Below are 144,179 nucleotides of genomic sequence, written 5' to 3'. Positions count from 1 at the left end.
GAGGAGGACGTAGCCCTGCCAAGAGCCTCTGGATGGCGGAGTCGGCCGGGGCATGAAACAACAGACTGCCATCAAATGGGAGATCAATGAGGCTCTCCCGAATATTTTCGGGGAAGACGCCGTCCCGAAGCCAAGCATGGCGACTGAGAGCGACTGAGGAAGCCATGGCCTGGCCAAGCGCCTCAGACGTCCAAAGAAGAGCGGAGAATAAACTCCGCAAGCTCCCGGCCATCCAATGCATGGTGCCGCAAATCCACCTGAGCAGACTCCTGGGACGCTACAGACCCCAGAGACTCAGCCGAGTCCCACAAACAGGAGGAGGCCCTAGCCAGCACACACAAGGTGTTAAGGGCCCGCAGGTTGAGGTGAAAATGTTGCATCCTTAAGTGTCCAGCAAGCGGGCCTCTCTGGACGGCGGAGCCAACAGGGGAGGAAGGAAGGGAAAAGCAGTCCGCAGAAGGGGACTGGCAGCCGAGGGGTGAATGGACAGGCACGCCGGGTCAAGCGGCGTCGGAAGGTGCCGATGCAGAAGATGCGGAGGCACCGGGTCCCCGGAGGCAGGATGCCTCCAAGCCCCCCCGTCAAGGCAGAAAGAAGCGAAACTTCAAAGGGAAGCAAGATTTCCCTCCCACCAGAGCTCTGGTGGAGGGCCTCCAACAGATAGTCCACCGGGTCACCCATGCGTAGGATGCCCACAGCCATGGACACCACGTGAGCGAAGGCCGCACCTGCATCCGTAGGTGAGCAGCTCCTCTGTGGGCGACGGCTGCAAACTAAGGCAGCCGTTCCCGAGGCCAAGCGGGGCAGGCAAGGGCCAGACCTGGAAGTCTGGAGGAGCCGAAGGAGGGACCTGCCGCTCTTCCGATGAACACCCCTGTCCCAGGAAGGGGAGCCACCCTTCGATGCAGGTGAAAGGACACCACACTGCGACCAGACTCTGGGGAGGACGATACCAATATGCAGCCTGCCTGCGGAGAAGGAGCGTCCGAAGACGAATCCGCGGTACGACCCCTGCGCAGAGTCCTAGTGTCCGATGCTTGAGGCAGGCCACCGGCGCCATCCAGCGTCGCCGGGCAAGGGACCACCAAGTCACCCGGCACCGGAGTGGGCACCGGAGTAGAGCTGGAGCCGCACCGGCCCAGGAGAGGCGCGGCGCCGGCCCGACCCCCACCGAGGCAACCACCTGCGTCGGGTAACAGGATGGGCCCGGGGAGGCGCCCGAAGCCATCCGCGGCGCAGGAGAGGGATGAGGGGTCCGCCCTCGACCCGGAGCGGGACGAGAAGAGGCCACCGACCCCTGTGGCTCCGCACGGTCCAGCTGCTGCCGGCGCCGTAGCGGCCTCACCTCGGCCTTAGACAGGATCACCCTTCCAAGGGACCGAGGGGGGCTCGGGGATGCGACCCGAGCCCTGGCGACCTCCCGCGACACCACAGGGACCCCCGCGGGGGTTTGCGGCGAGGCAGAGACCATGTCCTAAAGGAGGTGCCCCAGAGAAGCCGCACACCAACAGCACCACATCCTCCAAGCCTGAATCCGACCCAGTCGCTGCCGGAGCTACCGGCGGCCCCAGCGCAAGGCGAGGGATCCGTTGACGCCCCAAGAGGGGAAGGAGGAGGAGACGCCAGCGAAGCCTTCAAAGCCGCCGCGTAAGTCTCCATCTGGACTCTCGATGACCCAACACCGGGAAACAGTGGATTGGACAACCCGCGGAGAGTCCACACCCCCGGTAGGCCAGAAACCAGCCCCCGGGGACGAACTGCGACACTTCCCCACCGGGGAGCGACGCTCACATGACATTGGAGAAAGGCGAGGACTACCACGGCCGGGCCTGAAGCCGTCCGCCTAAGCAGACTTCGGCCCGTTGACGGAGATCCCCAGCAAATGCAGGAGGTCAGCCGTATTCTGAAGGTGGTTGGCAACTGCCTGGGGCGAGCTCGCCTTCAACAACCAGAGGTAAGGGAAGACTGACACCCCCCCGACCTGCACAGGTGAGCCGCGACCACCGCCATCACCTTCGTGAACACCCGAGGGGCGCTGGTAAGGCCGAAGGGGAGCACGGCAAACTGAAAATGCTCCTGGCCTACCGTAAACCAGAGCAGAAAGGTGAAGTGGTTGCTTCAGGTTTAAGATTTCAGCTGTTCCGGAGGCCTCGGAGTGTTCACCTTTGGAGTTTCTTCAAAACAGGTCTGCTGTCCACAGGAGGTCTTGGAGTCTTCTTTTGAAGGCAGGCAGTCCTCCCAAGTTTCTGGAGTCAACAGCAGCAGGACGAGTCAACTTTGGCGTCGTTTGACTAGGGATGCAGGACAGCAGGGTTAGTACCTGGTCTGCTGCGGCTTCGCTTTCATCTTTTGCAACTCTTCTGTGTCCTCTCGTCTTAGGTCATCAGGATCTGCCTCTCTGGTGCCAGGGGCTCCCCTAAATACTACATTTAGGGGCCTTTGGGGAGTGTAAGGTAGTAGCCAATCGGCTACTGACCCTTGGGGCCACTGCACCCTCTATGTCACCACTTCTTTTGGGAAGTGGTCATAACCCTGCCCCATAATTCTTTACATATGCCATCAAAAGATGGCTACTTCTGAAACATCATGTCCACCTCATAGGCCAACTTAGGGGTGGTACAAGCCTGGATGTGGCACACTTACCTGACTAGCTAATATTCCCATCTGTCCAGGTGACAAGGGAGCTCTTGATGAAGGGGTGGCGTGTTGCTTTTTCCTCCTGTGAGGGGAGAGAGATTCACATTCCAAAAGGTGACCGCTTCTTTGAAGCTCGCCGGCCCAAGGAGGCTAATCAGCAGGTCATCCTGTGGGAGGGGATGTCACACCCTCTTCGCAAATATGCTTTTGTTCTGGGTCTCCTGAGAGCTAAGGCTTTCACCCTAGGAGGCCAGAACAGCATCTCGGGTGGCAGGCTGGCAGAAACTAGTCAGCAAGCACACCAGATACTGGTAGATTTTCAGAGGGCACCTCATAGGTGCCGTCCGGGTGCCTGTATTGATTAACCCAACACTGGCATCAGTGTGGGTTTACCAATATGGAGATGTTTGATACCAAGCATCCCTATTGTCAGTGAAGCCATTATGTAGCTGGGGAACTAGTTTTCACAAGTGTCCAGCACATGTCTTAAAATGGCTTCCCTAGTCACTTGTACTGGCAGTAATAGGACTTATCAGCACCGGGGCATATCTGCTCATGCAGTTATGCCCTCACATGTACTATTTAGCACACTGCCATAGGGCTGTCAGGCTTGTTGTAGGGGTGACTTAAAAATATTACATACAGTGTTAGGGACATAGCTCACAAGGATGTGTGACAGGTCGTGTTTTCACTTTTGTCTGCACCAAGACACGCAATTGCAGTCTTGCATGTGCTTGGGGAGGGGTTTACTTAGGGTTGCACGATTCATGCTGCTTCCCTTAGGGACCCTCCTCAGTAACTCAGGCCTTAGGTACCAGGCTATTTACTACACCTACAAAGATCCAATCTAGCCTACACGTCTATTAGATTGCACCTTGCAGCCATAGCAGCTTATCTACAAAACATACAACATCTATCACACTTTAGAGTACCTGCCATAAAAGCCTTCATGGAAAGCCTCAAAAGAATAAATCCCCCAGAGTGCTACCCTCGCCTGTGTGGAACCTAAACATCGTTCTCACCAGACTAATGGGACCGCCCTTTGAACCTCTACACAAATGTGAACTTCAATTCCTAACATGGAAAACTGCCTTTCTTGTAGCCATCACTTCCCTCAGAAGGGTCAGTGAGATACAAGCCCTCACCATTCAAGAACCTTTTCTGCAAATGCACCTTAACAAGGTTGTTCTCCGTACTAATACAAAATTCCTCCCTAAAGTCATTTCTCCCTTTCACCTAAACCAATCTGTGGAACTACCCATATTCTTCTCGCAATCACAGACCGTTTCAGAAAGAGCTCTCCACACATTAGATGTCAAACGAGCCTTACTCTACTACATCGAGAGAACACAACCCTTTCGCAAGACCAAACAACTGTTAGTTTTCTTCTCACCACCACATAAAGGCAACCCCATCTCCAAATCTGGGATAGCTAGGTGGATTGTCAAATTCATTCAGATTTGCTACCACAAAGCAAAACAAACGCTATCTGTTCCCCCTAAAGCCCACTCTACACGCAAGATAGGGACTTCCATGGCATTCTTAGGGAACATCCCCTTAGATGATATCTGCAAAGCAGCTACATGGTCAACACCGCACACTTTCACTAAACACTACTGTGTAGATGTGCAAACAAAGCAACAGGCTAGTGTGGGCCAGGCTGTACTCAAAACATTGTTTAAAGCCACTGCAACAGATACTGGTGGTCGCCGCTAAGGATGGGTACTGCTATATAATCTATGCACAGTGTGTAATCTGCAGCTCATATGCCTCGAACGGCAAATGCTACTTACCAGTATGCATCTGCTCTTGGCATGTAGAGCTGCAGATCTACACCCGGCTACCTTTATCTGTTCCAGTTTATCTTATTTAGATACAACACACATGGGCATCTTCACTGTTTATTACTACGCTCCATCATTTCCCTGCTTGCGAAAAACAATCTGAGGATGGAGCCGAAGCCCATGCGCAATACGATCCAAAGGAGGAGTCACATACCTCGTGACTTCCAAAGACTATCCAAGAGGAAAAACAACTGCAAACATCCGGGCCCAACACCAGATGGCGATCTATGCACAGTGTGTAATCTGCAGCTCATGCCTCGAACAGTTTTAGTTATCTTTTGTTACTTTCAGCTTTGCAGGAAAAAGCAACATTTCAATCCGCCTCCTCTCAATCTCACTGCCTTATTGGACTACCCTGCCATGCTGAACCCAGCGCACCTCGTCAGGGTAGGTCTGGATCAGTAGACCTTCATATTGCGCTGTCCTGCTTAATCTAACCCACTTAATAATAAAAATATTTATAAAAAAAAAAATTTTAAAAAAAGAATGGTATCCTCATAATGATAGTGCAAGAAGCAAGCAACTATAGATCGCAGAGGGGAGCCCTGCTTTGGTGGTGCCAGCATTCTATGCACAATTTCCACAAAACATTTTGAGAGCTTCTCATGTTTAATAGTGGTCAGTATCCAGTTCTCTGAGACAATTGCGACTGACCGACTATTTGCTCTCTCCAGTACGCCTATGAAGCATGGATCATTGCACCTACACCTTTCCCCTTCATTCTCTGCTCTCTCCTCCAGGGTGGGTGTTTCCTGAAGTTTAATTATGGCAGCACTCTGTTCAGAGACATCTGTTGAGTCTACACATTCTCCTCTGTTGACTCGGTACGGTCTGTTTCCTATGATCTGCACTTATTCACATCATTTCCACAGAAACAGTGATTACCTTGTGTCATTGGTTCCTGCCTGTGCTTGGGCCTTGCATAGTAGTGTATTCAACTTGCCTTTCTAGTTTTGTCTTTTACCGTCTTTGCAGTTCTCCTGCTATTCAGCAGCGTTGGTGGTGAAGTCTAGCCTCTCTAGTGGTTCAGTGTCCAGGTTACCTCACTGCAACTTAAGGCTTCACAGAGTACGTCTTGCCAAAGTTTTCTCTTCAACAGCTAGGTGGTTAGGCGCAATATGACTGTCATTCCCCCATGCTTCTAGTTGCCATGCCATGATTGTCATACTGTGCAGATCTCTCTGTGGGCCTTAGCCCTGATTGCTCCTCCTATTTGGCACCCCTCCATTGGAAGGTAGTTTTAAATATTTCTGCTATAGCTCTCAAGCTAGGAGGTCTACGTTCTCAGTCTGTTCACAGTGCACTAATCAAATCAGCACTTTGTTTCCTGCCAAAGTGGCAACACCTTCAAGGTACTATACTTCAGAGGTCCGGGTATCTCACTGTTGTACAGCAAACTGGGGTACTGTCAATCCCCAGACCATTGTCAGGTAGTCCGTGTATCCACTCAGTGCATGCCTGTTCTAAATCCTCTCACACTGTTGCTTGAGGGGAGAATTAGCAAAGGCCTGCACCCAGCGCAGCTTTAGTTCTCCAATCCTATAGGAGAGCAGCCAAGCTATCTTCAGACAACCCGGTCCCCTCGTAGCTGGCATCTCGGCCTCTACTGGCTCTGGCTTCCCACATCTTGCTATGCGGGGTCCAGTGTTCCACTTTTAATGATTGTCCCAGCCTCTTAGGGGCAGTCACAACACCAGTGCCACAGTCTCATTCAGGATGCTTTGGCCTCTTTTGCAAGCAGTCCCTCTTTACACTCAACAGCGGGATTCAAATCTGTATAATCTGTGCTGTGTGTAGACTACAACACTGGTATTTAATCCCTTGTATAAGCCACTACGCTTATGCAATAAAAAATATATTAGAAATGCATAAATTGAATTCAGAAAAAAACAAAGCGCCAGAGAAGCAAATTTCATCTGCAATACATTTATTCTAAATGTTACTCAAATCACAATTTTATACATTTGATACTAGGTTGCGTAAAAGGAGAAGGAAAGGGAAATTAGGACGTGCTCGTGTGGGGCAGGTGAAAGTGCGGATCAAGAATTAGGATTAAACAATTCAAATAATTCTAACAATGGACTGGTAAAGAAGACCAGTGTCGAGAGACCTGTCCATTATATAACATGTTTTTACAAAAATGCATACAAATCAACCATGTATCAATGCATCTTCAGACTGTAGGATGGGGTAACATGTACAGGCCTCGTGTGGGTAGAGAGCGTCAACGTTTCGACTCGGCTAACGCAAGGAGGGTATTTTAGGACCTCTGCTGCAAGTCTTCTTCAGGACGGGGTAAGGCAACCTAGTCCTGGTGCCATGCTGGCATCGCAGGTGTGTCGAAGATCCAAGATGGGCCGGTGACCTCCGTTACAGGACCTTGCTCTGGTAGAAGGGAATAACAGGAGCCCAAACGTGGCTTCCTAACCCCTAGGCGTGGTAACATCCAATTACCTCAATGATAAGGGCCCCAAGGTTGGCCCCGATTCAATAAAATGATTAAATCATGATTCCTTAGTAAGGAAATGTCCGTGCACCTCGCAGTGGTGCTTCCGTTAGAGCCTCTGCTCGGCCTCTAACGGAAGCACCACTGCGAGGTGCACGGACATTTCCTTACTAAGGAATTGTGATTATCATTTATTGACCATTCTTTTCATTCCCGCATTGTGTCCAGGTGGCGATTTTTGGGGGTACCCCATTATCTATAATGGTTACACTCAACAGCAGCACCCCTGACTGAACAATCAGCACTATGTGTGCTTCTGTAGGGCTGTGGTTGGGGAGATTGGTAGGGGTTAAAGGGGGAGACTGTCTCCTCAACTGCCCGTCTCTCTCCTCAGCCTTGTGGCACACAGTAGCTGCCATCTTGGGCTCAGCAACAAAGGATCTACTGGCACCCAGAGGGTTTTTAAGTTTTTCGGTTCTTCTAGGCTTCTTTCCTAAAAAAAAAGAAGGCCACAAACCAATGCTCTATTCTATTTTCCTATCTTCAATGAGCATTATTTTGCCAACATGGTAGAAAGATACCCATGAACAATTTTCAGCTTCATTGAAAAAACATAATCTCCTCTCTGATGTGCAAACAAGATTTTGCCCAGGTAGGACCATAGAATTTGCGCTAACTGCAACACAGTATACTCTAATGGGAGATAGGCACTCCTGTTAATGTATCTTTACGCTGCCTTTGACACAGTCTAGCATCCCACTCTTCCCTGGATTTAAATAGATAAGGTGCAGAGGGAGCATCTTTTATCTGCTTCCAGACTAACCTCCCTTCTATCAAGCCCTGCTTTGCGCTAGCTTTGACCATTTTATCTACCGGAGTCACCAACACCCTACTTTTCCTTGAACAGAGGCTTCAGACCTATAACCAGTACTGACCTCCTTCGAAGTCAACTGCTACAACTAGGTAAATGACAAAGAAAATACACTAAAACCTCAAAGCCTACTGAGCTCATCATTTGTCCGAACAAGCAATGCCTTCTAGCTATGAACACTGGATGCAAAAATAATCTCTAAGTGAACACATGCCAAACTGTCACTCCAAGTAAGAATGTGTCTGCTGCTGATCTAATCGCACTTCGTCAGCCACCCCTGCAGACATTTGCAGTTCTCTTTAATACCTGTACCAGGTTGGAGAGATTCCCCACATGCTGCACCCACTGGGACTTCAGATTCCATTGCAGAGCCCACATATGCCAACAGGCATGTTTTAACAGCAGGATGGCATGAGATCTAGCAGCCTCAGAATCAGTCTCAGTGAAATCCAGGATGCAGTCTGAAACATCTGAATCATAGCCTGAATATCCTGGACTTGAAGTTTCGGAGGATGGGCCCAAATCTGCACAGTATCAAGAAAGCTCAGATGAAAGGGTGTATCTGAGAGATAGTTAGATGTGACTTTTCTACATTTATAGTGAACCTGAACAAATTGGGGCGAGCCTGCCTCCAACAGCCAGTCAGCTAAGTATGGGGTAGACTGGAACCCCTGACCTCCGCAGATGTGCTGCAACCACAACCATCACCATGGTGAATACCAGAGGAGCGCTGTTAAGGCCAAAGGGGAGCACAGCCGACCAATAATACTTGTGACCCACACGTAACACCTGTGGGCACGCAGGACTGGGATATGGATGCAGGCATCCTGCAAGTCCAACTCTTCCATCCATTCTGCAGGATTGAGGACAGACATAACCTGAGCCAGATTGAGTATCTTGAGTTTTTCCTTTTTCAGGAAGTAATTGAAAGGGCGGAGGGCTCGGTCCTTTTTTGGCATCAGAAAGTAGCGGAAATAGCAACCACAATCTACTTCTGATGCCAGAACCTGCTCAATGGCTCCTTTGGTCAATGGCCAGAGTTCGCACTTCCCGTCGCAAGGGCGAAATGTGGCACTCTGTCTGAAAATTTGGGGGACGCATTACAAAGGTGGAGGAGTCAGGGTAGGGCATAACACTGCTAGACAATCTGAAGCACATTTATCCGATGTGCTCTCCTGCAATCAGAAGAGGTGGCGCTGAATCCCGCCACCCATCGGGTGTCTATGATGATGAGAGCATACTAAATGGGCTTTGAGGCTGAGGCTGCCAGGTGGGGGATTAGGCTAATATCCTTGAAACGTTCAAGCGGCAAACCCGCCTTGTCACCAAAAAGATGAGTCCCGTCAAAGGGCATGTCCCTAAGGGATGCCTGGACATACCTGAAAATTCAGTAGTTCTCAGCCAAGCGTGACGTCGAAGTGTCACTGTGAAAGCAATGGCTCTGCCCAGTGAGTTTGTCGTATCCAATCTTGTGAGAAAGTGGCTCTGTATATACTGTTCCCTAATAGGTACAGGGTGTACAGAGTCCACAGTCCCCCAGAGGCTGATAGAGGTCAAAGTTAGGTATGACCTTACTCTCAAAAGTGGTAGCTTGGTCGAGCAGTAAGGCAGTACCAGAGGACAGTGTAAAGCATTTATTGTACACACTCAGTCAGCAAATGGTTTCACACACTCAATAACTGAACTCTAGGCCAATGGTTTATATATATAAAATGTATGCTTGTTTTATTTTTAGAACCACAAAGGGGGTAAAAATATACTTTCTCAGAATGAGAGGTTGAATATAAATACTTTTGTCTTAAGCAATAAATTTGTGTAAACAGTCACAGTTGGTTGCAATAAACAATCCTATTTCCTAAACATAACAATGCATTGAGCTCAATGGTAAATTCAGGTTATTTGTAATAAATTACTTTTCAGATTACTTTTGGAATTCCAGGTCTGGCTCCTAGAACCAGCCTTGGGTCAGTATTCAGAATCAAGCGATGAAAGTCGACTTAATAACTAATGATTTTTAAATAATATTTAGCTATTTCAAAAGTTAGCACTTAGAAAATATTTCAAAGAAAACATTCAATGGATCTCTATGGCAAGAAATTCAAATTGCAGGTAGAGTACTTTATCGTTACTTTAGTAATCCAGGACTGGGTACCTAGACCCAGGACTGGGGTCCTTATCAAAAACAGGTAAGTAATTTCGTTTGCAGAAATGGTACGATTTTAAAAGAATATTTCAAATTTGCAAAAATAGACACTTAGAAGAAATTTCACAGAAAAGCAGATAATGGTTTCCTATGGGAGAAAAATGAGTTAGAGGTAAGTATAGTTGTGAACACTTTTCAGGGTCAGGGCTGGGCACCAAGATCCAGCACTGGGAGCTCACCTAAGAGCAGGTGAGTAAATTCGTTTTTGTCACTTGCCTGATTTTTGCAGTTTTGAAAAGTTCACACTTAGAAGATTTTTGAAGAAAAAGCCAGTCAATGTTACCCTATGAGGAAAATGAAGTTAGCGGTTTATGGGTAAGTACTCGACTGGCAGAGTTGAAATTCCGGGCATGGACTCGGGGGTCCCCCAGTGTCAGGTAGGTACAGTTGGTTCACCCTCAGCGGTTCCAGGACGGCCGGGTGCAGAGAGAGTTAGGCCCAATGTTATCCTATGAGGGATAGGGGGGCCTTGGTTGGTGGCTGCTGTCTGGCAAGCCACGCGGCTGTGGGAGCTGGGCTCCTGGTCACTTACTCAGGGCAAGTGGGGAAGTAGGTTAGTGTAGAGAGGGCACTGCCAGGGCCACTCGGGCGGCTGGGTGCAGGGTGCTTTTGAGCCTTCGGGCGCTCAATGGAAATCAATGGGAATGTTCCGGTTTGGAAAAAGGCTGCAGGCTCGGGGACGAGGATGTTTCAGGTGCCACCACCACTTCAAGAGGTAAGTTGGGTAGTTGTAGGTTAGGTGGGTACCCCGGGATTGGGCACAGGGGGCCGCAGGGCGCCGGGTGCAGGGGTGCCTTTTGACGTCGGGAATCTTACCCTCTGGTTGATCGCGGTTGGGGTGGCACTTGGTTCTGAGGCTGCAGGCTTCTTCCGGGATGTCGAGGGGGGTCCTTGGGTGCCGGACTCGGAGTCACAGTCGCCGTGGGGTCGTCCTCAGGGTCTTTGTCCACTCCGGCACTGGCCAGGCTTGGCTGGTGCAGAGTGTGTTGGGTCCGCGGTTCCGGGCTGCTGCCAGGGGTTAAAATAGGTTTCTTGAGTAGAGCCTCTACTCATGGGAGTCCCAGGGGCTTAGAGCCAAAAGGTAGCCAGGTCCTCCGGGGTTGGTGAGGTTGCTGGCCACGAGAGATGCCGCGCTGGTGCAGGTTCGAGAGTCGACAGGCCGGTAGGGCTGGGGCCTAAGCAGTTGGTGTCTTCTTCTCTTTTTAGCAGCTGCAGGGCAGGTCTTTGTTCTTCTTGCTCTTCTTGTATTTTCTATCTGGAATCTAAGGAAGGAAGGTTCAGGGGGCCCCTAAATACTAGATTTAGGGGCGTTACAGGTAGGTGAAGGCCAGGGACCAATGGGTCCTTGTCCTGGGGTGGGTACACCCCCTATCCTGCCTCTCTCCTGTGGGAGGGGGGCAGTAGCCTAATCCTGATAGGGTAGGGCCTCCCATCTTCAAGATGGCGAGAGCCCGGAGATATGCTTCACCTCGCCTCCCCCACCTGAGGGGTGGGGTGGGCAGGCTGGCACATCCCCTGTCCTTGTATGGGGTTTCCGGCCAAGCTTCCCGCCAGAGTGGGGGGTTGCAGTGGCCTGGGGAAACTCCAAATGGCGGCCTGCCTTTGAAGCTTCCCTTTGCTCATCCTGGGGGAGGAGATTTCTCACCTCACCCAGGATGTGCATTGTTGCAGGCCCGGGAGAGCAGGGGCTCTCCCACCCAGGGGTCCAGCAATGTGTCTGCTGTGTGGCAGCCTGGGCAGCCTCAGAGCAGACGTGGATTGTAAGTTAGCTGTAAGGGGGCATCTCTAAGATGCCCTCTGGGGTGCTTAGTACATTAAATCCTACACTGGCATCAGTGTGGGTTCAATGTGCTGAGAAGTTTGATACCAAACTTCCCAGGCTTCAGTGTTGCCAATATGGTGCTGTGGAGCTCGTGTTTGACAAGCTCTCAGCACCATGTACTCTTAAATGACAGCACTGCACTTACAGTGCCCAGGAATGGACCCGGGTACTGTAGGGGCACAGGGCTCCTGCTCCTGTGCCCACACCATAGGCGTAATGCACCCAGCTAGAGGGGTGGCTGACATATGCCTTGGCAGTGTAGGTGATGGGCATGGTACACAGTGATGTGTGCCATGTCGACTCTTTGTTTTGTCCTGCACCCAGACACTCAGCCTGCAAGGGCAGTGTGTGTGTAAGGGTACAGGGCCTCTGAGGGTGGCACAATGAGTGCTGCAGCCCTTAGAGGCCTTCCCTGGCCACAAGGCCCTGGGTACCTAGGGTACCATTTACTAGGGGCTAACATGTGGCTAGGGTTTGCCAATTTGGAGTTTGTGTGGTTTAAGGAAGGAACATAGGCCCTGGGCACCTGATTGGCAGGAACCCAGGGTACACTCAATCGAAGTACATTCAGCAATTTAGCAAAAAGTGGGGGCATACCATGCAAGAAAGATGGCACTTTCTCACACAACCCCCCCCCCCCCAAACGAAAGGTGATGAGACTAACCTTGTCCTATGGAGTTTTCATTATCTAAGTGTAAGAACCTGGAAAGTCCATCTGCATTGGCATGGGCAGTCCCTGGTCTGTGTTCCACTTCAAAGTCCATTCCCTGTAGGGAGATGGACCACCTCAGTAGTTTTGGATTTTCCCCTTTCATTTGCATTAGCCATCTGAGAGGTCTGTGGTCAGTTTGAACTAGGAAGTGAGTGCCAAACAAGTATGGCCTCAGCTTCTTCAGGGACCAAACCACAGCAAAGGCCTCCCTCTCAATGGCACTCCAACGCTGCTCTCTAGGGAGTAGTCTTCTGCTTATAAAAGCAACAGGTTGGTCTTGGCCTTCATCATTGGTCTGGGATAGGACCGCTCCTATCCCTAGCTCAGAGGCATCAGTCTGCACTATGAACTGCTTGGCATAATCTGGAGCTTTTAGAATTGGTGCTGAGCACATTGCTTCTTTTAGGGTGTCAAAAGCCTTTTGACAACTAACTGTCCAGTTAACTTTCTTGGGCATTTTCTTGGAGGTGAGTTCTGTGAGGGGGGTCACAATGGACCCATACCCCTTCACAAACCTCCTGTAGTACCCAGTCAAGCCAAGGAATGCCCTGACTTGGGTCTGGGTTGTTGGAGCTATCCAGTCCATGATGGGCTGGATTTTGGGTTGTAAGGGCTGTACCTGGCCTCCACCTACAAGGTGGCCCAAGTACACCACAGTGCCCTGCCCTATCTGGCATTTGGATGCCTTGATAGTGAGACCTGCACTCTGCAGAGCCTCTAAAACCTTCCCAAGGTGGATCAGGTGATCCTGCCAGGTGGAGCTAAAGACAGCAATATCATCAAGATAAGCTGCACTAAAGGACTCCAACCCAGCCAGGACATGGTTCACCAACCTCTGGAAGGTGGCAGGGGCATTCTTTAACCCAAAGGGCATCACAGTAAACTGGTAATGCCCATCAGGGGTGGAGAATGCGGTCTTTTCTTTTGCTCCTGGGGCCATGCCAATCTGCCAGTACCCTGCAGTTAAGTCAAAGGTACTGAGAAATTTGGCAGCCCCCAATTTGTCTATCAGTTTATCTGCTCTTGGGATAGGGTGAGCATCTGTCTTAGTGACAGAGTTGAGCCCTCTATAGTCCACACAGAACCTCATCTCTCTCTTTTCACCCTGTTGATGAGGTTTGGGGACCAGAACCACTGGGCTAGCCCAGGGGCTCTCTGAAGGCTCAATGACCCCTAACTCCAGCATCTTGCTGACCTCAGCTTTGATGCTTTCCTTGACTTGATCTGACTGTCGATAGATTTTGTTCTTGACAGGTGCACTGTCACCAGTGTCCACATCATGGGTACACCAGCTTGTCAGACCAGGGGTCAGGGAAAAGAGGCTAGCATATTGTTGCAAGACTTGCTTGCAGTCAGTCTGCTGTTGGGCAGAGAGGGCGTCTGAAAAAAATCACACCATCTACTGTCCCATCTTTTGGGCTGTAGGATAGGAGGTCAGGGAGTGGCTCACTCTCTGCTTCCTGTTCTTCATCAGTCACCATCAGCATGGTGATGTCATCCCTATCATTGTAGAGTTTAAGGCGGTTCACATGGATGACCCTTTTGGGTGTCCTGCTAGTGCCCAGGTCAACTAGATAGGTGACCTCACTCTTTCTCTCTAGGATAGGGTAAGGGCCACTCCATTTGTCTTGGAGAGCCCTTGGTGCCACTGGCTCCAAAACCCACACCTGTTGCCCTGGTTGAAATTCAACCAGTGCAGCTTTTTGGTCATACCAGTGCTTCTGGAGCTCCTGGCTGGCCTCAAGGTTCTTGGATGCCTTTTCCATATACTCAGCCATTCTGGACCTTAGGCCAAGCACATAGTCCACTATGTCCTGTTTGGGTTCTTGAAGAGGCCTCTCCCAGCCCTCTTTTACAAGACACAGTGGTCCCCTTACAGGATGACCAAACAGAAGTTCAAAGGGTGAGAAACCTACTCCCTTCTGTGGCACTTCCCTGTAAGCGAAAAGCAAGCATGGTAACAGGACATCCCACCTCCTTTTGAGTTTCTCAGGGAGTCCCATGATCATACCTTTCCATGTCTTGTTGAACCTCTCAACAAGGCCATTGGTTTGTGGGTGGTAGGGTGTAGTAAACTTGTACTGCACTCCACACTCTTTCCACATGTGTGTTAGGTAAGCAGACATGAAGTTGGAACCTCTGTCTGAAACCACCTCCTTAGGAAAACCCACCCTGGTGAAGACACCCAGGAGGGCCTTGGATACTGCAGGAGCTGTAGTAGTCCTAAGTGGAATTGCTTCAGGGTACCTAGTAGCATGATCCACTACTACTAGAATGAATTTGTTCCCTGAGGCTGTGGGAGGTTCAAGTGGACCCACAATGTCCACACCTACCCTTTCAAAGGGGACCCCCACCACTGGTAGTGGAATGAGGGGGGCCTTTGGGTGGCCACCTGTCTTGCCACTGGCCTGACAGGTAACACAGGAGCTGACAAACTCCTTCACCTTTTGGTGCATCTGGGGCCAGTAAAAGTGACTCACTAACCTTTCCCAAGTTTTGGATTGCCCCAGATGTCCAGCTAGGGGGATGTCATGAGCCAAAGTTAGGAGGAACTCCCTGTACTTCTGTGGCACTACCACCCTCCTGGTGGCTCCAGGAGTGGGGTCTCTTGCCTCAGCATACAGTAATCCCTCTTCCCAATAAGCTCTGTGGGTACCACTGACATCTCCCCTGGCTTCTGAAGCAGCTTGTTGTCTCAGGCTTTCAAGAGTGGGACAGTCTCGCTGACCCTGGCACAGCTCTTCCCTAGAGGGTCCCCCTGGGCCCAAGAGTTCAACCTGGTAAGGGTCAAGCTCCATGGACTCAGTTCCCTCAGGGGTATCTACATCCTCTCCAGGGGGAGAGGGGTTCTGAGTGTTTGGCTGTACAGAAGCTGGTCCCCCAGTCTTCTTGCCCTTCCTCTTGGTTGGTTGGGCCATTATTCCAGGCTCCAAACCTACTTTTTCACCCTTCCTCTTGCTCTGTGCTCTGGTTTGCACACACACCAATTCAGGGATGCCCAGCATGGCTGCATGGGCCTTTAACTCAACCTCAGCCCAGGCTGAGGTTTCCAGATCATTTCCAAGCAGGCATGCAGCTGGCAACTTTGGAGAGACCACTACCTGTTTCAGGCCAGTAACCCCCCCCCCCCCCCCCCCAGCCTAATGTTACCATGGCCATGGGATGACTAGTGGTGACACTGTCAGCGTTGACTGGGTAAGACTTCCCAATCAAGTATTGCTCAGGGGAAACCAGTGTGTCTTTCACCATAGTGACACTGGCACCTGTATCCCTCAGAGCTTCTACCCTAGTTCCATTTACCCAGGGGTACTGTAAGTATTTCTTCAAGTTGGGGGGCCACACAGCCACAGTGGCAAACTCCACTTCTCCCAAGGAGACTAAACTTGCTTCAGTGTGTTCCCAGATTTGCTCAGGGTACACCTCTGATCCCATTTGTATACTTGCTGCCCCAGGAGTGGCTGTACTGGGTGCCTTAGGGGCTTTGTTTTGGGGGCAGGATACAGTTAGGTGTCCCTGCTTCTTACAGGTATTACACCAGGCCTTTAAGGGATCAAAGTTCTTCCCCCTATATGGTTGGGGCACATAGGGAGTAGTTTGGGTCCCACCCACCTGAACAGGTTTTTGGGGCCCTTTGGAAGACTCAGACTTTTTATCTTGGGGATTCTCACCACCTTTCCCCTGGGGAGGTTTTGTGACCACCTTCTTTTGGTCACCCCCAGTGGTTGTCTTGGTCACCCTAGTCTTGAACCAGTGGTCCGCCTTCTTTCCCAATTCTTGGGGAGAAATTAGACCTAGGTCTACCAAATGCTGATGCAACTTTTCATTTGTGCAGTTACTCAAAATATGTTCCTTCATGAATAAATTGTACAATCCAGTAAAATCCTGCACACCATGTCCAGCTAACCAACCATCCAGTGTCTTCACTGAGAAATCTACAAAATCAATCCAGGACTGGGTCTGGGTTTTGTGAGCCCCCCTGAATCTAATTCTATACTCCTCAGTGGTGAATCCAAATCCCTCAATCAGAGCTTTCTTCATGAGGTCATAGGATCCTGCTTCTGGCCCAGAGAGAGTCAGAAGCCTGTCCCTGCAGTTACCAGAGAACAGTTCCCACAGGAGTGCCCCCCAGAGAGGTTTCTTTACTTTCCTGATATCACAAGCCCTCTCAAAGGCTGTGAACCATTTGGTGATATCATCACCTTCCTCAAATTTAGGGACAATCCCTTTGGGGATTTTAGGGTCAGAAGTTTCCTCCCTATCCTTGTTTTTATTATTGCTGCCACCATTGATGGGTGCTAAACCCATCTCTCTCCTTTCCTTTTCTAGAGCCAGGAGTCTGGACTCTAGATCTATTCTTTTGGCCAGCCTCACAAGGCTGTCCTCTTCACTGGGGGGTCCCCCAGTGTTGTCTCTGGGACCAGAGCCACCTGTGTGGTCTCTAGGTGCCCAGATGCTATGTCTTGAGTTGGAGGGTATGGGTGCCATCTCCTCCCTAGGGAATAGTATGGGGAGGTTGCTGTCCACCTCCCCTGTTTCCCTTTTCCTCATCTGACTGGCCATCACCATGTTCAGATGGGTGGTCTTTAGCATACTCGGCCAGGAGCTCCTGGAGCCCTTGTTTGGTTGGATGCTGACCCATTTGTAAATTTTTGAGTTTACATAAGGACCTCAATTCCTTGAAAGACAAGTGTAAGTAAGGTGTGAGGTCGAGCTCCTCCACCAGGTCCATGTTGTTATTATCACTAATAGCTGGGTTTGTTTGAGACATTCTAACCTGACAGTTCTAACCCTCTACCCTGACTATAGTGACTTATTTTTCTAAAATTCTAATGGGACTTAAGCAAGGCCCTAGCAAGACTTTTAGCAATTTTGGAAAAACCAATCAGAATTCTAAAGGCAATTTTTAAGAGTTCTGTCGTGTGATCAGATGGTAACCAAGTAGTCCAACAAATGCAAGTTTGTATCCCACCGCTGATCCACCAATGTGAGAAAGTGCCTCTGTATATACTGTTCCCTAATAGGTACAGGGTGTACAGAGTCCACAGTCCCCCAGAGGCTGATAGAGGTCAAAGTAAGGTATGACCTTACTCTCAAAAGTGGTAGCTTGGTCGAGCAGTAAGGCAGTACCAGAGGACAGTGTAAAGCATTTATTGTACACAATCAGTCAGCAAATGGTTTCACACACTCAATAACTGAACTCTAGGCCAATGGTTTATATATATAAAATATATGCTTGTTTTATTTTTAGAACCACAAAGGGGGTAAAAATATACTTTCTCAGAATGAGAGGTTGAATATAAATACTTTTGTCTTAAGCAATAAATTTGTGTAAACAGTCACAGTTGGTTGCAATAAACAATCCTATTTCCTAAACATAACAATGCATTGAGCTCAATGGTAAATTCAGGTTATTTGTAATAAATTACTTTTCAGATTACTTTTGGAATTCCAGGTCTGGCTCCTAGAACCAGCCTTGGGTCAGTATTCAGAATCAAGTGATGAAAGTCGACTTAATAACTAATGATTTTTAAATAATATTTAGCTATTTCAAAAGTTAGCACTTAGAAAATATTTCAAAGAAAACATTCAATGGATCTCTATGGCAAGAAATTCAAATTGCAGGTAGAGTACTTTATAGTTACTTTAGTAATCCAGGACTGGGTACCTAGACCCAGGACTGGGGTCCTTATCAAAAACAGGTAAGTAATTTCGTTTGCAGAAATGGTACGATTTTAAAAGAATATTTCAAATTTGCAAAAATAGACACTTAGAAGAAATTTCACAGAAAAGCAGACAATGGTTTCCTATGGGAGAAAAATGAGTTAGAGGTAAGTATAGTTGTGAACACTTTTCAGGGTCAGGGCTGGGCACCAAGATCCAGCACTGGGAGCTCACCTAAGAGCAGGTGAGTAAATTCGTTTTTGTCACTTGGCTGATTTTTGGTGAATTTTTGCAGTTTTGAAAAGTTCACACTTAGAAGATTTTTGAAGAAAAAGCCAGTCAATGTTACCCTATGAGGAACATGAAGTTAGCGGTTTAAGGGTAAGTACTCGACTGGCAGAGTTGAAATTCCGGGCATGGACTCAGGGGTCCCCCAGTGTCAGGTAGGTACAGTTGGTTCACCCTCAGCGGTTCCAGGACGGCCGGGTGCAGAGAGAGTTAGGCCCAATGTTATCCTATGAGGGATAGGGGGGCCTTGGTTGGTGGCTGCTGTCTGGCAAGCCACGCGGCTGTGGGAGCTGGGCTCCTGGTCACTTACTCAGGGCAAGTGGGGAAGTAGGTTAGTGTAGAGAGGGCACTGCCAGGGCCACTCGGGCGGCTGGGTGCAGGGTGCTTTTGAGCCTTCGGGCGCTCAATGGAAATCAATGGGAAAGTTCCGGTTTGGAAAAAGGCTGCAGGCTCGGGGACGAGGATGTTTCAGGTGCCACCACCACTTCGAGAGGTAAGTTGGGTAGTTGTAGGTTAGGTGGGTACCCCGGGATTGTGCACAGGGGGCCGCAGGGCACCGGGTGCAGGGGTGCCTTTTGACGTCGGGAATCTTACCCTCTTGTTGATCGCGGTTGGGGTGGCACTTGGTTCTGAGGCTGCAGGCTTCTTCCGGGATGTCGAGGGGGGTCCTTGGGTGCCGGACTCGGGGTCACAGTCGCCGTGGGGTCGTCCTCAGGGTCTTTGTCCACTCCGGCACTGGCCAGGCTTGGCTGGGGTTTCCGGCCAAGCTTCCCGCCAGAGTGGGGGGTTGCAGTGGCCTGGGGAAACTCCAAATGGCGGCCTGCCTTTGAAGCTTCCCTTTGCTCATCCTGGGGGAGGAGATTTCTCACCTCACCCAGGATGTGCATTGTTGCAGGCCCGGGAGAGCAGGGGCTCTCCCACCCAGGGGTCCAGCAACGTGTCTGCTGTGTGGCAGCCATGGCAGCCTCAGAGCAGACGTGGATTGTAAGTTAGCTGTAAGGGGGCATCTCTAAGATGCCCTCTGGGGTGCTTAGTACATTAAATCCTACACTGGCATCAGTGTGGGTTCAATGTGCTGAGAAGTTTGATACCAAACTTCCCAGGCTTCAGTGTTGCCAATATGGTGCTGTGGAGCTCGTGTTTGACAAGCTCTCAGCACCATGTACTCTTAAATGACAGCACTGCACTTACAGTGCCCAGGAATGGACCCGGGTACTGTAGGGGCACAGGGCTCCTGCTCCTGTGCCCACACCATAGGCGTAATGCACCCAGCTAGAGGGGTGGCTGACATATGCCTTGGCAGTGTAGGTGATGGGCATGGTACACAGTGATGTGTGCCATGTCGACTCTTTGTTTTGTCCTGCACCCAGACACTCAGCCTGCAAGGGCAGTGTGTGTGTAAGGGTACAGGGCCTCTGAGGGTGGCACAATGAGTGCTGCAGCCCTTAGAGGCCTTCCCTGGCCACAAGGCCCTGGGTACCTAGGGTACCATTTACTAGGGGCTGACATGTGGCTAGGGTTTGCCAATTTGGAGTTTGTGTGGTTTAAGGAAGGAACATAGGCCCTGGGCACCTGATTGGCAGGAACCCAGGGTACACTCAATCGAAGTACATTCAGCAATTTAGCAAAAAGTGGGGGCATACCATGCAAGAAAGATGGCACTTTCTCACAAATCTGCATCGGATTGTGAACCAGGGGCAGCACTTGCACAACGGTATCCAGTAAAGTATGGAAAGAGTGACCCAATAAGCACGGGGGTGTTCAGTGACCACGGTGCAAGGCTGCGGCAGTTTGCATGGCCTTGGTGAGGGGTCCCTAAGGGACCTGCTTCAGTCCCAATGCCCTAGGTACACCAGGGGTACCATTTGCTAGCGACTTCAAGGGGGGGGGGGGGGGGGGGGGGGCGGGGTGAAGTTGTGCCAAACGTGGTACAGTTTTAGGGAAAGGACACGTGTACTTAGAACCTGGACAGCAAGGATCCAGTACTCTACAGTCAAAGTAGAATCAAAAGCGAGGAGAGAGGGACAAAAATCCACCTTCCTACAGTTGTAATACATTCAAAAGGTTCACATTAGTGACTAATTCAAGCTGTTCCATGAACAGGTTAGTATGCTGTTGAATGTGCTCGTCAGTAGAGACAGGAAAGGTAGCCTCAAAGTGCTGGGACAGTAAGGCTCCAAGATCAGACGTCAGTTTGATGAAAAACTATATAACTATAGTCCCCACTCACCTACTCAAAATGAGTTAGCTGCTAGTTAAGGACAGGCTGCTATCCTCTACTTGGGACATTACCCCATTAACTTCAATAGTAAGAGTGCAGATAAAATCCTGGCAAACAGGCTCCTACTGCTACTATTACAGAGGATTTTGCCTACCACTAATGTATTCCTGGACACTCCCCCACCAACACTGCATCAAGAAATCAGAACAATAAAATCTGTCCTTGCCACACTGGATGCTGAGAAGGCATTCTATTCTGTGGAAAAGCCTTTCTTCTTTAAGTTCCAGGTTGATTGAGTTGGACTAGTGATTTCTTTCAGCAGTTAAGCTTTTGTTATCAGACCCCACCACTAGGGTGAAGACAACGGAATGGTTACTTACCTGTAGTAGTAGTTTGTCAGCTTGAAGAATTTTCTGGATTCACATGCTTTGCATTATTCCGCTACCTAGTGGTTGGGTCTGGAATCTTCTCCGTGTATAGTAGTCCTTTGTTGCTTTTCTGTTTGGTTGTTGGGCATTGACGGACCCCACCATTTGGTGCTTGTTCCACCCTCCTCTGACATCTGGAGCCCTCCAGGAAAGTCCCCACTGTTAGCCGCTGTGAGAACGTGACTTTTTAGCATGGGTAGCCCTCCACCTTTTGCCTGGTTTTGATGTGGTTTCAAATGTAGTGCACAGGGTCCCTGCCAACCAGGTCCCCTATGCCAGTGCACCTTCCCTGAAAACAAATCCCTAATTGGCACTTCAGCCGTCTAAGTCCCTAGTAAATGATACTCTGAGCATCTAGGACCTGGGAGCCGAAGAGGGTCCCCTGGGACCCCACCCCCCACCCTCATTGAGACCATGCTACTGCACTTGCAGCTTGCATGCCGCTGTGAGGGAGAAAATGACTAAGTCGACATGGCACCCTGCCTGTGTGCTATGCCAACTCATACTGCCTGAAGGCATAGGTAAGTCATCCCTCTAGCAGGCATTACAGCCCTAAGGCAGGGCGTTTTATATCACAGGTGAGGGTATATCTGCATGAGCAAATCTACCCCTACAATATTGGGGTCCATTTCCAATATTGTTAGTGCCAGTAAAGACAGTACATGGGCTGGAAACTCGACAACTCTCGTTCCACAGCACCACAATGGCTTCACCCAACACAAGAATGTTTGGTAGCAAGCTACTTCTTTCAATAAATCCACACTGATGGCAGTGTGGGATTTATTGTACTATACACCTAAAGGGCACCTCAGAGGTGCCCCCTGAAACCCTGGTGTGGTCTGGCTGGCTGTAGGCAGCCAGCCACCACCAGACATGTTTCTGGACCCCTGGGTAGAGAGCCCATACTCTCTCTCGGACCAGAAAGAATGCACATCCTGGGCAGAGGTGGCATGCCCAGTGCTCAATTTGAGCCAGTGCTTTCTGCTGCTCAGCACTGGCACCTAATCCTCAGCACCGGTGCTTATAGCACCAGTTAAGGGACACACTTATTTAGAAGGCACATGATTTTCCCCAGACTCAAAGGATGTTGAGCCACGCCGAGACTCAAACCGGGTTCTCCAGCTCTGAAATCGGCAGCTCTACCCATTATGCCAAGTCCTCTACAAGTTAATAAGTGTGGGGGCTGTAGTCAGGAGACCGTTTGAACCAGGCCATTTTTTCCAGTCAGCACTGCCTCCTGAGGAGAGCCTGGGTACTTTTCATTTTACAAATTAACCACTGGTCATGCCTCCTCCCCCAGGATGGGCCAGTGCTCAAGGAGGAGAGCTTCAAAGGCCTGCCGCCTTAGTAATGAGATCCCCAGCCTCTGCTTCTAGCAGCAGATGGCAGCCCCCGGTTTACACTCCCTCTTTAGGTGGGAAAATGTAGAATAGGAGGTCTGCTAACTCCACCCCTAAGGTGGGGGAGGCGAGGTAAAGCACATCTTTCCATCCCCGCCATCTTGAAGATGGGGAGACCCCTCATATCAGTGCTAGGTCTATGCCCCCCTCCAACAGGAGGGAGGCATAATACAGGGTGTAGTCACTCCAGGTAAGGTGCCCATTGGCCTTACTTGCTACTCCCCTAGAACACCCCCTAAAACTAGTATTTAGATGGCTCCCCAGACCTGGAAACTCCATCTGCAACAACCTAAGCAAGAATACGACCCTGCAGAAGACTGAAGACAACTGCCTTGACCCCAGCCCTACCAGCCTGTCTCCAGATTCTGCAAACCTGCAACCTCAACCTGTCTTGCAGCCAGTGACCTCTGAAATCCTGGGAGGACTGCGGTCTTAAAGACTCCAATCTCCTGTCGACAGAGGACCTGTCCAGAAGAAACCTGTTCCAAGGACTCCAGACCCAGGAGGATCCGCGTTTCCTGCCCCCTCTGCACTAACACCAAGGGCCTGAGTGGCTCACCTGTGCAGTGAAGTCTCCCAAGCAATCCAGGCCTAGTGTCCAGCATTGGCGGACAGCTTCTGACTTCCATGACTGCACCTCCAGTGTGAATCCAGAGGCTCCCCCTCGACCATGACCGGCTCAGGTAAGAAGACTCAGACGTCGAAAGGCACCCCTGCACCAGAAGCCCTTAGGCCTTGGTGAGCTGAACAGACATTGCCCAAACGGCCCCCTACACCTCTACTGTTGGTCTTCCTCCTGCAACCTCCTGTGCCACGCCTGCAGCCTCCTTGCAGAAAGAATAATCCCCATTGAAAAGCATTGGGCGCCACATGTTGAAATTGTACCCTGCACCCGGCCGCTGGTGGTGAATGCTTGGTAATTTGTGCCCCCCCTCAATGCGCTTGACCTATGCCCCAAAGCTTGGCCCCTGCAACCGATCTACTTCCCTGCAAACAGTGTCGCTCCAGGAACCCCCAGTCTTCATGAAATGCAATGGGCCGAACTCAGATTTTGACCTCTGCACCTGGCCGCCCCTGTGCCGCTGGTGGTGCAGTTTTGGTATTCACCTGACCCATGCCCCTTGCTGACTTTAGGCTCCGAAGACTAAGATTGTAAGTGCAGTACTTACCTGTTTAACTGCAATATTGTTTTCCCCATAGGACAACATTGCACTGTGTTGAAAAATGTCTGTCGATATTTCAAAGTGAAAAGTATTTGCAATTAAAAACGAACCTACCTTATATTGGTCTTAAAATAAAATACAAAGTATAATTTTCTAAAATTGGTCTGGATTTAATTCTTGAGTCGGGTGTCCATTATTGATCACTTGTGCAATAAATATCTTACACTCCTCTGTGTTGGGCTTAAGCATGCTCGCTCACACTACCAATAATGAGGCACTTTGGGTTTTACATTGAGCCCTGTACACTTTTACGGAACCCCTGGACTCTGAGCATGGTATTGCCACCTAGTGGCAATATCATATTCAGAGCCAGCTTCCTACAGTCGCCATCTTCTGATACTTTTTTCCGCTGTTCGTTTTTTTTTCGTCTTGATTTTCTGCGAGGAAGACTCAAATCCTCACCATAGCAAAGTAAGGGAGTTTTTTTCTAAGAGGTTATACCGAATTACAGCGAAAAGCATCGAAGTGAAACTTGCATTGAGGAAAAAGCAAATAGGCTAAGAGGGGGCTCCATTAGGATGAAGACTAGAAGTAATATCAGAATTTGTGCTATCCAGTGGACCTAGATTGGGCAGACCACTTTTGCCTCTGTGCCTAGCATTCCTACTTTGCCCTGTAGCCCCACCTTATCAATGTATATGTCAGTCCACTAGCTAAGTTACTCTTTGCCACAGATATTCTTTATGGACACTAAAGACACAGCTACTAGTACATCTGGATGATTTATTATCCAGCTCCAATTTCCGAAATGCTATGAGATCTACTTGTGAATTGATTGGGAGCAACTGAACTGAATTGTGAAAATAAACAGATACTCATTGCAAAGGGAAAATCCAATCTGTGGGTTGACACTATCAGCCCTCAAAAATGGGCCCTCGCCTGCTCCCGTAAAAATGGTTAAACATTTGGGTGCCAAGAGTGACTGCAATCTTCCCTCTACCAAGCAGATATCATTCCTGATCTCTGTGCACATGTACCACTTAAAATGTCTGAGAACATCCTATTTTTCACAATATTGATAAAAGGGAAGAAAATGCAGACACTTTACTTAGGACTTCCAGAATACCTCTTGCAAAGACATAGGGTAATTCGGGATATTAAGGACATTCTCATTAAAGGGCAAGCAGACATCCAGGCTACAACAGTTATCAACTCACTTCAATCAAACCCATTTACTAACAAGCTCCAAACCACTTACAATTTCTAGTGGTCATCTACCAGAAAATTAATAAAGGTCTACAATTATTACCCCTTTGTGAGACCATTTTTACACTGCCTACGGTTTTCCCAAAGCCTTTGCATTATAGCACAACAACATTTTAAATATACTGCCATGTTGTATTCTGACGTTGTACATTGCACATTTGCCATGTATGTTCTAGAAAGTGCGGCCTCGTTTGGAAGTGTCATACTCCACAGTTGCAAGTCTTCAAGGTCTTCTCAAATTATTCCCACAAGAAGAGCTAGGCTCCTGCTCTTTAGCCCTTATCTTGTGTTTCCACTTGCCTCATTATGGAAAATGTATAAAAATGTGAAATAGAATTGAACTTAGTATTGTATGTTTAAATTGCTGTGATAGACGCGCTCTGGTCCATTGATTTGTTAAATCACACATACAATATTTTTGCTGCCTGCTGTATTCATTTATTAAACATATATTAAAACTTCATAGGGCCTAACGGGTACCATAGAACCTGGTGCGTTGGCCAGGAAGCGTCTTAACTTCAACAAAAAAAAAAAAAGACATGCGCTGGACCAGACTCCAAAACAACCACCCCCAGTACCAATGAAAGAAAGCAATTTATTGCTTTGCTTCACTGTATGTGATGTGTGAAGGTGCACCAATGTGTCATTTGGGTAGGAGACCACAGGGTTATTGGCTGGTTTTGTAGGTAGGAAATTGGAAGAGTAAGAAAAAGATGGTGTGTGTAAATAATGGTACAGAGCAAGTGAGCTTTAGAGTACAGTGCTGATACGAAAAATATAGGCAGGAGTGCCAGGACAAAGTACAGATGAAGAATGAAAGTGTGCAAGAAAGAGGCTCTTTAATTCAGTCACACTGGCTCTTTTTGTAACCCGGTAGGGCAACTAACAGGATACTAGCCCAAAGTAAGTGGATTTGAGAGTGAAAAATACCTCCCCCAACAAATGAGACCAGTTAGAAGAAATTTACTGAGGGATCAGCCACATGCTTCTTACCCTACTTTCCACTTTCTCCCCACCATCCGTTCCTGGGATGAACTGCTGCACAAGGCCAGCCGACACCTTGCTTTGTGTGTATGAGTGAAAGACCTAATGGGGGAAAGAAAATCTAAGCTTAATGAACCCCCGTCAAAATGGACTTTCCAAATAACACTAGTACTGTAAAGGTATGTGCAGAGTTCTAAATCAGAGGGTTGGACTTACTAATGGTGATAGGAAGAAATCCTTTCCAGAGACTAGTACCTTTGACATGGAATGTTGGAGTAATTTGTAAATGACAATGAAGGATCCCAAAAATAAAATATATGCAGAACAATTGCCAGCGTTTAGAAAATTTGTATGAGGAAGCAAACAAGTATTAACATGCACCCTAAGTCCTTGGTGAAAAGGAGACTAAAAAAACTTGAATACCAAGTAAGCCATTTGTGGGTGCACAGTTCGGGCTTGTGATCCTACAACCCACTTCTTCCACAGTTATTTCCCTAGATCATAGAACCACTGGATAGAGCGAGGACGACACATGGAAGGATTTTCTGGATGTTTAAAGATTTCCTATGCCTGGCAATGGGGGTGCACTAGTGAATGTGCCAGGAAAGGCAGCAGAAACACAAAGCGGTAAGCACAAGCGTGTACTGCAATGCAAGCAACTGATAGTAGGATTTCAGATGGAAGTGCAAGGCTAGCAAAACGAGATACAGATTCCACAACTATAGACTGGTGCAGACCTAGCTTTGAAACACTCCCGCCTGGGAATAGGGATCCACCCAGAGCGTTGTCCCATTACCACCTGAGAAAATTTAAGAGGGATCACTGAAAACTAGACTAGAAGCCGGGTCCTAAACGTAATGGAAGACTCTACTTTCCTCTAGAAATTCAGATGCAAGTCCCTCTTTACCAGACATTAACACTTCCCCAGACTACCTCGGCTCTAGGGGGAGAATTATTGTTCATGTTCCATGGACCACTTTTGATTTGAGAAGCACTAAGAAGCAATTTTACTGATATTTGAGAAATCCCATGCAGTTCCATGAATTGCAAAGTGCATTCAAGGCATGCAAGCCCAACTGGGCTACGGACAATCAATTGTAGTGTTTGGTTGTTACAAGTGAAGTAAAGGACGAATGATTAAAAAAAAGATGGGGCTGAGGCAGGACCCTAGAAAGGATGGGTCCCCGAATGCAGCAAAGGACACTTTATTGAATACACTTGCAGATGTGTGCTCAGTGAAAAGAATGGACAAAGAACAAATGTTACTTACCTGTAAACTGTGGTTCTCCAGTATTGGTGTCTTTCATAGAATCACATGCTTGAATATTCCCCATCGTCGAAGTGGGAGTCCCACGGTACATAAAAAGCAATAAGCCTCATGTATATAGATACATAAATATATAAGAATAAAATACATATATAAACAAACATCATATAGTTTAAAATAACATACCGAGTCAAAAGTACCATAGGATAACATGGACACATAGGAAAGCATTGAAAAAGGAATCACTTTACTGACATATCCATGTCGTTTTTATAGTCCAAACTCCAGCCAATCAGCCACAAGCACCCTCTAGAACCTTCTCCTCAGAGACTCAGGCCCTCAGATTTTCGTAGCACAATAGTGACAAAAGAGTCTAATGAGGAGAAGAGAGCCTCTGAGGGGAGGAGGGTGGGTCTCATGTTAATCTATGAAAGACACCAATACTAGAGAACCACAGTTTACAGGTAAGTAACATTTGTTCTTCTCCAGTATTGGGGTGTCTTTCATAGATTCACATGCTTGAATAGACTAGTGAGCAGTACTCTGCAGCCTGAAGAGGCAGTATCAAAGTTGCATGAAATACAATGACATTGTATGATAGAATCACAAAACTGACAACCCAAGGAGGAGGGAAGTAACAGAGGCTCACCTTATTTGAAGAGATTGCGAACAACTGCTTGGCCCACTGCTGTATCGGCTTTGTTGATTGCATCCAGGCAGTAGTGCCTCGTGAAAGTGTGCCTGCTGGACCACGTAGCTGCCCGGCAGATCTGATGAATGGGCACACGAGCGAATAAGGCAGTGGAGGAGAACATCGCCCTTGTAGAATGCGCCCTCACTCCGGAAGGAAGAGGCTTGCCAGCCTTCTGATGGCAGAAAGTTATCGCTGAAGAAATCCAACGTGCAATTGTTGGTTTGGTAACAGAATGTCCCTTACAGGTTCGCCCATAGGCAACGAACAGTTGGTCAGATTGACGAAAGGGTGCCGTTCTGCTGATATAAAACTTGAGGCACCTCTTTAAGTCCAAAGAATGCAGACTCTGTTCCGCTGCAGATTGCGGATGAGGAAAAAAGGTTTTTGAAATCACAGGTTCATTAAGATGAAAGTCGGACGGCACCTTTGGCATGAAAGCTGGGTTAGTTCGAAGGATAACAGTCCGATTTAAATTGGAGAAAATGAGGCTGGATTGTGAAGGCGTGAATGTCACTTACTCGACGAGAGGAAGTCAGAGCAAGCAGGAGGGCAACCTTCCATGTCAAGAATTTAAAATCTGCTGAATGGATTGGCTCAAAGGGCGCCTTCATAAGTTGCGCCAATACGATGTTAAGACGCCATGTGGGCGGAGGACGCCTAATGGGTGGGAACATCCGGAACAATCCCTTAAAGAATTGCTGAATCACTCTAGATGAAGAGAGAGAGGAAGAGCCGTCCTGGCGAAAACGAGAAATTGCCGCCAAAAAGACTTTGAGTGGAATGAGACAGTCCTGACTGTGCCAACTGCAAAAAGAAAGGCAGAATCTGTGCCGGAGAAGCGTGCACTGGGTGGATGTTAGCAGACAAACACCAATGACAGAAACGTTTCAACTTTAGTTTGTAGGTCTTCACCGTGGAAGGCGCCCGCGCCCTGGCAAGAACCTCTCTGCAGGCAGGCGATATATTCAAGTGAGCAAATTCAAGGTGCTCAGGTTGCAGGCCGACAATTTGAGCGAACTGGGATTCGAATGGCAGATCCGACCGTTGTTCATTGTTAGAAGGTCAAGCCGGGGGCGAAGAAGGATGGGCTCGCATTGTGAGAGGAGTAACTCCGAGAACCATGCCTGCCGAGGCCACCGGGGAACAATCAGGAGAATGTGACATGGTTGTCTCCACATTTTCCACAACACTCGAGGTACCAGAGGGATTGGCGGAAAAGCGTAGGCAAATATCTTGCACCAGTCCATCGAAAGGGCATTCCCGCACAACCCGCTGTGGGGAAGCCAACTTGCGTAAGACTGGCATCTGCTGTTCTGTGGAGTTGCAAAGAGATCCAGGCCCGGGTGACCCCAGAGGCTGAAGACAAAGTCCAGAGTCGGCTGATGCAACTCCCACTCGTGGGTCGATGACGCGGACCGGCTGAGAGAATCCGCCAGAATGTTGGAAATGCCTGGTAGGTGGACTGCTGTGAGCATGATCTGATGGAGTATGGCCCAATCCCAAATCTTCTGAGCCAGCTGGGAAAGCAGCAGAGACTTGGTACCGCCCTGCTTGTTTAGATAGTGCATGCTGGTGGTGTTGTCCGTTTGAATGAGCACTGATACCCCTTGAAGCAGAAGTCTCGAACGATTTGAGTGCAAGGAAGATCGCCATCAGTTCTAGCCTGTTGATGTGCCAAGAACGTTGGGACAGGTTCCATTTGCCTTTGATGGACAATTCTTGAAGGTGACCGCCCCACCCTTCCAGGGAGGCATCCGTGGTAAGGACGAGTTCTGGAGCGTTTGCTAAGAAAGAAGTGCCGGCTGCAATTTTGCGAGTTTGCGTCCACCAGCACAGAGCTTGTGCCATGCAAGCGGTTACGAAGATCCGGTCCTTGAATGAACCGGAGACCTGACGCCACTGCTGGTCTAGTTCTTCCTGAATTGGACGACTCTTCAGTCTGCAATGCGGGATCAAAGAAATGCAGGAGGACGCAATCCGCAGAAAGGACTTCCAAGATGCGGACTGAAACGGACCGTTTTAATCTGATGTGAGCTGCGAGATCCGTTTGCCGGTCGTCGGAAACAAAAGCCATGGCCATGGAGGTATTGAGAGTAGCGCCCAGGAAAGTTCTGTGACGAGCTGGCGTGAACTGAGATTTTTGTATGTTGACTGACAGTCCCAGAGAGTGGAACAGAGTCCGACAAAACTGAGTGTCTAAGGATGCCCGATGGTAAGAGACTTGATGAGACAATCGTCCAAATATGGGAAGATTTGAATGCCTCGCAATCGCAGATAGGCCACCACCGGGGCGAGGACCTTCGTAAAGACCCAGAGGGCGGAGCGGAGCCCAAAGGGAAGGACTCTGAATTGAAAGTCTCTGGCCTACACGGAAGCGCAGCAGGTATTTCCCGTGGCGTGGTAGAATCGGCACATGGAAATAGGCATCCTGAAGATTGATTGGTCGACATGAAGTCGTCCTGAGAGAGGAGCTGAAGAATTTCCCTCAGTGTAAGCATGCGGAAAGTCTGATCCTTTAGAAACTTGTTCAGAGCCCTCAGGTCGAGGATAGGGCGCCACTCTCCAGACTTCTTTAGCACGAGGAAAAAACGGGAATATTAACCCAGCCCCTTCTGAGTCTTTGGAACCACTTCGATGGCCCCTTTTTTGAGCAGAAATTTGATCGGTTGGAAAAGCTCCTGGAGATGAGCAGGAGGAGGACCGGTTGGGGGGTGTTCTGAGGGAATTTGACGAATTCTAGAGCATGGCCTTTTGAAACAATGTCCAACACCCAACGGTCTGAAGTTATTAGTGACCAATTTGAAAAGAATTTTGAGATTCGTCCTCCAACTCGGAAAGGGGGGGGCCTTGAGAGGAGGGGGGGGTGTAAGCAAAGAAAGTCATTGTTTTTTGGAAGTGTTTCCTCGATAATTAGACTTTCCCCTGTAGGACTTGTTAGTCTGTTGTCGATAAGACTGTGGGTCCCGGGAGGAAAAACGCCGATTTCCCTGACTGTATGAGCTGTATTGTGTTGTTGAGCTGTATTGTGTTGATCCGCCACGAAAGGAGGAGGTGGTGCTGCGTCCGCGAGCACCCCGAAAAGGCTGTCTTTTAAACTGCAGCGTGCCAAGGGAACAAGCTGTTTGTGTCCTTTATTGTTTGGAGCGCCTCATCCACATGCTGGCCAAACAATGACTCCCCATCAAAGGGAATGTCAAGGATCTTCGCCTGGACTTCCTGACGAAAAGAAGTAGAACGAAGCCAACCCTGCCTCCTTAAAACAGCTGCCCCAGCTAGCTGGCGAAAACCAGTTGAGGCGATATCCACAGAGCAATCGATGATCTCTGAAGATGCTCTTTCTCCCTCCTGAAGAATTTTGAGAGCGTCCGCTCTAGAGGGTTCTGGGAGAAGGTTGATGAAAACCGCCATGTCGGACCACATTTGGCGGTCGTAGCGACCCAAAATGGCCAGGGAATTCACTGCCCTGACAGTTGTCGAGGCCATGGTTGAAAATGTTATCCCAATGGCATCCAAGCAACGCCCATCACGGTCAGGTGGAGAGGTAAGCGGTGACGAGGGATTCTTTGAGCGACGTTGTGCCGCCTAGGTGATCACGGAATCCGGCTTTGGCTGGGATACCAGGCAAGCGGGAGAAGAGTCCGTAGCCTTATATTTCTTCTCCAACCGCGGGGGAACTGCCGGAATTGAATTTGGTGTTTTCATCAATTTTATGCCCTCATTCAAAATGAAGTCAACTATGGGCACGGCCCAAACCTGTTTCTACGGCTGAGTTTTAAAATCATATAGAAAACAATTCTCTCTCACGACCATTGGGAGACGAAATCGCTCTGCCGCCCTTTCCATCAACTGATGGGAAACCTGTAATATCAACAGGAGGAGAATTCACTGGTGACCTCGGAGGCTGAGAAGGCGAATTGATCTGGTAATCGTCCCAATCAGCCATAGTGTCATCGTCCAGGAGTTAGTCTTCTGTATCCGGAAGGACGTCCGCGTCACCCTCAGCAGGAGGTACTAGTAAAGGAGCGGATGGTGTTGGTTTCGCCGGCGGCTGAGGAGGAACTGGAGTGTGCGGAGGCGCTTCTCGTGGTGAGCCGTGGGAAGAAGATGGGAAACGGCGATTGTAATCCTCTAGCATAAATTGGAGATTAGAAATGAAGGAAAATGGCAACTGTGCCATCGGAATCTGCGCAGGAGGTTCCTCCTCTTCCTCCTGATAGAAATGGTCCTCCTGGTCCTCATCGTCAAAATCTTGGACATTTTATGAAAAGTTCCAATGGACTGCGAGCAGTTCGGAATGTGGTATGAATGTCATCATCCGAGGCAGAATCATCCTCATTGCCAGAGGGAAACAGTTGTGGCGGTGGTTGAGTGGCCGGTGGCACTGTAATGGATTCCAAAACAGCGCGACGACGCTGTAGAATTTAATCGTTGACAGGAGTAGGTCTTGGCGTAGAAACAGGCACCAATGGAAGAGATGCAAAATTTGGCGTCGACGAAAGCCACCGCCGTCGACGAAGCCACCGCCGTCGACGAAGCCACCGCCGTCGACGAAGCCACCGCCGTCGACGAAGCCACCGCCGTCGACGAAGCCTTAGTCACCGACGACTAGGGGGATCTCTTTCTTGATCGTCGATGAAGATTTAGACGTAGACGGGAAAGCCACAGGTTTCTTCGTCGAAGATATCGGAATAGTCGACGAGACAGCTTTCAAGGAGACACAAACCGTCTACGAAGATAGCGTTGACGAAGCAGTCGTCCACAGAATAGGGAACCTGCTGGAAACAGTCGTCACCGCCGTCCACGATGTTGTAGAAGCAGCAGATTTCGTGGACTGAGTGACCGTCGACAGTCTGGCTCGTTTATGAGTGGATACATGCGCTGGGAGAGCCACAGACGCCAGAGAGTGAGATCTTGGGGGCGTGGGCGTAGCAGCAGAGTGTATTGGCACCTTAGTAACCGCCAAAAGGTGAAGCTTTCTCTTTTTAAGAAAGGGGGAGGGCAAGTCCTGCACACTGCTACGCTTAAAAGAGGCTCCAGTGCGTGTAGAAGCCACACTTTCGGCGTCAGAGAGAGGATTATCTGTGACCTTCAACTTCTGTAGCCACAGTAGGAGGCAACCCTCTCTATCCTTTAGAGTCTTCTGTGAAAAAGTCCTGCAAATTTTACGGTTGCCTACCTGATGGTCAGGGTAGAGGCAGTATATTCACTTTGTGAGGGTCCTCTGAATAGAGCCTCAGCTTCCCACAAGAAGCACAAGGACGGAAAAAGAGACTTCTTACTTGAAGCCATCAGGAAAAGTTGAAGAAATCCAAAACTAGAAAAAAAATTGAGCAGAGCTCAGGGAGACTCCCTTCACACGACGTGCGGTAGAAAATCTGAGGGCCTGAGCCTCTGAGGAGAAGGTTCTAGAGGGTGCTTGCGCCTGATTGGCTGGAGGTTGGACTATAAAAACGACATGGATATGTCAGTAAAGTGATTCCTTTTTCAATGCTTTCCTATGTGTCAATGTTAGCCTATGGTACTTTTGACTCGGTATGTTATTTTAAACTAGGATGTTTATTTATACATGTATTTTATACTTCTATATTTATGTATGTATCTACATGAGGCCTATTGCTTTTTATGTACCGTGGGACTCCCACTTGGACGACGGGGAATATTCAAGCATGTAAATCTATGAAAGACACCCCAATACTGGAGAATCATATATATATATATATATATATATATATATATATATATATATATAGTGAATCACCAGCAGATTACTTGAGAAAAACTTAAAGATGTGTTGGAAAGATATTTGAGCTTAGTCGTCTAACAGAGGTGGGTCAGGAAGCTGTTACGTGCTGCTTCTGTGCAGGGACTGTCACGGAATGCGTTGAGTCAACTGATGACTATCTGTATTACACGGTAAATAAAAAGCTGGTGAATTAGTGACTGTGGCTAACAATTGTTTGGTGACGCTGGAACACAAGAAGCTGCTGAATCCAAGTTGATGCCTTTAAAATGTGCAAAATATGCAACAAAACACGAAGTGGAAGAGCTAAGGCACTCCTCAATGAGAGGAACAAGGATGACGACTAAATGGAGACATGGGAAGGAGGACCTAAAAAAGGCCTGGGAGTTGTTTTTGTGGACAGCTTGGATATTAGAAAAGAGATTGCCCTAAATTGTTTTCAAATGTACCCCGGTTTATCCATCCCAACTGAATTTACCCAGATCACACAGAATCTGTACCCTGAATATTAGGGCAGCATGATAGATGCCAACTTTACCTTAAATACTTTGAATCCTTAGAAAGGTCCTTGTGTTAATTGTATGATAAATTGAAAAGCCACTACCGGTCTCACGGATACGAATGCTTGTCGATTTTGACGTAAAAAAAAAAAATATATGGATTTTCTTCACTATCTCTTGAGCTTGTCCGTAGACAGCCAGTTCTTCAAATCAAGTTCAACACCACTTTTCCAATCCAGTTACTAGAACTCTAAGTCCCATCACATTCATGCATTTCTTCTAAACATATTTTTCTTGCAAAATTGTTGGGTTGTGATATTTGAAAGTAAATTGAACTGAACTGTTTCCTGCACTCCAGGTGGAGTTTACCTCAATGTATCACAGAGGTCCTTGCTTTCTTGTGCGAGACGGTCAATCTTGCAGATAACTTTGAAGGTGTTCGAAGATGTTCCTCAATTACTTAAAGCCTTCAAATTTATGGTCCACAGTTGTCAATGATATGTTAAATCCTTTCTATTGAGACTGTAAAAATAGAGAAATTCTATGAAGTAGTTACTCCATATTCCACAATGACGGGATCGACCAAACTCACCAGAAGGCTGCAGACCATTCAGAACTTAGCAGCCAGAATCACTCTCAACCTCCCACACTGGACTTTAATCACTACCCATCTGAGAGAGCTACACTGGTCCCCATTCACAAATGAGCACAACTCAAATTACCCACACTTTCAAGGCATTATATAACACTGGCCCAACATACCTCAACATCTGCTTTCACAAACCTTCCAGACACCTCCACTCATCTTGACTCCTACTTGTACACGTCCCACGCATATAAAGACAGATCTGGTGGTCAAGCCTTCTCCTACGTCACTCCTAAAGCATTGAATGACCTGCAGCTACACAGAAGAGCCTCCTCCTCACTTCTAGATTTCCAGAAGAAGCCGAAGACCTGACTTTGCGAATAGTCCCACTAGGGTCTAGCTTTCAGCTAGGCTCACCGCACGCTAGGTGGAGCATGAGCGGAATGGCTGTCCTTGCGTGAGGCTCCCGCAGCCTGGCACTGTTATCCTGCCAGTAATCCTGCACTGATGGCAATCATCAGCAAATAACCAGAGATCTGATGAGTTTGAGAGCGGAGGACCCCGCGACGCTGGTTTAATGCTGGTCCGTTGTGGCGTGCGGACATAAGAGCCGTGAGCAGCAAATCCCGTTCTGCAACATCGAGCGGTCCGGTACTGTTGCTGAGCCTGGACGCTCACACAAGTGCCGGGGATCCCACGAGGTACTTGGGCCGAAACTTCGGAGAGACGGCGCATAGACACGGTGAGTTTCTCTGCGCTCCTCTGGGCACCAGAAATGAGTGTGAAGCTGGCAGCAAGACGCAAGAGCTGCTATACCAGAGCACAGCAGACCCCTGGGCATTTGTGTGCGGCGAAGTTACACTTTGTAAAAGCCGTGCGGATGGCGGGCCGGCCATAAGCGGCGCCACCATTTTGCCGATCTTCTGAAACCTCGGTTGTTGTAACAGCAGCGTGAGGTCAGTGCCCCTTTACGGGAGGGATATAAGCGGCAAACAAAGACTAGCACCCAGCGCGAGGGAAGGACCCTAAATACCTTATCAGCCATTCTCGACTTCCCACTATTTGCGGAGAAAGGACAAGGGAGACACCCGCAGAACCTGGGATGTATTGAGAAGTAGGGGAGTCTGTCTTCCAGGCCCACAGGTAGTTCGAGATTGCAAGACCAGACTCGGTGAGCCTGACACACCTGTCCTGCTGCTGCTTTGTAGGGTATCCTCTCTCAAGACGTAGGCTGGCAGCTTCCCGGTCAACCCTGTTGCCCTGCTACAGCCCAGGGACTGCTCCATAGCAGACAAAGAGAAAGCCCTCATATTGGGGCAGCTCCACCGAGTCCAAGGTACTGATATTCTTTTCACGGTACTCACAGCTGATAAAAGGCTTCCAAGGGCCCAGAATGAGGAAACCAGATGCGCGCCAGCCGCGCATCACCTTTGATGCGAAGAATACTCAACAGACGTAGATGCTGACATGCCGCAGACCAATACTCCACCCTCACAGGGTGAGGATATGAAAGCACTACTACTGGAAGTCCGGCAGGACTTTGCAAGTATCGCTGGCAAGATAGACACCCTAACTACACGTATGGACGCGGTTGCCCGCAGGATAGAGGGCCATGAGGAACATATATAGGAGACCGAGCACCGTATATCAGATGCAGAGGACGCAACAACTCATATCCAAAGCTCAGTATTGCAGAGGGATAAACTACTGAAACTCATTGCTGCAAAGAATGAGGATATTGAAGAGAGGAGCCGCAGAAACAACATCCGCGTACTGGGCATTCCGGAAAGTACAAACACGGGCAAAATGTAGGAGTCTATCGAGAGACTATTGATGGAAGTGGTGGAGGTGGAATCTCTCTCTCTCTCCCCTCACTTCATAGTGGAGCGGGCTCATCGCTCTCTCGGCCCGAAACCACCCCCTGGAAGCACGCCCAGACCTATTATTGCGCACCTCCTGAGTTATAGGGATAGGGACGTCGCCCTCAGGGTGGAGAGGGAGAAGAAACAATTACACTTTGAGGGCGTACTCTTCACCATATACCCTGACTTTACTGCCACCGTGCAAGAAGACGCACGCAAATTCCTCCCTGTGAAACAAAAGCTGCGACAGGCCCAAATAGATTCTCTTGTATCCTGCACGCCTACGGGTCACGCACCAAGGTAAGCAAGAGTTCTACACAAAGCCCCAGCAAGTGGAGGACTTTCTCAAACGTCGTAAAATCCAAAAACCCGTTGCAGCTACACCGGATGGTTCGCCGAGATAGTCCTCTCCGCCTGTAGACGGATAGATAACTCGGGACATAACTGCCTGCTTGCCACTAACGACAGACTATATTGGCACGATGCAGCGGACAGATACCTAACTTGACCATCCTAGTGGGCTCCATAAACAAGGTGGCGATTTGTGCCCTATGATGGGAAACAAGGACCGACTGTCGCCAGGCACCTTCGCGGCCAGCAAGGGGAGTTGTTGCCAAGTTACTACCCCTGGACGGCGAGAGGTACCAGTGTGCCACCCAGCAGTGTTCCCCCTAAGGGAGATCCCCCTGCAAGGTTTCTTCTGGTCGACGACTAGAAATGTTGAACGTAATGTTCTGTTCTAAGGGTACAAGGGAGGGGGGAGGGGCAGACGAAACTGGCATGTTTGGGATGCTTCAGTGGGAGGGGGTGGCAGGGATATGGGTTAATTAATGTTTTAATATACCCAATTTACAGCTTTTCATCGATATCTGCGATTTTCTATATGTCCAAATACTACAGAGTACAGACTCGCAACAATGCAGGACTCACCTCAAAGGGAGATATGGGTGATAAGGTAGATACATCTCAGTTGAGACTTATGTCTTGAAATGTCAGAGGGTTGGGGGACCCGCTGATACGTCGACAGATACTAGCCTATCTTGAACGTCAGCAGATAAACATTGCCATGCTACAGGAGACCCATGTCAATCCGAAACTCCCCAACACATTTGCTACCAAATGGGCAGAGTGTAGGCTTTTCTCTTCGTATTCCTCCTATGCCCGAGGCATGGCGATACTTATCAAAAAGCAGACACATTTTGCACTAACAGGCACGACAGCTGATCCGCAGGGAAGGTATGAGATTGCTTGGGGGCGGCTAGGCATGGACTCGGTCACGTTGGTCTGTTGTTATGGCCCTAATGTAGACACTCCTGAATATTTCACTAACCTCTGGGAAAAAGTTGTAAATATAGGCTCCACCCATATAATTTGGGGCGGTGACTTTAATGTAGCCCTTAACCCGACCTTAGATCCAACACCGCACCACACCATTATAGTAACTCGCAGGCGGTTCTTCAGGGTATATTGACTGAGGGGGGCTGATAGACACCTGGCGCCACATTCACCCACAGGCCAGGGAGGGCACACATTTCACAACATATGCTGCCACCTGGGTCAGATTAGACTATTGTCTGACAACGAGGGGATTGGGGCTAACTATCCGGGATGTCACGCACCCTGCACGAATGCTTTCTGACCACTGCCCTGTGAAACTCACGCTCACCGCACCAGGATCTGACAGACCCAGGCCTAGCTGGAGGCTACAGCACACAGCGTTACTAGATACGGTTTTCCATAATGAGGAGGGGGGGGGGGGGGGGGGGAGGAAATTCGAGATTTCTTCCAGAGAAATAGAGGGTCAGTGGACAGTGTGGAAATGATATGGGAGGCCTTTACAGTCACAATTAGAGGGTTTTGTATCTCTAAAGCTTTTGGGGTGCTTTGGGATATACAGGGAACATTGAAGACTCTGGAGAAAGACCTAAAGGCGTTGGAAGCTCGGATGGAAGTGGGGGAGACGGGACAAGTGCAGACAGACTTCCAGGAGAAATTGTCGGATTATGTGGATGCTGCAATACGAGAGACGAAATTTAGGGGGCGATACTGGGTGGCTCGCAGGAATGGTGAAGGTGAAAGACCCGGAAAGGCGCTGGCAGAGGTGACCAGGTATCCACGCTTCTCAAACTACATATTAGAAATTCAGGGGCCTGGGGAGGTGCTATATCGAGATACTACTGACATACTAGAAATATTTACCTCCCATTACTCTACGCTATACACTACACAGCGAAGCGGTACACCCGACCTGGATAGCTTCTTGGGAGACGTGACACAAGGTTGGTTAAGTGATACGCAAAGGGAGTTCCTCTGCACTCCTTTCGAACTAGACGAAGTTCGGGAGGCGATAATGCAGAAGAAATCTGGTAGAGCACCGACCTTAACGGCATCCCTATCGAATTGTATAAAAATTATATAGATATTAAGGAGTCTGTTTTGAAAGAGGTCTGAGGAATCATTCGAAGTTGGCACACTCCCATCGATGAGAGGCGCTCATCACCTCTCTTGAAATCCGGCAAGCACCAGGATTCCTGTGACTCAGACCATTGTCGCTCATAAACTGCGACACGAAAATATTGGCTAAGGTCATTGCCAACTGCTTCGCTCTACTGCTGGACAAGCTTGTCCTCCCTGACCAGTCGGGATTTGTTCCCAGGCGTGCCACCACCCATAACCTCCGCACCCTCTTTTCCTTACTCCAGGATGTAGTTCCCGAACTTCCATTAGCTGCGGTATTTCTCGATGGCACCAAGGCGTTCGATTCTGTGGAGTGGGATTACCTCTTCAGTGTGCTGTAGTGGATGAGTTTTCCCCCCCCTCTCTTCATATCCTGGATACGCTTATAGCAAAAACCTACGGCTTAAGTATTGATTAATTGTCATCTCTCGTCTGCATTTCCCATCTCAAGAGGTATCCGGCAGGGATGCCCGCTGTCTCCCCTCTTATTTGCCATTGCGATTGAGCCTTTGGCGTCCAGGTTGCGTTAGCACCACCAAGACCAGGCATTCCGTTATTTACATCAAATCCGGTTAGCTCTCCATGCAGATGATGTCATCCTGTATGTGAGAGACCCAACAAAACATCAATCCTCTGCTGCAGGAAATACTTGTATTTGGAAGGCTGTCTGGGGTGCACATTAATTGGGGGAAGTCACAGGTGTTTCCTCTAACATCTGTGATCAATAGATTTGCACTATACTACCCACTGGAATGGTGTGATACTGACCTCCGGTATGTAGGGATACAATTGTCCAGGGAACGGCTCAGTCTTAATTATGGTACAGCTATACATCGCCTTACCAGCAATGTTACTCGCTGGATCTCCCTACCTCTCTCGATTGCTGGTCGTGCCTCCCTGATAAAGATGGTAGTGCTCCCGCAGTTCTTACACCTGTTTATAAATATACCCTATCATCCTGGTCAGTACTTTAAAATTCTTCGCTCTGACCTACTTAGATTGCTTTGGGGAGGTAAACAACCACGGCTAAAATGGTCCACACTCACGAGACCTTGCGTGCAGGGCGGATTTGAAATTCCAGACTATGACTTTTTTCTGTGCGCAGGCTCATTACTGGATCAAAAGATACATGCCACAGGTGGCTACAGAGCACTGGCTGGCTGATCCCATCCCTCTGGATGGACTAATACATGCACTCGACATACTCGTGATATGCCACCCACTACTATTACAGGTACGGTTGATGCTTGGCATCGCATTACAGATCTTCTTGGCTCCCTGGATGCCCCTGCTACAAGAGCGCGGTTTTCACCAGCTATGCGCACGCATCAAGGTTACTAGGTGGGGTGATCTTTCACGATGGCATATTTCGTTCTTCCGATCAACTATTTCACGAGATTCAACCCTCACCCCTCGAAACCTTCCTCTATGTCCGACTCAGGCAGGGAATTCGTTCTGTTGTTCCAGAATTCCTGTGTGAACCCACAAGCTTTGCCCCCTTCCATCAGATGCTGGGATCCACAGACGGCAAACACCTGGTAACACAGCTTTACCATTGCATATGCACACAACAAAAAGGACCCCCAGCACAGCCCGCACACATTGGAGTATGGAACTTGGGAGGGAGGTAACGGACGAACAATGGACATATTGCTGTCTCCAAACTTCACGAATTTCTGCTAGTTGTAAATCATGTGTAATACACTACAAATTCCTACAACGCCTCTATTACACGCCCGCCAAAAAGTTTAAATTGACAGACAATGACTGCTGTGAGAGACGTAAAAGACCGGGAGCCAGGTTCCTCCACCTAGCATGTGAATGCCTAAAGATACAGAAATACTGGGTACTGGTTTTCAAAGCTCTAAGGAAAAGGGCGTGTCCCGTTAGACTGATATCCCTTACTGGCATTTCTCGACTACGCCGAACAACTTCCTAACCCGTATCGCAGATTCATCGCCACATCGCTATTATTGGCCAAGCGTAGAGTGGCTTGTAGGTGGGGGGCGAAATTCAAGGAATGGCTAGATCTGCTCCACTACCAGGGGCAGTTGACAACATATGCTGAAACACTCCCGCAGGCATCTAGGCCTAAGGATATCTGGGGCCCTCTCCTAGGCTCTCTTAATGCAGGATAAGGAGGGATCGGACTCCTCCTCCCCCCCCCCCGCCCACATGGGACATGATGGTTGATGGCTGTGCATACTCTTGTTTCCCCCCATCTTTTGCGACCCCCACCACCTTTGGTTTATGGAATGCTCTCAAATGCAAGTATTTTATATTCTATGGACCCCCTCCAATTTGCCATTTCTGCTTCATATCGCAGGGCATATGAACTGTATGTTGTGAATAATATGTTGCTAACTGTCTGTCAAAGGCACCCTCCTGACACCTTGCAGGTCACTATCGTACTAAATCTGTGGGATTCTTGTCTTACTGCAATGGCGTACTATCAAGGACTTATTCAACTGCTTGCGTTTTGTTTTTTCCTTCTTTAACTTCCGGAACCATTAAGTTCACTGTGCGAGGCTCATGTATACCTGTAATGTGGTTATTAGAAGCTGTACTGTAGGTTACATATGATGGAAAATGTTAAATAAAAGTTTTTAAAAACATTGGTAGTCCACCTGGAATTCTTGTGCACGGTCAACGTAGAACGTTCTTTTTGGATCCTGACAGATGAGCCTATCCTCTTCCTTCAAAGGATGAGGCAGGGGAGAAAAAAAAAAAAAAAAAAAAAAAAAAAAAAGAGAAAAGTAGGAGGGTGATAATTTGGCCTACTTGAAACGGAGTGACTTCTTTTGGAAGGAAGGAGGCACGTGGCTGGAGAACCAGTTTGTCAAGTAGTATATGGCTGGTATACCAAGACCACCGGCAACTCGCCAACCCTCCTGGCCAATGTGATAGCCTCCAGAAAGGTGATCTTGATCGTTAATAGTCAAAGAGGGCAGTTGTGCAATGGCTCAAAAGGTATGTACATCAGGAAGGTGAGGACCAGGTTCAAGTCCCACTGGGGCAAGATGAATGGCCTTGGAAAACATGTTGCAAACCTTTGAGAAACGTCATCGCAATAGGTGACTTCAATAAGGAAGGTTGGTCTGGAACCCGCATAAAATGTAGAAATGGCTGATTGACTTTAACTGGGCCCATAATACAGCCTGGCTGGACCAAAGAAGTTCAAATAAGACCTAAGACAGAGGAGCAGATAGGAAATCAATACCTTTTGATACACACCATGCCACAAACTTGTAGCAGCAGCTGGCATATACCATTTTGGTGGAGGGATAACTGGCTGTCACAATAACATCACAGACTTCGGAGGAAGGTCAAAGGTTGTCAACTGTCGCCGCTCAATCTCCACACATGAAGGCAGCGTGTGCAGGTCCACGTGCAGCACCCTCCCTTGTTGCTGAAATAGAAGATCCTCCCAAACAGGTAGTTTAACCAGAGGACGATGTTCACGCTCAATAGTTCGAGATACCAGACTATGCCATATCGAACCCACCAGAGTAACCTGGGCACGGTTGTCCCTGATGTTCGTCGAGAAGGCGCCTATATAGAAAAAACATCCCGACCCAACACTAGATGGCAGGAGCATGCAAAGCATGTGAATCTAGAGCTCAACGTGCCAAGAATAGATGCTTATTGGGTAAGTAATATAATCCATATAGTACATACAGCGTATCTGGATACATGACTTCATTATTTCGAAGATATGATCCATCCACAAAGTAAATTTATTCACAGTTCATTATGGGAGTGTCTGTGAGGTCAATATGGGGCTTTGTTACATGTTCAGGTACCATAAGACATTTGTGGTGCCAAGGTTAGCCTCATCTCCTTTCGTTGTTTAGGAAGGTGGAATCTGACTGCATGGTTACCCCCACTTTTTGCCTGGTGTTTTGCTGGTTTTCGACTTAGTTTGACTGGGATCCTGCTAATCAGGACCCCAGTCTATCTGCATTCGCCCTAAAACGGATTGCATGTACTTTAGGTACACCACAGATTGGATTCTGGGGTACTCTTATAAGTCCCTAGTATATGGTATCCTATATACCCAGGGCATAGGTACCCCAGAGGCCTCTCAGTGGCTGCAGCATGCATTAGGCTACCCCTGGGAGACAATGCAAGAGGACACCACAGGTCTGCTACAGCAGTCTGTGTAAGGAGGTGTATGCACCCCTTACTTAGATATAGGTTCCCTATATTTATTCATGACCACCTCCTAGACAGGCTTTAGTGTATTGGAGCTGGGTGGGTGCACTCCAAGAGTGCTTGGATGTCTGCACTGGGGGCACATTTGGTGTCCCTGTGCATAGTCCAGCTCAAACTGATTGCAGGGGCTACCTGCTCTGCCCCTCTGTCCCGAGACTCCCATAGCTGGGTCCACAGAGTTTGTCCCACCCCTTCCTCGGGTATAAAGTAGGAACCCCTGACTACAGGACTTTAGATTTACCTGGATTAAACTCTGCTACAGAATCCCAGAACTTCTATCTACAAGACGTTGGATGACCAAAGAATCTCCCTTGGAGTAAAAAGAGTTACTCCCCTGCAAGGCAGGCACCAAAGACATCTGTCCGGTTTGCAACTACGCAGCTCCTGAAGGACTCCGAAGACAACACAGCAGGTGGGTTTCCAAGCTTCCCCGAGGCCGATCTATGCTCTCAGCAATCCTGAGATACAAAGCCCTCGTGGGGACCATGCAAACCGAACCCCTGGACACCATGCACATTTTCAGCAGCATATGCTTCTTGGCGATCCCTGAGGCTGTGCTGTGGGCTACTTGTAGTCCAGCCCCCGAGCAGTGATTCCACCGAAGATTACTGGCCTACAATCCTAGAGTGTTCCGTTGGCTGGCATCTAGTGATTCCTCTAGAGGTCCCATCGCGATCCCTTGTCTGTTGACTTGTAGGTCCCTGTGAAGGGTACTTTGACTTTCAACGGGCTTACCTGGTTGCTCCAGACGTGCCCTGACTCTCTATCGCTTGGGGAGTCCACAGGACCTTGCTGGTCCACACCGATGCAGTTTTACTCTCACCGCGTGGGTTGCCGTTGCCAAGGCTTGTTGGTCTCCAATCCAGACACCGACCCCCCCCCCCCCCCCCCCCCCCTCGACATCCTTCGTGGGACAGTTCGCCTACAGACTGTGGTCGTCGTCAACGGCTCCTGCTCCCCGTGGCAGCAGAGTCTAGCTTCACCTCATCGCACCTGAAACACCCAACATCCGTGGGCATTCACCTATCGTGCCACTGGTCACTGGCAAGTGACCCAGACTGTCCCCTCTGCTTTCAGGTTCTTCACATCTTCGATCCAGGCATGGATCACACCGGACACTTCCTTTCTACGGCAGCAGCACTTTGCAGCAACTCTCCATTGAAGATAGCGAAGATTCCAGACACCATTTGACACCTATGCACCCGGCTTCCCTGGGTTAGGTAACACGAGTACTCCAGTGTTCACGTGGGTGCTGGCCTTAGAACCTTCGAAGTCTGAAAGGGTTTGCTCCAAGTCCTCTCCTAAGTGTCCTTAATCATTCAAATTCCAACCGCAACTTTGCCATAGGATTGTACGGAGCTCGCGGCTGTGTTCTCACAAGCGGGTAGCAGCGTTTGGCACCAACACATCCGCTCTCTTGTTATAGGACTCAGCAGGGGTGCATTTAGGCTTGCAAGAGTGTCAGACTCTCTCGGGCGTGGCAATTTAAGTAGTTTCTGATTGGCACTGGGGTCTTTGTCTTGGGCCATCTCGCTCCTGCGGAAGTCAGAGTCTCGCAAGTTCTCCAATTGGCTGCCAGCAACATAAGAAAGATTTTGCTGCCAGTGTTTACAGGACTCTGGGACTTAGAATAGCAAAAAATACTCTGACACTTTAAACATGCCTATTTGAAAGTGGAATACTCTGCTAAAACAGTTTCCATCGAGGTTGGCAACCATAGTGGTTATCCATAAAGAAGGGAAGCCCTGCCATCAGTGTACGTCCTACAGACCCATTTCGCTGTTAAACTCAGAAGTTAAGATCTTAGCTACCATCCTGGCAAAACGCCTTCCTTGGGTAGTCACGGCCCCAATCGACGAAGACCAGTCGGGATTTATGCCTGGCCGGTCTACTCGCCTGAACCTCAGAAGAACCCACAATTGGCTAATGAAGGTGAAAGACTGGACAAATCCACAAATATTCCGATCACTTGACGCCGAAAAAGCATTTGACACAGTAAGCTCGTAATTCCTGGACACTTTGACCAAATTCGGATTTGTGCCTAAATTTTGCAGCTGGGTGGAGCTCCTCTACAACCAACCGATGGATATAGTGCGAGGCAATGGAAGGTGCTCGGCACCATTCCCTATCCAGAGAGGGACATAACAGGGCTGCCCGCTCTCGCCTCTTCTTGCTAACCCTCGAGTCTTTGGCAGGCACAGTTTGAGGAAATCCCAACATTAGAGGGTTTCACAAGACACCCACTGATAGTGCAGAGGAAAAGATCTCACTATACACCGATGAAGGTCCTTGTCTGCCTTGAATTTGATAATCTGTCCCCTTGACAATTCGAGTAGGCTTGGGTACCAGGTTTGTCTTGCCCATTGAGGGGCTACAAGTATTAGGTTTGTTCCTGTTTGCCTGGCTTTTGCCAGAACCTTTTGTAGTAGAGGAATTGGAGGGAAAGCGTATGCAAGCGTCCATGACCAGACTAGTGACAGAGCATTCCCTTTTGATAGGTGGTGTTGAAACCTGGAGGCGGATAAATTGGCATTTCTTGTTCTCCATTGTTGCGAATAGGTCTACTTTTGGTGTCCCCCTCGCCAGAGGCTGAAGACCCTTTGCAGGCTCCTTTGCTGCATCTCCCATTCGTCTGAGCTGCTGTTTTGCCTGCTGAGCTGATCCGCTTCTGTTTTGTCCTTTCCTGGCAGGTGAATTGTCTGCAGGTTGATTTTCCTTGAATTGGCCTTCCCATATTGCCAGAGCTAGCTTGCTTAGGGTAAATGATTTTGTTCCTCCCAGTTTGTTGAGGTGAAACATTGCCATGGTTTTGTCCGTCTGGATCAATACAGTCTTCCCTCTTATGTGGGTTTGGAATGTCTTTAATGCCAGGAACACGGTCTTCATCTCTAGGAGGTTGATATGTTTTATGAAGTCTGCATAATTCCACAGGTTTCCGGAATGCCTGCCCCCCCGCCCAAAAAAATTGTGGGACATATATCTGTTGTGTGGGTCGCAGAGGGAATTGACAATTGGAAAGGTCTGCATAGTGTTATGTTCTTGGATGCCCACCAGTGTATCTCCATTTCAACCTTTTGTTACAACCACTAGATCCTCCCAACTCCCTGTGGTTTGTGACCAACTGTTGCAGCCATTCTTGGAGAGGGCGCATGTGTAGACGTGCATGGGTAATGAGGGGAATGCACAATGCTATCAAGCCCATGAGTTTCATGACTGTCCTTACTGTCAGAGACTGTCCTTTCTGGTAGAGGGAAGTCTGCTGTTCGATAGCTTGTACCCTCCTTTGGGTCGGTTATGCTTGTGCAATCTTAAGAGTTTAATTTTGCTCTTAGGAAGGTTTTTTCTTGTTCCGGTCTGGAGGATTTCTTGTGGTTTATGGAAAATGCCAATCCTTGCAGCGTTGTGATCACCTGATAAACGTGTACGTAACATCTTTGCCTTGAACTTTCCTTCACCAGCTAGTCATCTAGATAGGGATATATGTGGATTCCTCGGATTCCTAAGGACACTGCTACTGCTGGCTTGGCAGTTTGTGAAAACTCTTGGTGCCGATATACCGAATGACAAGACTTTGAATTGGTATTGTGTCCTCGTGGATGAACGAAATGGTCACTTACCAGTAGTAGTAGTTTTGCAGCTTGAAGAATTTTCTGGCTTCACATGCTGTGCATCATTCCGCCATCTAGTGGTTTGGTACAGAATGGTCTTTTTCTCTCTCTTGTTTTGGTCGCTGTCTACCACCATTTAGTGTCAGGTACATCCCCTGTGTGACATCAGACGGTATCCTGGAGGGCGACGTGCGTGGTGGCCATCTTCGGATTATTTTTTTCTGTTTTACTTATGTTTTGTAATCCTTGAGATGGTTTTAAAATACTATTGTAGTCCTTTGCTTCCCCACCTGTTTGTTTTCCTTATAGGGTCGCATGTGAATCCAGAAAATTCTTCAAGCTGCAAAACTGCACCTACTGGTAAGTAACCATTTCGTTTTCCATCGTGAATCCTTTTCTGGATTCACATGCTGCGCATCAGATTATGTAGCGGTTTCTCCCGTGTCTAGAAGGCTGTGGTGAAAGGAAGACCTTGCAAACAGGTATTGAAGCGCCTTCTGTCCAATTTGAGCTTCATTATTCATTTGTATATCCACACAATAATGCTTTGTAAAAGTGTGTGGTGATGCCAATGTTGCTGCTGCGCAAATAGAGTCAATGGGCACACTGGCCATAAAGGCCAGCGTTGCTCATTTCTTCCTTGAGTGAGCTGTTGGTTGCAATGTTAGTTCCTTTTTGGCATAACAAATGGATAGCTTGTACTATCCATCTTGCAACAGTTGCCTTTGTGACAGCTGATCCTGGTATATGTGCATAAGCAACAAACAATTGCTTTGTTTTTCCAGATTCTCTAAATAATACAGTAAAGTCCTTCTTACATCCAGGGTATGTAGGCTTCTCTCTGCTTTTGTTTTTAGGTCTTTGAAGAAAACTGGCAGTTGAATGTTTTGAATTAAGTGATACTTAAATACCACTTTTGGTAAGAATTGTGGGTTCGTTTTTAAGATTACTTTATCCTTTAGGATTTGTAAGTAGGGTTCTTGTATAGTTAATGCTTGCAGTTCACTTACTCTTCGTACTCATGTTATAGCAATGAGAAAGGCTGTTCAGAGAGTAATATGTTTGAGATCCGCTGTATGCATGGGCTCAAAAGGATCTGTCATCAGTTGAGAAAGTACCGTATTTAAGCTCCATGTTGAGCAACTCTTGGTGGAGCTATTCTTTTTGCTCCTTCTAGGAATCTTTTGAGTGGTCTTGTAAAAAAGCTTTTGCATGATTTTCCTCTTGCATGCACCACTATTGCACCAAGGTGCACCATGAGGCCTGAAAAATGTATGCTGCTGTCCAAGAGGTAAGAAAGATATGTAATAACTGTTTCTTGTGTACTGATAGACTTAGTTTTGTTAGTGGTGCACCATATGGTGTATCGCTTCCATTTAGCTGTAGAAAATTTTCTTGACTACTGTTTTCTTGCTTTTTTAGAACTTCCATGGTTCTGAGCGGCAGATTGAGGTGCCCAAATTCTATGTATTCAGGCGTCAGGCTGTTATAGCGTTGCTGGCTCCGGGTGAAAGATCTGTCCCGGTTGTATTGTCAGCAGGTCTTTTTCTGCTTTGATTCGGATCAGTTCCTTTGGATAGTTCTAGGAGTGGAGTACCATGTCTGCCTTGGCCAGTGAGGAGCTATGAGAATCATGTTTGTTCCTGGTTCCTTTGCTTTTTGTAGCACTATTTGTATTAGGGGAAATCGGTGGAAAGGAGTAAACAAATGTCTATGACCAGTTGAGTGAAACTGCATTTCCCTTTGTCAGGTGGTGTGGAAAACCCGAGGCAAAGCGCTGGCATTTTTTGTTCTGCATTGCTGGAAACAGGTCCAACACTGGAGTTCCCCAGATGTTGAATAGATACTGCACTGTTGTCCGTTTCAACTCGCATTCGTGGGAGCAGTTGTGTGTGCTCAGTTGGTCTGCTGTAATGTCTACCCCTGGTAGATGTAGTGTCTGTACATTTATTTTTGGGCGGTATTGCCCAATGCCAGACTTCCTGTGCAAGTTTGCTATGGGGAAAGGACTTTGTCCCACCCGGTTTGTTCAGGTAGAACATTGTAGTTGTATTGTCTGTTTGTATTAAGATTGATTTACCCTGAATAGGTTTCTGGAATGTGCTTTGTGGAGTGCTGTTCACTCCACTGACATGAACTTTCAGCTGGTTGAGATGTGCCCCCCAACGGTTGCGGGATGCACCCGTGGGGACTGTCCCAGATGGAGTTGGGTTCCTGAAAGGTCTCCCCTGTGCTAGGTTGTTGGATGCCCACCATTTTATCTCTACTTGCACCCTTTGTGTACAACCACTAGATCCTCCCAACTTCCTGTGGCTTGTGACCAGCTGTTGGGTGAGCCATTCTTGGAATGGGCGCATGTGTAGGAGAGCGTGAGGGATGAGTGGTATACATGATGCAATCATGCTCATTAGTTTCAATACTTTCCTCAGTGTCAGACTGTCCCCTCTGGTAGAGGGCTGTTTCTTGATGGATAGCTTTTATTCGGGCTTGTGTGGGGTAAGCCTTGGAGTTTTCTGTGTTCAGTCTTGCTCCCAGGAAGGTTTTTTTCTCTTTATGTTGAAGATTTGTGGTTTATTGAGAAACCCAGTTTTAGTAGTGTTTTTTTTTTTTTTTTTACACATGATCGTGACATGTTTGTTTTGTGCTTGCCCTTATTAGCCAGTCGTCTAAGTAAAGGTAGACTTGGATTTTCCCTCTTCTCAGGTGTGCTGCCACTGCTGCTAGGCACTTTGTGAACACCCGTGGAGCAGATTTTATGCTGAATGGGAGTACCTTGAATTGGTAGTGTGTACCGTTGTGTAGGAATCTGAGGTACTGCCTGTGCTTTCTGTTTATAGGGATATGTTCATTGGCGTCCTTGAGGTATATTGTTGCCAAGTAATCCCCTTTTGAATCTGGAATTATTTCTCGAAGGGTACACATCTTGAAATGTTGTTAGTATGAACTTGTTTTTGAATCTTAAGTCCATGATTGGCCTAAGTGTTTGGTCCTGTTTTGGGTACTAGGAAGTATGGAGAATAGTTTCCTTTGTACCACTGTTGTACTGGTACTTTTCTATTACCCGTTTTTGGTATTGTTCTCCGATTTCTGCGGAGAGCAGTGTTTGTTCTGATCGGTTTAATTCTCTGGTTTTGGGTGGATTTGCAGGTGGCGTCTGAGCTCCATGCAATATCCACATTGGACCAAATTTAATATCCAATTGTCTTATCCTTTTCCATTGTGTGGAAAAAAGATACGCTTTCCCCCACTGGTGTTGTGTGGGTCCTCCATCATAGTCAGTCCCGTTTCATCTTCCTCTGCCATTCCCTCTTCTTCAAAAGGGCTGTTTCTGCGGTTGCCACCCTTGGCAACTATACTGTTGACCCATTTGTTGGTTTGGGTTCTGCCCCTGAGATGATGGTGGTGTTTGCTGTCCTTGAGCAAAGCTGCCTCTACCTGTGGGTTTTCTGTTATAGAAACCTCTTTAAAAGCAACCTCTTGGCTATAGGGCTCTCACAGCCCTGCTTGCAGTACCTGCTGCATCTAGGGCTGACTTTAGGCAGGTGTTAGCCACGTTTTCCACTTCTTGGACAATAGATTTTGTTCAGCAACTCTATTTCATCACACTGTTGGTGGCCGTGTCTGTTCAACAGGGCATTAGCTGGCAATGTGCCACTGTTTTGCTGCTTTTCTCTATTCTCCTCCCCACCATGTCCTTTCTTTTGCTTTGCTTTTCAGGTAGTGGCCCAGTGTTGGAGACTGAATTGGCTCTCCTCCTGGCTGTGGTGACAATGATAGAGTCAGGTACAGTACAACCCTGAATATATTTAGGGTCTATTGAGGAGGGTTTTTACTTCTCTACCCTGGAGGGGGGGGGGGGGGGGGGGGGTTACCCTCTTGTTTGAAGCTAGTTCTTTGAATGCTTCTTTGCCTTGGTCCAGGATGCTTGGCAGCATAGGCAGATATAGTGTCTCTTTTAAAGCGGGTGCCAGTGTTTCTAGAAAGAATCATGTCCCCTTTTTCCTGCTCTAGGGGAATTCCAAATTGATTTGCTGCCCTTTTGACAAGGTCATTACAGAAAGCGGTCATCGGGAGGTGAAGCTTTCGAAGTATAGCAGCAATTTACTACCGCCGGGCTCTCGGTGGCGAGGTCGTTCCACTGTTCAACATTTTCCGAGATTTCCTCTTCGGTAGGTCTCTGTATGCCTCGGGTTCTTCGCCTCGAGGATCTGCTGTTGGTGGAGAGTTGAAGATCCCTCTTCTACGGAGTCTTCTGCCTCTTCGCCGTCTACGCTCTCTGGTTCGGCCGCTGGTGTTTGAGATACGAAAATCGTTCAATGAGGAGCGCTGCAATTACTTCGAGTCTTCTTTTTGACCTAGAGGACCCTCCGCATCGGTGGCCGGAGATTCTTTTATTCCCGACAGTCTTCGGAGGTGTAGTGGTCTTTTTTGCGGGTTTGGCGTGGACCCCTTGTTTTTGCATATTTGGCAATTCCCACCTCGGTGTCTTTTGGTTAGGTCCCGTGGGGTTCTTTCTATCACGGCTTGCCTTCAATCACCTTTCTGCTCTGCGTCGGAGCTGCCTTGTGCGCCTTATATTTGCGGCCCTTAGGTTCCAACAGATATTTAAGGCGTCTTACCTTTTCCGCTTTATTCTTCGGATCCTCAGCCTTTTTCTCGGCGTGGATCTTTTCGGGGTCCCCCTCTAGGACCTAGATATCCGATCCTTCGTGCGTGGACTCAGGTAGTGCTCCATGTTCCTCCTTGTCGCTCAAGAAACCCAGATCTCTTAGAGAGGTTTTCTTCGCTGTCTGCGACATTGTGGCGTAGTGGGCCTGTCTTGGACTTCGACGTGTCCTTAGTGTTGTCGGTAGGAACGCTGCACAGGCCTCTTGTATGTTTTTAAAGTCTTCTTTAACTCACCACATCATGCTTTTTTTCCCCACTTATCTGAGTACTGGATGGAGTAGTTTACCTGTAACTCCAGTTCTGTAGTAGGGGTATCTGTTATAGTCCCACCCATGTACATGGACCCCAGAGCAATCGAAAGTTTCTAAAGTTGTCCTCTTCTGCAGTCCTGCATAGACACTTAAGAGAAAATCAAAGACAAATAATGCAGCCTGACATTAACAAGGCTACACTGGCCAGCACTTCATACTGAAGTGACAAAAAAGATAGCCAAATAATATTTAAATTTAGCGAAGTTTCACACCAAGAGAAACTACCCTTCACAAAACTCCTTTGTCATGATAGAGGAAGGATTGTACAGACAAGCCCCATAGGCTGCCATTATGTGTCTGGAAAAGGGATACCGTGCCTTTAAGGAACCCTCTAGAGACCCTAGGTATCCCATGATGCACAGCCAAAGGCCAGTTACTTTCAGTTCTTTTTGAAGGTGTATAAAGCCAGGCCTGTAGCATTCATGTCGTCGTTTCATCCACCGGGGAGGAGGGCGGGTCGCTTATGACTATAACAGATACCCCTACTACAGAACTGGAGTTACAGGTAAGAAACTACTCCTCCTGTAGTAGGGGATCTCTGTGTATAGTCATAATCTGTGAATAGAATGGCAAGCCGATCCCAAACAATCCAAACCCAGCAGTGGAAGAAACGTATAGAATCACTACTGTGCAAATAAATTCCTCAGCGAAGCCTGCCCAACCTGCGCATCTGCCCTGGCATCAGAGTCCAAGCAGTAATGCTTAGCAAAGGTATTGACTGACTTCCAAGTGGCAGCCCTACAGATGTCTGCAATGGGATCATTACGCAGCAAAGCCGTAGTAGCCACTTTGCCCCTGGTAGAGTGAGCCTTCGGCTTACCCCCTAGTCTCGTTAACTTTCTGGTAACAATTGGATACAGGACACAATCCACCTAGAAATTGACTGTTTAGAGGTGGCAAGACCAGTCCTGACCTATCCATAATTAACAAATAACTGATCCGATCTACGAATCTCCTTGGTCTTCTCAGTAGAATTTTAATACCCGTCTCACATCAAGTGAATGAAGGGACCTCTCCGCCGAAGAGGAAGGATGTGGAAAAAACATTGGTATGGTGATCATTTGATTGACATGGAAATCAGATCATCACCTTAGGGGGAAGCTTCGGGTGAGTCCTCATGACAACCTTAGATGCATGCAATACAGTATATGGCTCTTGGCAACACAGAGCCTGGATCTCACTCACCCTGCGAGACGATGTTATAGCTACAAGGAAAGCTGCCTTCCAGGATAAATGCTGTAAAGAAGCCTTATGAATAGGCTCAAAAGGCTCCTTCATCAATCTAGACAGCACCACATTAAGCTCCCACGGTGGCGAAGGACGCCTAATGGGAGGAAACCCCTTCCTCAAACCTTTGATGACAGGGATTTGGAAAAAGGAAGTTAGTGAAGGGCATTTCCTAAACGCAGTTAAAGCTGCGAGGTGAACCTTAATAGAATGAAAATTAAGGTCAGATTGAGCCAAATGCAGCAAGTATGGAAGGATGACATCCTCCTTGCAGGACGTAGGATCAGCATCTTTAGAGGCGCACCAAATGCAGAATCTCTTCCATTTGTATGCGTAGGAAGTCCTCGTAGACGGTCTCTTTGCCTCTTTTAGTATCTCCATGCAGCTCAATGGAAGATTTAAATGTCCATACTGCACTCGTTCAGGAGCCATGCTGCCAAACTCAAGGACGAGAGGTTGGGCTGCACCACCTGCCCTCCGAACTTCGTGAGAAGGTCCGGCCGACACGGAAGCCGAAGATGCGGCAGGAGAGACCGGTGTAGCAGGTTGGTAAAACCACCATTGCCGAGGCCATTCCGGCGCAATGAGGATCATCCTGGCCCGTGACTGGGTCAGTTCAACACTGTCGGGATCAGGGGAATGGGTGGAAAAGCGTAGAGAAAGCTGTTCGACCAGTTGATCCACAGTGCATTCCCCAGCGTCCCCGGTTGGTAAAACCTGGAGGCGAAGTCTCGGCATTTGCGGTGGCGAACAGATCGATGTCTGGAGTGCCCCATCTTGCGAAGATGTCTCTTAACACCTCGTCGTTAAAGACCCACTCGTGGTTTTCTTAAACGAGCTTGCTGAGAGAGTCTACCGGAGCATTCTGCACACCTGGCAGATGGGTCGCCGTTATCATCAGTCCCCTGGCCAACAGCCATTTCCAGATCGCTTGCGCTTCCAGAGACAGTGTGCACGATCTTGAGCCCCCCTGCTTGTTGAGGTAATACATTGTTGTGTTGTCCGTCTGTACAAGCAGGGAATTGGTCCGAAAGGACAGGTGGAAGGCTTTCAGCGCTAGATGAAAAGCTTAGAGTTCCAGAAAATTGATGATACGTGGATTCTGTCGGAGACCACGTGCCTTGGATCTGAAGGTGGTCCGAATGCGCACCCCAGCCCTGGAGAGATGCATCTGCACAATGGTCTGAGTCGGTATCTCCTTGTGGAATGGAATCCCTGTGAGGAGATTCTCCGGTGAAAACCACCACTTCAAGGATTGTAGAGCGTGTTGAGACAGTTGGATCCTGTCCTCCCAGCTCCCTCGTCTCTGGTCCCACCGATCCTGGAGACATTCCTGCAACGGCCTCATGTGGAGTGAGAAAGATACAAGAGGCCATCGACCACAGGAGAGAGGACACCATCCTCACCGTCGAAAGGACATGAGTCTGTGCTTTCCGATGGATCGATAAGCGTCGCTCCTCCGAAGGACACACGCTTGCCTCGAGAGTATCGATGGAGGCTCCCAAGTACTGCAGACACTGAACAGGAGTCAGGACAAATTTGGTTATGTTGATGTGCAGACCCAATTGGTTCAACAGAGCAGCCCTCCTGTTGAAATGTAGCTGCACCTCCTGGAACGTGGATGCTTTGATCAGCCAGTCGTCCAGGTATGGGTAAACAAACACCTTGTTCTTTCTCAGTTGCGCTGCCACCACTGCCATCCACCTTGAAAAAGTCCTGGGAGCAGACTTCAGGCCGAACGGAAGCACTGTATACTGATAGCGGTTGGTGCCGACCAGAAAACGCAGGAACTTCCGATGCTTCTGGGCAATGTGGACATGGAAGTATGCGTTCTGCAGATCTATGGCGCAGAGCCAGTCTCCTCGATGCAGCTGAGGATAAATCTGGTGCAGGGACAGCATACAGAACTTTTCTCTGCGAATCCATTTGTTTGCTTGCCGCAAATCCAGAATGGGCCTGAACTCGTTTTTCCTTTTTCCGCACAAGAAAGAATGAATATGCTACTTACCAGTATGCATCTTTTCTTGGCATGTAGGGCTGCTGACATTCATATCTGTGCATAGATCGCCACCTAGTGTTGGGTCCGGATGTTTGCGCGTTGTTGTCCTGGAAGAGTCTTCGAAGTATCCTTGGATAGGTGACTCCTCCCCTGGACTACAGTGCGCATGGGCATCCTCTCCATCCTCAGATTGTTTTTCGCCATTGTGGCAGTGATGGGAGTAGATACAGAAAGTGATGACCATGCTTACAGTAATTCTGAGAGCTGCAGCTGCTACAGGCGCCGGGGAGGAGGGAGGGCGATATGAATGTCAGCAGCCCCACATGCCAAGAACAGATGCATACTGGTAAGTAGCATATTCAGTTCGAGGCATGTGGGCTGCTGAATTCATATCTGTGCATAGAATATATAGCAGTGCCTTCTATTAGCGGCGGCTACCAGTGCCAGCTGCAGCGGTCTGAAAAAGGGTTTTGAGAACAGCCTGTCCTACAGCTGCCTGCTGTTTTGAGTGTACATCTACACAATAGTGTTTGGTAAATGTATGTATAGTGGACCATGTGGCTGCTCTACATATATCATGCAGGGGAATATTTCCCAGAAAAGCCATGGAGGCCCCTAACTTACGTGTTGAGTGGGCTCGTGGGGGAATAGTTAATGTGCGTTTTGCCTTTTGATAACAAATTTGGATACACTTAACTATCCATCGGGCTATCCCTGCTTTGGAGATGGCGTTACCTTTGTGGTGTGGGGCAAAGGCAACGAACAGTTGTTTTGTCTTCCTAAAGGGTTTAGTCCTGTCGATGTAATACATGAGGGCCCTTTTGACATCTAGTGTGTGGAGTGCCCTTTCCGCGACAGTTTGTGGGTTTTGGAAGAAAACGGGCAGTTCAATAGTTTGATTCATGTGGAACTGCGATATTACCTTGGGCATGAATTTGGGGTTGGTACGTAGTACGACCCTGTTGGCATGAACCTGTATAAATGGCTCCTGAATTGTTAGTGCCTGGAGTTCACTAACTTCTTAAAGAAGTGATCGCTACCAGGAAAGCTACTTTCCAGGTGAGGAATTGAATCTCGCATGAGTGGAGAGGTTCAAAGGGTGGACCCATCAGGCGTGTGAGGACCAGGTTGAGGTTCCACATTGGAGCCGGTGGGTGGCTTGGAGGAATGACTCGTTTGAGTCCTTCCAAGAATGCTTTGATGGCGGGCACTCTGAATAGTGAGAGGTGCTGCCTGGTTTGCAGATAGGCTGATATTGCGGTCAAATGGACACGTATAGAGGTGTACGCCAGATTGCATCGGTATAGGTGTAGGAGGTAACAAATGATGTTTTGGATGGATGCGTCCAGCGGGTTAACGTCATTATTACCGCAATAAATGACGAACCTTTTCCATTTGGCTGCATAGCAAGCTCTTGTAGTGGGTCTCCTGGCCTCCTTGATGATGTCCATACAGTCAGGTGGCAGGTTGAGGTAGCCAAACTCTAGGACTTCAGGAGCCAGATTGCCAGGTTCAGCTGTTGCGGATCTGGGCGCTGAATCTCTCCATGGTTCTGCGTCAAATGCGCGGGTTTGATCCGCAGCCTTTGATGCGGCACCACGGAAAGTTCGAGGAAGGTGGTGTACCATGGCTGGCGTGCCCACGTAGGAGCAACTAGGACGAGTGTCAGGGAGTGTTGTCTGAGTTTGCGAGCCACCAGCGGTATCAACGGCGCTGGGGGAAAAGCGTACGCAAATCTGCCGGACCAGTTCATCCATATCGCATTGCCCTGCGACTGCGGATGTGGGAACCTGGCGGCAAAGCTTTGGCATTTTGCGTTTGCTTGTGGCGAAGAGGTGTATCTCTGGATGACCCTACTGCTGGAAGTACGGTTGGAGTACTGATGGGTGTAACTCCCACTCGTGCATCTGGTGGCTGTGTCTGCTGAGCAGATCCGCCATCTGGTTGTCCTTGCCGGGGAGGTGTTCCGCCATGAGGAACATGTTCCTCTGAATAGCCCACTTCCACATGCTCTGAGCCAGATGAGACAACTGTGGAGAGTGTTCCTCCCTGCTTCTGTATGTAGTACATTGCGGTCATGTTGTCCGTCCGAATCAACACGCCCTTGTTGCACAGATGTACTTTGAATGCCTTCATGGCCAGGAAGATTGCCATCAGTTCCAGAAGGTTGATGTGCATCTTCTTCTGTTGTTTCGTCCATAGTCCCTGCACTGTGTAGTGGAGTACATGAGCTCCCCATCCCTGGAGAGACGCGTCTGCTGTCAGTATTCTCTGTGGAACAGGCTCTTGGAATGGTCGGCCCTTGCAAAGGTTTTGTGGATTCCACCAATGCAGAGAGTTGTATGCCCGACCGCTCACCAACACTAGGTCTTTTAGCTGTCCTTGAGCCTGATTCCACTGACGTGCTAAGCACTCCTGAAGCGGGCGCATATGTAATCTCGCGTGCGGGACTATGAAAATGCAGGAGGCCATCATGCCTATCAACTGCATAAACACTCGCGCAGGAAGGGAGTGTTGGGGTTTGAACTTTGAAATCAGCATTTGCATGCTGTTGATCCTCACTAAATTTGGCTGAGCTGTGGCTGCCAGAGTGTCTATAGTCGCACCTAGGTACTGTTGTACGTGTGCGGGCTGGAGGTGGGATTTTGGGTAATTTAGTGAGAATCCCAGACTGTGAAGGAGGTGAATGGTGCGGGACATGTGGCTGGCACATTGCTGGGCTGACTTCGCTTGAACGAGCCAGTCGTCCAGGTAGGGGTAGACGTGGATGTGCTGCCTCCGTAGATGTGCCGCCACAGTAGCTAGGCACTTTGTGAAAACCCTGGGTGCTGTTGTCACGCCGAAGGGCAGGACTTTGAATTGATAGTGCTGTCCCTGAACAGTGAACCTGAGGTATTTTTTGTGTGAGGGGTGAATGGGTATGTGGAAATACGCATCCTTGAGGTCCAGTGTGGCCAGGAAGTCTCCCTGCTTGAGAAGCGGAAGGACTTGCTGGAGAGTGAGCATGTGAAAATGCTCGGAAAGAATGTACCGGTTCAGGGGTCTCAGGTCTAATATAGGTCTGAGTGACCCGTCCTTTTTTGGTATTAAAAAGTAGAGGGAGTACACTCCCGTACCCTGCTCGTGGACGGGTACGACCTCTATAGCGCCTTTTAGAAGCATACTTTGCACCTCCTGCTGTAAGAGCGTTAAGTGCTCTGAGGACATAGGACGGTTTCTTGGTGGTATTGTGGGTGGAGTGGAGGTTAGCTCTAGACAGTAACCGTATTTGACAATATCTTTGACCCACCTGTCCGTGGTGATGGAGTTCCACGTGGACAGGAACCTTTGTAGCCTTCCCCCGACAGGTGTTATGTGGTCGGGAGGAAGGGAGAGGGCGTCACTGCTTGTTCTTGGGGGAGGACCTGGTGTTGCCGTAGCCGCGTCCTCTGCCCTTTGTACTGGAGCCACGATATCCACCCCGGGTGGTTTTATCGTAGGTGGTTTGTGTATTGCCCTTGTTGTATGTCTGCTGTGACCCCTGTCCTCTACCTGCTCCTTTATTTCCGGGGCGACGAAAAGAGCTGATCCGAAAGGACTGAGTCTGGAGAGCCCCCATGGACTTTGCAGTGTCCGTGTCTTTTTTGATTTTCTCAAGGGTGGTGTCAACCTCCGGCCCGAATAAATAGTCGGGGTTGATAGGCTGGTTGAGTATATTATTTTGCACCTCCGGTTTGAATCCGGAGATTAGCAACCTCGGCATGTCGTCGCAGCATGACACTTGTGTTTATGGCCCTGGCAGCTGTGTCTGCGGCATCTAGTGCACACTTGATGGAAGCATTTGTGAGTAGCTGTCCCTCTCTGATAAGAATTTCTGCACCTTCTTTGAACTGGTCAGGGAGATGTTGGAGTAGTTGTTCCAACGTGTCATAGTGCGCTCTATCATAGTGGGCGAGGAGCGCTTGAGTGTTGGCTATGCGCCATATGTTGGCAGCCTGTGCGGCAACTCGCTTGCCAGAGGTCTCTAACACCTTGGACTCTTTGTCTGGGGGAGGAGCGTCGCCTGTTTGCGAGTGTGCCCTCTTGCGAGCATTCGCAACGACAATGGAGTCGAGAGGTAATTGGCCTGTGATGTAAGTAGGGTCCCCAGGTGCTGATCTGTATTTTTTGTCTATCCTGGGGTTTATCACCCTTGCCCTGGTGGGTTCCTTGAAGATGTCCTTGGCTGGTTTGAGGACCCCTTTCAACATGGGCAGAGTCTTTACATGCCTTTCTGAGGAAGCGAAAGTGTCCATAAGGAAGTCGTCCTCCACGGTGTCAGAGTGAAGCTGCACTCCATGATTATTCGCAGCACGTTCAATAAAGCGTTGAACGCTGCAGTGTCCTCTGTGGGAGATGTTTTCGCTCCATAGAGTTGTGGGTCCTGTGCATCGAGAGGTGCACTGGGGTCTGCAGGGTCGCCCCAAGTTTGATCAGGGTCCTGTTGGTCATCAGGGTCCATGTCTCCGTGGTAAGGGACTTGGTCATCCATATAGTCTGCCAACGCATCCGTGTCGGAGTGTGTGGGAGAGAATGATTGTGGATCCTGGTAGGGCGAGTCGAAAGATTCGCAAAGCACAGGTTCTGAGTCCACAGGCAGCTTTCTTTTTAGTGGGATCCTGAAAGGGTCCAAAGGTGGTTCCGAAGTTATCCTCCGTTTATGGATAATCATCCTGCCGGTGTTGGCGTCGATGTAATGCGACGGAGACGTCTCAGCAGGTGTAACCGTGGTGTGGGTGACCCGTGTCCTGAGTTGGAAAATTTTCGGGACTGTGGATGGCGGCAGGCCAAAAGTTGTTGGCTGGCACCGAAGAGGCTGCTTGAGCTTTTATTGGGCCGGAGCCCGATGTGTCCTGGAGGACCGTTTGGGTTTTGCTGCTTTGTGCTGCAACGGTTCGCACTTGGAGCGCTTTGGAGGCCTTCGCGCCGACCAGGTCTGTAGAGGCGGCCGTGGACTTTTTCGGTGCCGGTGGGTCATCGAGTCGAGGGGCGGGAATGGCCGTTGACGTTTTCGATGCAGGAGGCTTTGGTGTTGCCGTGGAAGCGACGTGAGACGCAGCAGGCAGTGTGACCTTTGGTTTAGGAGTCGATGGCGTCGGCGCCGCGAGCCGAGCAGGTTTGATGGCACCGAGGGCCTTTTTCCGTATGCAGACTCCGACGTCGGCCGCTTCAAGTTCGGCACCGAAGTCTCGTTTGGTGCGCTCGGTGCCGACGCGTGTCGCTGGCGTCGAAGGTGTGGAAGGCCTCGATCCGACTAGCGCCACTTTCGGTTTCATTTGAACCAGTGCAGCTTTCGGTTTCGGTTTGGTAGAAGGGAAACCAGCCGGTTTAGGTAATGGCTGCCGCTGAACGTCCGAGGCCGGGCCCGAGGGCGGGGCCGAAGAACTGCGGGATAGGTCTCGGGTAAGGCCCGAAGGCGATCCCTCGACCGGAGCCATAGACTGTGGCACTGGGCTCTCTTCAGTCTGAACGGGTAGGCCTTGCTCGTCATTGGAGCTACTCTCTTCGGCCCCTAAGGCCTCATCGCAGTCTCCTACCTCGGTGTTGTCTTCATCTCTGCGAAAGAGTGATTCGTCGACGTCGTCCGAGCCGGAGTCATGTTCGGAAACCGGACTGGAGGGTAGGATTTCCAATTCTTCGACATCTTCGGCGTTGAAGATGTCTGCCGGGGCCGGTGCCGCGTGCTGCGCTTCGAGTCTAGCCGCTCGTCTATTCCGTACAGTCTTCTTGGAACGGAACCGGGCACAGGCCATGCATGTCGATTCGTCGTGGTCCGGCGACAAGCATTTGTTGCACACCGGATGGACGTCGACATGGGGATATTTCGCATTGCATACCGGGCACCTCTTGAATGGTGTCCTCGACTCCATCGTCGGTGTAGTCGATGGTCAGGTAAAAAGCGAAAAGTTGGTTCTAAAAGTTAGTAAGCTAACAGGTAGAGTCGAAACCGATCGAGTGAACAGTACCGACGCGAACTAAAGGCCTTTTGGCCTCGACAAAGTTTTTTCTAACTGGAGTTAAGATAGCACATCCGAACCCAATGGCGGAAAAAAATCAATCTGAGGATGGAGAGGATGCCCATGCGCACTGTAGTCCAGGGGAGGAGTCACCTATCCAAGGATACTTCGAAGACTCTTCCAGGACAACAACGTGCAAACATCCGGACCCAACACTAGGCGGCGATCTATGCACAGATATGAATTCAGCAGCCCACATGCCTCGAACCCTAGAGTATAGATCCTTTCCTTTTCGAGATGGAGGAACAAGCTCTATCGCCCTTTTTCTCAACAGGGTATTGGTGTTCGCGTAGCAGGCACTGTGAGCGAACTGGTGGAATAGCTAGAGGAGGGCTGATAAAGCGTAGACTGTATCCAATGCAAACAATATTCAGCACCCACTTGTCCAGAGTAATTTTTCTCCACTCTGCCAGGTAGTTCTGAATGCTTCCCCCCCCACCGGAGTGGGTAACAGAATTGGCAGGGGGGGGGGGGGGGGGGGGGGGGGGAAGAGATTGGTAGAACGAGTAATCCCTCCGGGCTTAGACCCAGACGGGCCCTTGTTCCCTGATGTGGACTGTCGGTTGCCTCTGCCGTCTGAAAAGGCTGCCGCTGTCCAGCCTGACAACCCTGCCCGAGTTGGAACCGCTGGGAAGAATAGCGTTGCTGGTAGGGGGCGGAAAGTTTTACGCTGTTCTTTGGGCTTCTCCAAGCCAACAGCCTTAAGTGTCTCAACTTCCGCCTTCATGCGAGCCATTTTCTCGTCTGCATGGGCACCGAAGAGCATGGAACCCGAAAAAGGGCAGATTAGTAATTCGCTGCTGTGCCTCCGGTTTCAGGGAGGTAAGCAGCAACCAGGAGTGCCGCCGCAGAGTCACACGGACCGTATTCATGGGCTGCCAGGAGGGAGGTGTCTGCTGCCGCACTGATAATCGGATTTAACACCATCATGCTCTCATTAAGAATCTCCTGATAAGTCCTCACGCTTGTCCCTAGGGAGGAGTTCAAGAAATTGCTGGAGAGACTCCCATAAGGAGCGGTCATAGCAGCCCAAGAGGGCAGTCGAGCTTGCTGCCTTCATGGTAGTGGTTGCTGTACTGCAGACCTTCCTCCCCGCCGAAGCCAGTCTGCGGCTTTCTTTGTCTGGTGGTACGATGGAGCCGTAGAGTGCCGTTTCTTAGCCGCCACCACCACTATAACCAAATCCAGAGGAGGATCCGTTCACAGGAACACGGGGTCAGAGTCCGGGGGCCTGTACTTCTTTTGAAGCCGTGATGGAGCAGACTTCACAGAGGCAGGCATCAGGAACAGCTCCATAGGCGGTTCCTCCAAACCGGGTACTAGAAGAGCAGAGGACGAGAGAGTTGCTTCAGTTGTAGCGTCTCGAAGATGACACAGGTGGACGGGGCAGGCACAGCCAGTGAGAGCCCCAGTTTAGCCGCTCCTCTCAACAGCACGTCTTGAAACGTGGCGATGTCATCGACTGGTGAAACCCTCGTAGGAGGAGAGTCTGACAAGGTCGGCAAGTATCTTCCACCACTAGAGGAATCAGTGTCCCTAGTGTACCTGGAGCGTGACCTCTCACGGCGGTGATGATGTCGAGACCTGGTAGAAGATCTCTGGGGGGAGTCGCCGTCCGAGGCCACGGAGGCGAGATGAGGGACCACAGGCTGGGCTGTTTCCGGAGACCTAGATGGTGAATAGGTCCTGGAGTATTCAGAGTCCGAGGTACGAATCACTCTCCTCCTCTTGCGGGCAGGCTTTGAAGAGGGTGCTCTGGAGGCAGTATCCCCTGGAGAACGCCAGTGCCGCCTTGACCTAAGGCGGTCAGATGTGGAAATGCTAACCATAGTGTGTGACAGGCTCCTCGAAGACTACCTTCTTGACGTAGACTTTCCTCGACGTCTACTTGCTCCTCGACGGCGAAAATCTTCCGACGGCGACCTGCGCGTGGACGGCGAGCGGCGGTGTCGCCTCGACGGCAAGTGCCGATGCCTTCGGGACTCAGACCGACGATGTATCGACGTCGTATGTGATGTCCTCGACGTCGACCTCATCCAAGGTCTCGACGTCCTTCGCCTCGACACCCAACGTAGAACCCTGGGTCAACGGGGAGCATATCGTAGTCATACCTTTCAACGTCGAAGCCATAGACGTCGACCGGTGCCGTTTCTGGGCCTTCTTGTGACTGAGGAGCCCCCCAGAGGCCGAAGCACAAGAAGTGGAAGATGAAACGATCCCTCCATGCCCAGAGGTCCCACCTGCATCCTGATGCCTTCTCTGCTCCAGGCCTTGAAGACGAATCTTCTCCCTGTCACGCAGGGTCCTCCTGAAGAATGACTTGCAGATTACACAGGAGTCAGGAACATGAGAAGATGGAAGACAGAGTATGCAAACCCTGCGAGAGTATGACTTGGCCTTCTTCCTGCCACACTACGGGCACTTGTCAAATAGAGCTGGCATTTTGACACAAAGGAAGTGGCTTAACTGGCCAAAAAGGACAGCATATGGAAGATAAAGGCCCCAGACATCGAATGAAACAAACTATCAAAAAAGCTCCAAAAATTGAAGAACCAATAAAGGTAGAGCTCAATGCTCCAGGGTCCTGCTAGTAGGAGCCAGAAAAAAGAACTGAAAGTAACTGGCCTTTGGCTGTGCATCATGGGATACAGAGGGTCTCTAGAGGGTTCCTTAAAGTCACGGTATCCCTTTTCCAGACACATAATGGCAGCCTATGGGGCTTGTCTGTCCAATCCTTCCTCTATCATGACAAAGGAGTTTTGTGAAGGGTAGATTCTCTTTATGTGAAACATAGCCAAATAATATTTAAATTTACACATTTAGCTATCTTTTTTGTCACTTCAGGATGAAGTGCTGGCCAGTGTAGCCTTGTTAATGTCAGGCTGAGTTATTGGTCTTTGATTTTCTCTTAAGTGTCTATGCAGGGCTGCAGAAGAGGACAACTTTAGAGACTTTCGATTGCTCTGGGGTCCACGCACATGGGTGGGACTATTCACAGATTAGGACTATACACAGAGATCCCCCTACTACAGAACTACAATTTCCTTTGGGAATAATGTTATGAATAATGTGCAATGAAAAAATCAATTGCTTGATCATGTCTACGTGTCCTGCCGTATATCCCAAAAATTCTCACGTCAAAGGATACATGACTCAGTCTTCTCTGGGTGACTACATACAATGCATTTGACCAGTCTAGTCTACTAGTTATAAGAGCCTGAACTAGTTTTTGTCCAGTTGGCAGGAATCCACCGAGTCTACTTCGCAATGGTGAAACATTTTCCATATGTGGCCTTTTTCTTCTATAATGAATTATCCACAAGGACTCAGATTTTGGGCTCCCAATTTGGGATCTGACCGATTCCCAATGGGGAATGCTGCCATGAGGAGTCCCAGATTAGATTTGCGGAACCCCCGCTCCCTCTTTCCAAAGAGCAGGATTTCCGACTTCTCAGCATTAAGTTTAAGACACTGCTCAGTCATCCAATTTGTGCTCCATTACAGTTAACCAGTTTGTCTCTGGTGTCCTCATGTCTCCAGAGTATCATCCACGTAAGAGAAGAGGTTGAATCCCCATTTTTTCACAATCCTAGCAGAGGTGAAACACACACTTTAATAAAAAAGTGTCAGGCTCAATGAGACCTGTGGGACTTCGCATTTGGATGTTTTTGAGCAGAACGTAAAAGGGTCCAACTGTACTGTTTTGAGTTCGGTTTCTTAAAAAGGAGCGAACCCATTGTAAACGTTTAGAGTAAAGTCCACTTTTGTGTCTTTTTTTGCATCAGAAGGCTGTGATCAAATCAAATGCTGCTGACAAATTGAGTAGGATCAGAGAGACTCCTTTGCCCTGACCACCAATAATCTGACATTATCAAACACAGGTAACAGTGTGGCCTCCGTACAGTTCTTGGCTCTACAGCCAGTTTGCGAGGGGTCTAAGAGATCATTAGTTTCCAGATCGATCAGTTGCTTGTTAACGAATTTCTGAAACTTTTGGATTTAAGGAAGCGGACAATTCAAATATTCATAGATACGAGGCTGCTTCCATATGAGGTTCTAGAGATTCCCAAATTTGTCTCCTCTAATGCTGGTTGTGTTATGAATGTTGAATAGATTTCTGAGATGGTCATTAAAGAAGTCACTAACTTTCTCACAATGGACTGCAGAGGGGTTAAGCGATTGAGAGACCAGTCGGGTTGGCAAGTTTTCACAAAACTAAAAAGCTCCTTAGACGAGCTACTGTTTTCCTCAATTGTATTAACAAACCATGCTTTGTTTTAGCGCTTTGGGATACTGATTTAGCTCCTCCTTATAGATTAGCCTATATAATGCATGTTTGGATTGCTTCCATCTATGTCGCAAGATTTACACTTTATTCATCGTTCTGCGCTCCGGTGAGGACCAATTTTCGGAAGGTGGACCTCTGGTTGGCTTAGTTAATTTCCGAGGGGCGCAAGGGTATACAGCATTTGTAATTGCTACATTTAAATTACCTACAAGATTGTTAAATGACCTCTCAAGCATGAACTGGTGGTAGGAAATGGTTGGCAAACTATTCTGAATTTAGTAGGCTCCATGACCATTTTCTGCTTGTTGAGGGCATGGAAGAGCTCTTTTCCCCTTTTGGGAGGTTAAAAGAAGGGAATAAAAAAGTGATGCATCTGTATTAAAAGGGTCAATCCCTACGATGTTCATAGATTCTATATTAGAAAAAAGATAAAGGCTATGCCCCTCAATGTTGGTGGGCCCCCTGAACCATTGTTTGAGTTTCAAGATCTACAGATCTTTTTCTAATTGTTTGCAAAGGGGGTCCTCTGTATTTTCAAAGTGACCATAAAACCACTAATGACCAGGAAATAATCAAGTATTAAGCATAGAGAAAAGAGCTGCGAGTAGTCTGGCGCTGAATTGGGGAGGATAACCTGGAGGTTTGCACATCACCACCCCACCAAACATGCTGTGCTCTTTGATGAGATCTGGAAAGCAAGTATCTCAGTCATCTAGTGGAACAGCATATACAAGATTCTTTAAAAAGAACAGCTGTCCCTCCTACCCTACGGTTAGTCCCGTCACTTTAGCTTGTAAACCGTGGGTAATGTGACTGAAATGTCCAGCTGAATAGTATTCCCAGTGTATGGCCATCACATGCAGACAATGGATTCAGGATCCTAAAGCAGCCTTCCTTCTGTCCACCACCTGAACATTTGTTTAATTTCCCAGCCACCGGACTACTGTAGAGATGTTTTCCGGCAAGAACGTCATCCTAAAATTGCAGAATAGAATCATAATTACACAGGATTGCAAAAGGCCTGGTATACTTTAACGTGTAGCACTTGTTGTGGTTGTTTTTACAGCTTGAAGCCACCTTTTACTTCACGGACTGAAAGGTCCTTCGTACCAGCTACACTATCTGATCAAACTGGGGTGGGAGCAAGTAGTCGCCCAGAGGGTTTTCTTGTAGGTGTTCTTCCTTTAGGAGGGCACAGTTTATTACCCTTTTTCCACTAGTCTTAATTACATTTTAAGGCTTATTAACTTCATTTCCAAGTGTCCTGCCACCAACACGCTTATTCTGCATTAAGGAATAAGTTTCTGAACATAAACTAATAATATTCAGTTAAAGGTTACAGAGTACTAAGTTTATTCCAAACATGCAGTTTGCAGTCTCGTAAGCATTAAAAAAGGTTTTTGAACAAAAAAAAGAATGCACTCTTCCTATGTTCCATTTCATCCTATTGGCATGTGTCACTATAGCAAGTAATACTCCTGAATAGCCAATTATTAGACTGTACATCAAATACTACCATATATTTTCTATGAACATCTGTTTGGTCATCAAATGGCAGACTAGAATAAAAACATTTTCTTCTCAGTTACCACCTTTACAAGGCCTGCCTATGGAAATACTTTAATGAAACCAATGGACTACTTGGAAAGGTAGCTAGTCTTGGATTCAGTCTGATCGCTGTGCACGGTTTAAATATTTAATATGCATCTGTACCACAGATGCAGGGCTATTCACTCATGGAATTGTTAATTTTCAGTTTTTGAAATCAAACAGATCTGAGCTATAAATGTTTAATGTGCATCACTACCATAACTATTCGAAGGGCTCCACATGGTCGCCTATAATGTATTTATGAATACTTTTCTCCAGCTGGGGTCCAAAACATGCTAACTCCATCACCAACACTACCAGATCAAATCTGGGTTTTGTGATCAAGCAATGGTTTGTCACATACTGCACACCGTGCCCCTGTTCAGTGTGTTGTCTACATGTAGCTTTAGTCCCAGGCTTCATAGCCTAAGAAGGCATTCCACAGCGGACTTTCCCGGCCCAATTGCTACTAAAAACAGAGTCTCATTCCAGCCACCCCCCTCATTCTTATGAATATTTACTGCAGTTCAGACCTTGCCGATACCTGCATGCATTGCAAGTCTCTGCCACAAACTTGGCACTGGATCTTGGTCATTCTGTAAGCAACACTCCAAGTGCCAGATCTTCATGAGGTAGTTCAATTTCAGTGCTGCAGCTGGTTGGCACCTCCATGCACTTACTTTACAGGACAGGTGCAACTGTCCAAACTCTAGGACTACATGAGACAGGTAGGTAGGTATGCATGCATGACTATTTCACTCTCTTCAACACTAAAATGCTGATGTGCATCAACATTCTTACACGATGTTGGAACATCTGAACTTCAGGCACCCCACTCACAATCCCCATATCGGCTATAGATACTCAAACATTTTCTGAGGGGCCACAAAGTATGGTCTGTGGTAAGCCAGAGACCCACATTGATTTTAGCAGGATAGGAGTGGGGCTTTAATGGTGGTTAAAAATTGTAGGATACTTTATTCGATTATTTTCCTTTACTTCAGTTTGCTTGTAAATAAAAGCTTCCCCATTTAACATGTTTCTGAATGTTAATGGTCTCTGAAGTAAACAGGAGCCCTGTGCTGCTCTTAACCCGAGGGCCGCATGTGAAGATCAGGAGGGCCGCAGGCAGCCCCCGGGCCGTACCTTGAGAATCACCGATATTGCCCAAACTAAATCCAACACCGTAGCACCCATTCACTCCATCCAAAAGGGTGCCAGGAACCTCAAGCAAATTGGAAAAATTGGCTACTGTATGGAGCATGAAGAGCTATATAAATGCTACATTACTATATTTATTATCCGGACACAAGAAGATACACAAGTGACTTGTGAACTGCTTTAGAGCCAGCCCTCCTACAAAAGCAGTGGAGAATCCCCAGACACTAACCCACATCTAAGAGACTTGGAGAGCTGATGCAAACAGTCTTATAAAGGCAAGTGTTAGAAGGAAGAATCCCTGCAGTTCAGCAAGGTATGGGTAGAAATCGACCACTGAAAGGCTTTTGACTAATGGAATAATATGTTTGAATCGATTTCTCCTTAAGCACTGAATCTTTAAAAGATCAAATGTTGGTGAAGCTATGTTTTAGGACTATATTGTCCCTGGTCACACCTACTCCAGAGTAGACATTAACTCAGCAGCTCCAACTGTTTGTATATAAAAGTATAAAAAGTTACTGAATTTTAAAAATTCAGTATTTCTGCCAGTATCAATTTGGTAATTCAACGATTGTCAGGTCAAAATTACTCCTCTTACATGTGCACATCTGCAGCTAAACTTCACTAAGTCAGATGGCTGAACATTACAAAAACGTGAGAATATGCACATTGGACTGTAAAAGACTGATCATATCGAGTTTTAATTAGACAGCATTTTTTTTAGAACCGGAAATGTCACTTTGGCAGTATTATGAAGTATTTTTATCAATATTCACGCTGCAGTAAAATTGCTTTAAGGACAACATATGGAGATCAGAACGCCATTACAAAAACCATGGAGCCACGATTGCAGAACGATCTAGACTGTGTGCACCAAGCTATCTTCAGTATACTATTGTCAATCTACAGCACACTGCAGAGCTGCATACTGATGTTTACCTGGATAGTCTCATATTGATACATTTTGTCGGTAATGAGACTGCAAGATGATGGATAAACACACACCCCTTGTAAACTTTAGCAATTCAAGCACCAACTCATAATTTATTGCAATCTCAGAAGATAAAGGCCATAAATGACAGGATTCAGTTTATTGGAGAATGGGAACATTTTTAATAGAACATAGCATCCTGTTCAATGTGACAGGAATCTCACGAATCATAAGTGACAATTTTAGAAAAAGAAAAAAATGCAATACTTTCAAAAACATAAATTAATGGCTACCAAGTCGTCAGTCATATTTGCTGAAATAATTTCATGAAAGTCGTCAGAATTTACAAATGCAGTCATTAGAAAAAGAGCACGGTCTGTGGTGAGGCAATTAAAAAAAAAAAACACATGCCTAAAGATTACTATTTAGCAGGCAATGATCAAAATTAAAAAATGCAAATGCTTCCAGGACTGTGCAATTAACAAGTTGAAAAGTTGCTGCAATTAAAATGGGACTCCAAAAATATGCAATTTTCTGCAATACTGCCGGGTAAGAGACAATAGAGGACAATACTTTGGGAGGTGGTGAAGAGGAGGTGGACAGACTACCTTTGAACATTTCAGAATGTCAAGACTTCATTCATTGAAGGACAACATCACGCAACCTAAACGTTCGCATTGTAGACAGAATGTAGATGTCAGCAGTAAATATTTAAAAAACGTTCACAACTCTTAAGTTTCTACTTGTATTAGAATGTCTGGAGGCCTTTAGAAAGGCAACATCTAAATATACAATATATTCAGACTAAAGCACATATTGAAATAAAAGATAAGTGACTGTGTAGAAGGTGAAATGGTGATGTTATAACTAATCTCAGCACATTCAGGAAGGGCATTTAAATCCAGGTCAAGCAAATTCATTGTTTAACACCTGCTAAATTTCACTCAAAAACCTATACGTTATACTGGTTTTGTTGGCTCTACATTAATTTGTTCAGCTGTGACAACATGCTGCATAAAACAAGGTAACTTCTTCAGCAATATTTTAAGATTAAATACCCCCAAGTATAGGAGTAAAATACCACGATTTCAAACTAACGGACTAAAAAATGCAAAACAATCTTTAAATGTACATAGAAATAAAATACTAAACAACTGAGTAAGCTAGCCACAATGGTTCCTAAAAGTATGCCTGCAAAATGTTATAAAATTCAATACATTTGCCCTCTTCATATTACATCTTCTGGCATGCATAATTAGGTCCATATGAAGAGATTACAGTATGCCTACATTGACACAATGAAATAAACCCAGAGGGAACCTAAAGACCTATGCAGAGATTGAAAGCACTCATGTTGCACAGTTAAACTGTCGGTCATGCACCTCCCATATTCAATTAAATTAAATGACACAGATGAACATTAATGTAGAGCCAAATCTACAAAAGCTTAAAAAAATAAATCCTACTTTAAATTAAAGTGGGAGGCTTTCACCAAACTTGCTGCAAGTTTGGGGACATAAATATCCAACAGCCATAAAGCTGTGAAAGCCTCCAGAATGAATAAAATAAATCCCACTTGCCTCGGACTGAACAGGGCAACACTGAGACTCAGCCTCAGCCTGTCCTAGGGCAGTGCTATAGGAAGAAGAAAAATGTTTATTTTAGATCTCTAGATTGTTCTCAACTGAATGATATACATTTCAAAAGCACACATTCCCCACCAATGAAGCAAACAGAACTATTTAATTACACCATCACCATCTAACTAATCAACAGTCACCTATGCGCACAGGAAAAATGCAGCTCAATTGTATTTGGCTACCAAACTGTTCCCATATGCAACATCATGAGATCCAAACCCAGCAGAAATCAACCTGTGGATAGTGCCATTTTAGACAATTTCCGTGAAAGAAAAGATCTAAATGGCAATTTACAAAATGTTATTTACATGGCTTTAAAATGTTTATAATGTAAGATTAGAAACATGGTTTAATTTAGTTATCAAATTTCCATTATCTGCAGCAGGATGGCAATAGATCCCACTTTCTTCGCACATCTGAACATCTATTCACTTGGTATCACTTTTGCTCTATTTTCCAAGGAACCTGAAAAGAAAGCTGAAATTGTACACTGTACATAAGAGTATTGCAGATCTGCCCTCCTCCCCGTCCCAACAATTGTTGGTGAAACCTCACCCAAGTAAAGCAACATTCATTTGCTTTCAGCCTGATTTGGATTACTACTACTTTCGGTAGATTAAACATGAAAAATGCCATGAGAATATAAGCATTAAGCTAAAATTTTAGCATCATATTTAAACAAGCAGTCTACCAGGTCAAAATAATGTTCTGAGGAGTCACGAGCACCAATGAGGGATTCAGTTTACAAAATGGTTTGAATAGAAAGGATAACAGAAAAGGTCCACCATGGAGAGTACTTTGGTGAGAGAAAAAAATGTTACTTGGGGTTTAATATACAGATCTAGATCCACTTGTTCAAATACACACAATCATGCAACTAAAGAATGACAATCGTTGATCAGACAATGCACAGAACAGTTATCAATGAATCATTAAATCGCTATGTGGCATGCATTTGTACAAACCTTTTAGGTACTGGAGCTACATCTAGTTATAAATAAAAAGGCATCATGTTTTCGCTCATTTTATTACAATGATATTCAGTACAGTACAGAAAAGTCACATGACCTTAGGTCAGTATTTAAACTCTGCAACAGGAGAAATCTAAATACATTAAATATTGGTACACGTTTAGACTTAATGTACAAGTAGTTGCAAACAGCTAAAGCCCTCACCAAGCTTCGTTGGGGACATGAAGTCCAACAGCACCTGGTGTGCTGTGAGGGCATCATTTTAACAAAGAGCAACATAACATTACAGAACTTGCCTTCAAGATGGTATGTTCATGTAACTCTGCGCCTTCACAATTTAACGAACCATATTTACTATACTTCACGTCTAAAAACCTAGATGAAACATGAAAAAGAAGCCATACAGTATAAATTGCAATACCAGGAAAAGTTCCTGTTCAAAATAAAAATATTTCCCCCCTCCCAGTAAAATATGAATGTCCAATAGTTCCAGGTAACTTGGGAAGATACTGTTTAATGTCACAATGGAGCTTAAATTGAAGGTAGCTTGGGTATATTAACATCACAAGATAAAAGGTTTAATCTCCAAACCTATTCAGATAGTGTAGCGACCTCAGTATCTGCCACCTTGCGACATTACAGGCGGTCTCATGCCCATCGGAGGTCGGGGAGGTCCACCTTGGTACTGGGGCACCATTGGATGTCCTTGTCCATATGGAGGCATACCCCCATGATGATACCCCTGTATGCCCTGGTGAGGGCCACCATACTGACCTACAAAAGTAAAATCATATGTTATCAGTTTATTAAAATGAAAGTCTATGCTCTGGCTACTTTTTTTATACGAGAATGGGAAGCTAGCATCAAGGGAATGTTCAATTACTAATATTTGCGATACAAAAAAAAAACCAGATAGTGGAGTTTTGAACTGGAAAAGAAACAAGTGGTCTCAATTTAATATTTCTCGTAGCCTGCCTGATCACTTCAGCTATTGCAGTTTTTTTTTTTTTATTGGGCATGTCATTTTAAGTAGTTAGAAAAACAGTATGCGTCACTGCAGAGTATTTCAAAAGAAAAAGTAAGCGACAAAAGGCAAACATCTACAATAACTCTAGATCATAGTCATAGTATTAATACTGGAGGCTTGACTTGCAACTAAACCAACAAGAGATGCCTCCTATAGTGCCAAATACAAACGGGTAATGGGTCTGTAAAAGCCTGAGAGACCACATTAAGGTTCTAGATCATCCATGGCCTCCAGAAATATGTAAATAGTTTATTTCTTTGGTTTTTCCACTGTGGTGGTTGGTCGCAGAGTGTTAGGAGTGTTCAGTTACAGGTTAGTCCTAACAGACAGGCAGAGTATGTGCCGACAGCTACACTTCCTGACCAAGTGACTAGATGGGAAGGATTATCATTCGTATGTGAATCTATTGAGCCTCACTTGTGAACTGGAGTTTCCAGAAGTAACTGCATCAATCACTCTCCTTGTCTACAGAGAAGTTTCTCCAACATACTTAGATTTTAGATCTATCATTTACGGGCTTAATATCACTACAATGAGATCCATGCCTGAACTGCAATAAGAGACTGAAAGTAACCAAAACCCTTTGACACTCACTAGCCTGCAAATCAAATGGTTATCCTTCAATGGACTATGGAAGTAAATTTAGGCATGAGGTGGTGCTTTCAGGCTCCCGTCAGCAACCACTTGAGATTCATGATAGGGACCGTTGTAACCGGTGCTTACTACCATGCCTGGGTGGCCCTTCAACTGCTGCCTCACGTCATTACTTGACCTTACAACAACTAGTCAAACTACTTACTTCCTAGCAGGCTAGGTGGATCTTGTACCAAAGGAATTTTGTTGCTGTGGATCTACTCAATAGATTGTACGTATGGCAGTGCCTTCCTCAAACTACCCTAGGCCACCCTGAAGAGACTACTGGCTTGCAGCCATGGGAGCAGACAGGGGGGAAACTAGGCCAGGTTGAAGTTTTGGGAGCCATGGGCTTGTGCTAAGCCTTTACGGCCTCAGACACAATTTACATGTTACGGCTGTGGTTTAGTGTTCTCCTTTATCACCCCAATTTTAGAGCTGGCCTGCCCTCCTAGACCTTTCATGATCTGGTATGTGGTTAAAATAAGAGTCCACTCGTTCCCCTGTGTGCTAGATGGAGCATGCTGCCTGTCTTTGCTTGTGACCTGCTGTGGACAATGAGAAACTCTGCGCAGTCTGCCCAGTCACGCTCACACACTCAGTTTTGATTTGTTGGTGCCAAATGTAAATGCGGTTGTGACTCATGCCTCTTGCAGAGGATGTCTTATATTTGGTTTTCGATGGATAATTCTTACAACTACCACAATGAGAAGCTTCATGTTTGTGGTACAGATTGTACAAGCATTGTACAGGTTACAAATACTTTCCTTTGAACGCAAGACTAATAGTAATTACTTGTTTATAATAAGGTCTACAATGCTCGGGCAAACCGGGCAGGCAGATTACTTGCGAGAATGATTAGGCAAGAGCACACGCAACCAACTACCTGTACTGCAATCCACCACGCGGAGGGTACTCACCAAACAGCACGATATTCACGGCGAACTCACTGCGCACTACACCAAAGTATTAAAGTCACTGATCGGCGCTGAATCGGCAGAGCTGGAATCTTTGCTCTCCCCCTAGCCTTGCAGCAAGTCACAACAGAACAGAGATGAATTAGGCGAACCAATTACGCTACTGGGTATACATGACGCAATACGATCACTAGCCACAGGTAAAGCGCCAGGGCCCTATGGGTTACCAGCTGAATATTACAAAGCCAATCAACAGGCCCTAGCGCCGCAGCACCTCTCAATGTACCAGAGCACCCAGGAGTCAGGGATACTGCCAGGCACACTTTGCGAGTCCTTACTGGTGTCGTTGCCTAAGCCAAACAGGAATGCAGAGCGGATAGGCTTGTATCGCCCGTTAAGCACTCCCAAACACGGACTACAAAGTGCTAGCCAAAATACTGGCATGTAGGTTAGGCCCACTGGTACCGCAACTAATACACAGACCAAAACAGGTTTGCTCGCAGGATGTCATTAAACTTATGATTATTTTTCCAGTGTGGCGCACTCCTCCAGGGACAACTGGGCGCACACAGCGTGCATTGTATTGGATTTAGAAAAAGCGTTTGACACCCTGGAATGGAGATTCTTATTCACCACACTGCACAAGTATGACCTGGGAGACTAATTTCTAGGGCTCGTTAAACTGCTCTAAACGTGACCAATGGCTAGGATCAAAACATGCCCGTACATATATCAAAGCAGATCCCAATCAAACGCGGCAGGGCTGCCCGCTCTTCCCCATTGTTAGCGCAGGCCATCGAGCTACTAGCAGAGTCATTGCACAGAACACAGGATGAATGGGGAATTTCCTTAGGTAACGGTATGCATGCAGTCTCATATGCAGATGACCTGCTAATATATCTCAGGGACGTCAGGTTACCCTGCGTGACAATAGAAAGACTATTGCTTGAATTCCCCTCCGCATTAGGGCGCCGCATGATTCGGGAGAATTCAAGCTTGTACTCCTTTTCGGAGTACACTCCAGACCCGAAATTGGTAATTAATGGCAAGCCAGTGCACTGGCAACTAACAGCGTTCCATTACCTCTGGATACTTCTATACAGGGCTCCAACAGACCTACTTGAAGCAATCTGGTGCGAGCTATCACAGCAGTAAGAGCGCAGATGACTTTCTGGGGCACACTGCCCCCAACAGTTATGGGACGAATTGCACTACTGAAGATGGTGGTACGCCCGCGCCTCCTAGATCACTTCACGGACTTGCCATTACCCCTCAAGCAAACACTGTTTAAAGGCTTCAAATTAGATATGCAGCAATTCATCTGACATGGCTCGCGCAGCAGAGTAGCTCTAACCAAAATGTATCCCTCGACAGATCGTGGGGGCTTCTCACTACCAGATATGGAGCAATATTTAGCAGCACGGCTCCAATGGGTGGCAAGATGGCTAAGCGCACGCCACTTAGAAGACACTGCAGCAGAAGTGCCAGGGCTCACCCACCCCATTCTCGGGAGCCCTACACGTATCCCCCGCAATTACAGATTCCGAGTCATTCAATATTATATAGCACATCGAGCCTGACGCCAGCCAAAATAAACCAGTATTTCAGCCGCAAATGATGCCAAATGCCCAAGATGCAATGCAATAGGTGGAGACCTACTGCACATGCTATGGTCCTGCACAGCTAGCCAGTCATACTGGGAAACGGTCACCAGATGCCTAACCTTATGAACAGAACACACACTAGATTGGTCATGGGAGATATGCATATTAGGGCTATACCAGAGGACCAAAAAATACAAAGTGACGTCCCGCTACATAGACTTGGGATTCATAGTGGCCAAGCGGCTGCTCACGAGATGCTGGAAATCCCATGAACCCTCATCAGCAAAGGACTGGTTTCAATCACTTCTATAATGGGCCCAGGCAGAAAGTATAGCGCTCCGTCGCGGTGGGGATGCGGAAGCAACCACTGTTCGGCAGAGTGGGATGCGATCTTATCAGACTTTTGCACATCCTGGCAGAGATACTCTGAAGCGTTGAAGGTGCGTCTGAGCGGGATGAGGTGTAGAATCTATTAAAATGGGCAGAACGCAAGACACATGGAAACAAATGATAACCAAATCAGTTACACAGAGCTGTAGACCCGGCACACGCCGGACAATTCGCTAGGTTAAAAATGTCCCGATTAAGTAGCCTAGCTATTGACAGGAACATATATCTAGGATAAATCACAATAAAGTGTTGTGGGCGAGGGGGCTGAACGGCGATACGCAATAATGATGCATGATGGCTGATGTGATGCACTAGTTTAATAAGCTCATGCCTGAGAGGAAGGGTAAATGTGCGGTTTTCCTTGTTACAGCGACGTGATGTTTAAGTGAAACCACCAAGACCTCGCAACTACTGTTAACACACTGGATACGACTCTGGTATTAACTGTGGAGGTAAATTATGCTTTAAATTTGCCTAGAACAGTTTCAATGTATAAACTGTAACACGTTGTAGATGTGTTAATTGATAGGCAAAAAAACAAACTCCATAACAAATTTAAACAAACAGAAATAAGGTCTACAATGCTAGGATCAAAATTTAACCACCAAGTCAACAACAAAAAAAACCAAAATGGAGGGGCAGTTGCCTGACTAGGATTAACGGAAGGGTGTTGTAAACTATGCAAGGGAAAGGGAGGCAAATCTTATCTAGACAAAATGAAAAACACAAAGGCAAACACCAAAGATCTTTCGAAGCTAGAAGATACACTGATGCGGTGGGAGGCAGAGCTGTAAAAGCTAACCAGCATTTTTTCCCCAGGCCATTTCTTGAAGTTATATGAAAAATATGACCCTCTTCAAACTGGACAAGATACTGGTACTTACATGATTAATCACAGTGATCAGGAACGTTCCAGACATATAATACAATATGGTTTCTCCTAATAGAATGCTGTAAATACTTTCCTTAGAATGCCTTGCATTTAGAATCCAAGGCTTCGGATACCTAATCAGGAAGGCAATGTCTAGACAGGTACCAAAGCACTCAATGACTGTTTTTCACTTATTGAAAATACACGCTTCTATGAGAAACACTTGGCTCTGGTTCTTGAATTATTGAATGTACTGGTTACTAAAGAAAAGTGGAAACACTTCATGTGGATTGTTGTAATGAGTGCTTTGGTACCAGTCTTTCATGCTGAAACGAAGGCCCTTGGCTAAAGTGTGTTATGCATTCTGGGTAGTATGATGTATGTGTACTATACAGCACCATATGGAAAGAATTTATTTTGGGATAGTGTCGATTACATACACAGCTGCACATTTCAATGGAGGTGCAATATAATTTCCATCACTACACGTTCCGATTGTAACAGGTAGGCAATATCTGTTTTATATGACGCAGGAATTAAAGGCTAGTGCTTCTTGAAAAAGGCAAGACATAGCCTTGAAGGAGATGTGGGCATCTCTAGATTCGCATGAGCAAGTTTAATTAGTAAGATGTATACGTTCAAGCTCTGAGTCAGGCGAAACTGTAATTTAACCCACATTCAGCTTTTATTGCAGAGTTGGGTGCATTGCTGTTCTGTGGTAAAAGTGCACAAGGTAATTTTAAGGAGGGCAGGGGGGAGAGCATCACTTCATGGTGTGGGTGCAGGTAAAGTAACCAGTTTAGGTTAGTTTAATATGGTCTGGCCTCTGAAGCAAGGGACATCAGTTTGCCATTTTTGTTTTTTAATTGGCAGACAGTGTTACCACAGGACAGGCAGGATCTTGATATTTAGCTTCTCCAGTAGAATCCCTCCTTTTGAATAAGCAGTTCTAGACAACAGATTGAAAGAAACCAGCCTATGAACAATTTCAAAAGGTATAACAGATTACGGTCATGTGTGGTAGCGAAAGCCTTTTTGCCTAGCCTATAAAAAAAAGCTGTCTCATTAAGGATTCCATGAGCTTCTTTAATAACTGATCCTGGTTAGCCCTAGACAGCGTGTTGGCAAGAGAAAAGCGGATTAATTTTCGTCAAACAGACTATGTGAACGAGCCATGTCTTGCCATAGATAATGCTCATTTTTCAGCATTCACTGTAGAGGGTAGAAAAGCTTCTTTTAAATCTTAGGTTGAAGAGTAGCAGCGAGCCAAAGCAGACATAAAAGTAGACCTGCCCAAAGAGGGGAGAGAATTATTACAACTAATAGTTAGGCTTTTTTTTGTTTTAGAGACAGAACAGGACCATAATGAGGGAGGGAGCAGAAATTGCTTACCTGCTCAAAAGAAAGGAAAGATGTTCAAATCCCTTTGTTCAGGGGAGACAAATCATACAGAGAAGACAAGCATGATGGGATGCGTGTGGCACAGCAGAGAAGTAGTGATGCTTACCACGTATAAGTTAAACAGGCTGCTTCTAGTGGCAGGTACCTGCGTCAGTACTGGCATAGATTTGGATTTCAGGGGTCAAACTAAAGGGACCTCTGGACACAAAGAACACCATATAAGAAGACCAACTTACCATGTTGTGGTGGAATTGGATGCCTCATCCCTTGCTGGGAAGACATTCCTTGTTGCTGTGGTGGCATCATCCCCCCCATTGGTCCAACTGGTTGACTACCCATGTTACCCAAGGGTGCTGGAGCAGGCCGAGGAAGATTCCGTTGATATTTAGGTAACTGTGCCCTTCTTTCTTCCTGTAATAATGCACAAGTTTTATTAAGGAGTTTTCAATTAAGTCTTCAAGGCCTAAAAATATAGTCGCAGAGTTACATATGTTTATATTCAGAAGAACAGATACATTTAGTGAAGGCGAGTGCGCTTTTCTAGTTTCGTAATTTTCACACAAGACTGAACGTGATGAGAACTGTATTTAACAACCTCAAAAGAAACATTAGCAGACTCAGTTTCAACTACTCATGTGAGGTGAATGCAGTGCTTAATTTGAGCCTGTGGTTTTCGGTGCTTGGCACCGGCACTTGATTTTCAGCACCGGAGCTAATGACAGCTTGCCACAAGGTGGAGCTGACTAGCTAATTTAGAGATGACCACAAAATGAGGTAATTAATGCTAGTCATTACAAACAGCTATTACCTGCAGCCAAAGCCATTCTTATAGCTTTGGGGCTCTGAAATAGTCCGAATTGTCACACTTGTAGGAGTTTGAGGGTTAGTAGTTTTGGTGCAACTATCTTTGGAAGCATAGCAGGGGCAATGTGTGGTGCAAGCTGCAGTGGCCGCCTGACAAGAGCCCTGGCACTTTTTTCTTTTTACAAATTAAGCACTGGGTGAATGCCTTAAACAGTTTACGATCATTAAAAAAAAATGCAATTACTGGGGCGCATAAAAACAGCAACAGCTTATTCAAACAGTTGCTAGCAAGTGACATGAACAGCATGGCAGTAAAGGTTTTTTTTTTCTTTAAAGACCTATTTAGTGGTTATGATGTACAGCAATCCCTTTAGAGAATTTATGGATTGGGATTATTAATCTTCTCTTCTGTAAGAACATTAGCATTTATCAGACTACCAGCAGTTTACGTTTCTATGCGACCGACTACTGAGCAAACAAAAAAATCTCACCCCAAAATGTATTTAGTCATATAACACTACATACTGGGTCATGTGCATCAGCAATTTATCAAAAAACAGGAATCATGCAGTGAGATTGAATATGCTACTTACCAGTATGCATCTGTTCTTGGCATGTAGGGCTGCTGACATTCATATCTGTGCATAGATCGCCGCCTAGTGTTGGGTCCGGATGTTTGCACGCTGTTGTCCTGGAAGAGTCTTCGAAGTATCCTTGGTTAGGTGACTCCTCCCCTGGACTACAGTGCGCATGGGCATCCTCTCCATCCTCAGATTGTTTTTCGCCATTGTGGCAGTGATGGAGTAGATACAGAAAGTGATGACCATGCTTGCAGTAATTCTAAGAGCTGCAGCTGCGACAGGCGCCGGGGAGGAGGGAGGGCGATATGAATGTCAGCAGCCCTACATGCCAAGAACAGATGCATACTGGTAAGTAGCATATTCAGTTCGAGGCATGTGGGCTGCTGAATTCATATCTGTGCATAGAATAAATAGCAGTGCCCTCTATTGGCGGTGGCTACCCGTGCCAGCTGCAGCGGTCTGAAAAAGTGTTTTGAGAACAGCCTGTCCTACAGCTGCCTGCTGTTTTGACTGCACATCTACGCAATAGTGTTTTGTAAGTGTGTGTGTAGTGGACCATGTGGCTGCTCTGCATATATCATGCAGGGGAATATTTCCTAGGAAGGCCATAGAAGCCCCCAACTTACGTGTTGAGTGGGCTCGTGGTGGAATAGTTAATGTGCGTTTTGCCTTTTGATAACAGATTTGAATACACTTAACTATCCATCTGGCTATCCCTGCTTTGGAGATGGCGTTACCCTTGTGGTGTGGGGCAAAGGCAACGAACAGTTGTTTTGTCTTCCTGAAGGGTTTAGTCCTGTCGATGTAGTACATGAGGGCCCTCCGTACATCTAGTGTATGTAGTGCCCTTTCTGCAACAGTTTGTGGGTTTTGGAAGAAAACGGGCAGTTCAATAGTCTGATTCATGTGGAACTGCGATATTACTTTGGGCATGAATTTGGGGTTGGTACGTAGTACGACCCTGTTGGCGTGAACCTGTATAAATGGCTCTTGAACGGTTAGTGCCTGGAGTTCACTAACTCTTCTTAAAGAAGTGATCGCTACTAGGAAAGCTACTTTCCAGGTAAGGAATTGAATCTCGCATGAGTGTAGAGGTTCAAAGGGTGGACCCATCAGGCGTGTGAGGACCAAGTTGAGGTTCCACATGGGAGCCGGTGGGTGGCTAGGTGGAATGACTCGTTTGAGTCCTTCCAAGAATGCTTTGATGGCAGGCACTCTGAATAGAGAGAGGTGCTGCCTGGTTTGCAGATAGGCTGATATTGCGGTCAAATGGACACGTATAGAGGTGTACGCCAGATTGCATCGGTATAGGTGTAAGAGGTAACAGATGATGTTTTGGATGGATGCGTCCAGCGGGTTAATGTCATTATTACCGCAATAAATGACGAACCTTTTCCATTTGGCTGCATAGCAAGCTGTGGTAGTGGGTCTCCTGGCCTCCTTGATGATGTCCATACAGTCAGGTGGCAGGTTGAGATAGCCAAACTCTAGGACTTCAGGAGCCAGATCGCCAGGTTTAGCTGTTGCGGATTTGGGTGCTGAATCTCTCCATGGTTCTGTGTCAAATGCGCGGGTTTGATCCGCAGCCTTTGATGCGGCACCACGGAAAGTTCGAGGAAGGTGGTGTACCACGGCTGGCGTGCCCACGTGGGAGCAACTAGGACGAGTGTCAGGGAGTGTTGACGGAGTTTGCGAGCCACCAGCGGTATCAACGGTGCTGGGGGAAAAACGTACGCAAATCTGCCGGACCAGTTCATCCATATCGCATTGCCCTGCGATTGCGGATGTGGGAATCTGGCGGCGAAGCTTTGGCATTTTGCGTTTTCGCTTGTCGCGAATAGGTCTCTCTCTGGATGACCCCACTGCTGGAAGTACGGTTGGAGTACTGATGGGTGTAACTCCCACTCGTGCATCTGGTGGCTGTGTCTGCTGAGCAGATCCGCCATCTGGTTGTCCTTGCCAGGGAGGTGTTCCGCCATGAGGAACATGTTCCTCTGAATGGCCCACTTCCACATGCTCTGAGCCAGATGAGACAACTGTGGAGAGTGTGTTCCTCCCTGTTTCTGTATGTAGTACATTGCGGTCATGTTGTCCGTCCGGATCAACACGACCTTGTTGCATAGATGTACTTTGAATGCCTTCATGGCTAGGAAGATTGCCATCAGTTCCAGAAGGTTGATGTGCATCTTCTTTTGTTGTGATGTCCATAGTCTCTGCACTGTGTAGTGGAGTACATGAGCTCCCCATCCCTGGAGAGACGCGTCCGCTGTCAGTACTATCTGTGGGACAGGCTCTTGGAATGGTCGGCCCTTGCAAAGGTTTTGTGGATTCCACCAATGCAGAGAGTTGTATGCCCGACCGCTCACCAACACTAGGTCTTTTAGCTGTCCTTGAGCCTGATTCAACTGACGTGCTAGGCACTCCTGAAGCGGGCGCATATGTAACCTCGCGTGTGGGACTATGAAGATGCAGGAGGCCATCATGCCTATCAACTGCATAAACACTCGCGCTGGAAGTGAGTGATTGGGTTTGAACTTGGAGATCAGCAGTTGTATGCTGTTGATCCTCACTAAATTTGGCTGAGCTGTGGCCGCCAGAGTGTCTATAGTCGCACCTAGGTACTGTTGTACGTGTGCGGGCTGGAGATGGGACTTTGGGTAATTTAGTGAGCATCCCAGACGAAGAAGGTGAATGGTGCGGGACATGTGGCTTGCACATTGCTGGGCTGACCTCGCTTGAACGAGCCAGTCGTCTAGGTAGGGGTAGACGTGTATATGCTGCCTCCGTAGATGTTCTGCCACCGTAGCTAGGCACTTCGTGAAAACCCTGGGCGCTGTTGTCACGCCGAAGGGAAGGACTTTGAACTGATAGTGCTGCCCTTGAACAGTGAACCTGAGGTATTTTTTGTGAGGGGTGGATGGGTATGTGAAAGTACGCATCCTTGAGGTCCAGTGTGGCTAGGAAGTCTCCCTGCTTGAGAAGCGGAAGGACTTGCTGTAGAGTGAGCATGTGAAAGTGCTCTGAAAGAATGTACTGGTTCAGGGGTCTCAGGTCTAATATAGGTCTGAGCGACCCGTCCTTTTTTGGAATTAAGAAGTAGAGGGAGTACACCCCCGTACCCTGCTCGTGGATGGGTACGACCTCTATAGCGCCTTTTAGGAGCATACTTTGCACCTCTTGCTGTAAGAGCGTTAAGTGCTCCGAGGACATAGGACGGTTTCTTGGTGGGATTGTGGGTGGAGTGGAGGTTAACTCTAGACAGTAACCGTATTTTACAATATCTGTGACCCACCTGTCCGTGGTGATGGAGTTCCACTTGGACAGGAACCTTTGTAGCCTTCCCCCGACAGGTGTTATGTGGTCGGGAGGAAGGGAGAGGGCGTCACTGCTTGTTCTTGGGGGAGGACCTGGTGTTGCCGTAGCCACGTCCTCTGCCCTTTGTACTGGAGCCACGATATCCACCTCGGGTGTTTTTATCGTAGGTGGTCTGTGTATTGCCTTTGTTATACGTTTGTTGTGACCCCTGTCCTCTACCCGCTCCCTTGTTTCCGGGGCGACGAAAGGAGCCGCTCCGAAAGGACTGAGTTTGGAGGGCGCCCATGGACTTTGCAGTGTCCGTGTCTTTTATCCTCGAGGGTGGTGTCCACCTCCGGCCCGAATAAGTAGTCTGGGTTGACGGGCTGGTTGAGTATATTGTTTTGTACCTCAGGCTTGAATCCGGAGATTCGTAGCCAGGCATGTCGTCGCAGCATGACACTTGTGTTTATGGCCCTGGCAGCCGTGTCTGCAGCATCTAGTGCACATTTGATGGAAGCATTTGTGAGTAGCTGTCCCTCTCTGATAAGGATTTCTGCACCTTCTTTGTAGGGGTCAGGGAGGTGTTGAAGTAGTTGCTCCAGTGTGTCATAGTGCGCTCTATCGTAGCGAGCGAGGAGCGCTTGAGTGTTGGCTATGCGCCATATGTTGGCAGCTTGGGCGGCAACTCGCTTGCCGGAGGTCTCTAGCACCTTGGACTCTTTGTCCGGGGGAGGAGCGTCACCTGTCGTTTGCGAGTGTGCCCTCTTTCGAGCATTCGCTACAACGATGGAGTCGAGTGGTAATTGGCCTCTGATGTAAGTAGGATCCCCAGGTGCTGATCTGTATTTCTTATCAATCCTGGGGTTTATCACTCGTGCCCTGGTGGGTTCCTTGAAAATGTCCTTGGATGGTTTGAGGACCCCCTTCAACATTGGCAGAGTCTTTACGTGTCTTTCTGAGGATGCAAAAGTGTCCATTAGAAAGTCATCTTCGATGGTATCAGAGTGAAGCTGTACCCCATGGTTATTTGCAGCACGTTCAATAAGAGCGTTGAACGCCGCAGTATCCTCCGTGGGAGATGTTTTTGCCCCATAGAGTTGTGGGTCCTGTGCATCGAGAGGTGCACTGGGGTCTGCAGGGTCGCCCCAAGTGTGATCAGGGTCCTGCTGGTCATCAGGGTCAGTGTCTCCATGGTAGGGGAGTTGGTCATCCATGTAGTCCTCCAATGCATCCGTGTCGGAGCGTGTGGGGGAGAACCTGTGTGGATCCTGGTCGGATGAATGGAAAGGTTCATAAAGGAGAGGTTCTGATTCTACAGGCAGCTTCCTTTTTAGTGGGATCCTGAAAGGGTCCAATGGCGGTTCCGAAGTTATCCTTCGTTCGTGGAGAATCATCCTGCCAGTGTCGGCGTTGATGACACGTGACGGAGACGTCTCAGCAGGTGTAATCGTAGTCTGGGTGACCCGTGTCCTGAGTTGGAACATTTTCGGGATTGTTGACGGAGGCAAGCCGAAGGTAATGTTGGCTGGCACCTAAGATGCTGCCGGAGCTCCGATCGGACCGGAACCCGACGGGTCCTGGAGGGCAACTCGTACTTGGAGCGCCTTTGAGGCTTTGGCACCGGCCAGGTTCGTAGAGGCGGCCGTGGACTTTTTCGGCGCCGGTGGTTCGTCGAGTCGAGGTGCGGAGATCACCATCGACGTCTTCGATACGTGAGGCTTTGGTGTCGTCGAGGGAGCGATGCGAGACGCAGCAGGCGGTGCGGCCCTCGGCGGCGGTGGCGTTGGTGCCGGTAGCCGAGCAGGTTTGTCGGCGCCGATGGCCTTTTTCCGTTTGTCGACTCAGACGTCGCCCGCTTCAAGTTCGGCACCGAAGTCTCTCTTGGTGCGGTCGGTGCTGACGCGTTGCGCTGGCGTCGAAGGCCTCGATCCGACCAGCGCCACTTTCAGTTTCGGTTTCGTAGGAACCGGAGCAGGTTTCGGTTTTGCGGTAGGGAAACCAGCTGGTTTAAGCAGTAATGGCTGCCGCTGAACGTCCGAGGGCGGGGCCGAAGAACTGCGGGATGGGTCTCGGGTAAGGCCCGAAGGCGATCCCTCGACCGGAGCCATAGGCTGTGGCACTGGCGTTTCTTCGGTTTGAACAGGTAGGCCTTGTTCATCATTGGAGCTACTCTCTTCGGCCCCTAAGGCCTCCTCGTCGTCTCCTACCTCGGTGTCGTCTTCACCTCTGTGGAAGAGTGACTCGTCGACATCGTCCGATCCGGGTTCGTGTTCGGAAACGGGACTGGATGGCAAGACTTCTAATTCTTCGACGTCTTCGGCCTCGTCGAAGATGTCTGTCGGGGCCGGTGCCGCGTGCTGCGCCTCGAGTCTCGCCGCTCGATTCCGTAGAGTCTTCGTGGAACGGAACCGGGCACAGGCCATGCATGTCGATTCGTCGTGGTCCGGCGAAAGGCATTTGTTGCACACCGGATGGACGTCGATGTGTGGGTACTTCGCATTGCATACCGGACACCTTTTGAACGGCGACAAAATATTTTCCTAACTTGAGCTAAGATAGCACATCCGAACCCAATGGCGGAAAAAAACAATCTGAGGATGGAGAGGATGCCCATGCGCACTGTAGTCCAGGGGAGGAGTCACCTATCCAAGGATACTTCGAAGACTCTTCCAGGACAACAACGTGCAAACATCCGGACCCAACACTAGGCGGCGATCTATGCACAGATATGAATTCAGCAGCCCACATGCCTCGAACATAATATAACTGAAATGCAACTGATTAGACAGTTGCCACTATTATAGTCAGGCCATTTACGAGCAGTTTATATAGTATTTCCCCACCATGTAATGGGAGCACTGAATCAACAAAATATAAACAAAGAGAATTTAAGTGAGGGGTTGATAGGAGTTAGATGGGCTTGGAGCAACAAAGGGAAGGGGGCAGTAGTAAGCAGGTATTGGATGACAGAGCCAACTTAGCCTTTTTAGGACAGTCCACACAGACCAAAGTCACATAACGCCGATTTAACATTTCTAAAAAACCATAAGGAAAAGGGAGAAAATACCACCTTTTAAAGAAGTCAAAAGAACGTAGCAGACTGCACCCTCAAGGGCACTTATTAAGAAAGCCACGAAGAAAAGCAATTGTAAGTACATTAGGAGTACAAGGGATTTTTTTAAAATCTAGATTTAGATTTTAATTTAAATGTACCTAAATCAGCCCATTTAAAAAAGGAGTTTCACATCCAGTGTTGACAGCAACTGACGTGTTACAAGGTTTACCAATAAAAAACATGCCATCACAATGAGCCTAAACAAGGTGCAATAATTAGCGGAAAAAACATTTTCGTAACTACCCTGGCTTATACATTAAAGCACAGTTTAACTAAGAAGGGTTTGTCAAAGACAATCAATCCTGTCCTTGTCAGGATTTAAACATGCAACTGGAAAACTTACCAGTGATATATCCTCATCAGGGTGGATCAACTTACTAGTTGCACCGATTGTTGTAAGTGTAGCAGGCTTACTTGTTATGGAAGCCACAGGTTTGACCGCAGTGCTATTTGTAGTGCTAGTGGTTGAAACAGCTGGTTGTGTATAAGCAGGGAATGTGGGTTTGGGAGGTTCCGTAGGTGCTGACTGAACACTATGCAAAGGTTTGAAGTCCGTGCCAACAGGTCCTGCAACAGATGGCTGCGCCTACAAAAATAAGACCAATCCATTTACAAAACTTGAAGCAAGTCAACTAACGCAAAATAAGTGCTTATAATTATGCAAGAAACCCACAAATGAAAGATTAACCAAACTTGCACGCATACTAATGCTAGTCACCAAGATTCAAAAGCATTAAAATGTCAAACATTGTGAAATGTTAGTACCTTATTCCAAATCAGTAATTAGAAAAAAGTGAAAGCATGCTAAACAAAACTGCTTCAGTTTTTCAACAATGGTATTACAGTCTAGATGAAATATCAGGAATTGAAAACCCTGCAACAAACTTCACAAAAAAGCTTTGTAATGGAGGTCGCAAACCCAGTTTGTTCAAAATTAATTACGGTTGTGAAATTTCTTTCAATCAAATCGAAGGGCTTTCAAATGGTTGGATACAGTCACAAACGTATTTCACAATGCTTTTAGAGTACTTAGATTACAGTTTGTGTTAGATGGTTTACAATGCAGTGCATTTTCACAAAACTACTTTATTTGCACAGTATGTAAACAATCAGGACAGAACAGCATGCATCAAGCCAAGCAATTCCGACAAAAATACAAACTGCATGCATGCACTTAACCCTTTGGAATACGCCAAGATATTTTATAAAAATGTAAATATTTTAAAATATGAATGGCTTGCAGGACAACCAAGAAGATTAAACCAAGAAAAATTACCTTCATGGCGAGTTCCGTACACCTAGTCCTGGCTCTCCCACCATCCCAAATTGTTGGGAACTACCTGTGCCACAGGCAGGACTGAAAAAAATGCATCTAAAAAAAGAGGCTGTCACTTTACATATTTTGACGGGATCCCCTGCATTCTTCTACACAGACCCTGTCCCAGCCATTTAGTTTTTCTTTTGAGTGCTCAGCAGGTTTTTTGGAACAAGGCTCTACTTCGAACAGGAAGAGAAGGGTTGGTCAACCAAAATTTGATAAAATATCCGGTTATAATGCGATGGTGGGATAGGTTTAGGGATAAATGGTTATTCTGAAAGCCAAGAAAGTTTAGTCACAGAATTTGCCACCTCAGATTACAGAGACATTGCTGGAAAAAAAGAAGCAAGAAAAGCCCCAGTCCTTGGAAAAAGCTAGGCGCACAAACGTCTCCTGGGAAGTATAAATGAATCTAAGCAAAAGGGAATCACACTACACACTTTCATAAGTGTACAAACATGTAAACTGTACACGAAGAGCTAGTCACTGCTCAGGCTAGTTTCAGAGCTAAATTTGTATAAATTTGCAGCTGCTGCAAAGAATCCTTCGTAGTAACTAACCTCATAAGAAAACTAAAAAATAAACATCGAATCCTTCAGCTGCTGGACTAAGTTAGCAAATCTGTCCAGATATTTCAAAATTTGAAAATTACACAACACCTGCTGTAGAGCTGATATGCCAGTAAAGGTGAATGTGTCCAAAACAGGAGGATGGAATAAGAGAATAATTGTGGCCTTGGCTAATGTTATAATAACCACAACGTTCCAGATGATATTTAACACCGGTGACAAAGTTAAATAAAGCAACAACTGATTCGGCATGGAATACATCATGCTGAAAAGGGATTCATCAGAGCTGGAAACCAGCATTTAAAAAAAAATTACCAGGAGGCTAGCTCAAAAAGACACCTTAATGTCTATAGACTTATTTGTGACCAAACTGAGTGGTAGAATGTAAAGGCTCACCTGATTCAATGTCTCAGCAGGGCAGGAGAATCAATTTTAACTTGGAAAGATTCATCCTCCAGATCTCTCAAGAAGCCAACGTCGGCTAAAGTTTTAGTAGAGAATTAAGTAAATCATATTTCTGAAAAGGACAGCCAGATAAGTAAACAACTCTGGTCCACAGAACCTGGTAACGGCTGTTCTAGATGTGAAGAAAATTCCGGATTGCAGAGTCTTTCATATGAGCAATAGAAAATGAAGACAAGGGAAATTTGATCTGAGATAGACTTAAGCTTCAGGTCTCAGTACTCAAACATTAGTCAAATAGTCTCACGAAACAAACAGAAGAATTGTGAGAAGCCTAAACCGAGAAGGACAATTATAAACCATGAGGAGCGGTTGCATCCTGATAGAACCCACAGATTTAAATCCTCTGAGGGGTTTGTGTCTGAAAGAGAAGTACCGCTAGGCACAATGTGAACAGGAGAAGACATCCAAACTTATCAAAGAAGGATCAGATGTCCAAGAAGCAGAGTTCCAAAGCAAGGTAACAAATGTTCAACCTCTAAAATCAGCCTTTGCTATCCAACTGGCACCAGTACGCTAACAGGCAGAGGCATGCCTCTGAGGTGCATTCCAACTCTTACTGCCTATCGAAGTTCAGGTGAGAGGATGAAAGATTCAGTACATACAAATGAGAGTCCAGAGGAACGCCCTTCTAATTGGTTGGCTTGGAAAGTCAATAGGTGTGGTGATGGCAAAGCCAAGAGGCTGCAATTAAAGTATTTTGTTTTTCTAAAAGGGTGTATTTTTTTTTTTTTTTTTTTTAGAGAGCGCACACGTACAAGTGAGCACATATATGCAGTTATCTTCAACTGTTTGTAGAAGCTGAACAAATACAGTCATAGATGGCTGCCCTTGCGGGCACATGCAACTGTTACTGTTTCAGAATGGAATGAAAGCCCATACAAAGATGGCCACCTTTGTGTGCGCACACAAAAGTAGCCATTTTAGAATGAAAATCCCATTTAGAAACCTGGCACTTGCAATGAGATTGCACAGAATGCCATGCACTGCAGGCAGGGCCAAGTAGTGTCTAGGTAGCTGTCAGGCCTTCAGAAAAGTTAAGTAAATACAATTAAAAAAATAAAACATGTCTTGCAGTCAAGGGGACTACTTTTTCAGTGGGTGGCAATAGAACGCAGTCACTCAAGAAATAAAAACAATGCCTGAAGTCATATGACCCACTGGCTATGTTGTAAGCTGTGGCGGACGGAAGAAAAAAGTGAATATGAACTGAACTAACCATGCAAGAGGGCTGGCTGAAAACCTTGCCTATTGTTATTAAAAATAATTATACCAAACATTAAAGTTCGTGGCCAACATCAGACCAACTTCATAAAGGCAGACAAAGAACACTAACCCTAGCAGTTTCCTCCCTTTGTGCAGCAAAAACTGGTGTGCAGTGGTGAGTTATTCCAAGATTGGATTGTTGTACACAGCTATGAAGGTGGTATAATGTTGGGATTCTCAGATTTTGTGGTTCTTACAGAAAGAATTAAAAGTGACGAGGTTATTTAGCACAAGCATTTTTCCGGTCCTCTCCAGCACAGGCAATTGCCAAGCAGTCGGTAAGAAGGCAGAGCAGGACTCTACTGAAGTTCCAAACAATATTGGACAACATTATCTATATTGCGAGTCCAAATGGGTTAACGTATAGCAATAACTGCAACTTCCTACATACTTGTGCTGCACTAGGAAACAGAGCTTTGGAAGGTACAGCTGGGTTTTCTGAATTGGATGCAGTTGTACTCGAGCTTGTGACAGTTGGCCCCATCTGTAGCATAAGAGAAAGTGAACAATGAAATTCTCCGAATAAATCTGTGGAAATGGTCAAGAGTTCAATTTATGAAACCATTTGAATGCCAGGTGCTGTTCTGTATGTAAACCTCACAATATCTGGTACAACACATGTTCTCTTTGAAAGGAACTGCATGAATGAAAATGTGAAACTGCCCCAACCCCCTTTCATTTGTTTAACTCAACATTTAAATAGGTTTATAGTCCAGCTAATTGTCGAAGATACAGAATGCTAAATGGTATGCCAGTAGAATTCTATTCAAAGCACTGGTTGGTTAGCTTATTTACCCTTAAGTGCGTGTGTCGGCCAATGGGCGACACACACACCCTCCCTAGTGTGTTAGTCGATCACTGGCTGAAACCGGGGAGGGTTTAAAAGGATCCTCCAGAGCAAGCAACAGAGGATTAAAAAACAAGCATTTGCAATGCAATCTGTCTCTCATTTACGCAAGTTTAAGCTATTGGCATTGTAAATGACAATGCCTTTTCTTTATGTTTTAAAAACGAAAACAAAAATAAAAGGCAGTTATTTGCAATGTCAATAGCTCAAACTTGCGTAAATGCGAGACCTATTGCATTGCAAATGTTAGTTACTTACTGCTTGCAGGTTTTCAAAACAAATAAAAGGAGTTGTAATTTACAATACCAATAGCTCTCTTGCAAATGCGAGACCGATTGCATTGCAAATGCTGGTTTCATTCTAGGTATCATAAATCCACAAGGAACCTCTGGTGACACCAGGAATTCAAGTGGACTTAGTCTTGCCAGGGTTCAGACCCAGCAGCAATTAAATCCGGACTTTGAAAAGAGTCCCTTTCGGGTCCTATATTCAATCATGACCTTCACTTCAAAGGCAGAAACATTCACCTATTTCCCAGCAATGGCTGTAAAACCCTAAAGGTAATCCAGGTCAGTCACTTTACATATTGACATGTTTTACTTCATCGTGCATTCCCTAAGATTTGTTTTTTCCGTGTGTTGTGGGTTTCTTTTAATTACTCGTGTATAGTGCATGCAGTGAACTCCGTCTCCTAGCGATTTCAGGGCAAGTGTGGCTGTTTGTGACTGGGCTTCCTTAAAAGCTTAAAACCTGACACTTGAGGCAGACTACATGCACATCCTACCTTTGGCCTCTCTGCAGAGAAAGACAGCAATGCTCATGTATGTGCCATTTCGAATTGTAGGTTTGGAAGCGGTGCATAGCTGTCCAAATATTGACAGCATCAAAGGAAAGGAAAAGAAAATGAAGTTCTTCCCGCAGAGTGAGTGGGTTTTCTGTGGGGGAGATGGTGAAGTGGAAGAGATGAAAGGAAGTATTTGCAGGCGAGTAAAAAACATATGCTGAAGAGGAAAGAGATGATATGAAGATGGGCTATTTCAGATTTGTGGGGTTTGGGGAGAAACGGTTTGAGTGTCTGAAAGTGAGAGGCTACAGAGGAAAGCTTTGGAAACTGAGAACAGGAGTTCATTGAGACTCTTGAGGACCACTACCCCTTCCACAGACCAGTCAGTGCTTTAAATGGGCCGGTTCTCACCAGTACTGAGTACCGGCGCTTCAGTGTTCTCCCCTCGAGTACCTGAACTACTTCTGCTAGGAGAGTAGCCGTACTCGAGTGGCCGCTGGGCTCCAACTCTAAGGTATGGATACGTGCAGAGCAAGTGCTGCTGAAAACGAGGTTCAACAAATGAGAGTCTATGAGCTGTGCTGTCATTAGTCAGTGTATTCGTGTGCAGGGTTGCTGCTCCAGCCTTACATTCTAATTGGCAGTTCATCAGGAATGTGGAGATGTGGTCTAACGGCAAGAGGTCCCGACACAAACTGTTGCACTGTCAGGGTGTAAGGCTGCAGTTGCAACCCAGTGCTGAAATACACTGCTTGGTACTCGTGCCGAGATACCCCTCTGAGGGCGATTCGTGCGCGTTCTAAATTAACATGACAGCTATTGACTATCAGAGGTCCTAACACCCATCAGCCAAGTTTGAGTTATACGTGGATGCTTTGCTCCGTGAGCTCACCCTTTCCACTGCTCGTTCCTCCTGGCTCAGTCTGTCCTGCACAGGAGCAGGAGGATTCCAGAGATTCCAGACCCTGGCACACTTCTGCAGCTGTGTTCCTGAAATGAACCCTGGCAGTACCCATGACCGCCAGAAGTTGTGCAAAATAAATCAGTCTCTTGCAACTATGATAATCACAGTGATCTAGTTCAGAGGAGAAGTGTAGAGTGTATCCTTTTAAAGCACAGGGATTACTTTCTAGTAAGTGTTCTGCTATGATTTGGGGAAGGAGTGCTTTTTAAGGTGCTCATAGAAACACACATCTTTCTAGATATTCGGCCCACACTTTATGCGAAAAGAAAATCAGGGAAGCATTTCCTAAAACCATCTCACTGTGGGTAACAAAACAGAAATGAAAAAAGACGCAGGGGAAATGGAGGCAACCTCCGGCTGGCAGACTAGGCCAATAACTCCCTCCACTCTCAGAATGCCCAACGGCGCACAAAACTTAGAAACAAGCATTGGGCATGCAATAGGTCTCGCATTTGCTTAAGTTAGAGCTATTGGCGTTGTAAATGGTGTTGTAAATGACAACGTCTTTTATCCATTTGTTATGGAGTGTATGTGGTGTGTACTCAAGCAAGTGGAATATCTGGGGCAGTCATTTCTAGAATTTACTAATGAGCAGCCACACATCAAAAAAACGCGTTGACCTGAAAACTGTGCCATCTTTTCTCACACACACGTTTTCATCATGGTGACGGACTTTAAAGACACCATTATAATGGCACCTCCAGCTTTGTGTTGTATTTGCTTATTGAAATTAGGCAGCTATTTTCATTCAACAAATGATGGAAAGGCAGGGTAAAAGTCTCCCTGGGCCCCTCTTTGCCTTTTTTTCAACAAAGAAGAAAAGATTGTGTCAAAAGTAATGTGAATTAGAGGGGAGGAGAAGAGAAACCGCTTACGCCCATTCAAGTGAGGAGAAAAAAAACTGGTTGAACATTCTCGCTTCTTTTGAGAGGCACAGCAGCCCCGGCCGGACCTGAATGGGGGAGGCTTGTAAGCCTCTGGGAGGCTGTTGGACAGGGCTAGAGTCCTCTGGCGCACAAAGGGGGGCTCCGAGTGGGCGGCCGGGCTGAACGGCAGGCGCATTTTGAGGGAGAGCGAGGAAGCTGTCAGCAGATTGATTCTGCCAGGGCCATAGAAAGGAGAGTCCTGCAGGCTGGGGCCTGGCCCAGAGCGGTGCAGCTGGAGGAAGAGCAGACCCTCAATAAGTGTAAGAAGGACATGAGGAAAGTTCACTCCATGAACTTGGAGGAAAAGGGGATCTTTGTGAAACCCCCAGCGCAGGAGCACCCGGATCAGAGATGTCCAATGCAGCTTCACTCTTTTACCCCATGCCCCGTAAAACCACTGCAATCCTGCGTTATTGATTAAAAAAGCATGTAAACTAATTGAGGTGCTGCGGTGCTTCTGTGCTGCTTAGTTTGCATGCATTGGCATGCCAATGGGTGGGCACTGCCAAAGAGACCTTTAACAGTAAACACATTATGTACAGTAAGCAAGCACAGCTGAGTTAATAGCTCCCGCCGTTTCACTGCTTGCAAAATCTCCAACCTGAACTGTTGCCCGAGCACGGGGCCACAGTCGGCCCCATCGCCCTAATCTGCAGACAAATCCGAGGCATAGAGACCGCCTAAGGGGGCATTTTCAAAAAAGCTGTCGGCATTGCGCTGCTTCTGTGCTGCTTAATTTGCACCTGGGCGTCAACGCATAGGCGTGGATTTTCCAATGCGTGGGCACTGCCAAAGAGACCTTGTGGCAAATAAATCAAGATTGGTCTAGGGACAATAACCTCAAGAGCTGTTTTGATGTAAACGTTAATGCAGTCACAAACATTTCACTCTAAATGTGAACTGCAAGCACAAAAAAAACAGATTCTTTGAAAATTGCGGATCGTTCGTTCCTCTTCTCAGCTCCTGTAAACACATGTACAATAAGCGAGCGCGGCTGAGTTCATATTTCGCGCCGTTCCCCTGCTTGCAACCTCTCCTCGCTAGAAATGTCGCCCGACCACTGGGCCACAGTCAGCCCTATCGCCCTAATCTGCAGACAAAGCAGAGGTAGAGAGCCCGTCTGAGGCGCCATTTTCAACCCAGCATCGATCTCTTGTCTTTATTGGGCCATGTGTTTCTAATTAGAAACACATGGCCCCATAAGGATAAGAAAGTGCTTTGTGACAGCCGCAAAGCAGACGACCCTGTCTGGATCGGCCGGACGAAAAGGAGAAAGGGCAGCAGCTACAAAACCCCATTTCCAATGGCAGGCCACCGTTTAGCATAAACTGACGCTAGCCAATGGAAAGGAGAGGTGGGGCTTAAAGCTCCTTTCTCAAATCTGATCTATTACAAAATCTCACCCAGCGAGCAACGCTTTGCGCTGCAACGCCAAGCAAGACCTAAAAAAAAATAAAAGGCTGGGGGAAGAGGCAGAAGTGCTTTCGCATCTCTCCCTGCCCCCTTCCACCATCTCATCCATTACACGTGTGGACATCCGTTTCCCCACCGGCGATGAAGTAGACTCAAGATAGGAGCTTGCTCAGTCGGTAAGGTTGGGGGAGGGGCGTGCAATGACTCCCCAGATGCCAGGGATTCATAGTTTGAATGGGGGAGTCTCAGCCCTTTTAAACGATGCCTTCCTGGCACCGGTTCCTGGCTGTAGATCGTGGCACAACGATCCACAGCCAGGAAACTGCACTAGACACCAGAGTTTATCTGGGGGTCAGCCCTCGTGGTGCTGGGTCGACCCCACCCCGGGGCCCTTTCCCTTTCCAGTCACTTTGCATTTGTATCAGGAATGCTGTGGTAGGAAATTTGTTCCAGCCCGGTGATCCCACTTCTCCATATAGAAATGTGAGGAAAACTAGACTTTTTAGCTACATTACAGGTTTTCAGAGGTGTAGGAGAGTGGCATCGACTGCATAGTTGCCCCCAACCTTTTGCGGATGTTTTGTTTTTTTACTCTAGCCAGGCTGTGGCCCTGCTATCCAGGACCCCAGCCTATCTGCTTCCTCTCTAAACCGATGCGAGTACCCTAGGTACATACCAATTGGATACTGAGGACACCCTATCAGCCCCTTGTAGATGGTACCCTAGGTACCCAGGGCATGGGTCCCTCAGAGGCCTACCAGGGGCTGCAGCACTTATTGTGCCACCCCTGGGACAGCCATACAATCTGACACCACCAGACCACTACTGTAGTCTGGGTAGTAAGGTGGTGCTTGCACCCTTTACAGGGATACAGGTACTCTGTATCCCACTTAAGTACAACACATATAGCCTCATAGGTCACCCCTAAAGCAGGCCTTGCTAATCCTACAAGGCAGGGTGCTGAGATGTGTGAGGAGGAACCCCTACCCGAGTAGGGCCCCTCTGCAACTTTGACGAAAACTACTGCGAGGTTGTTTGTAGTGCAGCCATACCATATACTCTTAACCGCATTATAAGTAATCGCGATAGCGTGGTAACTTGAGTGGCTGCACAGAACCATGTCGTGTTTGGTGTCAAACATGTTGGAATCATACCCCCAATCCAGCCATGGGAGAGAGGGCATGATTATCCCCTACTAGAGGGGTGATATGGTCAAAGCGGCAGTTTAGACACCAATTTAAAAGAGCACACTCACCACTAAATGGATGCTACCTGCCACCCACACGACTCTGGCTGCCTGTTGCTGGGCAGGACTCCAGCCACGGCAGCTGGACAGTAGGGATCTTGTTGCAGGGAGGTGTCCCCACCTCCCCGGAGGTGTCCCCACCTCCCCAGACAGGCTATGTGGATTGAAACTGGGTGGGTGCACCATAGGATGCCTTTCAGACTTGCACGTAGGCTTCTCCAGTGCCTACTTCTGCATACACGGCCTGATTTAGACACTCCCCTAATCTCTGGATAAAGGTGGGTGCAGGGTCCCCCAGAGCCTCAGATTAATCTTGGACTTCAAAGACTTGAACCTTCGACGAGCTGCCGCACAGTTGAATGAAGAAATCTCCCTTGGGGTAAAGGAGTTACCCCCCCCCCTGCTTGGCAGGTACCTGAAACACTGCAAGTGACCCGGGTGGCACTCCGCTGCTCCTACGAACAACGAAGACTTCTGCCTACCCTGAGGTGGGTTTCCAAGCATCCCAGAGGCCAGTGAGTGTGCACAGCAAGGCTGAGCACCGTGGACGCCGAGATCCCCAATACCCCAGGACATCGGCCACCTCTTGCACAGCACACGAACCCGACGAGTGGGGAAGTTGTGCTTTGGCCCATTATTGAGCCAACCTCTCAGCATCATCTGTGCCAAAGATGGACGCCCTAGCCCGCTCCGGCGACCCGCGGGCGCATCTTTACGCACTCCAAATTGCTGCCTCCCGCGGTCCCTTGTCTCTCGACTGGTGGGCCCTGGCGGAGGTCAATCTTCACTTTCAAGAGTACCCCTGGTTGCTCCAGGCCTGCTCTACAGTCTCCTCGCTGGAGACCTCGCTCAGACCTAGTGGGTCTGCACCGTAGCGGTTTGACTTGCATGGGTTGCGGTTGCCAAGGCTTAGTGGATCCAATCCGGACACTTAACACAGCAGCGACCCTCATCCTTCGTGGGACAGTCGCCCTCCAGCAGCTGGCCTTCCTGGATGCCTCCTGGAGCCCGTGGCTGCTGACCCAAGCTACCCATCTTCCACCTGGAAGCACCAGACATTGAAGGGCTCTTTCTCCTGAGCCCCCTGGTCACTGTGCCGTGACCCAGACTCTGTCCCCTCTGCTTTCAGGTCCTTCCCTTCAAGATCTACATCTTCAATCTGCACGACATCGACGACGCTTCTTGCCAGCAGCAGTTCTTCACGTTTTTCCATTGAAAACCAGACATCGACCCGACACCGAAAACGACCTATGCACCCGGCTTCCCTGGGGCAGGTAACAGGGGTACCTCTGTACTCTCGTGGGTGTGGGCCCCCCAAGAGCTTAACTTTAAACTCCTGAACTTGAACTCCTGCTAGAAGTGTTTAGATTCTTGCAATTTCCAACCGCGACATTTCCCATAGGGTTTAATAGAGATCCCGACAGTAGTTTGCACCACTGCACGCGTCTCTCGTGGGTCCCCTTCCTCACTACCTTGGGTGGTTTCGTAAGGGGCCAGCAACCCTAAGTGCCCTAGGCACCGTCTGTAGAACTGTCGTGGTTCTTATACCACTTTAATATATGGTTTGGTCCCCCCCTGGGGCCTATGATTCCAGTGCTATTTATTGTAACTATCAATGCTTGTTTGAATTTTATCTTTACCTCCAGCCTCATAAAGAGACTAGTGGGATTGTTCTTAGAATAAATACATATATTTTGAATATACCTGTGTGGACTACTCTTTCATTTGGTCATTCAAGAGGTTATCCATGGTAAAACAATAAGCTTAACACTCCTTCAAGACTTAACAGAAGGCTGCTCTCCACAGCTACCACTAGGATAGCTTTCTTTAAAGGTTGTCTTTTAACCCATCACCTTAAGAGTCGAATTGGACTGGTGCAAGGTGTCCCCTATAACTAGAGGGCAGCATATGCCAGGCCAACTTCTCACAAGAGGATTCTGGGTAAGAAAACGTTTTGGGAGCCATGCCTCCCTGGACTCTGCGGGTGTCTAGTTTTCAGAAATGTCTGGGTTTGATGGGGTTCGCTAGATGGCTGCAGAGTCTGGGACCAAGAAAGAAGGTAACCCCCACAAACCGTTTTGACAGTTCATTTTGATGTTTTCACAATACGTATTGGATCATTCCCGGTCACAGGCACTTGGTCCATCCAGACAAGTGAGGTACCACATTTCCTAGGAGACTGGGAGGGCGGGGTTGTTAGCAGGAACACTGGATGGTAGGATATCTGTGGCGGCCTGCACATTCCAGGACTTTTCTTCATAGCAAAGATTGAGGTTTGCAAGAGATTCTGGGTTTTAAAAACCTGTTTAGAGCCACGCAAGTCACGCCACGAGAGTAGCTTTCAAAAATGTGCGGGTTTGGTAGGTTTCCCTCAGTGAGGGTTTGGTAGGTTTCCCTCAGTGACGGAGTTGGGGCCTAAAATCCAGTTAGCCTCTATGGAAAAAAACCTGCATTCGGCTAGGTGAAATAGGATGTCTCTTAGGTAACGTTTCGGGGTGTTGTGTCGCAGGTGCAAAGTCCAGACACACAAGTTTGGTACCTTTTTATCTGGAGACGTAGGAATACAGAATGGCAGAACATTTATTACCAAATGAACAGCTCTACGTTTGTCTTTCAAAGTTGCTGTATAGTCGGTACACAATGAAAAACAATTGTACGGTGCAGTTCGGTTGTTGGCTCTGGGCACCTTGGGTTCTTGGAGATCCTACAAGCCCTATAAACCCCTGTAACCTGAAGGGTCCTGGGTATATTGTTTTTGAAAATCTGCCATAGTAAGAAGTTACAGATGAAAATGTAGACAAAAATGGCATTTTTTTTCCAACTAAATTTCAGTATTTCTCACTTCAACTGTTACTTTTCATACGAAAACCTTTAAGGATCTGCACAAATGACCCCTTTCTGAATTCAATTCACACCAGTTTCCACCACAAACTGGAAGTTGGTTGAATGGTGACACGCAAAGGAAAATAAGAAAAACAAGAGTCAAAACCCCTACCCACCCACATCCCTAACCCTCCCACCAAACCCAGAGAGTAGTGAACTGGCGTGGTGACAGGACATTGTTGTTTTTCCAAAGGATGCTTATCATGCTAATTATAATTGTTTGTTACTCAATTGCCATGTCTTGCAGTGATAACCGTGTATATACATGTAGTACCTCATTGAATGGTAAGCTCTATACATGCGACATGTACACAATAACAATCAACTTAACGCCATTGTTTCCACTAACTTAATCGCAATTACACAAAGGTGTTACAACTTCTCCTCATACAGAGTAAACCGCACAAAATGTATCCCGTAGCCAGAGAACCATTTACTATGTTCATAAAGCAATTAGGTCTGAAGCTTCGCCCAGCGCTATGGCTCACAACAGCCTCAAGATTGTCTCACTGAATGTACAGGGTATAAATCACCCTATCAAAAGGCGGAAGATCCTGGACTATCTTCACAAACAGTAGGGGGCCGTCTTCCTCTTCCTTGAAACAAAGATAGATTCCAAACAATTCAACTCACTTAGAAATAGGTTCTATAGCGATGTTGCTGGCTCAGATGCAATAGGTAAGGAAAACGGTGTCCTGACTTTAGCAGCCAAAAAAGCCAACATAGACCTGGTGACAAGTGCTCCCAATAGGGATGATTAACTGCTGGGAAGGTCTTAGCAAGCAAATTGAAACTATCCCAGATACTGCTATGCACATACTAGCGGGCGATTTTAACCTGCCCATGGACTGTCTCAGATAGGGATTCATGCTGTTCTTTTCGTACCAACAACTCTTACAAAGCCCTTATCAAACTTTGCACACGTTTTAACTTGACTGACACTTGGAGGTTACAAAAGCACACAGGGAGGGAGTACACCTATTCATCTCCACATAATTCTTACTCACGCATTGATTACCTACTTAATTCCAGTAACGTCGTAGCCAGAATCGACCAAACCTCCATTGAAACAAGGGTGATCTCCGATCACTCATGTATTAGCTGGTCTATAATTGACCCGAAGCCTTTAAAAAAAAAAACTCTTTGGAGACTCAATAATGAAGTTTTAGAGAAAGAATTAAATAGACGCAACGTTGAAAGTGCGATCCAGAATTATCTTTCGGTAAATAAAATTGGACACCTGGAAACTCACCAGATGGGAGGCATTAAAAACCACCATCAGGAGAGATTATTAAAATTAGAACTGCCATGAATAGGGACTCCAATAGCAGTCTTGAAAAACTTGAAAAGGAGATTGCTATGCTAGAAGAAATACATGTGATGTCCAGAGATAACGGTCTTGAACAAAATAGTGAAAAAGGAATAAGTATAATAAAATAGTAAGCAACAGAGCAGGGACATGGATAAATAAACAAAAAGGCATTAAGCTTTGTGAATCCAACAAGGCAAGGAAGAGCTTATCATCCTACTTAAAGTTCAAACTACAGAAGAATACGATTAAGAATCTAATAGACCAAAAAGGAGTAGCTTACTCTGACCCTGATAAAATAGAAATTTCTATGAACTTCCACGGCAATCTGTAAAGTAAGAACCAGTATCTGGACAGCACAAAAACCCAGGAATATCTAAACAAATGCACTGTATCTGCCCTCCCACGATTAAGGTCTGCAAAGTTGGAAAGGTGCCGGGCCCTGATGGGTTTAACACTAAATTTAACAAGTGCTTTTCATCTGCGCAGATTCCACCACTCCTAAACATGTTCAAAGAATTTAGTGACTCGGTCAGATTAACGGGGCACCGGCAGAGGCTATCATAGTAGCGATTCACGTCCTAGAGAACGCTAAACTCACCGATTCACCAACAAACGCAATCACTTTGGATCCCGAAAAGGCTTTCGACAAAGTAGATTGGGCCTACTTGAAAGCAACACTCGATCAATTTAATCTGGGTGAGAATTTTACACGTATGGTAATGGCACTATATTTTAACCCTTCCACCAGGGTCAGAGCAGGAGGGTACCTCTCATCTTCCTTTAAATTAAAACAGGGTACAAGGCAAGACTATCCTCTTTCCGCTCTCTATTCCTTCTAGCTATTTAACCTTTCCTCTATCAACTTAGGAACAATAACCAGATCACAGGGATACGCTTTAACTGAACGGTCAAAATAACAGCTTACGCAGACTACGTGTTAGTTGTTTCCAAGAATGCGGAAGCTGCTATCCCTGCTCTTATGACCTCAATAGAAGAATTTTCCGCAGTGTCTGGTTAGAAGATGAACAAGGACAAGACTGAGGTAAAACTCCTGAACAACCTTGGAGGGATAGAAACCATTGGCAACTCTGGTCTCTTATGGAAACTTAATTGCTTCAAATACCTAAGCCTAGACTTCATGAGAGATCGGATCACCACCCTACAGACAAATGAAAATGCTCTCATCAAGAAAATCTCTTCGCTGTTACATGGTTGGTCACCTACATTTTTATCCTGGTGGGGAAGAGCCGAGAAATTAAAAATGATTACTCCACTTGTTATCTAGCCAGTATGGCTCTCTCAAATGACTTCCTGCGCAGGATCTATAAGCTTTTTAACACGTTTCTTTGGCAAGGTGAGAGACCCAGAATATCAATGAAAAAATTGAAATTGCCCAAATAGAAAGGTGGTCTGGGCCTGCCAAACTTTAGGAACTACCAAACCGCGCATCTTTGTAAGCAAGGTTCTAACTGGCTACTTCCCCAAGCGGACTACATCCCTGTATGGTTAGACATAGAAAGATCAATCAACGATACGCCTTTGGCCGCTCTCCTCTGCATGGATAGATCCTCCAGACCCCACTCAAAATATATTTTACTTAACACTAAAAGAGCCCTATTACGACTGGATCATTTCTCTGTGCTAAAAAATTACAAATCCAACTGGACTTCTCTGGTGCAACACGAACCAGAGGACTGATGGAGGGATGCCCCATTGGGAACAGTGGTCTAAAAATGGCATAAGTCTAGTCAAAGACCTTTTTATAGGGACTCTACTTTTACCTTTTTCCGTCCTTCAGTCCTGAAATGGGCTAAACCCAATAGATTTTTTATAAATTCCTAAAACTAAAATAACCCCGCTTGCTGTGCTCTATAAAACCATCCGACCCTTCAATACTTTCAAAGATGCTACAGCTACTAAAGTCAGGACATACAGTCTCTAAAAATATACAAACTCCTATACCCTAAGCCTCGCAAATCTCACATGAAGTGTGATGTAAAATGGGAATCCTAACCCAAACTCTAGTAAAATCCTATTCGACTGGTACATACATATCACCCCTTTCTCGAATAAAATCTCTCCAATATTATCGCAAACCAAGCTTATGATAATAAATAGGACATATTGGACCCCAGAGGGGATCTTTAAACTGAACCTTAACGAGAGCCATACATGATGGAATTGTAATTCTCATGTTGGTAACCTTGCCCACATGCTCTTCCATAGTCCCTCCAAGGGAATTTTCCTATACCTGACTAGGCTTTCTGGACCCAAAGATCAGAGGAGAATGATCGTTATTTGTTGGATCTTATGCTCACTTTAGCCAGTAAAATTGTTCTGAATAAGTGGAAAAACTCCAAAGAAGTCTCCTTTAGGTTGTGGCAAGAATGGTTATCCTTCCTTAGAGGGGCTGACAACATCGCACTTCACGCCTCTCCCTGGTGTAAGTCACATAGGAAACTATGGAGGTCCCTTGACTCCTTTTGCTTCATGTACGACCCACAGTGAAAATTTCCAATTTCCTATAATGCAATACTTAACCCCTTGTGTGCCCATGACGAGCTGGACTCGTCATGGGCCGCGGTTGCGCTGTGCCCATGACGAGTCCAGCTCGTCATGAACCCCGCCTGCTAATGCAACGGCCGGCACAGGGCGGGGAAAGGGCGTGGTACACAAGGGGTTAAAGAAGCTATACCCTCTGGAGTACACCTGTACTGTATTGCATTTCCTATTATGTGAAAACTGCTTGATTGACCATCTATATGTCTCTCCAGCAACTTCCACGGAAGTGGTCTCAATTTCCTATCATGCAATACTTATAGAATGCTATATCCTCCGGAATACAACCGTACTGTACTATATTTCCTAGTATTGCACATCTGACAACTGCTTGTTTGATCACCTGTATGGCTATCCAGCTTCACAGCGACTTCCACGGTAATACACTTGAGTAACTTATTGTTTTCTACTATCTTTGTATTTATGATTTTATTCTTGCGTTTTCATTTTACCATGGTACCATTATGCTTCATTTGTTCTTTTCTTGAAAATTCAATAAAAACGATATGATGAAAAAAATATAAGAATGGTAAGTGCATCACGGAGGGAGGTGCAGAAGCAGCACATTAAGGAGCACAGGGCGTTCTTATCACAAAAGAAAGTAGCTCCCTAAAAGTGAGCAGAGGAAAGGCGAGTAAACTGGAAATGCTCTAGGGGAGGGACATATAAGATGGATACGGTAGGCTATCGAAGAAGCAGAGAGATCAAGAGCAATAGTAAAGCCAACCAATAGTAAGCAATAGGCAGGTTTCAAGCCAGTCTATGATCTTGGCAAGTCCACAATACTTTTTTGCAATCAGATGCTGTGCTATTGGTTAGGCTGGACCTAAAAATAACCCCTTCATTTACTATTTTCTGTAGGTTTTTGGTATCTGAGGCCTCGGCATTCGACCCGAGGTGATGGGATGATAGTCTGGGTCCCTAGTCTCAAAGGATGTCAGGTGTCTGTACGAGCCTAACCGTGGTAATCATTTCTTGCCATTTAGTGGTTTTCCAACCTACAGCACTGCATTTTTGGACAGTATTTGAAGTCCACCTAACTTTAAGAGAAGTGTCTCGAAGGAAAAAGAAAAAAAAAAAAAAAAAAAAAACTTATATTTTGTTCTTATGGACTGATTCATAGGAAGGGCCTCAACCTGGATCTTCAACTGAACCTTCACACCTGGCAAGTAATTAGTGTTTATGAAAGAAAACTCTGCAAATCATGTTCCAGTATCAGTGTTTTTGGCCATAAGCAGAGACTGACAATAGTGGCAACTATTCTCAAGGAGCAGGAAGGAGTTGGACTTGGGGAAACAGGGTTTCTAAACTATTCTATAACAGAACCTAAACCAACATTATTTGAAAACAGAAAGAAAAGCAGGAGATCAAGCTATGGTCACGCAACATCTGGATCAAAAAGTAGATCACAAAAATGTAAAGTCTTCAAATTTCAATAAATCATGGAGTAACAGTGGACGATAAACAGAGCATCTTGAAGTATATAGGGCACAAAAAATTGCCACCACGTCAAGAACTAGAATACAGGAGAGAAAAAAAAAATCTTTCACCATGCTTCAGTCAAGATTACGTTAAATGGAAGAATGTCTGAATTTTATCCCTTTGAGAATGTTTTTATTTAAGGATGGATGCAAATAAACGACATCAAAAATGTCATGACTTTACAACAGAAGTACGATTTTCAGACTAAAAAACGTAATTATGATTTTGTCAGCTTACCTGCCCTGCACTGGGGAAGAGAGGCTTAGTAACTGGAGGCTGAGGGTTTGGTACAGCTACACCAGGAGCTTGAAGTCTGCTAACACTGTGAGCACTCATCTGTTGTGCCTGTGTCATTGGAGGCATACTGGATCCAGGTCGAGGGCCAACAGGTGGTGGAATACCTAGGAAAAGAAGAAAATTACTCAATCTTAGACATAGGGGGTACATTCCACAGTTAAAAACCTCAGTTCCAAAGACGGTCACATTCATATTTTGTATACCTTTGCAATGTAACAAGAACGCAGCTAGTCTTGCCTCTGAGTAGAGATACTTTCAAGTGAAACTTTTAAGCACTGACTCACTTACCTACATTTATACTGCAAGACAAAAAGCACCAAGGTAAGGTTATCCCACTCAAACCTCATGGGTGTGGCATAGGGAGATGGTTGACAAAACGGGTGGGCCTTTTCAACTGTCAGGAAAAGTACATTCCCTATTCTTCTGTTATTCACAATTTTAAAACCAACATCTGTGTGAGAAGTAGTGTCCACTTGAAAACACAATAGCACTCATTGACAGTTTTTTTTTTTTACTTATGTGAGAGGCACTCCAAGAATATCAAATGCCAAGCTAAAGCAGTTTGTAGCAGAGACCTAAAAAAGGGCCAGTGTTCGGGAAAATAGGAACACATCTAAGTAGAGGTATGTCTCCCATAAACCATTTAACCCTTTTCATATACACTTCACACCAATTAAGAAGTCTACATTTTAAATACCTACGCCGACTAAATCATTATTTCCTAATGTTTGGCAGGTACTTTGCAAAACTGACGGAAAGCATGCAAGCGTGAGAGCACCCAGTCACTGACCCATCTAGGAAAATATCAGTATAAGAAACGCATGCAAGTAGCCATGTCAACTATAGTGCAGCAAAAGAAAACTCACTTCAACGTACAAATGTGTAAAGCATATATAAATATTTGTTGCCACTGTAGCTTTGTGTAGACATTCACAGGTAAAGTTAGCCATGGTAGGCTACCCGACGAATGACTACGTGGCAAGCAGAAACTTCTTTAGTGGCCCATATTCACAACCACTGCTGGTTTCCTAAAAAGGACAATGCTATTTGGCAAGTTTAGCAATCGTATGCAACTTCAGTTTTTAGATTAACTTACCTGGTGGCAAGCCAGGCATCATAGGTGGAATTCCTGGTCTATGGTGCATCATCCCACCCATCTGCATCATCCTATTAAGACAAATGTTCATGAAATGGACAAAGATGCCAACAGAAACCAAATTCAACTTTGTAAGGCATGAACTTAACCTGAGACAATATCGTAGACTTTTGAACAGCATTCAGAACATCTGATAAGACCTTTAAATTCTCTACCACTTTTTGGAAAGACAGAGGATACATCGCCTTAAATCAAAGCAAAGACACTCCCCTTAATAGGGTGGTCAGTAATTTTCTACAACCAAGTCACAAGATAGGTGAATGAGGAAACATTTAGTGGCAGAGGCCTGCACTCTGAAATCTACACTGAGCGTTATTTTTTTACCTACCCAGGATGATGCATGCCCTGCATTACTGGTGGCATTCCAGACATCAACGGTGGAACACCCCCCATCAAAGGTGGCAGACCTAAAAATTGAATAAACATGTGATGAAGTTACCTTGATCACCAAATTACTTTCAAATTGAAATAGTTTAAGAATTCGCTTTACATGTGTCAGTGAACTAGAACCTTCAATACGCTACAAAAAATAAGTCAAAATGTTACCACACGCATGTACAATTAAGAATACTGAACCAAATACCCTAATTTAGTGAACTAATTTCAAAAAGGTTGAAATTAAACCTGGAGGCATTCCTGGGGTTCCTCCAGGCGGCAATCCTGGCTGGGCCATGGGTGGTATGTAAGACTGTTGTGCTTGCAAGGGTTGCTGATATGATGTTGAAGCAGGCGATTCATCATCATCATATTCATCAGAGTCATCTTGTTTCTTTTTCTGGTTATCTGTTAAAAACACAACATAACATACTGCTGTGAAGATTTGTGAGGCATGAATCACTTTCAGAGATTCTGCAAGAATTCACAAGTGACTAACAGGAAAAATAGAGGCCTCTATTAAAACATGTATCCAAAAGTTAATACAGTATCCCCAAAAATAATCACAATCCCCTCAAATCCAAAATCTCAACATGAACTAATTTAATTTTTTTGCATCTTCTAAACAGGATCCGGAAAGGAAGGGGCAAGCCAAAGCATAGAAAAGTCATTACCTTGTGTCTTCTGATCAAGTAACCGCCTCCTTTCATCCATATCCTTTTCAGGAATGCCTTCCATTCCATAGATTTCCAGTTCAATATCCGTCCTTCCAGGAATTGCATTTGGTACAGCGTCTATAGTTTCTTTGTGAACCTAAATACAAAGATATACAGATCCAATATTTGTATTTGGGACAACCGCAGTTTGTTTTGCTCTAAACAAAGGCACTCTTGTACAAAGTGTACGCTAGCAATAAATGCTGCCGATTTATAGACCTGCACATAGAAACGCACACGCCTCTGAGGAACAGGCTCGGATGCTAGAAATGCTCAAATAAAAATAAAGTTGCACAAGCATTATCTAATTATTGATTTTTATCATTTTGGGTCTTAACTTTTTCTTTAACGTACCATTTTCTTATCCCTGTATGGAGTCCTTGTGATGTTCCACCGAGTTTGCTGCGAGTGTGTTGCACAAATACTTTATACATTGCCTCCGACGATAAGCCTGCCTGTTCCGAGCTAAGCTACCAGAGGACGTGCACAAGTTATCTTTGGAGTTTAACCTACTTGCCCCAACTAGAGCGGAGGGTTGTGTCTGGATTAGGTGCATACCCCAGCCAACCAGAAGCAAGTTACATTACACACGGCCAGGTTAATTTCTTCCAAGTGCGCGGAGATTAGGCGATATGGACGTCTTCCCAGTTTATTCATTATTTCCCCTCCACCTGACAAATGGGTAGCATTTTGTTGTTGTCGCCATGTCCAACGCGCATACACCCTAGGGGCTGGGACAAAGGGTGGGCAGGGACTAGATAGTGAACGGATGGTGCAAGCAGTGTTTTGAATGGAAAACTCTGTAGAAGGGCATCTGGTGAATAGAGGCCAGAGGGAGGAGACTAGAAAATACTTCACTGCTTTTTCTCCATAGGCTGTTCGATATGCTAGTGATGCAGTCGCACACAATGTTATAGTGCTGTTGACTTGCATTAAGTTCAACGAAAACTAGTGTCCTTAATGTCCATGTGAACAAGGGTATCAAGTGACCTTGGAACAAGTATTCACATGGAACTAATTTGAAGAAAATATTTTACAAACAGAATTTTCTGTGTGGATTCAATCCATACCAGTATTTAAATTCAAATGTGTGACACATTTCTTGACTTAATGTAGACATGAATTAAAACATATGGCGGATGTGTAGTTCTGAAAATGGAGTTTAACACTGGTCTTCCTCAGGCAAACTGAAATAGGTGAAGCCACTTCTGAACCTAAAAACGGGAGATCTACTGAGATGGGTTGTACACAGTATACTATAGTGTTCTTTCCCAATGAGGAATTCCACTGCCCAACCCATACTCTATCAAAGTGCGAGCAATCAAAAAGCACATGTACCTACATTACCAAATGTGACATCATGCTGTTATCTTGGGGAATAAACAATGCCTGCAAGTGTTCTTGTGCACAAAGAACAAGTACTAGAAAAAAAAGCATTACCCAACTAAAATAAAAAAAATATTGCAAATCCTCCAGGTGGTCATCTACAGGGTGGGTTACTAAAAAAATTAAAATCTGACAATTCTAATGCACATCATTTACGAAGGCAGCCATGCTGCTGGGCCCATTATTTGAATTACAGGAGCTATATTTGGGATTAATATTTTGTACAATGTAGTTATAGAAAAGACAGCTGTGCTGGAGAACTTCATGCCTAAACTTTATAAGTTACATAAAGAAGGCATGCTGCAATAAGTAAATCAGAGTTCAATTTATCATCAAAAGCACCACAGCATTCGATTATGACCTAGTCTGAGCAAAATGCTAGTTTTACAAAACAGTTTTGTAAATGTGTATGTGCCACGAAAACATACTGTTGCGAGTGATTTGTACACCATGTAGATGCTAAACCATGGGTGGACAATATAGGTAAAGTAAAGCCACATCCATGCCAGACTTCAGAAAACCAACCGAATAAAAAGGAGTGCCATCCAGATTCAATGCAAGTAATTTTTGTGTGCATGCCCTGAAAATGTGGCAGGATCGGACCACTCAAGACCTACATCAGTCACCTCTGTCCTGAACAGTCAGATAAATACAACCAAACTTCCAATAAAAAAGGTGCCATCAAATTGCACCCTTTTATGGTTTCTGATTTAGAATGTATGATTCCCAAGGCATTGCTGAACCACATTTACATTATATCAATTTCATTAGCACTTACCTGCATACAATGGATCGCTAAACCAGGACCGGTATACAGTTTTTTATGACATATGTGGCATTTGAAGTGCTTTGCTTTTTGATGCTGTATAAGAATTTTCTCGTCATCGAAATCTCTATTGCAATACCTAATTTGTGAACGTTAAGGATAGCAAGTTAATTACAAAGTTGAAAACACAGATTTATTGGGGGAAGAGGGGCCACCAGCATAGCAGAGACATTACAGAACGAGCTTTGGCAAAGTTTACAGGTTTCACCTTTATAATGTGAGGGTCGAGCTGATGGCTTTGCCAAGGTTTGCCTGTAAAATATTTGTTTTAAAGTTTTTTTTAAAGAAACACACACAAACAGGGGAGAAAAAGCAAACGTGCAGCATTTAATACTTATCTTAATTGCATGATTAAACTTAAACGGAATTTAAAAAGAATAAGGAAGAGTCGGAACGTAGAGGGAAATGTTAGTCAAGTCTTAATTGGTTTCCCCCATTTGATTCTCGAGAGGGAGAGTTGCAAAGTTAATCAATGGTAAGCAAAAAGTCCACTGCAAGTCCACAATGGGTAATTTGCATCCTAGGCAAGACCTAAAAAGTTCCCAACAGTTTACAATAGTCAAAAAAAGCTTACAAACCAAGCAAGACAAGCTACATTAGCGAGAAATGCATTAGTATGAACAAAGACTGCATAGCAAACACACCCTTGCCCAATATAAAAGACTGCAACGACCTATTTACCGACATTTCAGAAAGAGCAAGTGTTACATTCCTCATGCTAGTAAACACACTTATCACAATGAATGAAGCCTAGAAACGTTATATATGGTGAACCATTTCTGCCAAAGCTAAGAAAGTAGATTGCCACCATCTTTGAAAGTCTGACTAACACCCACCACTTCATGAGAACAGTCAGAATTACAAAGCCACATATTTCAGCACTTATTTTATACTAAAGAAAACTCTACCCGACAATGTAACCAGAGAGGAAAAAAAAGTCTCCATCACTGACTGAGAAAAACAGTTGAACATTCTACTCCGGCAACTCATTCAAAATATAGAATGCTCTCAGGACATTAGAAATGCTCATCCACTACAAACCTCCAAAACACTGAAAATAATTGGTTCCCCGTGTTTTGTTTTCTGAGCGCCGTCACATTTGGACCATCAGATACTCAGATGAACCTACTTGACAAACGCCTTCATTTTGACTATTTATTTGATCTTCCTGTTCTTTGTTCTCAGTCCCATCGCCCCACACATCAATATATTTCAACAATACTGTGCATAACCCTCTACACATCACCCGTTCTTTTCCACTTTTACTTAATACAGTAACTTTACATTTTATCTTTTGTTAAAAAAAAATGCAGCTTTAAATTGATCAAATTCGCTCCCTCTAGTCTAGAATTACAAATCTACAGTGCTACGAAAAGTTGGGCACAGTAACTTTCCACATCTCCCTATAGTGATACTAGTATATTAACCCATAAACCAATTCCAGTTAATTAATGCAAACTGTTTTGGATACCTATGGGTTCATTTGTAGGTCAAGCCTGGGCAGCGCATACGCTGCTCTGTGAGGCATGCTGTTTTCAGGTAGGGACTTGAAGCTCCACTCATCTTTTCAATTGGCTCCTGTTACTGTCCTTTCTAAATCATTGCATTCGATTCCTGAATAGGCTTAGTAGTCCCCTCCTTGGTACAACCATGTCTGCATTTGTAACCGCCCACTAGGGCTGGACTTTTTACTTGTGTTACATGTTCTGCTTTATCTAGTCTGAGCACTATTTTATTTAATGGTTTTCCCCTATTCCACCCACGACAGGCGTTCCTACAACGCGGCACGCCACCTGCTTCTATATTTTAATTAGTGATGGCGGTCTGATTCAACTATAGCTGCCACGCGTCTTTATTTACCTTGGCAGCGCTGGCCACTTTAACCATAGCGGCAGAGCTTCTTTATTGTAGTTATCAGTGTGGCCCGCTTTAACTTTAGCGGGCCGCGCTATGAAAACTTTCCCAGTGAAAGTGCCCCTTACCAGGCTTTCACTTCAATCATGGCAACGTCCCTTTCTTTAGATTCCACTCGCCCTATTCAGGTTACAGCAAGCTGCGTCTTAAAGGGACGCTGCAGCCATTAAACTGAAAGCACAGCATGGGGTGCTTCACAGAACAAATGGCGCCCACGCCCCTTTTAGACGCAGCTCGCTGTAACCTGAATACGGCAAGCAGCGTCTAAAGAAAGAGGGCGGCCATCATTAATGTGGTCTTGGACTCATGAGAGTTAGCTATTGGCATTAGAATTGACAATGCCATTAATAGATGTGTTGGCTTGCAAAATAAATAAAATAGCATCGTCATTTACGATGCCATAAGCTTACATTCTCGCAAATGTGAGACCAACTGAATAAATTGCAAATGATTGTTAAAGGCTGTCTACAGACTAGGGTTCTTTCAGTCTCTCCAGCCTTATGCAATTCCAAAATAAATAAGCATTTGCAAAGTAAAAGGGACTGGCCTTAGCAAGCCTAGTGTTTATTTTTGCAAGAAAGTTGAATCAATTACAATTTTTAAAGCAAAAAAGTCTATGGGGAGCCCCCACATCTCCTGGAAAAAAAGGAAAGAAATGACAGTAGACTAGTCCACCAGCACCTAGCACTGAAGTACTGAACTAGATTTACACATCAGGCAAATGCGGGCACAATCAGTGTAAGAGGGCCAATAACTGAAGTTGCCTGACCCACTGACCCCATGTTGAATGTAAAGGTGTGAGGAAGCACAATATGAACAGACCAAAGAATGACAGGGCAGTTTCTAGACCTGAACAGAACTAAAATACTATGTTTTATATACTGGATTAGCCCTATTCAGTCAATGGTCTGTTCAATATGTTTTGCATTCTGCTTCAACAACTGCAGCCGACTTCAGGCATTGCTCTAATACAGAGAGTTGTGGTATTTTGTCTCATCGTGTGTTTGTCCACCTAAAAAAACATGCACTACAGTGCCAGGGCGGTGGGTCAATATTTAAAAAAAAAATTTGCTATCTATTCTGTGTTTGAACTGAACCTTCAGATTACTGTAATTCAAAGGCACCAGCACCTTCTTTGTGCCACTAAGAATACCTTCCTCTGATGTGCATTAAAACTAAAAAGGGCTTCTATACCAGTTCTAAACCTGCCTGCTAGGAATCACTAAACGTTCTAATCAAACTATCCGACTTAATTTTATTTTGTTTTAATTACAATCGTATGGCACCAGCAGCATGCTTTCCGTATATTTATTTTGTAACATATGCAAGCAATAAAAACTAGCATTTGCAATGCAATTGGTCTCGCATTTGTGAAAACTAGAGCTATAGGCGGTCTAAATGACAGTTTTTTTTGTTTGTCTGCAGTGAGTGATCATTTAGAAAACGAGAGCTATTGGTGTTATAAATGTAAATATGTTTTACGTATATGGTGGAGTGGATGTATATGGTGTGCAGTGGAATGGTCTATAGCAATTATGTGGCATTTAATGTATTGGGGGTTATGGAGAATTAAGTGGTATGGTATTGTGTAGTGGAGTGTTATGCAGTGGAGTTTAATTATCTTGTGTGCCGCTGAATTTTGTATGCATGTGGTGTTATGTATTTGTGTTGCTGATTTGTTTTATGTGGTTTCTTGCTGAATTATGTGGTGTGGAATGGAAATGTGTTGAGTTGAATTGTGTGGAACTGTGACGCTGAGTGAAATTTTGCAGATTGGAAAAACGTGTCATGGTGTGGAGTGTTGCTCCGTGGTATACATTGGATTCATGTGGGGTGTATTTATGCAGTAGTAATTAGAGTGTTATGTGGAGTTGAATTATGTTGTGCGGAGTGGTATTATGTGTAGCGTAATATGCTGGGTGGTTTTGAATTGTGTGGTGTGTCACAGTAACCATCAATTTATAATGAAGGATGAGTGGATTTGAAGGAAGGACATAGGGAGGTAGGGTAGAAGAGAGGTCAGAAGAGACTAAAAGAAAGTAGGTGGTTAGGGTGGGTTTAAGGGAAGGATGTAGGGTGGAAGAGACGAGAAGGGAAGAGGAGGTTTAAGGAAGAAAGAAAATGAAAGTACTGAGAAAAATATTTGAAGGAGAAATGGAGGGAGCATGAAATGGAGAGTAGGCTAGAGGTGATGTAAGTAATGAAGGGAAGGGGTAACGAAAAATGAAAGGAGTGAATGAAGGAAAAGAGGAATAAAGCAATTGTAAGGAAAAAGTACCTGATGAAGGAAGGACATAGGGTGTGAATACAGTGGAAAAGAATGAAGGTGAAAAGAGGACTAAAGGACTATCAAAGAAAGGCAGGAGGTGAGTGGAAGCTGTATCAGTGTCCCTGAAATACAATAGCGAGTATGGATTGCTACAGTAGAATGTGCCACCCTAAGGGGCTAACATGGCTCAGTACATTTGTAACTACCAAGTTGTAACCACTTCGGAAGGGTCTGCTCTGCCTTTCATCTTTCTAAGCTCCATACGATAAATACCCGAGTTCAGAAATAAGTCAATTGCAGTGCTGCGAGGCTACCGGGTGGTGATAAGAGCCAAACAAAACACAGCCCATTTGTTTTTTCAATACAATCTCAGAAAACTCCAGGCTATAAATAAAGGGTTTTTGGTAGCAGAACTATTGGTGTGTGCCTGCCCAGTTACGAGCAGTCATGCTATTTTGAATAAAACATTTTTATTACCATTGCCAAAACAGACATGGGGAATTTGGGTCGCCGTTATGAGAGATTGTGAAACCATTTCCATGTTGTACGTAACTCTGCCTGACAGTAGAATGTGACTAGTAGCTTGGAATCAGTATACCCAGCCAGGCTTAGGTGAAGGGTCTGACTGCCAGATGCTATCCATGATGAAGGACGATAAACTGAGCACTGAGGGAAATTCGATAGATCAATATCTTTTACTCTTGTGTTATGGAGTGGATGTATGTGGTTTGAGGAGAATTATCGATTTACCTTGTTGCCACTATGGTCATGTTCTGAATCAATACACCAACATTTCATATTCCTTCTACTCTGGTAGATGTAAGAAAGGGAATGAAAATATATCCCTTTAATTGAAATCTACACATCAGTATTGTGCAACCTGCATACATAATTAACAGTAGTCCAGTTGTTTCAGAACTAAAGGCTAGCTAACAAACACTGAAAAGGCCTAAAGGCTAAGAGTCAGATGCTTAGACTATAAGCACATTAACCCCTTCGCTGCCAGGCCTTTTCCCCCTCCTGTGCCACGCCCATTTTTGGCTATTTGGGGTAGTGCGCGCTGAGGCCCCTGTAACTTTGACCACATAAGGTATCCACGCCAAATTTGCGTCCTTTCATGGGGCTTCTGAAGGTACTCCGGGTTTGTGGATTCCCCTGGAGGGGTCACAGAAATGAGCCAAAATACAGCAAAATTTAGTTTTGGGGGGAAATGGGAAAAACGGGCTGCAAATGAAAACTTCTGGGTTTTCCCCCTGCAAATGTTATCAAAAAAGGGTTTGTGGGGCTGAAATCACCATTTTCCCAGCTTTTAGGGGATACCAGACTTTTGTCAGAAACCCAACATTTTTTACACAGTTTTGGCATTTTCCTGGGACATAGCCTATTTTTTGTGCTTTCGACCTCCTTCCAGTTAATGGTAGAAATGGGTACAAAAGCAATAATGGATCCTGGAAAGCTATACATTTTAGAGAAGTAGACAAAATTCTGAATTCAGCAAGGGGTCATTTGTGTAGATCCATCAAGGTTTTTTTTTTTATAGAAACTAACACTTACATATAGGATAAATTGAAAATTTGTTGAATAAAAAAGCCTTTTGTGTCAACGTTTTCACCTGTAACTTCTTCTAATTATGACAGCTCTTTGAAAGCAATATACCGTTACATCCGCTGGACATTACTTGTTGTGGGGATATATAGGACTTGTAGGTTCACCAAGAACCCGACGAACCCAGAGCCAAAAACTTAGTAGCAACTTGCAATGTTTTTTTATTATGTACCGGGTATATAGTAATTATTCTGTAAAAATGTGTACATGGGAAAAAAAAAAAACCCCGGTATGAAAGACACCTATGTATTTCTGAAATGGGAACAAAATAGTTTTAGAAACAGTAGATATTTGCACATTTCCGAAATTGGGAATACTCATACTAGCATGAGAATTAGTCATTTTTTAGAATGACTTCTTATTTACACAATGACTCATTTGGAAGGCAGAAATGCATCGAAAGTCAATAGGTAATAACAGTTCCTTTACAAATCTGAATTACCCTAAGTCTCCCGATAAAAACGGTACCTCACTTGTAGGGGTAGGCATAGTGCCCACGACAGGAAATGGCTCAAAACCCAACGTGAACACACCACATTTTCAAAATGCAAAATTACCCTTTTTTAGCAAAGTGCCTAGCTGTAGTTTTTTAACCCTAGCTCTGCCGGCACCTAGGGAAACCTAGCAAACCTATACATTTTTGAAAACTAGACACCCAGGGGAATCCAGGATGGGGTGACTTGACTGCCTCCCACCAGGTTCTGTTACCCAGAAACCCTTGCAAATCTAAAAAATTGCCAAAAAAAAAAATACACATTCTCCCCACATTTCTCTGGTGGAAAGTTCTGGAATCTGCGTGGATCCACAAATTTCCACACAGTTCCCCAAAGTCTTCCGAGAAAAATGGTACCTCACTTGTGTGGGTCGGCCTAGTGCCCGCGACAGGAAACTGAGCAAAACGCAACGTGGACACACCTCAATTTCGCTGTGAAAAATGACACTTTTTTGGCAAAGTGCCTAGCTGTAGTTTTTGAACCATATCTCTGCCGGCACCTAGGGAAACCTACTAAACCCACACATTTCTGAAAACTAGACACCCTGGGGATTCCAGGGAGGTATGGCTTGCGTGGATCCCCCAACGTTTCCTTACCCAGAATGCCCTGCAGACCTCAAATTTAGCTAGGAAAAAAAAAAAAACTCATTTTTCACACATTTGTGTGGGTACGTTGTGGCATCACCGGGCTGACACAAATTCCCCACCACCCAGCGTTCCCCCGGGTCTTCCGATAAAAACGGTGCCTCACTCGTGTGGGAGGCCCAAGTACCCGCGACAGGCAAGGGTCCAAACGTAGTGCGCTTTAACAGGCAAGGGTCCTAAACGTAGTGCACCTCACTACGTTGTGGGCACTTAACCTGTCGTGGGTACTTGGGCCTCCCACACAAGTGAGGCACCGTTTTTATCGGGAGACCGGGGGGGGGGGGGGGGGGGGGGAACGCTGGGTGGTAGGAAATTTGTGTCAGCCCGGTGATGCCACAACTTTCCCACATGAAAATTTGTGAAAAAGGTGATTTTGTCTGCTAAATTTGAGGTTTGTAGGGCATTCTGGGTAAGAAAACGTTGGGGGATCCACGCAAGCCATACCTCCCTGGAATCCCCCAGGTGTCTAGTTTTCAGAAATGTGTGGGTTTGGTAGGTTTCCCTAGATAGGCGCCAAGCCCGGGGCCAAAAACTCATGGGCCCCCTTTGCAAAACCAGGTTGTTTTGTGATAGGTAATTTTGATGTCTCCTCAATTGGTTTTGGGCCCTTGCCTGACGCGGGCACTAGGCCTACCCACGCAAGTGAGGTACCATTTTTCTCGGAAGACTTTGGGGAACGCAGGGTGGGTGGAATTTTGTGGACCCACGCAGATTCCAGAACTTTCCACCACAGAAATGTGAGGAAAATGTGTTATTTTGGACACATTTTCAGGTTTGCAATGGATTCTGGGTAACAGAACCTGGTGAGAGCCAGTCAAGTCACCCCATCCTGGAATCCCCTCAGTGTCTAGTTTTAAAAAATGAGCAGGTTTGCTAGGTTTGCCTACGTGCCAACTGCGCTAGGGCCCAAAATCCACAGGTATGCATGCACATTGCTAAAAAAAGCAGAAAGACTGGATATTTGTGGGGGTGGGGGCATTAGTATGACCATTTTGGGGAGCCCCCACCACCACGCATAAAAAAGCCTGCGTTCTCGCCTGCGCGCCCCCAGGGGCCGCTGCCGCCAACTACCCTCCCAGGGGGGCGGAAATACTGGAGTTTCTCTGGGGGTGGGGGTATGGTCCTGCCCATTTTGGGGAGCCCCTACACTAATGAAACAAAAAAAATCCATGATTTCTCGTGGGCTTTCTGCGCCCCCCGGGGGGGGGGGGGGGGGGGGGGGGGGGGCGGGGGCGGGGCGCGGTTGGGGCAGCCCCCACCTTAAAATCAAAACTAAAAACGAATTGCGGGGCAGAAAGGCTGTAATGGTGGCAGGTGGGAGGGGCATTGGCGTGCCCGTTTCGGGCAGCCCCCACCTTAAAATCAAAACTAAAACGAATTGCTGGTATTTAGTGGGCTTTCTGCCCCCCCCCCGAAGGGTCAGATTAGGCACAATGCCCCATCTGCCCCCCCCGGGGGGGGGGGGGGGGGGCAGAAAGACTGTAGTAATTGGGGGGTGGGGGCATGGGCCTGCCCGTTTTAGGCAGCCCCCACCCCTATATATATATATATTTTTTTAATTCCCTGGTGTCTAGTGGGCTTTTTGCCCACCCCGGGGGGGGGCAGATTGGGGGCCAACGCCCCCATATGCCCACCAGGGGGGGCAAAAAGACTAAATTGCGCCAAAATAACCAGGGGGGAGCAAAGGCCCTTGCCCAATGGGCCGCTCCCCCCTCCCTGGTGTCTAGTGGGTGGATCCCTGCATGGGGATCGCCCTCCTGTGGCGATCCCCAAGCAGGGATCCACTGGGGAGGGATACCATTGGTAAGGGGAGATTCTCCCCTTTCCAACGATACCTCTCCCGTCTTTCTACGTGCTCAGGGGGCTGAGATAGCCCCCTGAGCACGTAGAAAGTGAAACTGAAATGAGCCTCTTGGCACATTTCAGTTTCACTTTAACTGTAATGACGTCGGCACGACGGTCATTACAGTGAAAGGGGGGGGCGCCTCGGGAGCTGGGGAAGCTCTTCCCCAGCTCCCGAGGCTATTTTTAATTAAAGGGAATCCCCCTGGTGCCCGCACCAGAGGGATTCCCCAGGGAATGCCTCATGACGAGTTGGACTCGTCATGGGCACAGCTCGACTGTGCTCCATGACGAGTCCAGCTCGTCATGGGCACTGGAGGGGTTAAAGACAAATGAAAACATGTCCCTTCTCTTCAAATCGGCACATCACTATTCTGTCTCAAGTTATGGAGATGCAGAAGTCAGATAAAGGGACAAATCGCAAAGAAACAAACAAACATAATTTCAGTGATCTGTAGTAAAAACCTGGACTTCTGGTATTGCCAGAGATTAAAGGAGAGAGTCTGCGGTTAGCAAAAATCCTTAAGCACGTGTGGGCACAAAACACATGGCAGTGTGAGAAAGAATATAAGCCTCTAAAAAAATCAACACTGCTCAACGAAGGAATGCACCTCAGATTCCTCTCCAGCACCAAGCACAATAAATGCTGCTTCTGTAAGCTTATGTGAAATATACCTGCCAGGAGGCGGGAGTATGTAGCTAACAGGGAAAACCTGTTGAAGAAATGCAATTTAAACATACACCGTGCCCGAGGTAAATTAAAGTATACAATAGGCGGTGCTTTGATAATGGCAAAGGGCCAGTACTACATGCTCCTTTAAATGAGGCAATTCATACACTTAGAAGCTGCACATGCATCCCTACAATGAGATTAAAGAACGTACAGAAGCAGTCAGCATAAACAAGAATCTTACTTTAAACTGTTGCAAAAACTTAAAACAATGTACTAAATAGTGAGGCAATAAGGTTAAACAAGTGAATTAAAAAAGTGCAATCATTTCTGGCGCTGCGCCCCTTTCCCGTAATAAATTTGAGTACATATACATGGGGCATATGTGAACTGTCAAGAGATCAATAAAAACAGCTTTACTGCTTGCTCAGAGCCCGGTCCAAAAAACACACGAAACCAGTTAGTGTATGTATATATTATACACATACATATACATACACACAAACTCACTCTTGAGGACAAATGTAATCGTATGTGCATTTATATCAGAGATGAGGCCTATTTGAGAAGGAAAAAGTAATCTGATCCTGAATGATCAAGGCATACCGTGTACTGCAACAAGTATTAATCTATGTCCAAGGGCCTTATTACGAGTTTAGCGGTACAAAAGGGGGTGGTGATGGACAAAGCATCAGAACCAATCAAACACTCACACCCAGTCAACTGATCTGGGTTTGATCCATCACCATTCTTTAGCCCACTCTGCCACCCCAGTTCAGACATGGCCATATGCAAATCAGTCTGACCCTGTGCCTCATGGGAACAGTCCAGCCCGAACTGCCAAGCCATGCCTTCCCTGGACCAGAAACAAGCTTCCTAGGACCGGTTTCTGGAATTTCAACCGTCTTCAGCCAGGCTTGCTTGAATCCAGTGGCAAAGTGAGCTTTGTTTGCCATAAGTTGGCAGGGTATGCTCAGACGTGAGTCCCTTGCTCACTTTGCCACTGGATTCAAGATGGGATAAATAGGAGAACTATTATGCATGAAACGGGACAAAATGGGGCGGGAGGTACCCCCTGCGACGCTGAAGTAAATAGCAAGATGCACACGCAGGAAAACAGCGAAACTGCGCTTCTCTCTTAATTCATGGAATACAGCGGGTGTAAGAAGCAAGTTAGCAAATACGGATTGGTGTAATTACACATGTACAACAGATTTATGCCCCCAAGAGACTTGGCACAGTGAGGATTATACAATTACTCTGTATACCGCCATAAACACTACAGCCATTCCATCAATATATGGATGGGCTTGTCCGCCCTGGCCTCGACTGTGGCTCCGGTATCTGGTTTTACTTTAAGCAAATTTAAAATATTCCCCTGATTTAATCAACTTTTACAATTATGTGTTTAATAAGAGCTGTGAGGTGGTAATGTCACTTGAAAAAGAACTAGAAAAATTCACAAAGAGTATCGATGGAGAGTGGACCCTTATCTGGGTAGGTGATTTTAATACTGACCTTTGTGCACATTCACTTACTGATATTTGTGGGCATGTAGACCCAAATAGCAATAGTTTGGGACACTTTCCTCATAATAAATTTGGGGATAGTTTAAATACAATGATACATAAATACAATACAGAGATAATGAATCAGAATGGGGGTATTCCGCTACCAGGTTTTTGTGGGACCAGAGGCTTTTCGAATATTGATCATATTCTCCTATCTTGCAATAATGTTAGTCTTTTTAGTACATTAACTATTAGTACAGTTTACTATAGCGACCACTTCCCACTAATTCTTTCAATGGACCTGCCAACTCCACATCGGTAGGTGCATCAGATGCCTACCACAGTTGATGGGGAAAAAAGAACGGTATTAGCTGGAAACGGTCAGGAGTTAATGTCCCAGCATTTCTGGAGAAGTTGGTTAAGTAATTTAGATGATTTTCATAACTGCACTGAAATAGAACCTGAACCAGATAAATTGATTTTAGCCTTTAGTTGGATCACCAGAACCATAGCTGGAAATTTGAAGAAAGCAAATCACAGCAAGCAACATCGCAATACGGGTGGTTCAATCACTTTTGTACCCAGGCAAATGAATTACAAGCATTGGCATAGCCAACAGGTCTCGCCTTTGGGACCGTATGTGTTTAGCCATGCAACAGTTGCATAACTAAATACTTATAAGGACCCAAAAGCGAGACCTATTAGCTATACCAAGCGGCCCTGCGGCCGCCAAAGTGAAAGTGACCGCGATCAAACAAAGCGGTCGTGCGGCCGCCAAAGTGAAAGTAATTGTGGTCAAGCGCGCGCCCGCGCTGTAGCTCCAGGCTGGCCTGGTAGCACCTTTGAGCCCTCTCAATAAGTCTCGCCAGACCAGCGCATGCGCTGAGTCAGGCGAGACCTAAAAAAGGGCCCTGCAAAAAGCACCAAGAGACAGAATGGAAGTTACGTCTTAACCCCTTCGGTGCTCATGACGGAATGGTTCCGTCATGACCCACGGTTGAGCTGTGCTCATGACGGAACCATTCCGTCATGAGCACACCCGCGCAAGATTCCGTCAGCACAGCGGCGGAATCTGCGCAGCATCGAAAGGGGTTAAAGGGTGGAATACAAACATGCCGTAGCCCGGCGCAAAAAAAGATTTGAGGAAACAAACGTAGGCAGACTTAGAACAAGCAGCTAATACCAAAGACAGACAGCCCTTATGGAAAATAATAAATTCCCCTTTCTCATCAGATGGAGCTGAACCAAACGTTTACGCCCATGTCGCCCCGCTCACTAGGGTAGAAGGATTTTTTTCCTGTCTGAACTACCCAGCAGTATCAGAGTAATACAACTTGCACGATATCAACTCCTTTACAAACCATCTCTGAACGAGGTCAGTGTAGCCATCGGAAAATCCTTTGGCATGAAAGCACCGGGCCATGATGGGGTCACAGGTGATGTGGTCAAGACAAATGTTTTTAATGTTGTGGGAAGGGGGTTTATTCCAGAAACCTGGACTGATTCCATTATTGTTCCAATTTGTGAAGGAGAAGAGGGGCAAAGGTGCCAGCGCCCGATATCCCTCTTGTACTCCTCTGCTAAGACTTTAGAGGGTAATTTTGAGCAGACTTTATGAGCAGAGGACCGAGAACTGTATTTTAGCAGACATACAAAATGGTTTCAGGAAAGATATTGGGAACCCCGAGCAATGTTTACATTTGCACCTCATTATTAATAGATTTATTTATCTCTGCTTTGCTGACCTCTCTAGTGCTTCTGACCTGATGAACACAATTTTATGGAAAACTGACCAACATGGGTGCACCAATAGATATAGTGGTCCACCTATCCCAAATGTATTTATCAATGAGCTCATGTGTCATATTTGGGAAAGGGGATTAGAGTAAGAGGCATCAGACAGGGATGCGTGATAGGCCCCACTTTTTCTTTCTATAGCAATGAAATTGATAGCGCTCCAAGTTTTAGATGCAGATGCTCCTTAAATTGGATCCCCTACCACTCCAGTGCTCCTCTATACAGACGATGCGGTATTAATGTGCAGAACTGCAAACTGTCTACAAAAACTTATCAATGGCATTGTGGAACTTATGGAAAGGAAAGATCTAAAACAATCTATTGAAGACTTACACTATGATATGTGGTAGGCCTAAAAGAAAATACATTCTTTAAGGGGCCACAATCTACTCTAAATCAAATTTTCCTAATTGTGCGTTCTCTTTTCAAGGGGGGGGGGGGGGGGGGGCAACCATGCTACAAACTCAGGAAAATCTATTTTTGGCTAGGCTACCTGCTGTACCGCGCACAACACAGACTATAATTACCCAGAGGGACTAGATACAAAGTTTATGGAAGACACAATGGATTTGAGGAGTGCGATTACTGGTTGGTATAACATCTGGAGTAAAGTTGGTACAACATTTTCCAGAGCAGTCATTACCCACTGTCTCAGGATCGAGAATTAAAAAAAATATTCCTTGATTGGCTTAGGTGGATAAACTAATGCAGAAAATAGATTCGGATTTCAAAATTAAACAACCAGCCAACAACTTAAAGTACGGAAACAATTAAATTAAAGCCATTTTTAATTAACATGTTCACTGACATGAGAGAAACCAAGGAAAGGCAGAAAGCCTCAGTAATGACATACTCTGAGGGACCCATGTAACCTGGGCTGCAGGGCTATCTTGTAATGGTCTCCGATGTCCCAAAAAGATTTTATCTAACAAGGTTTCGATTGGGCATAGCACATCGCCTCACAGCTTTACCGAAAGGAGATGCGTAGTCAAACCACCACCTGCGCCAAATCGTCTTCAATGATCTTTAAATGTTTTTCTTGCAACTGATGTAACCTGTAACTGATGTAATTTTGTAACATTGTGGAGCCTCATGTAACGCGCTCCTATACCTTCGGGTCTAGCCAGCGCTATATAAAACTCAAATAAAAACAAACAAATAAGTAGGCCATATCTTGGTTGATACGTATAGATATTCCATTCGTAAGGTATGGTGCTCTCTTTCCCTCCTCTCACCCCCATTACGCATCCGTATATACATACAATCTGCCCTCCAAAGTTTCTGTCCAGTATGTCTGCTACATCAGAGCTGGTGCTGGACAGCTAGCCATTTCAATATCCACACAGCATCCTTTGCAACAAAAGACAGTGCACTTCCAGACAGATTAAATATTGCTTTCAATGTGTAGGAGCACCCATTACATTCAAGATGTGTGGTGACACAATACCAGTTGGCAAGTGAGGGTGCACACTGTTCTTCAATGTAAAAGATGCTGAGGGAATAGATGTATGTGTAAATATATAGATGTGGAAAGCATATTCCCACAGGCCTAAACATGAATGGGAAGCATTTATAGATCTACCTAGGCGACTCGTACTTAAAATGAAAACCAAAATTATGCAAAACTAACCAAAAATGGTAATAAAAAAAAAGTGGTACAGAAACGGTGCTTAGAGCTCAATATTGTTCCGCAGAATGTCCTTGCTAGTCTATGCTGAAATATCCCGCAAGGCCTGCTTTATGGTAAAAAGGCAATTCAAGACAAAGACAATCAGCGTCCTCTGGAAACTGAAGAGGCGTCTGTTAAAGCAGATAGTGTATTTGGCCTCAGCGCAGGCAGTTCAAATACTACTGATATGATCCTAAATCGCCTTGCCTCACCTTAGTTCAGTTGGTGACTAGGCTGAGTGGTAGAGACGACGTGGTATGAAGAAGGGAGCAAATAAATAACACGGTCGCAAGTGACGCAACCCGCTTGCAGGACAGCACAAGCTGGGTTACGAATGATTGGTGGAAATGGATATTGGCTCATTATAAATTGTTTCCTCACCCTCTGGTTCCACACAATCACATGCTGACTGTTCAAATACCCAACACAGCCTCCGTCATGGTGAAGATCAGTGAATAGATCAAGTGAAAACATGTACCCTCACTTCCACTTAGTCACAGGTCTACGCCAACCGTTAGTCCACTACTGTTACATCACTTAAGAAAGCTCTTGCTTTCACAGTTCCCCCATGCGTCACCGATCTTGAAAGACTCAGAGCAAAGCAATTGAATGGTAACTGATGTTCTGCCAGCTTATCTGCCTCGTTGGCCTTCACAAACCAGAGGGAGGCAGGACACTATGGGTAGCCCTCGGAAGCCAACATATCTCTGCTTAATGAGGCAGCCGCAGATAGAGTGAAATAGAATTGCAGGCCTTGCTGATACAGTACTCACCAGCTATCAGCGTAGCTGAATTTAAGGAGTGAAGGCACAAAGTGTGGAGGCAGAAGTGACACTAGGTATCACTTTTTAGGCAAAAGCTCAGGTCATGACAACACACACTATGCCCAACATGCATTCTAACAATAGACTTATAATCAGACACCTTAACCAAGACTGAATCTTACAGAAACGTCACCAGTATACATATTACACCTGACTATTTTCTATACTAAAGGACACGCAATGCAGATTAGGCTAAAGTGATTTTTTTAACAGCAAAAAAATAAATTCTCTGGGACACTAGACAAGACTACCAAATTACAAAGACTCCAAGTAACAAAATATAAGTACAAAAACAGAGTTCAGCAGACTTGAACTAGAAACAAATATTGCTGAGCAAAAATTACTTTAACCCCTGCTCTATTAACTGTTAATCTAACCTCGGGAAAAGGGGTCCCTGGTCTCCTGTTACTTTATACCCAAGGCTCACTAATTTAGAATTTTTGCAGATACAGACAGAAAACCATTTTTAAATGGGGATAAAAACAAATTGGATTCTTTTGAGTGATTCCAACTACCGTCCATCATGATTGCTTGGCCAATAGCTGTGAAGATTGACAGGTAAGGGGTTACAAAAGGAATTTTTAGTAGATATGCACAACCTTGATACTAACATTTTCATGTTTTCATATGTGCATTGATGTATCATCTGTGGGTGGACATATCATTAAAACTCACCAGGCGTTCAAGCATGAAGGCACATTTATTGGTTACATAAATGTGGAAATATACTAGTTTCAACTTCATTTCTTCACAAAACCTAAATATGGATAAATATATATACCATTAGCAAAAACATATGTAGAAATGGAAAAAAAACAATACCATAAAAATGGGAACCCTAATTATACATGCAAGTCATACATGGGAAAAATATCAAAAGATGTATCCCATATATGTTTGCTCCACAATGTCAATGCAAATATTGGTGGAAAGGGCTGGTACCCAGGGCCACTAATTATACGATTCTGCGGCAGTGCAGTTTCCTGCACAATTATGTGTGCCTCCTATGCCACATAACGCATCATCTGTTGCACAATCTGCAGATTTCAGCAGAAATGTAGGTTCTAGCTGAAACAGGTTAAAAGTTACTAGGAAAAAAAAGCTGAGGCAACTGTTGCTGCACATTGGATGGCCCTTTTCTAACCTTGACTGGTCTCTTTGTTGCTTATGGCTGTATTCACGTTTTAAACTGGTACTAGTGGTGTAAAACCTTTGTCCATGTAGTATTAACATGTAAAAATGACAAACTAATGAAGCAATACCATCACACAATGCACCGAATTATGCAGCATAACGTGCCGCCCTGTGCTCCATAATTTAGTCAATCCTGCAACATAATTGGCTCCTTTCCTGTTGCATTAGTCAAGTGTCCTTGCAGGTACCATCTTGCACCAACATCACTACGGTATTAATAGGGAGCATTAACCGTCTCAAATGTAATGTTAACTACGTGACGTGCGCTGCCATATTTAGGTAAATATAAGTTTCAACAATTACTAAGCTACGTGCACCATGTACAGCAGCACCACATGCACTACTCGCACAGGAAAGCACTTTCCTCTGTCCAACACCTGAATCTAATCCCGCTTCTTGCTCCCTGCGAGACTTTTCCTGCCTTACATCCAAGAACCACATAAAACACACAAAGCCCGCAGCCTGCTTCAGAACCTTTTAGCTTCTTACACATATACCATGTCCTTTTCTTGCATCCAACAGACATTATCCTTTTAGGGCTGGGTACGGGGACATACTGTACAAAATTGGGTGTTGAATAAAAGATTATACATTTCTGATGCTAGGAAGGGTTCTGCCCAGAAGTCGGTGAAATTAAAGTAGTCGGAGAAAGCCACCAAGGATTGGGCAGGGTAGGGGGAATTCTTAACACCAGCAAGGGTGAAGGGCTAGTCAAGAGTACCCTGAAGAGAACATGGCAGTGTTGGAGTGCCAAGAAAGTAAACAATATTAACATGGGTGGAGTTCACGTATTTCACAGATACGCTTAAGTTGGCTGAGAAAAACAAAATAAAGGGTGTTAGGAGAACATATGGTAAAACGAACTATCACGAGACCAACACCAATCCCAACATAACAAGGTTCACAATCTACAAAGCACCGCGAGACCACAACTTACAACACCCGCAGCATTCTTACACAGTTTCTGCTCCTTTCACCAGGTCACACCTTAAGCGATCACCTCCTTAACACCCACAATGTTCCTGCAGCCACGAAGACCCTTAACAGTCATACTCCAAGCTCCATACTCGCTGCTACCGGGAACTACACCCAGCTTACACTGAGCAGTCTGCTAAACGCGGCGACCCTTCTTATCCTTAAAACAAAGAGACCTTCCCTCATCAAACACTGTGCCTTCATTCCTCACCGCTGCCCCTCACACACAAGTAAATTCCCTGCCCAATATGCGTCCCCAAACGCGACCAACCCCGCGTGATCCTCTACTGCCGCGTGCACCGAACAAAGGATACCAGCACCAAGGCTTGAGCTGCTTCTTCTTCTTCCGCCCCATGTCGTCCACGCGCCGAGGGCCGACTACTGCAGAAAAGGGGCAGACAAGACGCAGCCACCAGCACGGAGCCACAAAATGGCCGCACGTAAGCTCACAATCCCAGACTGCACCGCGGTCAGAGGAAGGGCGGTGACGTCTAAAGTGAGAAAAAAACTGAAGGCTGTGACGTAAATTCTATTCATTGTGGACTATTCTGAACGACTAGAGCGCGCAAAGTACTTTTGTGGTGGAAGTTTATTTATTTATTTATGCATTTTTATAAAGCGCGGACTTTACCCGAAGGTGTCAGAGCGCTGTACAATAGAACCAGTTACGTTATATGAGAGAAATGTTACAAAATAAAACATACAAAAATAGCAGGACACAGAATCAAACACAGCAGTCCAGATGAACACAATATCAACCACAGCAAGCAAGGAATGTACAAAAAATAAATAAATATAACAAATTTACAATGACTAACGAACTTCCTGGCGGGGTCTGAGAATGAAGGAATAAGTTCTGAAAGTGTCTTTGGAAAAGAAGAGATTTGAGGTCCGCTTTGAAGATCCGGATGGAAGTGGTGGCACGGAGCAAAGGAGGAAGCGAGTTCCAGATTCTCACCGCATTACCTGAGAACGATTGAGCCATCAATTTTTCCCTTTTGAAGGAGGCAGGCTCAAGCAAGAACTTTTCCGCATTCCGAGAAGGTCTCAAGCCTTTAGCGAAAAAAATAAATAAAACGAATTTCGTTGTGCGCGCTGCATCGCCAAATTCGTTTTTTTTTTTTTTTTCGTTACTTACCTGTACTCTGCCCTATGTCGCATTTTACAACCCCCACCCTGCCCCTCCCCCGCCCCACGTCACCGCCCCGGCTGCACGCCCTACACGGGCCGTGGCTGGATAGGAGTGATGTGGTCACATCGTTTGGATCCTGAAATGAAGCGAGCTGCTGAATGGAGGACGGATTTAAGGGGGGAGAGGTGAGATTTGGGAAGGCCAGTCAGAAGAGAATTACAATAATCCAGTCTAGAGAGAACTAGTGATTGGACCAAAGTTTTTAGGTCTTTCTCCGTCAAGAACCGATGAATCCCCCACAGAAGACGCAGCTGATAACGTGCGTTCCTGGCAATGGAGTTGATGTGTGAGATTAGGTTGAGTCTTTTGTAAAGTATGACACCTAGGGATTTAGCGCAGTCGACAATGATGGGTTTACTGTTGAGTAAATTCAACTGATCCATCCAGGATTGAACAGGAGGCGGGGAGAGAGAGGTAGATAGGAGGAGGGATTGAGAATGAGTTGGTGAACTAACATCCAGTTGTGAATAGAGTTGAGAGTAGAATTGAGTAGTGAGAGATCTTGAGAGGAAGACACCTTGAGGTAGATTTGGGTGTCATCTGCATAGAGATGGTAGAGGATTCCAGATTTGCTTAGGAGGTTCCCTAATGGTTCCAGATAGAGATTAAACAGAGTGGGTGCAAGGATGGAACATTGAGGTACGCCTTGACCAATCACCAGTGGAGACGAGAGACTGTTCGCAATCTTGATCATTTGGGATCTGTCCGAGAGGAATGAGGCAAACCATTTAAGCACTATGCCTTCCACGCCCATTCTCTGTTGAAGAGTGTTAAGGAGGGTGTTGTGATTAACAGTGTCAATGGCTGCAGATAGGTCAAGAAGAATCTGAAGACACGATTCCCCCGAATCGAGTATATGCAGCGCATCATCGATCACTCGCAGCAGGGCTGTTTCAGTGCTGCAATTTTGAATAAAGCCAGACTAGAACACGGCAAGGAGATTATTGTCCATAATGTGTTGGGAAAGTTGTTTTGCAACACATTTTTCTGTGATCTTTGAAAGAAAAGGGAGATTGGTGATGGGGCGGAAGTTATTGAGGTTGTTCGCATCTGCAAAGGTTTTTTTTAGAAGGGGGGTAACCTGTCCTATTTTGAGGACAGCTGGGAGGGATCCTTGACTGAGGAAGAGATTAACTAGCCTGGTCCAAAAAGAGAGAGTATTGGTATAGAAATCAATGGCGATGACACTAGTTATGGGGTCAGAAGAATGGTTGAAGGGTTTGGTTTCGAGGATGCATTTGAGGAGGTCATCTTCCGAGATGGCGGCAAAGTTCTGCCAAGTGACTAAGGATTTTCGCTCCTCAACGGGGATGGGGTGGGTGACCTGACCCACCAGTGATTTGACCTTTTCATCAAAGAATATAGCGAATTCAGTTGCTTTCTTTGAAGCATCCTCAGGTTTGATGGTTTGGGGAGAACAGTTTGGGCTTTTGATGAGGTCGAAAAGTTTTTGGGGTCTGTTTTTAGCTGAGTCGAGGAGGGATCTGAAATGTGATGCTTTTTCATGGAAGATGTGCTTGTGGTAATTGGATCTTGCTGAGCGTAAAAGAGAGAGATTGGAGGTGGATGGAGATTGTCTCCAATGTTTCTCCAAGATTCTAAGGTTTTTCCTTTTGTCATAAAGAGCTTTATTGAACCAAGGTGTTGAAGGGGTGGGTCTTTTCCTTTTGCTTTGGAGTGGAGCGACATTGTTGATTTCGACTGCAAGGATTGAGAGGCAATGGGGAGTGAGATCGTTGACATCCGCGTTAGGGTCTAGACTAGGAAGTGAATGCATAGCAGAAGCACACAGAGTCTCAAGATCAATGTTTTTAGTGTTGCGGAACCAGGTAGAAGCCCTTTTAGGTTGGCCAAGAGTTATAATGTGCGAGAGGTGAAAACGGAAGGGAATGAGGAAATGGTCTGACCAGTCTACACGGATAGGGGGAGCAATGGTAAGCTGGTCTGGTTTAGAAATAACAAGGTCCAGAATTGAGCCCTTGGCGTGTGTAATTTCCGAGCAGTGTTGGACAAGATCGTTAGCTGAGAGAAAGGTTGCAAGCTTGTTGGCAGCCGAGTCTTCCACGGAGCCCCAGTGGAGATTGAAGTCACCTAGGAAGATCTGCCTGTCGCTTTGTGAATATTGGTCACTAATGAAGTCGGTGAGTTCCTCCATGAAGGAAGAGCAGTTACCGGGCGGGTGATAGATGGCATGGAACCTGAAGGGTGAGCCGTGATGAACTAAAAGTTCTAGGGATAGGCATTCGAATGTGCGGAAGAAGGCTTTAATTTGAAGGGAGTTTCTGAAGATAATCGCAACCCCTCCCCCAATCTTGTCTGTTCTGTCGTTTCTGAGGATAGAGTAGTCGGTAGGTATCAGAAGATCAAACAAAGTGTGAGAGGAGTCATTAAACCAGGTCTCAGTGAGAAAGAGCATGTCGAAATTGTGGTGGGTGATAGTGTCAGAGATTTCCAGTTTGTGTTTGGTTGCAGATCTGCAGTTGTGGAGCATACAATGTAGCTCTGACGCAACTGTTTTGGTGATGGGAGTGTTTGGGCTGATAAGGGGGATAGGGATTAGATTCTTGAATGAGGGTGCCCCTTGAGAGGGAGGCTGGTAAGTTCTGACGGAAGAGATGGTCTGAATGGTGAATTGAGTAGAATTGTTAGGAGAGGAGAGTGGAGGGGGATTGACGTTGTTAGTCTTGTAGCTAGCCAGTAAGTTGGTGATGTCTGTGGAGGACAGACTGTGGTTGGCTTTATTGGGGCGCGGGAGCAGGGAACTCCTCGGGAGTTTATTAGGGGAGGGTGATATCTTAGCACTTAAGAGTGAGATGGACGCTTCAAGCTGGGAAATGGAAGAGATGAGAGAATCAAGTTTAGTTTCCAGGGATAGGTGGGCTGAGCACGGAATGTTGGGTGGCTCAATGGTTAAGGGAGGGAGTGGAGTAGGCGAAGGATGACATGAGGATGAGGGGATGCATGTTCCAGCTAGCACTGCACACATGTGTTTATGAAAGCCTTAAACCAAACGTACAAAAGGCAGAAGCAGTTTAATGTTCTAATGCGAAACAGTGACCGCAGATGTCAATTGTCCCCCTTTTACCCCGCAAACAGGGCCTTTGTTTAAAAGTGGTGTTAATATATATTTTTTTAGAATTCCCGTCAAGAATTTGCAATTATATTAAGGGCAGGTGTTGAGGATTGTGCTTCTATTACTTTACTGACGTTTTAAACAGCAGCCAATAAAAACTGGCCACAACATTATACTAAGTATCCCATTTTATTTTATTTATTTAATGCAGTTTTATGTAGCGTGAACTTTACCCAAAAGTGTCAGAGCTCTTTACAAAAGAACCAGGTACGTTACATAAGGTACACAAGATACACTAAACACGCTAACAAATTACATATATACAGGTACAAAGGTACAAAAGAAAGACTGAACGTGCTAACAAGTTACACATATGCAGTTCCAACACTATTTGCATATTTATATTGTAAAAAATAAAACAGTGTCAGTGTTAGGTTAAAAGCAGGAGTAAAATACATATTTACAAGTTGACCTCATGAGAGTGCTAGATGACCGTAATGGTCAAGAAATTGGTTGAATTATTCCAGGAAGTGCCTTTGGAGGAGGAGAGTTTTAAGATCAGTTTCGAAGGTCCAGAAAGAGGTGGTTCGGAGGGATGGAGGAAGTGAATTCCAGATTCTGGTCGCATTACCAGAGAAAGATTGAGCCATAAATATTTCCTTTTTGAAGGTAGGAGGTTTGAGCAGTAAGTGATTCGCATTGCATGAAGGTCTAGAGCCGCCAGAGGTTTTGAATTTATTAGCCAGATAGCGTGGGGCGTAAGTGTGCAATACTTTGTGGGTGATACAGGCAGTCTTGTAAATTGAACTTGCTTCGATAGGAAGTCAGCGAAGAGACAACAGTAAGGGTGTGATGTGATCATTTCTTTTAGCCCCATATACGAAGTGAGCTGCTGAGTGGAGGATGGATTTTAGAGGGGAAAGGTGAGATTTGGGGAGGCCAGCAAGGAGAGAGTTGACAGCCAGTGGTGGACAGAGTTGAGAGTGGTGTTGAGGATTGAAATGCCATGAGTGGAAGATACCTTTAGGTAGATTTAGGTATCATCCGCATATAGGTGATAATGGATCCCAGATTTTTAAGGAGATTACCCAGCGGTTCAATGTAAAGGTTGAACAGTGTGGGTGTGAGGATCGAGCCTTGAGGGACGCCTCTTCCAACAGCCATTTAAGTGCAGAGACAATTTTCTATTTTGATCATCTGGGATCTACCCGAGAGGAATGATTCGAACCATTTGAGCACTGTGCCTTTGTTGACTCGGTGATTCCTCGGGAGCGGATAGATGCCAAAAGGGGTCCACCTGTCGACAGCCCCAACCCTGAATGCTGTTAAAGCACAGGAGAGTGGGATGGTCAAGCGGGGGAAGGAAAGGATGGGAACAGCGGGGAGGGAGACCTGAAAGGAAAAAGACACTCAACACGTTTGCCACTGTTGATCACTGTTTTGTTTTACTCAAAACCTGTTAGGAACTCGTACCTGTAAAGAAACTAAGGACAGCGTTCTCCAGGTGTAATCATCCTGGAATCAACACAATTGAGCCTATTGTCTAGAATGAAGCCCAGAGATTTGGCACTGTCAACAATTATAGGTTTGCGAATGTTCACAGTGTTTATCCAAGAAAGGATAGGAGGAGGAGATAGTGAGGTCGAGAGGAGAAGGAATTCTGTTTTGGAAGGATTCAGAATTAGTTGATGAGTTGACAGCCAGTGGTGGACAGAGTTGAGAGTGGTATTGAGGATTGAAATGCCATGAGTGGAAGATACCTTTAGGTAGATTTAGGTATCATCTGCATATAGGTGATAATGGATCCCAGATTTTTAAGGAGATTACCCAGCTGTTCAATGTAAAGGTTGAACAGTGTGGGTGTGAGGATCGAGCCTTGAGGGACGCCTCTTCCAACAGCCATTTAAGTGCAGAGACAATTTGCTATTTTGATCATCTGGGATCTACCCGAGAGGAATGATTCGAACCATTTGAGCACTGTGCCTTTGTTGACTCGGTGATTCCTCGGGAGCGGATAGATGCCAAAAGGGGTCCACCTGTCGACAGCCCCAACCCTGAATGCTGTTAAAGCACAGGAGAGTGGGATGGTCAAGCGGGGGAAGGAAAGGATGGGAACAGCGGGGAGGGAGACCTGAAAGGAAAAAGACACTCAACACGTTTGCCACTGTTGATCACTGTTTTGTTTTACTCAAAACCTGTTAGGAACTCGTACCTGTAAAGAAACTAAGGACAGCGTTCTCCAGGTGTAATCATCCTGGAATCAACACAATTGAGCCTATTGTCTAGAATGAAGCCCAGAGATTTGGCACTGTCAACAATTATAGGTTTGCGAATGTTCACAGTGTTTATCCAAGAAAGGATAGGAGGAGGAGATAGTGAGGTCGAGAGGAGAAGGAATTCTGTTTTGGAAGGATTCAGAATTAGTTGATGAGTTGACAGCCAGTGGTGGACAGAGTTGAGAGTGGTATTGAGGATTGAAATGCCATGAGTGGAAGATACCTTTAGGTAGATTTAGGTATCATCTGCATATAGGTGATAATGGATCCCAGATTTTTAAGGAGATTACCCAGCGGTTCAATGTAAAGGTTGAACAGTGTGGGTGTGAGGATCGAGCCTTGAGGGACGCCTCTTCCAACAGCCATTTAAGTGCAGAGACAATTTGCTATTTTGATCATCTGGGATCTACCCGAGAGGAATGATTCGAACCATTTGAGCACTGTGCCTTTGTTGACTCGGTGATTCCTCGGGAGCGGATAGATGCCAAAAGGGGTCCACCTGTCGACAGCCCCAACCCTGAATGCTGTTAAAGCACAGGAGAGTGGGATGGTCAAGCGGGGGAAGGAAAGGATGGGAACAGCGGGGAGGGAGACCTGAAAGGAAAAAGACACTCAACACGTTAGCCACTGTTGATCACTGTTTTGTTTTACTCAAAACCTGTTAGGAACTCGTACCTGTAAAGAAACTAAGGACAGCGTTCTCCAGGTGTAATCATCCTGGAACCAACACAATCTGTACACTGTTCTGTGCGCTAGTTGAGGCTCTATTGGCGAAAGAAAGGCACCATGAAACACACACCATTCCACGCTGTTGCCCAATGAGTCATTCACACCCTTCACACATATAACCGTACACACCATGAGCTTTGTAGTGCTTCACCTCACAGGGGAAGAGCAGAAGACCGCCTCTTAAGCCCCCTGTTAAAACATAAAGGAGTGGAGTCAAAATGCGCCTTTTAACTCCGGTTTACATGATAAGTATCCAATATACCAGATATGGCTTAGTGTCGCTATACGTGATGGAGCACACCTAAACACCTAATAGCCCCCAACAGTTCGAGCAATGCAAGGCATTTTGAAGTTCATGAATGTAGCACTTCAATGACTGTTAGTAAATAACGAATGCAGGGTTCTCCACCGGAATGGTGGAAAGCAATATTATAAACACACAGGTATTTCCGCCTTCAGAATCGAAGGACGGAACACCGTCTCAAGGTTCTCTGGTGGTGCAGGTGCACCCTTACCCTACGCGGGTTTAGCAGGAATAACGATCCGTGTCCAAGGCTGCTTCAGGAAGGTAAACCAGCAGTGTTTGGAAGACTGGACGGCGTCTTTATGCCGTCTTCCGGCATGTTTCCACGTGACCGGGAAGGCTTTCGGAAGAGCTGCAAGGCTTCATGGGAGTTGAAGTTTGTTTGGCGCCGTCGCGCCCGTTTGTCTCCAGGCTTCTCGTCGCCGCAACATTTCCGCCCCGGCTCCACCACCCGACCAGCCACCACCAGAGCACCTCAGCACTGATGTTCCCAAAGGCGCCCCCACCACCTCGAGGTGAGACTGTATTGATAATCGTCTCGTCTGATGCTCGAGGGGTGGGGAGGAGCGTAACAGCACATCCCTCCTCTGGGGCTCCTCTCTGCGAACCGGGCTTACCCGGATTGGTTCTGTGAAAGAGAGACACAAGACGAGGGGCGTGTACGTTTGATGCGGGTTCCCACGAATTTTCTTCAGGTCCGTAGTTCTTCCAAGCAAGAAGGTACCATAAGGACTTTCGTTTCCATTTGGAATCAAGTACTTTTCTTACCTCATACTCTGGTTCTCCGTCAATCAAGATAGGTGGTTGTGGTTTCCGGGCTGGTGTAGCAGATGGTTTCAATAGAGAGACATGAAAGACCGGATGAATTCTCATATTGGAGGGCAAGGCTAGTTTGACGGCCACTGGATTGATTCTTTTCAGTATGCGGTACGGGCCTATGTACCTTGGATTAAAAATGCTGTATTTCCGGAATCTCAGGTTTTTTGTAGATAGCCATACAAAGTCACCTTTCTTATATGCTGGGCCTGCACGACGATGTTTGTCGGCCTGTTTCTTGTATTGCTCCTTGGTTTTCAGTAAATTCGTCCGGGCGGTTTTCAAGGTTTCTTGTATTAATGCAACACGTTCTCGCATATCAGGAACCTTTTCGCCATAACTAGGCTGGACTATGGGGAGGAAGCGAGGATGAAACCCATAGGTACAAAAACAAGCTTTTTCAATGCAATAGGTCTCGCATTATTAAAGTTTGAGCTACTAGCCTTACAAATAATGATGAAACGCCAATAGCTCAAACATTCAGTAATGCAAGACCTATTGCATTGCAAATGCTTGTTTAAGAGTAGACAGTGGTTTGTGGGACCAACTGCCTGCTCTTAAAAAACGCTTTTACAACCATTCCCAAAGGGAAAGGGGGCCCTTGGGGATCCCTTCCTGTTTACAAATGGGTTACCACCTCCCTGAAGTGAGCGGTAAAATGTGAATGTTTTTCTACTGCGTTTTAGTTGCAAAACATTCACACATACCACTGCGTGTCACTATTGCGAAGGGACAACCATAGCACACTCCTTCCTAATACTGAATCACAAACCCATTTTGCAATTTGGTAATAGGTTACCAAATCACAAAATAGGTCTTTGTGCATAAAAAATGCTTTTTTGCAGACGCAAGCGGCCCGATTGTGCAAATCGGGCCGTTTGCGCCCTATAAAAAGCTATGTATATCTGGCCCATAAGCTCTCCACCAAACAGGGCCGGACTGGGAACCAAAACCGGCCCTGGCAAAGTGCTCGGCCGCCCCCTCCCTCCCCCGCAGGGGGTTGGGGGTGCCGCCGAGCTCTTTAACTGGGCCGGTTTTCAGCCGATTTTGTTACAGGGCCGATTTATGCTGCAAAAACGGCCCTGTAACAAAATCGGCCCCCAGGGGCCCAAAACCGGCCCCCACCCGTGCGGCGCACCGGGGGATTGCCCGGTGCCCGCTACGGCCAGTCCGGCCCTGCCACCAAATTCCTGTTTTTTAAACCGCATCCATCATTGGAAATGCACGATGTTATCATATAACATGCATGTTTCTGATTGAAGTGGCTGTTTGAGGGTGATGGCTCAACATATTTATTATTGGCTCTCTTCTGGCACCCTCTACATCACTCAAGGATTACTTTGTGAGGTGACTGTAACATCTTAGTGTTAGACAAATAAAGACTGAGTAGACAAAGTATTTGAAAAGTGAGAAGACACACTCGGTTCCCATAATAGCTGCTGCTGAACCCCACTCCTTTGTTTTCTATATGATTTAAATTAGAAATATAAGATAAATTGTAAAAGCAATATAGGAATAGCAAGATGTTTAAACGAATGACACCAGCAGCTCGCTGTATTCAGATGTACACAAACAAGGAGAATGATAATCATACGAGTTATTCCAACATAGGTGCATTTTATGAAAGTGTTTTTATGCAGTAAAAAGCCCTACAGTGGCACTCACCTTGACAAAGTGGCCGTCTTCATCTCCCCATAATGGCCAGTATTAAACAATGCCACTCTCCCCATGGATTAAATACAAGTTTGAGCCATTGGCATTGTATATGAGATAATGCCTTTTATTCATGTTTTGGTTTATAAAACATAAATAAAAGGCAGTGTCATTTACAATGCTAATAGCTTAAACTCTCACAAAAGCAAGACGAATTGCATTGCAAATGCTTGTTTTATATAGGGCAGACTTATTATGGGTGTTTGTAGTTACAAACGATGACACGACTGATCGAGAGGGGCGAGTGAGCATAACGTTGCGCGCGCTTGGGTTTCACTGGTGATAAGGAGAGTTTAAAATCACTCGTTCATAGGTGCGACTTCACAGAGTTCAAAACAATAATGAAAATAACAGGCGGGGGAGGAGATGAAGGAGAAATAGAAGGAAAATAGAGGGGGTAGAGAGAAAACGAGAGGAGGGAAAGAATCAAATGGATAGAGCAAAGGACAGCAAGAGAAAGAAAAGAGAGGCCGCAAGAAGGAGACGTGAATGGGGAGAGAACAAAGGAGCGAGAGAACCAGGAGGAAGAGAGATAAAAAGCGACAGAGGAGATTACAAGGAGCAAAAATGTTGCGTCTACTAAACGCAGATCAAAAAATAGTAATAACGGGACCACCTCTAATAACAAGCATTTGCAATGCAATAGGTCTCGCAATTACGCAAGTTTGAGCTATTGGCACTGTAAATGACAATGCCTCTTATTTATGTTTTTGTTTGTAAAACATAAATAAAACGCATTGCCAATTACAATGCCAATAGCTCAAACTCCCGTAAATGCGAGACCTATTGCATTGCAAATGCTTGTTTACTTATTTTTTTTAACACCCTTAACGGCACATGAATGATGGAGTAATTGTGGCAGCGATGCAAAAACTCACTGTTGTTGGGCACTTGCGAGCCAAGATGAAGGAAGGTAACCGGAAACTAGGAAAAAATTAAAAGCATCTTTAAAAGTGTCATTGACGAGGCCACTTACCATATCGATTTTTAAATTGTAACATTTATATCCAAAACGATCTTGATAAAATCATACTTGCACAAACATCAATTAACTTTGTAATGTTTTGCGAAGCGTAGCACTTCCAAAGAAAATAATGCGATAATTACATATTTTAAGTCGGGTCCGTCCCAGGAACGCACCTGCGACTTTGTTTTAATCGGTCTGTGGCACAAATAAGTAAAGAGTTTAAGGACCGACCTGTAGCTTTCGAAAGCCCAACAAAATGATAGAATACAATGCAAATAAACAATCAAAAAAAAAGGAAAAATAAAGCCAAAGGCATGTATCTCTCCCGAAAACGGACTGGGATCCTCCTGCCGCATACCAGCTCTGTGCCAAAAATAAACCACACAAGAGTCACACCTGCCTTCTTTTAATACAACACTGAAGTGAACGTGTGCGATCTCCCAACAATCCTAGCACCTAAAAAGTAAGCACACGTCACCTCGCAGATGCAAACAGCACCCCTCATTTCTCCAAGCCCGCAGGGAGAGTAATACTTACTGCCCACGCTGGTCAGGAAGCAAGTTCCGGTGTTAGAAAACTAGCAACAGACACACGGCACTCCCCAGAGGGAGTGCTGCACCTTCTGAACAGTTTCCGGAACATGCACAGCAGTGGCGTTCGCACAGCAGTGCCGTTCCGACATTGAAAAATGCAAATGCGTATAATTTCGACGGGGGTCGGCATTGGCGGGGTGTGTGCGCGCGCGTGTGCGTGAAGCGCGTCCACAGACCCCGATCGCTGCGCGTGCCCCGGTCTGTCTCCCTTGAGAGACATCACGGCAACAATAGTTCTTGTTGGCGGCAGCGCTTCGCGCTGCAACGCCAGCGAGACCTAAAAAGGTGTCATCTTGCTCGAGCTGTGTTGAGCACTATTATATGCAACTTCAGCTAACCATAGGAGGTCCACCCATTTGTCTGTTGTTTGATCTACGTAGCAACGTAGGTATTTCTTCAGCGTTTGGTTCAAACGCTCTGTTTGACCGTCTGTTTGGGGGTGAAAGGCTGTAGAGGTGTTATTGGAGATACGAAGGGTTGAGCACCATGTCTTCCAAAATCTGCTGGTGAATTGAGGGCCCCTGTCTGAAATGATAACCTTGGGTAGTCCATGAAAACGAATGACATGAATGAGCAGTAATGTTGCCAACTGGGATGAAGACGGAAGACCTGCACAAACGATGAAATGACCCAATTTAGTGAGGCTGTCCACTACTACTAGTATTGTTGTGCACCCTTGATCCTTGGGTAAACACACTATGAAGTCCATGGACACATATTCCCTAGGTTTCTCAGGAGTGGGTAAGGGTTGAAGCAACGCTTGGTGTTTTCTATGGTCTGCCTTGGCTTGGCTGCACACTACGCACTGCTGGACTTGTTTTGTGACGTCTTGTCTGACTGCGGGCCACCAGAATTGTCGTAAGACTCTTTCCAAAGTTTTTTCTGTTCCTGCATGTCCCGCACAAGGATCATCATGGCACCAGCGGAAGACGGTTCTTCTTAAGGCAGCTGTAGGTACTAAAAATTGTTGTCTTCGCATCGGAAGTCCATCCTTTATGCGCCATTCAGAATTCTTCTCCATCCAGGCCGTCCAAAATGAGCTCTTTATAGCTTGTCTCACCTGGTTCAAGAACAGGTCAGTTTGAACAAAACAAATAACCTTGCTGGAGGGGATGATGGCCTGCAGTTCTGGTTTAGCCATGTCAGAGGAATTATCACGGCGAGAGAGAGCGTCAGCTTTCCTATTCTCCACTCCAGGTCTATAGGTAACGATGAAATCGAACTCGGCAAAGAATAACATCCACCGCAGTTGACGAGGGGTGAGCAACCGAGCTGACTTCCTAAACTGCAGATTCCTATGATCGGAATATACCGTTACAGTATGTTTAGCTCCCATCAGAAAATGCCTCCATTCCATAAAGGCGTCCTTGATGGCTAGGAGTTCTTTTTCTGCTATGGTGTAGTGTGTCTCAGCCGTATTCAACTTCCGTGACATGTAGGCCACAGGATATAGTTGCCCACTCTCTTTATTTCTTTGTGATAATATTGCTCCTATGGCTACATCCGAAGCATCCGCCTCTACTATGTAGGGCACTTCGCTATCTGGGTGAGCTAAAACAGGATCAGTGGTGAAGGCTGTTTTCAATACAGAGAACGCTGTTTGGGCGTCTTCAGTCCACCTATAGGGAACGTTTTTCCTAAGCAATCTGGTGAGAGGAGCTGCAACTTGTGAGAACTGATGTATAAAACGCCTGTAAAAATTGGCAAACCCCAAGAAGCATTGCAGTTCTTTTACGTTCTTGGGAGGTGACCAGTCCATAACTGCTTGCACCTTGCGCACGGCCATCTCTTGTCCGTTAGCAGAGAGCATTATCCCCAGGAATTACACCTTTCTCACATGGAATTCGTATTGACTTATTTTACAATATAAATGATGCATTTGGAGAGTAAGCAAAACGGCGCAAACGTGCGCTATATGGTCTTCTTCTTTCTCAGAATATACCAAGATATCGTCAATGTAAATGATGGCCGTAATATCTAGGAATTCACGTAGCACATCAGTCAAAAAGAACTGGAATACTGCTGGTGCGTTGCACAGTCCATAAGGCATTACGCGGTATTCAAATAGTCCATATCGAGTGCGGAAGGCCGTCTTCCACTCATCTCCCTTGCGCATTCTTACAAAATGGTAAGCTCCCTTGAGATCTAAACGGGTGTATATTACGGCTTGTCGCACTTGATCTAACAAAACCGGAATAAGTGGCAAGGGGTAGCGGTTCTTAATCGTGATATTGTTCAAGGCTCTAAAGTCCACACAAGCTCTGAGCTCGCGATTCGCCTTTGGTATGAAAAATAAAGGCGATGCTGCCGGTGATTTGGATGGTCTTATGAAGCCGTTCTTTAAGTACGTGTCTAAATAGCGTCGTAGATGCTCGTTTTCCGGCTCTGTGAGGGCGTAGATTCTTCCACACGGCACCACTGCCCCTGGTACAAGGTCAATTTGGCAATCATAGCTACGATGCGGTGGCAATACATTGGCTTGCTCTTCGTCGAACACATCCCGAAGATCATGGTATGGTGTAGGCAAGTTTACCTCCTTCTCCTCTGCAGTGGCAATTACATGCTTTTGAGATAGCTCTTTTGCAGGACTGTTTCGGTTGCCACTGCAATGTTCTAGGCAATATGGCGAGGTGAATTCTAACACTTCCCTTTCCCAGTCAATAACCGGATTGTGTTTGCGAAGCCAAGGAAGACCCAATATGATACCATATTGGGGTGCCTGTATAATATTGAAGGTAAGTGTTTCCCAATGTTGTTCTTCCCATGAGATCTCAAGGTCTTCAGTACAGTGACGAATAGGGCCGGAAACCAGTTGACGCCCATCTACTGTCATCACTATTTCTGGTTCGGATTTAGTAAGGAGTGGTATTTGTAGTGAGTGAGCCAGTTCTTCATCCATGAACAGCCCTGTTGCTCCTGAATCCACCATGGCCCTGAGAGAATGTTTTTGGTCATTAAGATATAACTGTAACATGACATGAAAGTGAGACACCGGGCCTTCACCTGCTTTCTGAACCGAAGGGACCATCTTTATGCCCAAGAACCTCCCCTCTTGTCTTCTTGGGCTTTGGGGTTTTCCATCTTCTGTGCTTCCACAACCGCATGAGATAGCACTTCTCTATCCCTTCCCTTAGATTTTGCTAAGCAATCCTTCACATAGTGACCCTTCTTTCCGCAATACAAACATAATCCATTTCTGCGTCTCTGCTCTTTCTCTTTCTCGTAAAAGACGCTCGAACTGAGCCTATTTCCATGGGCTCATACACATTGTTATACCCTCCCGGGGCTGCTCTAGAACGTTCAAACCGTGGAGCGGGTTTTACTCCCCGTTTCTTGTCAAACCGACGTTCAGACAATCGATGATCCAACCTCTGAGTTAAACTAATGAGAGCCTTGCATGAGGTGGGCTGAGGGTCAATAGTTGCTAATACATCCTTGAGTTCGTCCCTAAGGCCCTGATAGAACAAAGCACTTTGTTTACCCTCAGGCCAGTCTGTTTCTGTGATCAAACGCTGAAAGGTATTTACATAAGCTACTAGGTCTTTGTTCCCTTGTTTTAATTCGAGAAGCTCACGGTCAACTGTAAAGGTTGCTGCTCTACAGTCAAACACACGCTCAAATTCCTCTCGAAATGCGTCCCAATCATACAGCAGCGGATCATCGCGCCGCACCAAGGGAACGGCCCACTGAGCTGCGTCGCCATTTAAGTAAGAAATGGTGAAGGCAACTCTGGATTGATTGGAAAGGAAGGCCTTTGGTTTACAAGAGAAGTGTAGCAGGATTTGAGTGATAAACGCTTGCACCTTATGGGCTTCCCCAGAGAACCTTTCTGGTGCTGCCAGCGGGATAGGTACCGGCATTTCTATGCTAAACGGTGCCGCAGAGGAAGAAAAACTCCCTGAGGGAAACCTCCCGGCTCCTACATCAAAGGGATTGCGTTGCATCCCTTCTATTCTCTGTTTCAATGCTGCTGTCTCTTCCCGAGAGGTGGCTAACTCCTGCTGTACTAACGATAAGGCACCTAGGACATCTTCTAACGTGGCCATGTTTTGTATCGACCCGCCCAGGAGGAATTCAATACGTGGGCTGGTTATTCTGTTGACTCGGTGATTCCTCGGGAGCGGATCGATGCCAAAAGGGGTCCACCTCTCGACAGCCCCAACCCTGAATGCTGTTAAAGCACAGCAGAGTGGGATGGTCAAGCGGGGGAAGGAAAGGATGGGAACAGCGGGGAGGGAGACCTGAAAGGAAAAAGACACTCAACATGTTAGCCACTGTTGATCACTGTTTTGTTTTTACTCAAAACCTGTAAAGAAACTAAGGACAGCGTTCTCCAGGTGTAATCATCCTGGAATCAACACAATGTGTACACTGTTCTGTGCGCTAGTTGAGGCTCTATTGGCGAAAGAAAGGCACCATGAAACACACACCATTCCACGCTGTTGCCCAATGAGTCATTCACACCCTTCACACATATAACCGTACACACCATGAGCTTTGTAGTGCTTCACCTCACAGGGGAAGAGCAGAAGACCGCCTCTTAAGCCCCCTGTTAAAACATAAAGGAGTGGAGTCAAAATGCGCCTTTTAACTCCGGTTTACACGATAAGTATCCAATATACCAGATATGGCTTAGTGTCGCTATACGTGATGGAGCACACCTAAACACCTAATAGCCCCTAACAGTTCGAGCAATGCAAGGCATTTTGAAGTTCATGAATGTAGCACTTCAATGACTGTTAGTAAATAACGAATGCAGGGTTCTCCACCGGAATGGTGGAAAGCAATATTATAAACACACAGGTATTTCCGCCTTCAGAATCGAAGGACGGAACACCGTCTCAAGGTTCTCTGGTGGTGCAGGTGCACCCTTACCCTACGCGGGTTTAGCAGGAATAACGATCCGTGTCCAAGGCTGCTTCAGGAAGGTAAACCAGCAGTGTTTGGAAGACTGGACGGCGTCTTTATGCCGTCTTCCGGCATGTTTCCACGTGACCGGGAAGGCTTTCGGAAGTGCTGCAAGGCTTCATGGGAGTTGAAGTTTGTTTGGCGCCGTCGCGCCCGTTTGTCTCCAGGCTTCTCGTCGCCGCAACATTTCCGCCCCGGCTCCACCACCCGACCAGCCACCACCAGAGCACCTCAGCACTGATGTTCCCAAAGGCGCCCCCACCACCTCGAGGTGAGACTGTATTGATAATCGTCTCGTCTGATGCTCGAGGGGTGGGGAGGAGCGTAACAGCACATCCCTCCTCTGGGGCTCCTCTCTGCGAACCGGGCTTACCCGGATTGGTTCTGTGAAAGAGAGACACAAGACGAGGGGCGTGTACGTTTGATGCGGGTTCCCACGAATTTTCTTCAGGTCCGTAGTTCTTCCAAGCAAGAAGGTACCATAAGGACTTTCGTTTCCATTTGGAATCAAGTACTTTTCTTACCTCATACTCTGGTTCTCCGTCAATCAAGATAGGTGGTTGTGGTTTCCGGGCTGGTGTAGCAGATGGTTTCAATAGAGAGACATGAAAGACCGGATGAATTCTCATATTGGAGGGCAAGGCTAGTTTGACGGCCACTGGATTGATTCTTTTCAGTATGCGGTACGGGCCTATGTACCTTGGATTAAAAATGCTGTATTTCCGGAATCTCAGGTTTTTTGTAGATAGCCATACAAAGTCACCTTTCTTATATGCTGGGCCTGCACGACGATGTTTGTCGGCCTGTTTCTTGTATTGCTCCTTGGTTTTCAGTAAATTCGTCCGGGCGGTTTTCAAGGTTTCTTGTATTAATGCAACACGTTCTCGTATATCAGGAACCTTTTCGCCATAACTAGGCTGGACTATGGGGAGGAAGCGAGGATGAAACCCATAGGTACAAAAACAAGCTTTTTCAATGCAATAGGTCTCGCATTATTAAAGTTTGAGCTACTAGCCTTACAAATAATGATGAAACGCCAATAGCTCAAACATTCAGTAATGCAAGACCTATTGCATT

General features: G+C 46.3%; 1 protein-coding gene across 3 annotated transcripts; it reads right to left on the bottom strand.

The window, feature by feature from the left end:
* Window positions 1-71,736: 71,736 nt before the first annotated feature.
* ZNF207 (zinc finger protein 207) lies at window positions 71,737-127,008 on the bottom strand. 3 transcript variants are annotated; one of them, XR_014966565.1, is made up of 11 exons: window positions 126,846-127,008; window positions 109,076-109,202; window positions 106,870-107,008; window positions 106,445-106,603; window positions 106,149-106,227; window positions 105,761-105,831; window positions 104,605-104,768; window positions 90,343-90,435; window positions 85,979-86,922; window positions 78,776-79,928; window positions 71,737-72,470 (listed from the first exon to the last, which is right to left on the bottom strand). XR_014966565.1 is itself a non-coding variant. In XM_085617228.1 (11 exons), exons 1-11 carry the CDS (start codon window positions 126,884-126,886, stop codon window positions 72,310-72,312), a joined length of 1,452 nt encoding a protein of 483 aa, XP_085473354.1. In that variant the 5' UTR covers window positions 126,887-127,007; the 3' UTR covers window positions 71,737-72,309. The 3 variants fall into 3 exon arrangements, 2 of the variants coding, with proteins under 2 accessions (XP_085473354.1, XP_085473355.1); XM_085617228.1 differs by having other exon boundaries at window positions 78,776-78,950; window positions 86,680-86,922; window positions 126,846-127,007; XM_085617229.1 differs by lacking the exon at window positions 90,343-90,435 and having other exon boundaries at window positions 78,776-78,950; window positions 86,680-86,922; window positions 126,846-127,007.
* Window positions 127,009-144,179: the final 17,171 nt, after the last annotated feature.

Source organism: Triturus cristatus, chromosome 7 (assembly GCF_964204655.1).
Source record: "Triturus cristatus chromosome 7, aTriCri1.1, whole genome shotgun sequence".
In the NCBI taxonomy this organism is placed as follows: Eukaryota; Metazoa; Chordata; class Amphibia; order Caudata; family Salamandridae; genus Triturus; species Triturus cristatus.
The sequence above is the reverse complement of the archived record's forward strand: the minus strand, read 5'-3'. Positions and strand labels throughout refer to the sequence as shown.

What these genes read in the sequence shown, in the direction of transcription:
- ZNF207 (XM_085617228.1), bottom strand. Translation starts at nt 126,886, where the DNA reads ATGGGGCGGAAGAAGAAGAAGCAGCTCAAGCCTTGGTGCTG. An exon ending in TCTTCCCCAGTGCAGGGCAG is followed by an intron (nt 90,436 to 104,604) that starts GTAAGCTGACAA and finishes CTTATGCTACAG; the next exon opens with ATGGGGCCAACTGTCACAAG. An exon ending in TGTTTCCTAGTGCAGCACAA is followed by an intron (nt 86,923 to 90,342) that starts GTATGTAGGAAG and finishes TTATTTTTGTAG; the next exon opens with GCGCAGCCATCTGTTGCAGG.